The sequence below is a fragment of the Mixophyes fleayi genome (assembly GCF_038048845.1).
Source record: "Mixophyes fleayi isolate aMixFle1 chromosome 3 unlocalized genomic scaffold, aMixFle1.hap1 SUPER_3_unloc_2, whole genome shotgun sequence".
Classification (NCBI taxonomy): domain Eukaryota; kingdom Metazoa; phylum Chordata; class Amphibia; order Anura; family Limnodynastidae; genus Mixophyes; species Mixophyes fleayi.
In genome coordinates, this window is record NW_027445886.1 from 82,837 (window position 1) to 227,015 (window position 144,179).

Consider the following 144,179-nt stretch of genomic DNA (forward strand, 5'->3'; position numbering starts at 1 on the left):
CTTTAGGACTATGCCATTAGGCTATAATTTTAAATGAGTGATGGGCAACCTGATACACTTTGTGAGCCACATGGTACTGCCCTCTAACCTTCATAGGGCTGCACATTAACCATAATCTCACTAAAAAGTTAAAACAATACATTATTTCAAGGAAAGAGATGCCAATCTATAACAACATATCAGCAGGCCTTTTAAACAAGTATTACAAGCTATATCAAACAAAACTGGCAATAAATCAAGAATGAGCTGGGGGCTACAGGTGAAGGCTCAGAGGGCTGCATGCTTTCCTAGGGCCTCATATTGCCCATCACTGTTTTATATATATCTAAAATATTATAGTGATGATAATTTCTAATTAAAAAATTATTTCCATATATTTTGTTTTCAAGTTGCTTGATCATCAATAAAATTTGTTTAAAATAAATGTTAAGCTCACCTTAGTCTGTGTTAGGCAGCTTCTAACTGACTTCTGAGTGACCAGCACTAACTGTTACACCCAAGCTGAGTGACATCACAAAAGTTATATTTGCAGGTCAGTCACATGATCAGCCTAGTCAGAGTTGATAAACCTCAACTGTCCTACATTTTGTAACCAGGGGATATATTTATATATATATATATATATATATATTTTTATATATATATATATATATATATATATATATATATATATATATATATATAAAGGCAAAAAAAGGACAGGGGAGCCACATAGTGTATTACCGCAATACAATATTAAAAAATACAAGCAGTATGAGCAGTGTGATGAAGTGGAGTCACACTGGAAACAAGATATATTATGAACAGAGATAAAGAGCAGAACCAGTGTAATGATTGGAATAGACACTCATGTGCAACACTGTCTAAGATCCCAGATATAAACACCACTGAGAGTGATAGTTCTGCGTACCAGATATAATATCATAAAGTATATTCCCAATATATATTGGGTTAATTTTTCATGCTCCTTGGTGTTTGAATAGTGTAGGGTATGCAACTATGTTACATCTGTAGTTACTACCACCGTGGTCTTACTATTTTATGTACTTACTGATTTACAATATGCACTTGCGATCATATGATCGCATTATTTGATGTGTTGTTAACACTGCATATAGTCTATATCGGATGCACGGTTTATTTTTACTTTTTGGCGATTGGAGAAGTTCCACCTGCTGTTGAGAATAATGGATGATACTATGCCACATAGATTTGGTGTGCGTTTAATACTATAACGAATACATGGTAATCCGAGATGCCCGATTGGAATGGGTGTCAACGGGCTTCACATAGGATGCTACGCATGCGCAGACATCTGTACGTCTGTTACGTTTTCTAGCACACGTGGGTTGACGCTTAGCGTCTTACAACGCTGCATACCAACCTAGCTTGGGATACTATAAATATGTGCCCCATACATGTTAAAGAATATTGATATTTTCTACCTCCTGATGAAGTCCAGCTGTATATGGATGAAACGCGTTGAGGACTGAACTTTATTTCTTCCTTGGATATCGTGGTACGACTTGAACAGGACTGTTGTGGAGATTCATTGAGAACTGTGTATTTTATACACCCCAAATCTGACCACTTCCTAGATGAGTAGCCAAAGATACCTTTATATGCACTTTACATGTGGTTTTATGTAGGGATGAGCGCGCTCGGATTTCTGAAATCCGAGCCCACCCGAATGTTGCGGATCCGAGTCGGATCCGAGACAGATCCGGGTATTGGCGCCAAATTCAAAAGTGAAACTGAGGCTCTGACTCATAATCCCGTTGTCGGATCTCGCGATACTCGGATCCTATAAATTCCCCGCTAGTCGCCGCCATCTTCACTCGGGCATTGATCAGGGTAGAGGGAGGGTGTGTTAGGTGGTCCTCTGTGCTGTTTAGTTCTGTGCTGTTTAGTTCTGTGCTGTTTAGTGCTGTTTAGTGCTGTGCTGTGCTGTGCTGTGCTGTGCTGTGCTGTGCTGTGTTGTGTTCTGCAGTATCAGTCCAGTGGTGCTGTGTGCTGTGCTCTGTCCTTCTGAGGTCAGTGGTGCTGCTGGGTCCTGTGCTGTGTCCTGTTCAGTCCAGTGGTGCTGTGTCCTGTGCTCTGTGCTTCTAAGGGTATAGTTATTTCCCCAATATTCCCCTGTGTTTAAAAAAATAAAAAAAATTTTTTTTTATAAAATACCAAAAACGACTTTAATATTTTTTAATTACCACAAAATTTTCACAACCAATCCTGCAGTATAAGCCCATTGGTACTGCAATATTACCAAGTTCACACATTCAGCAGTAAAAGTCCAGTGGTACTGCAATATTACAAAGTTTACACATTCTGCAGTATCAGTCCAGTGGTGCTGTGTCCTGTGCTCTGTCCTGCTGAGTTCCGTAGTGCTGCTGGGTCCTGTGCCGTGTCCTGTTCAGTCCAGTGGTGCTGTGTCCTGTGCTCTGTGCTTCTAAGGGCATAGTTATTTCCCCATTATTCCCAAGTTTGTAAAAAATAAAAAAAAAGGAAAAAAAAATAAAAAATTAAAAAAAAATAAAAAAATATAATAATTATAACCAAATTTGCAAAACCAATCCAGCATTATAAGTCCATTGGTACTGCAATATTACCAAGTTCACACATTCAGCAGTAAAAGTCCAGTGGTACTGCAATATTACAAAGTTTACACATTCTGCAGTATCAGTCCAGTGGTGCTGTGTCCTGTGCTCTGTCCTGCTGAGTTCCGTAGTGCTGCTGGGTCCTGTGCCGTGTCCTGTTCAGTCCAGTGGTGCTGTGTCCTGTGCTCTGTGCTTCTAAGGGCATAGTTATTTCCCCATTATTCCCAAGTTTGTAAAAAATAAAAAAAAAGTAAAAAAAAATAAAAAATTAAAAAAAAAAAAAAAATATAATAATTATAACCAAATTTGCAAAACCAATCCAGCATTATAAGTCCATTGGTACTGCAATATTACCAAGTTCACACATTCTGCAGTATATTGTGCTACATATAATGGAGAGCAAAAATTTGGAGGATAAAGTAGGGAAAGATCAAGACCCACTTCCTCCTAATGCTGAAGCTGCTGCCACTAGTCATGACATAGACGATGAAATGCCATCAACGTCGTCTGGCAAGCACGATGCCCAATCTCCTAGTACAGGGCATGTAAAATCCAAAAAGCCCAAGTTCTCAAAAAACAGCAAAAAAAGAAACTTAAAATCATCTGAGGAGAAACGTAAAGTTGGCAATATGCCAATTACGACAAGTAGTGGCAAGGAACGGCTTAGGCCCTGTCCCGTGTTCATGACTAGTGGTCCAACTTCACCCAAGGATCAAAGCCCTCCTCCCCCCCCCTACAAAAAATTTAAGAGAGTTATGCTGTCAGCAACAACAACAAAACAGCAAAGAACTCTGCCTTCTAAACAGATGACATCACAAATCCCCAAGGCGAGTCCAAGGGTGTTGTTGGTTGTGAACCCTGACCTTCCCATCACTGTACGGGAAGAGGTGACTCCATCCAGCATTTGCAGCACGCCCTCTGCATATGCTGGAAGGATCACCCACAGTCCAGTTACAGATTTGGCTAATGAAGGTGTGAATGTTGTGCACTGGGAGGAGGATATTGATGTAGCTGGCGCTGAGGAGGATGTTGATGATTATGATGCAGACAGATACCAAATTGCATTTCTCAATTTCTATTTATATTCTAGATTATATAACGGCTGAAAAGTTTTCTGTTTTACTCCTAGTGGAGAGGGGATCTGATGCAGACAGATACCAAACTGCCTTTGTCCATTTCTTTGTATATTTGAATTGCTAGTTCTACAGTCTATGCAGGCTGCTTTATTTATATTCAACTACAAGTGTAGGGCGGGGGGGGGGGCATAGATAGCCACCAAAGTAACGTGGTCCATTTAATTTCACTTTCTAGCTCCACAGTCTGTGCAGCCTGCTTTTTTTTATCTTCAAAGTATTTATATTTACAAGCCTTGCAATCTAAATTAACTAGAGGTAGTGACGTGGTAGAACTCCAAAAGGCAGTTTGGAAGCCCCTGTACAAACTGGCTCTATTTTTTAACTGAGTTGTCCCCCCTCCAGTGTGTACTCGGAAAGAGTTTTTAGTGCAGCGGGGAACCTGGTCAGTGAGCGGCGAAGGAGGTTGCTTCCTCACAACGTTGAAAAAATGATGTTTATAAAAATGAATAATCAATTCCTCAATGAAGTACAGCACTGCCCTCCAGACAGTACAGAGGGACTGTGGTTGTGGAGTCCAGCGGGGACGAATTGATAATGTGTGAGGAGGAGGAAGTACACACTGTAGGGGGAGAGGAATCAGAGGTTGAGGATAAGGACGACATCTTTCCTCAGTAGAGCCTGTTTAGTTTGTACAGGGAGAGATGAATTGTTTTATTGGTGTGGGGGCCCAAACAAACCAATCATTTCAGCCACAGTTGTTTGGTAGGCCCTGTCGCTGAAATGATTGGTTTGTTAAAGTGTGCATGTCCTATTTCAACAACATAAGGGTGGGTGGGAGGGCCCAAGGACAATTCCATCTTGCACCTTTTTTTTTGGCATTATGTGACCATTCAACAGTCGTTTGCCATGTTCAAAAAGTAAAAGAAAATGCCAACAAATTCAATAAATTAAATCAAAAGTTAAATGCCCTGTCATTATTTAAAACAAGAGGTTTTGACGTGCTAGAATTAGTGTAGTGTTAAGATATTATAAACACTACACTTGGAAATTGGAGGAGGTAATGTGGCCCCGGTATCAAATTGGGTACCGGGGCCACCCCACTATGCAGTCCAGATACTTGTTTGGTGGAATTCCGACACGTGGAGGGTTTTTAAATTATATTGTGGCCTCGGTACCAAATTGTGTACCGGGGCCACCACACTACGCAGTCAAGATACTTGTTTGGTGGAATTCAGACCAGTTGAGGGTTTTATTATTATATTGTGTGGACCACTCTATCTATACCACACTACAACTCTATACCACTCTATTTCCTACTTTAATTCTATTTAATTCTATTTCCTACTTTAATTCTATTACTAATTAATTACCATAAAGAGGAACAAAAAAAACCAATTTTACCAAAAGTATAATATGACTTAGACTTACAAACACTACACTTGAAAGATCGTGCCTTTAAATGAAAAAGTCAGTCTTCATTGCACGACTATGTGCAAGTGCAACAGGGACATTTTTTTGGGTTTACAAAGTCAAACAATAACACTACGACCCTGTCTGTCTGGGGTCTGTCAATGACGAATTGTCTGGAGCATGTTTTGAGGAGGTATTGTGGCCCCGGTATCAAATTGGGTACCGGGGCCACCCCACTATGCAGTCCAGATACTTGTTTGGTGGAATTCCGACACGTGGAGGGTTTTTAAATTATATTGTGGCCTCGGTACCAAATTGTGTACCGGGGCCACCACACTACGCAGTCAAGATACTTGTTTGGTGGAATTCAGACCAGTTGAGGGTTTTATTATTATATTGTGTGGACCACTCTATCTATACCACACTACAACTCTATACCACTCTATTTCCTACTTTAATTCTATTTAATTCTATTTCCTACTTTAATTCTATTACTAATTAATTACCATAAAGAGGAACAAAAAAAACCAATTTTACCAAAAGTATAATATGACTTAGACTTACAAACACTACACTTGAAAGATCGTGCCTTTAAATGAAAAAGTAAGTCTTCATTGCACGACTATGTGCAACAGGGACAGTTTTTTTCTTTACAAAGTCAACTAATAACACTTGGACCCTGTCTGTCTTTAACATACTTAATGGGATCTCAATGACGAATTGTCTGTAGCATGTTTGGAGGAGGTATTGTGGCCCCGGTATCAAGTTGGGTACCGGGGCCACCCCACTACGCAGTCCAGATACTTGTTTGGTGGAATTCTGACACGTGGAGGGTGTATTTATTTTATTGTGGCCCCGGTATCAAGTTGGGTACCGGGGCCACCCCACTACGCAGTCCAGATACTTGTTTGGTGGAATTCTGACACGTGGAGGGTGTATTTATTTTATTGTGGCCCCGGTATCAAGTTGGGTACCGGGGCCACCCCACTACGCAGTCCAGATACTTGTTTGGTGGAATTCTGACACGTGGAGGGTGTATTTATTTTATTGTGGCCCCGGTATCAAGTTGGGTACCGGGGCCACCCCACTACGCAGTCCAGATACTTGTTTGGTGGAATTCTGACACGTGGAGGGTGTATTTATTTTATTGTGGCCCCGGTATCAAGTTGGGTACCGGGGCCACCCCACTACGCAGTCCAGATACTTGTTTGGTGGAATTCCGACACGTGGAGGGTTTTTAAATTATATTGTGGCCTCGGTACCAAATTGTGTACCGGGGCCACCACACTACGCAGTCAAGATACTTGTTTGGTGGAATTCAGACCAGTTGAGGGTTTTATTATTATATTGTGTGGACCACTCTATCTATACCACACTACAACTCTATACCACTCTATTTCCTACTTTAATTCTATTTAATTCTATTTCCTACTTTAATTCTATTACTAATTAATTACCATAAAGAGGAACAAAAAAAACCAATTTTACCAAAAGTATAATATGACTTAGACTTACAAACACTACACTTGAAAGATCGTGCCTTTAAATGAAAAAGTAAGTCTTCATTGCACGACTATGTGCAACAGGGACAGTTTTTTTCTTTACAAAGTCAACTAATAACACTTGGACCCTGTCTGTCTTTAACATACTTAATGGGATCTCAATGACGAATTGTCTGTAGCATGTTTGGAGGAGGTATTGTGGCCCCGGTATCAAGTTGGGTACCGGGGCCACCCCACTACGCAGTCCAGATACTTGTTTGGTGGAATTCTGACACGTGGAGGGTGTATTTATTTTATTGTGGCCCCGGTATCAAGTTGGGTACCGGGGCCACCCCACTACGCAGTCCAGATACTTGTTTGGTGGAATTCTGACACGTGGAGGGTGTATTTATTTTATTGTGGCCCCGGTACCAAATTGTGTACCGGGGCCACCACACTACGCAGTCAAGATAGATAGATGCGTATCATAGATAAAGTACATTCAGTGGTGTGGGGCAAATTGAAAAATATTCAAAATGCACTGACATTATCAAAAACAAGAGGTTGTCACACGCTAAAACTCCAACATGTATATGATGGAGAGGATGGAGGAGCAGCCGTATGTGTAGTGTAATGCAGACCTGTTGAAGGTTTTTTATATATTTTATTGTGGTGCCCAGTGCCCACTCCTCTACGCAGTCCAGGTACATTTATTGGTGCGATTCATAAAAGTTCAGGGTTTTTAATATATTGTGGTGACCCACTCCTCTACGCAGTCCAGGTACAATTATTGGTGCGAATCATAAAAGTTCAGGGTTTTTAATATATATTGTGGTGACCCACTCCTCTACGCAGTCCAGAAAGATACCTTGTTGCAACGTTTTGGACTAATAACTATATTGTGAGGTGTTCAGAATACACTGTAAATTAGTGGAAATGCTTGTTATTGAATGTTATTGAGGTTAATAATAGCCTAGGAGTGAAAATAAGCCCAAAAACTTGATTTTTAAACTTTTTATGTTTTTTTCAAAAAAAATCCGAATCCAATACCTTAAATCCGAACCGAGACCTTTTGTCAAGTGTTTTGCGAGCCAAATCCGAACCTCAAAAATAACGAAAATCCGGATCCAAAACACAAAACACGAGACCTCAAAAGTCGCCGGTGCACATCCCTAGTTTTATGTAAGTTTGATACTTACCGTTTTTTTTAATAAATCTGTGATATCCAGTATTACACTATCACAATTTTTATTTATATGTGGATCTGAGGTTCCAGCTGTCTATTATGGATCCCCCATCTATGAAGAGTGTTTTTGATTAAGATATTACTGTTGAAGATACCATCATCTGTGTGAATATACTTTATGATATTATATCTGTAATGCAGAACTATCACTCTCAGTGGTGTTTATATCTGGGATCTTAGACAGTGTTGCACATGAGTGTCTATTCCAATCATTACACTGGTTCTGCTTTTTATCTCTGTTCATAATATATCTTGTTTCCAGTGTGACTCCACTTCATCACAGTGCTCATACTCCTTGTATTTTTTAATATTGTATTGCGGTAATACACTATGTGGCGCCCCTGTCCTTTTTTTGCCTTATAGATATTTCGGATTCACCATCTGTTTTTAAGGATTGGCTGCCGTCTGCAAACTGGACTTATTGTGTATACTAAAACTTTTTCACTTTGTTTACTATATACAGAAGTGGGTTGTGCGCCCCATTTTTGGTATCTGTTGTGTGTATATAATATATATATATATATATATGTATATATATATATGTACTTGTGTATGTATATATGTCTATATATATATGTGTATGTATGGATGTATGTATATATATATATATATATATATATATATATATATATATATATATATATATATATATATATGTATATATGTGTACACACACACACACACATATATATATATATATATATATATATATATATATATGTGCATATATATATACACATATATATGTATATATGTGTGTATATATATATATATATATATATATATATATATATATATATATATATATATAATATAATGTCCCGAACGCTTCAATATATCACAACAGCCAGAATCGCATCAATAAGTAGAACCACCCTCCTAAACAATAGGAAAAATACAAAGATGGATCAATAAGTGCTATATATATGTTACATAGATAATGACAACCCTAATGAATACCAACAGTCCAAATAAAAAATTCTCTATGTTTTTCTTCTCCTTTTCTCTTCACCGTCTCGCACTCATCAACATGAGGACCGGCAAAGGAAAGAAATGTATAAAAGTGAAGTAAGTCACAACAGAAATATTCTATAATATCCAGTGGAGTGCTTCACCAGGTGGGGAAATACAATCACCCAATAAGGCAAATCCCAGTGAAGTAACGCTAGGTGCGAGTTCAATCACCTTCGGTTCTTTTAACTCCCAATGGTGTTATGCTTACATCAATCTTGAAAAATCATATCTTTCTTGAGTAGATTCCCACGGAAATTCACACTGTGCGTTCTCTATATCCTTCTTTCGGGACAGGTCGCATTCAAAAACAAAGATTCAATCTAGGTGCATTACCTTAAAAATCATTTATTAAAATAATAAAACAAATATTAAACGAACTTTGCAATTTCCACTACCAGATGGTATAGTAGATACAACATGTAGCAAAGGAGGAAATAACTCCAACGTATGTAGATCTCACAATACTCCAACAGCAAGGGTACAGTCTATATGTATATATATATATATATATATATATATATATATATATATATATATATATAGCAAGATACGTAATAAACACTGGCGCTCACAACAGTATTGTATGAAGTGAATATATAGAAAGTTCACAAAAACACCTCTTCCACATATGGAGGCAGCCTTCCTTGTAATTGGTAGGCAAGTCCAGAATCATATAAAGTCAAATAAGGATACGGCGCACAATGGTGTGTTACTAGGGAAATTAACCCAAGTTCAGTGGGGAAGTAGTAATAAAATCAACAATTCAATGTTCCACGCTTGCTGGACGGTCCTCTAGGACCAAGGGTATGTGTCCAGAGTTGCATATATAAAACGACAGAATATTAAAAGCATAGGATTAGTAGGAGCAGTGTGTTAGTTATAGCCCATCACCATAGTGTTACACACCCAAAGGAATTATATCGCTTATCTGTATGATTAATCCAAAGACTGGAACACAGCTTAATAACCACTTCTCTTTCAATAATATGTGGTCAGCACTCTCAGCAACTGCAAGTCTGGTCTCCAGTCATATAACATCAGCATACTGTAAACACCATATCTTTCTTCCACTCAGTGGGTAAGAAAAAGAAGATAATACACTATATGGTGTAGTATTTCAAAAGTAACAGTATTTAATCAGAATTAACATATAAAATGCACACTCACAAAGAGTAATGAAAATACAAGCTTCTCTGAAATTCAGGTATCAGATATACCATGTCATCAGGTACAACAGGAACCTCCCACAGTCTTCCGCACAGGATTAACTGATGGCATGGTGATCCAATATACACAGGAACGATTAGAAAAGAGCCTCTACGCGTTTCGTCCTCAGCAGGACTTCCTCAGGAGGTGATAAGTGTGGCCTAAACTGGGAATGTTTTTATAGCGATGCTGTTAGTAGTGAGATATGAGGGATATAGTACTAGGATGTGAGGGATGCAGTAACTCACAATAATTATAGTAATGATAAAGCTCAAGATATAGCGGTGGCCATCTTGGTAAAGGAATTTTAATGGATCAGCCTGATTGTCTGCCATTTTGGTGCAGTAATAAAGTATGACGGTGGCCATCTTGGTAAAAGAGAAATAAATAAATGGCTCCAGAAATCGGCCATCTTAGTAAAGGTGCTAAAGTGCTATAAGTGCTAGTGCTTAGGAAATAGTGATAAATAACCGGGATCTATAGATCCAATATAAGTGAACATACTCTCTAGTATGAAACATATAAATATACAGTACATATATAAATAATAAGTAGTAAGTAATATTGTAAACATATCCTTAACAATTACAATTATACAGTATAGTTTAAAATACATAACAGGGAGGGCTCTGATATGTATTGCAATTATAAGATATACCATTACAAAATATTAGCTTAAAACAATACGTAGCGGGGGGGGGGGGGATAACTCAGGTGAATCATTCTATAGTATTAATAGAATAAAAATCATAAAAATCATAAAAGACATATAAAAGTCATAGAAAAGGTGCAATCTCATAGCCTTCATTAAAACCAGTGGGGGCCAAGGTTCCTAATTGAAAGATCCAGAACATCTCACGTCTGGATAACTTTGGATATCGCCCCCTCTTGGACCTAATCGAACATTTTCAATTCCTTTGAATGTAAGGGAACTAGGATCTGAATTATGTGTGCTGATAAAGTGTTTAGATACTGAATGTGATTCTATTCGATTTTTTATATTGCGGACATGTTCTTGTATCCGCAATTTCAATGGTCTCTTAGTTTTGCCCACATACTTCAATCCACATGAGCACTCTAAAAGGTAAATCACGGATGATGTTTGGCAATTCATGAATTGTTTAATATCATATTTCATACTATTGTCATGATTGTAAAGTATTTTCTTGTCTAGATGTGCATATTTGCACACATGACAGTGATTGCATTTGTTAGATCCCTTGATTTCCAGGAATGTTTTTCTAGTGTTCAAAGCACCTTCTGGTATCATGCTGGGAGCTAAGGCGTCTTTAAGGTTTCTGCTCTTGCGAAAGACAATATCAGGTCTGGTGGGTAGGATATTAGCTAGAATGGGGTCCATTCTCCGTACTTCCCAGTGTTTAGTTATCGTTGATCTAATCCTACGTTCACCTGCACTATAGTTGGTGATGAACAGAACATATCCAGTTTTTGGTTCTTTGTTTCTATACTGCATTAATTCATTCCTGTTGGTCTCCTCTGTTTTTTTCAGAGCCTCTAGTAATAATTGTTCAGGATATCCTCTATCTTGGAAGCGTTGTGCATATACGGAAAGTTGGGTTTTACATTGAGACTCATTGCTGCAATTTCGCTTGATTCTCGAGAATTGTGATAAGGGGATAATTGTTTTCCATCTATTGACATGGCTACTTTTAAAATGTAGATAGCTGTTAGTATCAACAGTCTTGATGAAGTTTTGGGTTTCAACTTTGTTGTCTGAGCCCATCAAGACTAGATCCAAAAACTCAATGTTGTATTTGTTGTGATTTGCAGTGAATCTAAGATTGTAGTCAATATTTCCAATATATGTTAAAAATGAATCAATAGAATCATCATCTCCCTCCCAGACCAATAGAACGTCATCTATATATCTCTTATAAAATTTAATATGCTTCGAAAAAGGGTTAGGATTGTAAATATATATTTTCTCCCAACTTCCCATAAAAAGATTTGCGAAACTCGGCGCAAAAATTGTCCCCATTGCGGTTCCGCAAGTCTGGACATAAAAGGTGTCTAAAAATTTAAAATAGTTATGGGTGAGGATAAAATTAATTAACTCACATATAAAATCTTTGTGATCTTGGGATAAATCGGGGTCAGGGTTTAAAAACTCCCTGCATGCGTCAATGCCTTTACTGTGCTCAATTGCTGTATAGAGAGATTGCACATCTATGGTGAGCCATGTATATTCTGGACACCATTTGAAATTTTCAAAGAGATTAAGTACGCTGGTTGTGTCTTTCAGATAGGACTCTAGTTTTGTTACATATTTACTCAGAAAAACGTTCACATACTCTGAGGAGTGAGATGTTAAAGAATCTATACCAGCGACTATAGGTCTCCCTGGAGGTTTGTCAAGTGATTTATGTATCTTTGGAAGATAGTAGAATATAGGAATAATGGGGTTAAGAACTAGGAGATACTGGTACTCCTCTTTAGTTAAAACATATTTCCGTAGACCTTTTAAAATGGTGTCCCTCAGAGTGGATATAAAGTCAGCCGTTGGGTCCTTCTGTAATTTTGTGTATGATGTTTCATCATTTAGAAGTCTCTCAGCTTCCTCAATATAGGCTTGTCTATCAAACAGCACAATCCCCCCCTTTATCTGCTTGTTTAATGATTATTTCTTTATTATTGGTTAGGGTTTCCATGGCTGCCGATTCTTGTTTAGATAGATTATGGTTCCTTGGATTCTTATAATCTATGTGGCATAAATCTTTAACTACTAGTTCCTGGAAAAGATCTATGTGGCTGCTTCTAGACTCTAATGGATAAAATTTTGAGGTAGGCTTCAGGCCCGATTTAGAAGCATTCTCATAGTTGGATATTATTGCCGTCTCTTTTCTAACAAAGTGTCTTTTTAATGTTAGTTTTCTTGTGAATTTATTAATATCTATAAACATTTGGAATTTGTTAGGTTTCGTAGTGGGGGCAAAGGAAAGGCCTTTACTAAGTAGTGAGAATTCTGATGTGCTCACTTGATGTTTAGACAAGTTAAAGATCCCATTTATTTTTAACGTTCCATTGTCGATGTGGTGTATTTTCTCCTTATCTTTCTGAATGCCCCCTCGTTTTCCCCTTCTTCCGTGTGCCTGCGTTTCAGTGGCGAGGCTATTCTTATATTCTCTCTTACGTGTTTCCTGTTTCCCCCCCTCTCGTGTAGCATTCAGACTGGGGACAAAAAATCATCACTGTCGCTTGCATCCACCCTGTCTAATGTGGCAAATCTGTTTCTGAGAGGCAAGTGCTCAACGGGGCGGTTCTGCTGGGGACTAGATCTGGATCTTTTCTGTCCATGTTGGACTGTGTGCCAATTAGTATCTGTTTTAGGGGCACTGTCAGGATAGGGGGTATTTTTGTGGTTGTGTTGTGGAACATGTCTTTTCCACTGTTTAATATTTTTATTTTCATAGTCGTGCTTGTCCCTCATAAATTTATTCTCTTTAGTTCTAATTACTTCCGTCTCAACTCTTTCTAGCTCTTTATTAAGTACCTGTTCGTTAATACGATAATCTTCTTTTTCTTTATGTGGTTCTAACAGGGAGTCTTTGATATTAATTTCTTCCTCTACCTGATGGAACAACTTCCTTTTCTCATGGATAATGAGTTTCATTAATTTAACTGAACAATCATGTAAAGCCTGATCCCATTCTTTCATGAATTCAGTGTTGTCAGTACCAAACGTAGGGGATTTGTTAATACGTAAACCCCTAGGGATGCGGTTACTGCAATGTAATGTTCTAGACCCTTCACATACCACCAAATACGTGTCTCTCTCACCAAAAGTTTTTCCACATCCCAAAATAGACTATCCAAATCGGATGTCAAGTCTAGTGGGTTGACATTATCGTTAAATATTTTTTGGCATCGATTAGTTCTTTGTGAGATTCTGTCCGTGTTTCTCCACATAATTACGTGAAGATTTACAATCTGTTAGTGCAGCCTTGTTAAAACAAAAACCAAAGTATAGTATAGCAAAATACGTAATAAACACTGGCGCTCACAACGGTATTGTATGAAGTAAATATATAGAAAGTCCACAAAAACACCTCTTCCACATATGGAGGCAGCCTTCCTTGTAATTGGTAGGTAAGTCCAGAATCATATAGAGTCAAATAAGGATACGGCGCACAATGGTGTGTTACTAGGGAAATTAACCCAAGTTCAGTGGGGAAGTAGTAATAAAATCAACAATTCAATGTTCCACGCTTGCTGGACGGTCCTCTAGGACCAAGGGTATGTGTCCAGAGTTGCATATATAAAATGACAGAATATTAAAAGCATAGGATTAGTAGGAGCAGTGTGTTAGTGATAGCCCATCACCATAGTGTTACACACCCAAAGGAATTATATCGCTTATCTGTATGATTAATCCAAAGACTGGAACACAGCTTAAAAACCACTTCTCTTTCAATAATATGTGGTCAGCACTCTCAGCAACTGCAAGTCTGGTCTCCAGTCATATAACATCAGCATACTGTAAACACCATATCTTTCTTCCACTCAGTGGGTAAGAAAAAGAAGATAATACACTATATGGTGTAGTATTTCAAAAGTAACAGTATTTAATCAGAATTAACATATAAAATGCACACTCACAAAGAGTAATGAAAATACAAGCTTCTCTGAAATTCAGGTATCAGATATACCATGTCCTCAGGTACAACAGGAACCTCCCACAGTCTTCCGCACAGGATTAACTGATGGTATGGTGATCCAATATACACAGGAACGATTAGAAAAGAGCCTCTACGCGTTTCATCCTCAGCAGGACTTCCTCAGGAGGTGATAAGTGTGGTCTAAACCGGGGATGTATTTATAGCGATGCCCATCACCATTTTGCACATGCGCATTGCGCTGGACGGACTGCGCATGCGCGACCCGTCGGTCTTACTGCGCATGCGCGACTACGGTACTGGCATGATTTTCTGATCACAGGCAGTCCTCTGTTCAATTGTTAGTAGTGAGATATGAGGGATATAGTACTGGGATGTGAGGGATGCAGTAACTCACAATAATTATAGTAATTATAAAGCTCAAGATATAGCGGTGGCCATCTTGGTAAAGAAATTTTAATGGATCAGCCTGATTGTCTGCAATTTTGGTGCAGTAATAAAGTATGGCGGTGGCCATCTTGGTAAAGGAGAAATAAATAAATGACTCCAGAAATCGGCCATCTTAGTAAAGGTGCTAAAGTGCTATAAGTGCTAGTGCTTAGGAAATAGTGATAAATAACCGGGATCTATAGATCCAATATAAGTGAACATACTCTCTAGTATGAAACATATAAATATACAGTACATATATAAATAATAATGTCTATATATATGTATATATATATATGTCAATGTGTGTATATATATATATATATATATATATATATATATATTTCACTGGGCACTAACACTATTTTACGCATTATTGTAACTTGTAAATTTTCCAAGTAATAGCTTCTGTTAAGCCAAATTTGGTTTTCAAGAAGTTTATACTACCTGTATGGGTATATATATATTAATATCAATGAACAAACATTGTGAACCAATTACTGGTGATTGTTCTACTTGACTAAAAAATTTCTGAATTTTTATTACAGGTAGAGAATGACAAGTGAATATTACTGTACATACTGTTAATAAAATATATATTTTCTTGATTATTTAAAAAAAAAAAGGAAGACATGTTTCTATATAAAACTAGCAATAATCCCAAATGGTGGTAGCTAAGTCACAACTGTAATTCAAAGAAAAGATATGAGGATCGAAAACCACTTGTTCAAAGTGCTAAACTTTCCGAGCAAAGTATATCAATATTTACACGATGCATATTCAAGAGTGAGCACAAACAATCTACTGCTTTCATTGTAAAACTATAAAATTCCATTAATTTACATTTTTCATAACACCACTTCTAATATCCACTTCAGCCACTGATTATATGCACCATGTTTCAGTGTTTATGTTTGTGAAGGCATAGCAAGAGTTAGAATATTCTGCACTTACACCCCACGCATTAACTGCACTTATACCACATGCACTAACTGGTGTATGGGGTGTACAAGAGGGAAAAGAACAGGGGGACAGTCTTTGAGGAAGAAACAGGAGGGGCGTCTGTTACAGAGGAAATACCATATCCTACTTACAGAAGATGAAGGGATAGGAGTACAAGAACATTGATGTCCACAGGATTACTGATAGATAGGGGAAGGGAATCAATTGGGCACTGACGATACAGGATGCAGTGAAAGGGCCAGGTAGTGATGATGGAAGGTCCAGTGGGTCAATTTGAGGTAGCAACATGTAACAGGATTCTTAATTGCAAATGCATTGAATAGGCCTGGCCAACCTGTGGCACTTTAGGTGCTTTGAAACTACAAGTCCCTGCATGCCCTCACATTCGGCTTCTAGTTTCACATCTTCTACAGAGCAACAGGTTGACCAGACCTGAGAAATAAATCATTAAAGTGGAAGGACAGGGGGACAGGTAGTGGCCAAGAAAAGAGAATAGAGGCTAGAACTCTGTCACGGTTCAATGCAGGAATTCAGCTAAGGAGCCACGAATATGATGAAAAACACTCAATGTTTATTTGCTGAGAGTACAAAAAAGAAGTAGTAATAATGAACTTGCAGTAAATACCAGGTACACGGCTGATGCAGGAGGTATAATGAGCTTGCAATAAAGACCAGGTACACAGCTGATGCAGGTAAGCAGGAGGTATAATGAGCTTGCAGTAAATACCAGGTACACGGCTGATGCAGGTAAGCTGCAGGTATGGAGAGATCCCAAGCAGCAAGAAAACCAGAAGCACAGCAGAAGGAAGCAACAACAATGTAACAACAATAACCAGCAATGTGTGCTGGGAGTGACAGGTATAAAAAGGGACACACACAGGTGCAAAGCAATAATTAATGTGCAGGTTAACCCCTAATACACACAAGGAAGACACAATAACAGTACCTCTGTTGAATAGATATACTGCAACAATATATATATATAACACAATAATAAAGTCCAAAAGACAGGAGCTGCCAGGCAAAGCAGCATACCATGCAAAGCTTGCAGACAGATCCTGACAAACTCAATTTTAATTAAGGGACTATTCTTAGATATCCTAGTAAATGAAGCCTGTATAGAAGAGACCCTACATGAACTTATATCTAAGCACCAAGGTATCCCACAAACACGAGACCAATTGTGACAAAAAGAGAAATATCTGCCGTCAAATAATTTATATAACCAAGATCTTAAGAACTTCAGAGTAAAAGTAAAAAAAAAACCAACTAAAAATGTTTTCTTATCTGGCATTACTCCTAAATCTGAACTACAAGCTCCAACTCTGGATTGCATAAACTTGTAAGTTACACAGTAATAGGGACTGTAACAAAATGAGCGTGATAACATCCTGTTTCTCGTTTCTCACATAATGTGGATTATAGCATGTAGTTTTTATAGCCCTTGTATTTATTCCCAAGCTCAACAGTGTCTAATTACATGTGGATAAGGGGACATTGTAGCTCATTGTAAATATGTATATTGTGTATTGTATATTGATGATGTGGCAGTATGGTTGCTATTCATTGTCTTTAAAGTGAAGCTGATTGGGTTATGGGTAAAGATCAGGTGGTGTCCAGTGTGCAGGTGAGGGGGCTGGAGCTGCATTCATTCTCCCCCCCTCTCCTTCCTCTACAGGAAGCACGGAACAGCTTGGGACCCTGTGACATCACAAAGTAGTGTAAGGGGTTAATTTTAAGAGGGGCTGACTGCTACCCTATCTTCGGAGGTGGGGGAAAGCCAATTAGTATCCATTGTTCTCCATGGGATTAGGCCAGACGTTTTGTTTGCATCCCAACAGGGGGCTTCTGTGGAAGCGCAACTCATCTCTACTCTCCCTCCAACCCCCTGATTCAAGACCTAGCAATGTTTAAAGAGAAAGAGACCCAGGGGTTTGCCAAGAGAGGGCAAAGCACTGTGGTAATTTTACCCTAGATATAAGGAGCCACTCCAGGGGGGAGGTGGTGTTCATTCTGAGATTTCATTCATGAAAGGTGCAAGGTCTGGTTTTTGAGTTGTCATTCTCTACCAGAGTCTACATATGCAGCTGAGAGAGATCCATGGATCGTCAAGTCTGGACAGCCAGGTGACTGTAACTCCTTAAGCTAGTGGGGTAAGGGACAGATGATGTGGTTAACCTGTCTGGCATTTATTTACTGTGTGTACATAATAATCTAGTGATTGTTTTTATTACAATAAATGTATTGCTTTATTTTCTAACTGCATTTGCCTGAGTGACTATACGAATCCTAGAAGGTACTGGGTAGACTTCCCTGGCATAGGAAGGCACCCGTGGGTGGCCAGCCAGCATGAAGTGGGTAGCCTTGAGCGAGAAAACCCGGTATCTTCAAATGGACCATTACTGTCATGTTGGCTCTCCAGGTGTTGTGAAACTACAAGTCCTATCATGCCCTGCCAGCTATCAGCTGGTTCTCTACTGGCAAGGCATGCTGGAGATTGTAGGTTCACAACATCTGGGAAGCCACAGGTTGGTCATTTCTGCTCTAGGTCTACTAATATAGAGTAATAGGATTTTATAGTAACTCATAGCTAAAGAGACACTCCAGTCCAGAAAGATGTTTACATTCATCTCTATTACTATTATTATTACTATTATTAATAATTAAAATACAATTTTTATTATTACAGCCTTATTAATGATATTTTTTTTTTAGAAAAATAAGTATTTTAATCGGTTTTACACACACACACATATATATATATATATATATATATATATATATATATCTAAAAAAAATTAGAGACGCTCAAGCTCGAACTTAGCAGACCCGAGTACTGCACGCCCTCGGAATTGAAAAGAAGGCAGAAAGTCATTGTTACATCGTCGGGTCTCGGGAGTTTTCAATTCTATAAGTACCACCCTCCACGGCGATCCAGCTCCATTTCACAGAGGGACACAGAAGGGGTAGCACAGTTCGTGGCAGTCTCAAGTTTAGTTGGGCAGCATCATAGGTAGAAAAGAAAGAGGGGGTTAGCAGTGTTCTTCAAAGTCTCCAGTGACATTCAGGAGAGCTCCATCGCTCCATTGCTAATTGTCATTGCTGAAATAGAAATAATAGAGCTGGCAGTGTTGTTCTTAATCTGCAGTCGCATTGTACTGTGTTATCAAAATGAATTCACAGCACTTGAAGACCAGGAGCACCAAGTAGCTGCTGATTTTTTTATTTAGAAAAACTTGCAACAAAATACATATCTCAACAATCTTACAATAATGAAACCCCTCCCATATCCCAATAAAAAAGTCCATGCTCATAATAAATAAAGTCCATAAAAATAGAAAAGTCCATAGGCCTTCATGGCTAATGTAAACCGGTTACATGCACCATAATAAATCTCAACTTTAATGTTAAAACAAACTAACTGTACCAAAACTAAAAACAAGCATAGTGGAACTAAATAGGATAACTAGACATATGCAAGCACTTACTAAAAAAAAGGAACCAATCAAAATCTACTGGGAGGTGAAGAAATTGAAAGCCAACAGATGGAGAGGCCCCAGATATCCACCACCCACTAAGGGGGTTTCAAGCCACGCCAAAGCCTGGCCCAGCTCGCAGCATCCATCCGTTGCCTCTCCATATACCTTATCTTCCAAACCTCGTGAAGACTATCTCCCACCACCTCTTTGCAAGTGAGGACTTTCTTGCGGATTGTCACTAAACACCGTGCATTCCACGTGTAATACCTAACCACTAATGTAACTAAAAACAGAGTGACCAAATCAAAAGCCCTAAACCTCTGAGTGGGTAACTAAGCCCTGAAAGACTAGGCGTGACCAAGACACATGAGACCCCATCATAAACCTCTATGTTAAAAGGACACCTCAACAAGAAATGATCCATTGTCTCCTCCTCCCCTGGACACTCCTCCCGTGGGCAGCCATGATCATCGGCATTCCTTACCTTGAGGTTTCCTCTAACATAGATTTTCCCATGGAAGGAGAGCCAGGCGATGTCCCTGAGCTTCAGTGGTATCCTCCGATCAGTGATCAGATCTTTGCCAGACACTGCCTGGGCAGTCCCTCAGTGACAGAGGCTCCCAGAAGTGAGACCGCAAGACTCTCCTCTCCAACTCCCTTCTAGAGGAGCTGTTGACCTCTCCCACCTCCAGTTGCCATTTCCTTGTCACCTTCAAACTCAGTTTCACGTAGGCCGGGAGGTAACCATGTGGAACTCGAAAGCTCTTTTTCGCTCCTCCCTCTACACAGGAATTGAGGAATGGATGCACCCAGACATGAAAGCCCTCTACCCATCGAGGGGGGAGTCTCCAAGATGAGACTGTGCAGATGTAATTTAAGAAAGGTGAGCATAAAGAAGAGCACTGGGTTTACCATACCAAGGCCCCCCTCGATCTGTACGCTTAACAAGGTTCAGCCTGTTCCCCCAAAGCATCTGGAAGAACACTGCATTCACCCTGGCCAATAAAGATTCTGGAAAAAGGCATACATAGCTGACATACAAAAAGACTGGAATCAGGTAAGTCTTGATCAAGTCCACCCTTTCCCTAAGAGACCAATGCCATCCTTTCCAACATACCACTTTAGCGGAAGCTGCTCCCAGCCTAATATCCCAATTTTGCTTGGCATAATCACCAGGGCTAAATCGGATACCATGAATTTTAATCTCCTTGCTCGCCTGGGGAAGGCTGTCCGGAAGGTCAAAATTCCGACCCTCCTCCCCCATCCAGAAAGCTTCACACTTATCCTGATTGATTCTGGACCCTGAGCCTCAGATTATGTACAGATATCAATCGTCACGTCTTTCGCTTCATTCACATCAGAAATCACGATCGTGACATTATCTGCGTAAGCCACCACTTTCAACGGCTTCCCCGGGCTCAGTTGCACCCCTCTCATTGTGTCGCCTTCCACCTTCCTGATGAAGGGATCGATTGCAAACACGTACAAGAGGAGGCTCAGGGGACATCCCTGTCTGACTCCCGAAGTCACCGAGAAACTAGGACCTACCCAACCATTCACAAGCAAGAAGCTTTCGGCTTGCCCTGTAGATCACTCGAATACAATTGACCACCCGCTCTGGGAGCCCATACCTGCCAAGTAGACACCAGAGGTACTCATGATTGACCCAATCAAAAGCCTTTGACTGGTCCAGTGTCAACAAATACTTTCACCACTTCTCAGCACGACACCGCTCAATGGCCTCCCGGACACCAAGGAAAGCACTAAAGGTGCTCCGACCCTTCACGGTGCAATGCTGAGAAGGGGAAAGTACCAGGTCTGTAATCTGAATCAACCTGTTAAACAGCTCTTTTGCCAGAATCTTGCAATCTACATTAAGAAGGGCGATGGGGCGCCAGTTCTCAATCTTGGATTGGTCCGATCCCTTGGACAATACTATAAGGGCAGATGTCTTCATGGAAGGAGGGAGCAAACCCTTGCCCAGGCACTCATTAAACACTTCCATAAGGCGAGGGGCCAAGATGTCGACAAAGGTCTTATAAAACTGGGATTTCAGGCCATCCGGTCCTGGGGACTTCTTCATAGACAGACTATCTATGGCAGCCTTGACCTCGTCTACCGTTATATCACCATCCAGGGTGTCAAGCGCAGCATGCATGTTATTCACACCAGGAGTTTCCTTCAGAAATTGCTCCATCTTCCCTCTGTCAAGTGATTTCTCAGAGAGGAGGCCGGAGTAGAAAGAGCCAATGATGCCAAGAATGCCCTCCCGAGACTTTTGAAAGACACCCCGCTCATCACACAGCCCTCTCACCTCCTTAGCATTGATCGAGTTCCTACAGCTCTGGTAGGGGTCTGGCGAGTGGTATTGACCATAACCCCTCTCCAGAACTAAGGAAGCATACCAATCATACTGACACTCCTTCAACCGAGCCTTCACCCGGGAGATCTCCCCACCATCTCCCTCTAGAGAGATCAGGAAAGCAAGTTTCCGCCTCAAAGCTGAGTAGGTATTAATATTTACCAAGTTTCTGTGACTTACGAGGCGGCGGAAGAAGCTCCGAGTTCGCTTCTTGCAAACCTCCCACCACTCTGACCTACTCCAACCTGCCTCCAAAAGTGATTCCTGTGTTTCAAAGAAGTCCCTAGAAGGCTGTCTAATCTTATCCTCCTTCAGGAGCTCAGGGCTCAGGCGCCACAGGCCCCTGCCTTTCTGAGGGGTTTCTGAGGGGTTCAAGCTGACACACAGAGAAACGTGATCGGAGAACTCCACAGGCCTCAGCACAGGTGCCGAAATCGCAGAGCCCTCCTTAACAAAAAACCTGTCTATCCTAGACCTATCCCTACCTCTAAAATAGGTGAAACCCGTGAGGTCTGGGGAATGGCGAACATGCACATCCACCAGACCTGCCTGTCTAACCATGCTAACTAGGAAAAGGGAATCTTAGCCCAGCGTAGATTTGGATCCTACCCTGTCTTTGGGCCTAATTATGGTGTTGAAATCACCTCCAAAAACTACCTGCCGGGCTGTAAAAAGGTAAAGCTTTATCTCTCTGAAAAGGCACTTCCTGTCCCACTTAGATTGCGGACTGGCATAGATGTTAATTAACCTGAGGTCACACCCCTTCAGAGTGACATCCAGAATTATACATCTACCTACTTCAAGTTCTATAACCCGCTGAATGGTTACCATGCCAGTAAAAAGAACCACCACCCCACCGTATGGCTAATAGGAGGGACCCCGCCTCCACTCATGCTTGGCTTTGTGGAGGTCCGACAGTCGACCTACCCTAGTCTCTTGCAAAAATAAAAAAATCGACCTCAAGCGTGTCGAAAAAATTATATGGCCATGTAGCGAGCTCGTTCGGACATTATAAATGCCACATTAATGGTGGCAAATCTAATAGGTTGGGGAGCCATCATTCCAGGTTATAGAAGTAGGCCCATTTCGTTCCACTTTACTTATTTTGGCTATGTCCCACAGAGAAGACCAGCTCTTTCCTTGACTCCTTTGAAGGAGGCTTTGAAACCTGAGTCCTCCCTCCAACACTCTTTTTGGAGATATCAACCATACCTGGCCCACCGCCACACTGTTCCTTATCAGGGGGGATGGATTTAGTAATGACTACCTCTTTAGCAGAGGCCTTAAGGGGCTTAGCAACAGCAATTGTACCCAAGGAAATGCCTGAATGAGTATTAACCTCTGGAGTCTCTACATGGGTGGGTACTTCCCCTGGCATTATAGTGTTAAGGGTCAAGGGAACTGGAGCAACTCCAAGAACAGGATCCATCCTAGATGTCGAAGAGACCATTGAGTAATCTGGCTGCCTCTTCCCCCTACCCTTCCCCTTGCCTCCTCCTACCACTAACCCAACACCTACACCAAAAGGGAGTTCCTCCACCTGTAACTGAGGGGGGTTCCTAGGTAACTTCTTCACCTTCTTCCTCTGATGCTTAGGTCCAAATTTCAAATCACCTTCTATGTCCCTAGCCACCTCTCGCTCTTCTTCACTGGAAATAACCAGAAACCGATTTACAACCACAATGTCCACTTATTTGCTGGACACCTGCTTTCTTCTTTTATTTTTGCCCACTAGGGTCCATTCCTCATTCTCCATCTCCATTTTGGACTCTGAGACATGTGCCTTATTCTGAGATCTGCCTCGCACAGCCTCCTCCCTCACACACTCCAGAGTACCCTCCATGCTTTGTTGCAAGATTATTCCCTCTTCAACCACAGGGCCCATTACTGAGGGGGTCATAGTGGGAACCACAATTGAAGAAACTTTATTATGCTCTGCCAGTGGATATCTACTATATGGGTAGCCATCCTCACCACAAAGGTTGCACTTAATTACAGTACAATGCCTTGCTGTGTGCTCTAGCCCCTGACATAGAGAACACTTTAATTCCGTACAATTATTGCTAATGTGACGAAAAGACTCACACCGGTGGCATGAATGAGGCTGCCCAGGGTATAAACACTGGATCCTATCCCGACCTATGTAGGCTGCAGATGGAAGATGCAGAGTACGCCCCTCACTCTGCAGCAGCCGTACAGTCGTGGACCAGGCCCCACCCCAGACATTGTGTTCTGGATCCGGCACCTTACTTAAGGGTGAAAGTAGGTCTGCGTAACGTTTAACCCAAAAGGACAGATCTGCCATTGACGAAGACTTGTTACGGACTAATATTGTAATCCTAACCTTCTCTTGTCTAGTAGCAGCGTAAGCTCTATATTTTAGCCAGAGACTCTGCCCTTTAACAGAACCCCATATATTCCAGAATGCCTGAAGGTGGAAAAGCTAATGTCATTCTCAGGTGAGCCTACAGGGTGTATGCAAGCAAACAGATCACTAGCTACAAAGCCCAGTGTAAAAAATTAATTAAGAAAATCAGGCCTAGAGGGAGGGGGGGGGTCTCTTTACTTATCCATTTTAATTAGACAACATTTCGCCATTTTGGTGGCACTCCTCCTAACACAGGCTGTGGAGTCATCACCCGCTTCCCTGTTAATACCCCAGCATATGACACAAGGGCTGGAATACCCACGGCACCTGAAGTCACAGGTTGAGGCGCTAAAGAAGTAACTGGAGGATCAGGGATCTCCCGACCCCCACCCTTAGGCATAGCAGCAGCCACAGACATAGCAGGAGCCAAAACAGATTCAGCCACACTAATTGCAATATATTTTACACACTGAGCCCCATTGGGTAATTTTCCAATACTAGCAGGCCCAAAGACTGATTGCACAGACACAGTACCAGCACTAGGTGAACTAGCAAATGCAAGTTTCTCACCCCTTATCTCAGTGTCCAAAGCACTTGGTGCCTCAGTCTCTGAACTCAGTTTATTTACACCTGTGGTAACGCTTGCTGCTGCAGACATTAGTTCTCCAAGAGACTCACTCATTGCAAGATCAATCTGAGCCTCCTCCTGCTGCACAACACAGTTAGCTGCTGACACAGCTGCAACAGAGTCCATTACAGACTGCGGCATACTTCCGGTCACAGCACTCGAACCAAAGCCGCCATCTTGGGTTTTGAATTTTACCACTGGACCACCAGGGAGAGGAGTGACCCCTGACTGAGGTACAACAGGGCCAACTACAGACCCTTCAGTACTCTCAGCTGCTACTGACAAACCACCATCTTGGACTTCAGGTGACTCTTTTACTTTAGACACTGTAAGGTCCACTACAGACCCTACTGCACTCACGACCACACTCTGTGATGTCACATTTTCTTACAATGCCATTATGGATGAATAAAGGGCATTTTCACCTTCCATATTTTCCATCTCTGCCACAGGGATATTAGCAGGCAGAGGGGCTGAGGCAGATTGTGAGGTTGTATTTACAGAGACAGGATCCACCCATTTTACAGCTTCACATGCAGGACCCACAGTCAGATGTATCATACCTTGGGACCGATCAGTAATAAAAGCATCGGCAGATGTTAATAGCTGACTACTCTCCCTCGGATTGCTAGCATGTTGCTGGTAATATGCTAATCTCTTATGGAACTCCTCCAGGTGAGATTCTTTATACTTTAGGTTATCCGCCAATTCATCAATAGCCCTCTGCATATCCACTTTGTCACAGGTAAACAACTTGCTTTTCTTTAGCTTCTTTTTAGCAATTCTCTGTTGCAATCTAGCAACTAAGGTCTCTGCCCTTTGTACTTCTTCCTGCAGATCCTCTGTTTCCAATCTGTCTCCCCAGGATAGATACTCTCTGGAGTCAGGCACTGACCGGCCATCCCCCAAGGCTTCAACCTCCTGACCACCCTGACTGGATGAAACAGGCGCTTCCACCCCAGTATCCAGCCCACCCCCTGAACAACTTTCTCCCTCTAATGTGGTAAGTTGAAAACAGGGGGTTACCTTTGCTGCAGGTTTCTTTTCTTTCACAGGCTGCACCGAACCAGGAGCTTTAACTTCAGCTATATCATGATCACGGTCTGTTTTGTCACCTGGAGATGTTGAAGCCGGGGCCTTTCCTGCATTTTCACCAGCAGTAGCACCACTTATACTGGGAAGCTGATTATCATGGATCCTGGATGAATCTGGGCCTAGGCCCGGTAGGCAGAGGACTCTCTTGGAATGCTGCCCCAGGAGGCTCCATAAAGGCTGGGTTAGGCAAAAAACTCTACCCTGCAGGCTTCTGGAAGTCAGAGCTGAAACAAACACCTCATCTCTTCACAGCTGCTGGCACCAGTCATGATGATAGTAATTCCTCTACATCATCTGCTAAAGCCTATGTTAAAGTGCATAGTGTTTTTAAATCAGGAAAACAAAAATGTTAAAAAAAACACCTTTACCTTGGTGAAGAAAAAAGACCTGTATTTCTGGCAAAGTTATCTGCAGAAAAAAATAAAACTGGCAACATGCCATTCTACACACGCAGTGGCAAGGAAAGAATGAGGCCTTCGCCTTTCTCTATGAGTGCTAGTTCTGTAACTGTCACTGAGGCATCTTCTTGTAAGGTCAGTCATGACCAAGGAAGACCAAGTAATTCGGACTCCAAAAGTAGTGCCCAAATACTCTTACGTGTATAAGCCATGCTAGAAAAAAACAGTAAGACATTAGAGGAAAATGTATGTTCAGATTCAGAAATGACACAAATCCCCGAGGAGAATCTATCCACGAGTGCACAAATTGAGGATGCTACTTTGGAATTGCAACAGGATGAGGGGGATATGGTGTAGCTGACGAGGGCACTAATAAGGATGTTGATGAGGATGATGTTGTTTGTGTAAGTCCTGCACCAGTGGAAGCAGTTCTTGCACGTGATATGAAGAATGCCATTGTCTGGGCACAAGTCCAAAAAATCCACCTCTTATGTGTGGAAGTATTTTTACCCAAATCCTGACAACCGTTGTCTAGCCATTTGTAGCATTTATAAAGCCACTGTCAGTAGAGGTAGGGACCTTAACAATCTAGGAACCTCATCCATGTTACATCATTTGAAGCGAGTTCATGGCAAGCTGTTGGGAAAATCAGAAACTTATGCTAAAGAAATAAAAACAAGCAGTTCATCATCAGCTAGTTCCCTTCTCTCAGCTAGATCCCGACACCTGCAATCTACACCCACAACACCGTCCTCATCAATATCTTCAGTAGCAATCGGAGTTAGTCCTGCATCCAAGTTGCTAAGGCTAGATGACGCCTTCACTATCCTGGATTCCTCAGAAGAATTCTTAAGCGTTAGTCCCACTGCTGCTGCTGCTGGGGTGAATCTTCATCCCAGAAGAAGACCAAGAAGAAGACTACTGGTAGTTTACAACAATTGACTGTTAAACAATCCTTTGCAAGAGGAAGCAAGTATGAAAGCTGTCACCCAGTCGCAAGGCGGATCACGGACGCCATGGCGACTATGCTAGTATTAGATCTGCGTCCAATATCCACTATTGATGCAGCTGGTTTTAGACAACTACTTGAGGTCTTGTGTCCCGTTACCAAATTCCATCACGACAAAATTTTACTAGAAAAGCTATATCTCACCTCTACCAGAAAGATACTGCTAGTTTGAGTCAAGTGATTATCTTAATTAGACTTTTGGAAAAGCAGCTTGAGAAACTGAAGGAGGAGATTAAACAAAGCAATTACACTAAGTATGTGGGACTTGTAGATTATTATTGTTAATATTATAATTTATTTATAAGGCGCCACAAGGTTTCCGTAGCGCCGAACACAGTACAAACAATGGACAGTACAGGGAATAACAGTACAGAACAATAAACAACTAGTACCAAAACTTCAGAGGCTCCAGGCAAAGCAGATGTAATAGAGAAGGAGCAGAAGAGAAGGTAGAGAGACAGGAGGGAGAAGGGCCCTGCTCATAAGAGCTTACATCCTGAAGGGAGGGGAACCAGACAGCCGGCACAAAGGGAGTCAGAAGGGGGGGGGAGCAAGCATGCACCCCAACAGAGGAGGAGCAAGGGGATGGGAGCGAGCATGGAGAGAGGGTTAGGTGGAAGGCTGGTAGGCTTTAAGGAAGAGATGGGTTTTGAGTGCCCGTTTGAAGGAGCACAAGTTAGGGGACAAACGGATGGAGTGTGGGAGGTCATTCCAGTGGAGGGGAGCAGCTCGGGAGAAGTCTTGAATTCTAGAGTGGGATGAGGTGATCAGAGTGGACGAGAGGCGACGGTCATTGGCCGAACGCAGGGACCGGGCGGGAGTGTGGATGGAGAGAAGGTTGGAGATATAGGGGGCAGTAGAGTGGGAGAGGGCCTTGTAGGTGAGGGTAAGAAGTTTGAAAAGGATACGGTAGGGGAAGGGGAGCCAGTGAAGGGCAAGGCAGAGAGGTGAGGCAGAAGAGGAGCGGCGAGAATGGAAGATGAGCCTCGCAGCTGCATTGAGTATAGAACGGAGGGGGGCGAGGCGAGAGCGGGGGAGGCCAGTGAGGAGAAGGTTGCAGTAGTCCAGCCTGGAGATGATAAGAGCATGGATAATGGTTTTGGTTGCTTCATGAGAAAGGAAGGGCCGGATGCGGGCGATATTGCGAAGTTGGAAGTGACAGGATTGGGCAAGGGATTGAATGTGGGGGGCAAAAGAGAGCGAGGAGTCGAGGGTGACACCCAGGCAGCGGAGTTGGGGAACAGAGGAGATGGTGGAGTTATTAACAGTTATGGAGAGATCCAGATGGGATGAGGATTTAGATGGAGGGAAAACAATGAGTTCGGTTTTAGTGATGTTAATTTTAAGAAAGCGTGAGGACATCCAAGAAGAGATGGCAGAGAGGCAGTCAGATACACGAGAGAGGAGGGGGGGGAAAGATCAGGAGAAGAAATGTAAAGTTGAATATCATCGGCATATAGGTGATACTGAAGGCCGAATGAGGTGATGAGAGCACCGAGGGAGGAAGTGTAAAGTGAGAAGAGTAGAGGGCCAAGAACAGAGCCCTGAGGGATTCCAATTGGGAGGGCAGAGGGGGGGGGGGGGGGGGGAGGATGAGCCAGAAATGGATACAGAAAAAGAGCGGTTGGCGAGGTATGAGGTGAACCATGTAAGGACAGAACCAGAGAGGCCGAGAGAGTGAAGGGTCTGCAAGAGGAGGGGGTGGTCTACAGTGTCAAAGGCTGCAGATAGGTCTAGGAGGATGAGCAGGGAGAAGTGACCCCTGGATTTAGCAGAGAGGAGATCATTAGTTACAGTGGTCAGGGCGGTTTCAGTAGAGTGGAGGGGGCGGAAACCAGATTGGAGGGGGTCAAGGAGGGAATAGTCAGAGAGGTGACGGGAGAGGCGACTGCAAACAATTTGCTCGAGAAGTTTGGAGGCGTAGGGGAGAAGAGAAATGGGGCGGTAGTTGGCGAGTGAGGTGGGGTCAAGATTAGGTTTTTTTAAAATAGGAGAGATAAGGGCATGTTTGAAGGAGGAGGGGACAGTGCCAGTGGAGAGAGACAGGTTGAAGAGGTGAGCTAAGTAGTCGCAGGTACTTTAATTTCTTCTTCAGGATCCAAGAGTTATCAAATCCTTAAAATTGGATCACTACATTTTGGCGACCGTGCTAGATCCTCGGTTTAAGAGCTTTATCTTCTCTTTGTTTCCAACTGACCCAGATCTGAACAGATGCAAGGAGCTACTAGTGAGCAAGATGACAGTTCAAGTGTTACGTGACAGGACGGTGTCTCCTCCTTCAGTTTCTCACTCAACTGCTGCTAGGAAAAAACTTAGCTTTCCGAAGGGAACTAGGGATGATGCATATTACTCAGCACAACATTTTGACATCTGTTCTGGTCTAAAGGAATTGACCAAAAAATGTGACACTTCTGCCGTAACTCCACCTGATCCTACTATTAACATTCAAGGGATGGTGGAGAATTATTTTCATGACAGCATAGGAATAGTAACATCAGACTGTCCTTTTACATACTGGGAGGAAAAAAAGGGAATTTGGAGACCCATGTACCAACTCACTTTGCACTACCTAAGCTGCCCACCCTCAAGTGTGTACTCGGAAAGAGTTTTCAGCACAGCCGGGAATCTTGTCAGCGATCGGTGTAGGAGGCTAGTTCTCAAAATGTGGAAAAGATGATGTTCATAAAAATGAACTTCAATTTCCACGAGGAAGGCATTTCCCACCAATTACATCTGCTGTATAACTCCAGTCCAGTGGTACTCTCCTGTGCCACAGATAATTTGTAAAGGCTTTGCCGAGTGTATGTGGTTTAGGGGTATGCTCTCTTGTGCTGCATATAATGGAGTACAAAAATTTGGAGGATAAAGTAGGGAAAGATCAACACCCACTTCCTCCTCCTAATGCTGAAGCTGCTGCCACTAGTCATGGCATAGACGATGAAATGCCATCAACGTCGTCTGGCAAGGGCGATGGCCAATCTCCTAGAGGGCATGTAAAATCCAAAAACCCAAAGTTCACTAAAATTAGCAAAAAAAGAAAATTGAAAACATCTGAGGAGAAACGTAAACTTGCCAATATGCCATTTACGACACGGAGTGGCAAGGAACGGCTTAGGCCCTGGCCCGTATTCAGGACTAGTGGTTCAGCTTCACCCAAGGATCTAAGCCCTTCTCCTCCCCCCCTACAAAAAATTTAAGAAGGTTATGCTGTCAGCAACAACACAGCAAACAACTCTGCCTTCTAAAGAGATGGCATCACAAATCCCCAAGGCAAGTCCAAGGGTGTTGGTGGTTGCGAAGCCTGACCTTCCCATCACTGTACGGGAAGAGGTGACTCCATCCACCATTTGCAGCACACCCTCTGCATATGTTGGAAGGATGACCCACAGTGTAGATCCAAATTTGGATAATCAAGGTGTCAAGGTGGCTATTGATGTAGCTGGCGTTGTGGAGGAACTTGACGAGGAGGATGCTGATGTGGTGATCATAAATGAGCCACGAGGGGGGGAAACAGTTGTTGTCCATGGGATGAAAAAGCCCATCGTCATGCCTGGTCAGAAGACCAAAAAATGCACCTCTTCTGTCTGGAGTTATTTTTATCCGTATCCGGACAACAAATGTATGGCCATATGTAGCTTATGTAAAGCTCAAATAAGCAGGGGTAAGGATCTTGGCCACCTAGGCACATCCTCACTTATACATCACCTGAAGAACCTTCATAATTCAGTGTTTAGTTCAGGACCTGTGGCTAGGACCGTCAGCAGTCCAGGGACACCTAAATCCCTTGGTCCTGTTGGATACATATCACCAACACCCTCCTCGTCAACTTCCTCCATGATCTCCATCAGATTTAGTCCTGCAGGCCATGTCACCAGCCAGACAGAGTCCTCTTCAATACGGGATTCATCCGAGGAATCCTGCAGCGATACGCCTACTACTGCCACTGCTGCTGTTGCTGCTGGTAGTCAGTCATATATAAAAAACATGGTGATTGGGATACTTTTCCTCCACCTTCTAGGGTTCTAGGGGAGGAAAGAATGATGGTATATATATATATATATATATATATATATATATATATATTAGGTAAGAAATGTGATTAGGAGGAAAAATGTGCTAATAAATTCTCTCATCAACCCCTAGGTGGGGCTCTGTCTAGAAGTATGAATATATGTGGGGACAGTCTTATCAGCACTTATCACTTCAAAATGTTTATCATTGCTTGTTCAGAAATAACATTTCAGACTATTTTCATCTCATACATATGCTCATTTATTTAATTTGACAACATTAACACACTGTACTTCTCAGTTAAGTGGTCACAGACTGAACATCTGTAAAATAGTTCAGTAATTCAGTGTCATCTGTGTCATGCAATATATCAATTAATGTATCCTATATTATATGCATCTTATATTGAAGTCATCTTCTCCACTCAAACTACTCTAACCAGTGCTTTGTTATATTCCAGTCAGTGTCAGTCAAATGTATTTTAGCACTAGATTGACGTTTATATCATCATCATCATTTATTTATATAGCGGCAGCAGATTCCTTAGCGCTTTACAATTGGGAACAAACAGTAATAAAACAATACTGGATAATACATACATACGCAGAGGTAAGAAGGCCTTATTTTTGCAGTGTCTTATGTGAGATATGTACGTATTCTGGAAAAGTTTTTTAGATGTATGCAGCATGAGGTAAATATAGAGTTGATGTGGGGAACAAAGGATAGTTGCTAGGCAGCGAGCTTGCGGGGTGGGATTTATGGTCATGTTGTCAACAGAAATAGAAATGTCAGGCAGTAAGGTTCTGTTGTTATGTGGGAATATTAATAATTCTGTTTTTGAAAGATTGAGTTTGAGTTGGCGAGAGGACATCCAAGATGAAATAGCAGAAAGACAGTCAGTAACGCGAGACAACACAGATGGTGAGAGATTAGGAGAGGATAGATAAATTTGTATATCAGCTGCATGATATGATACTGAAATCCAAAAGAGCTTATTAGTTTTCCTAGAGTAGAGGTATAGCTAGATAATAGCAGAGGACCTAGGACTGAGCCTTGTGGTACTCCAACTGATAAAGAAAGCAGAGTGGAGGTTGTTTCAGAGAAATTAACACTGAAAGAGCGATTAGATAGGTAGGATGAGAACCAGGATCGGACAGTGTCTTAAAGACCTAGTGTCTGTATGAGGAAAGAGTGGTCAACAATTGTCAAATGCAGCAGAGAGATACAGGAGAATTAGAAGAGAGTAATCACCTATATTTTTAGCTGTGATCAGATCATTGACAACCTTGGTCAGCGCAGTCTCTGTGGAGTGTTGAGAGCAAAAGCCCGATTGAAGAGGATCCAGTAGGTTGTTTGCTGAAAGGAAGCGTGTGAGGCGAGTGTAGGCAATTCTCTCTAGAGGTTTGGAGGGGCATGGGAGCTGAGAGATGGGCCAGTAATTTAAGAGAGAGTTTGGGTCAGAATTTTGTTTTTTTTAGAATAGGAGTAATCACTGCGTGCTTGAAAGATACCAGTAGAGAGACATTGATTACAGATTTTAGGTGGAATGAGCACATGAGACAGAAACCTACCAATTTGTGAGGGTAGGGGATCAAGAGGACAGGAGGTAGAGTAGGAGGATAAGAAGAGAGTAGAAACTTCCTCTTCATTTGTGGGATCAAATGAAGAGAGGGTGTCAGAGGATGCTGGGAAGGAATTGAGCTGAATGCTAGTCAAGGGAGATGAAACCAGTTCAAGTCTGATTTTATCAATTTTGTCCTAGAAATAGGAAGCAAGATCCTGAGCACTGATGGTAGTCAGAGTTTTTGTAGATTTCGTATTATTTTAGTGTGCCACAGTTGACAACAGTTAAGAAGTGAGGGAGCCATGCAGAGAAGTGTTCAATAAATTGTTGTTGGGGTCCAGGAGGGCGAGAGATGACAGCAACATGGATAAAAAGATTCTAACAGTATGCACTTCAAAGATGTAAATGTGAGTGATGGGACATGTGGTATTATATAACTTTTTTTATATAAGCCATCAATATGACAATTAGCCAAAAACAGCATGCATTATTTATTGTACAGTGCCAATGACCAGTCAGAGCTACCTACAATAGAATTGCAGTAATGTATAGTGTTGCTAATTGCAATCTTATTATGTGATTTCAGCCAGGATAACATTGGCTTAATTTTCATATTATATTAGGAGCTTACTAACACATCTTTGGATATATGCCACGACCTTCACATCTCTAGGCAGTGAGACTACCTTGATTTTCAACAGTGCTTCATACTCAACGGGTCATACACTATATGGAAAAAGTATTCGGACACTTGTCCATTACACCAACAGGGACTGTAATGACATTGTATTCAAAGTCATATACTTTAATATGGAAATGATCTCCCTTTTGAAGCGATAACAGCTTACACTCTTTGTGGAAGGCTTTCCACAAGAGTGTTTCTGTGGGAATTTGTGCCCATTCATTCTAGAGAGCATTTATGAGGTCAGGCACTAATGTTGGACGAGAAGGTCTGACTCGCAATCCTCATTCCAGTTCATCCCAAAGGTGTTCGATAGGGTTGAGGTCAGAGCTCTGTGCAGGTCAGGCAAGTTCTTATCAACTCATCAAAGCATGTCTTTGTAGTCCATGCTTTGTGCACTGGGGCACAGTCATTTTGGATTAGAAAAGGGCCTTCCCCAAACTTTTGCCACAAAGTTGGAAGCACAGTATTGTCCAAAATGACTTGGTATGCTGAAGCATTAAGATTGCCCTTCACTGGAGATAAAGGGCTTAGCCCAAACCCTGAAAAACTGACCATCCCATTAGCCCTCCTCTACCAAGCTTCACAGTATAATGCAGTCAGGCAGGTAACATTCTCCCGGCATTCGCCAAACCCAGTTCGCCCATCTGACTGCCAAACAAAGAAACCTTATTCCTCGCTCCTCAGAACATGTTTCCACTGCTCCACAGTCCAGTGTCAGTATGCTTTACACCTCTCCATCCAAAGCTTGGGATTGGTCTTGATGATGTGAGGCTTACATGCAACTGCTTGGCCATGGAAACCCATTTCATTAAGCTCCTGCCGCATAGTTTTTGATGCTTACATTAATGCCAACGGAAGTTCAGAACCCCTCAGCTATGGAATCAGCAGAGCATTGGTGACTTTTACACACCATGCGCCTTAGCTGTCGTTGACCTCGCTATGTGATTCTACGTGGCCTTTCGCTTCGTGGCTGAGTTGCTGTTGTTCCTCAACGCTTCCACTTTCTATTAATATCACTTACAGTTGACTGTGGAATTTCCAGCAGGGATAAAATTTCATGAACCGTCTTATTGCAAAGGGGCATCCTATCACAGTACCACACTTGAAGTCTCTGAGCTCTTCAGTAAGACCCATATTGTTTCACAGATGCTTGAAATAGAGACTGCATGGCTAGGTGCATGATTTTATACACCACTGGCAACGGATCTTATTGAAACACCTCATTTCAATAATTAAAAGGTGTGGCCAAATACTTTTGTCCATATAGTGTATATGCACCTGAATGTTTCCTTCCTACAGAGGAAAATGTGTGTCTGCACTAGTGAATTAATAATATAAAAATTGTCAAAAATACGCATTCCCAGGTATATAAAACATATAGTATAGTTTATTAATTATGAAGAATATACAATGAAAAACATATAAAAATTCATGAGAAGTATAATAACATTTTAGAAAAACATGAACCCAACAGTTAGTATAACTTAGTTGTAATACAATGATGGCAAATTAGAAGTTGACATCTAGTATCCAATTATTCAGATAGTGCACATAGATAGTAAAGGTCCTGTTGTAGCACTTGCAAATGGACAGCAGAGCCAGGCAATATACTTCTGAATGTAAAGTAAATATATTAACGGATATAAAAGTCAATGTGTAAACGTGTAGCCAGATACTCACAATTGCTGATATCAGGTGAGAAACGGGAACATCCGTAATGAAGCACTGCATTGTATAGAAAATCAATAAATGAATAAGCTGAAGCGATGAGGACTCTACCAATATATTGGTTATAGACCTCTCGTGGATTAGAGCCTGCAGGAATTGTATAACAGCCGTGATATGTGGCAGCGTTAAGTTACAAGATAGCACTTAAAGGCACAGCCAGGAAAGTTAGTGCAGATGAACCTTTGCCATTATCCGACTCTGAATGGAGCCCTCTAGTTGAACTTGTATGCCCCGCTAGCAGGACGGATGAAGGGGAGATGATTGACTGAATCCTCGGCTGATGTATATTCTCCCACCTGTATGAGTCCTGTATGAATGGTGCAGAGGTAATTCCGCTGTAAATGCAAATGGATGGATGCTGTGCAAGCTCAATTATGATGAAGAGCCTCAGTGAGAACCTTGACGCGTTTCTGTGCTAACAAGCACTTTCATCAGAAGGAAAAGAAGTAACTGGTCTAATGAACCAGAAGGTTATTTATTCAGAACTTCAACCAATCAAAGACTAATTAGACAATTAATAAAAGTGTGTGTTTTAAAGAAAAACACTTCACATCAAGCTAAACAAACAGGGAATGCGATTAAAATCATTGTAATAATAAATAATAATAATATGAGAAAAAAGTCGATGGATCTCTCATATAAATTAATAAACAAACAAACAAAACAGAAACAAATAAAAATAAAAATTAACAACAAAGTAAATCATTCAAAAATGAAGAGTCACAGAATAAAATTAATACATAAATTTAAAGTAATTGATAAATAACAAATATTGTGTCCTTAATAAATGTAGGATACAATATAAACAAAAAAAACACAAAGCAAACTATATATGTTATATAATAATAAAGTTGCATGGAAAACATGTCCACTATAGCTATTCGATTAGCTTCATATAATAATCTAATGATAAGGTAGCTGAATAAATAGACCATCCGCCCAGCATGTCAATTGTCCAGAGTTCAAACCCCAAGAGAAACCAATAACCAAAAACAGATCTTAAATGTAATCATTCATTTTTTAAATATCAAATAATTATTATAATATAAACACCAATTAAACAAAAAGGAATTAGTAAATAACTTTTAAGAGATAAAATAAAGTAACTACATAAATAATCTCATCTGTAAATGAGTAACTTGTACACTCTGTATTTAATAAAAATTTAGATCTGTATACTCGTTTAAACCATCCGTATTCAAACAATGGATCCAATAAGTTTCACAAAGGCATAGGCGTTGAAGTCTATCACCTCCTCTAGCTGTGGAGGGGACTGACTCCAAGCCAATTATTCTCAAACTTGAAGGGTTATTTTTGTGACAAATGTCAAAATGACGAGAAACACTATGATCTTGTTTTTTAGCCTTTATATTGTGTCTATATTCCATATAACAAATTTTTAGTTTTCTAGTTGTTCTACCAACATATTGATACCCGCATGAGCAATAGAGCATATAGACAATATATACTGTATTACAATTAATATATGATTTTATATGAAACTTTTCTTTTTTAGAGAAGGACTCAAAGCTATTTTTTTCAATCTATAAAATTGCAAGTCGTACATTTTCTAGCCCCACACTTAAAGCATTCCACAGTTCTTTTAGAGTTAAGAGCAGATAACCAAGGCTTTTGTTCCCAATGTAGGTTTCGGCAAATGATCTAAATGTAGAATATTTAAATTATGATTAATAATATCTCTCATTTTGTTTGAACACTTATTATATCTAGGAATTAGTAATGGTTAAAGTTCAAATGGAGAGGACGAGGATGTTTTTAATTAATAAGGCTTAATAGTAGTTAATATGTCTTCTCTATTTAGAGCTAGGGAAGACTGTAGTGAACGATCTAATAGAGAAATTGGATAATCTTTTTCTCTTCTTTTACCAATTCTTGAGCTTGTTCTCTAAATTTGGTATCATTAAAGCAATTCCTCCGTAATCTACACAACTGTCTGGATGGAATATTATTGAGCCAAGTCTTTTGATGATTACTACAATAGTGGATATAATTATTGGAATCAACCTCCTTCTTAAAGGTGGAAGATTTAATCTGATTGTCCACCACCCTAACGGAGATATCCAAAAAATCTATAGAAAATGTATTACAGTGACCAACAAATGTTAAATTATAAGAATTCGAGTTTAAATATGAAATAAAATCTATGTCACGGGCACTAGGAGTCTTTACCCAGGATATCACCAGATGACGGACTTACCAGACCAATATAGTTGGTAATATGGTCCTCTGGTAGCAGGGTGACAACGGAACAGGAGAAACAGCAGATGGTGAGAGAATGCTCGAGGAAAGTCTATGACTAGCAGCACTGGTAATGAGTAGATGACTGTACACGAGGAACTAGATGGACAAGGAAACGTGAGGAGAGTCAGTGGTCTGCGGATAGCAAGTTGTACCAATGCTATAGTGAGGAGGAATGTCCAGGAGTAGCGAGGAGGTATTGAGAGTCAGCGGTCTGCGTATAGCAAGTTGTACTGCTGTCTAGGTGAAGGAATGGAATCCAGGTGAAGGTAGGTAACAGGGAAGTCAGTGGTCTGCGTATAGCAAGTTGTACCACTGCTTATGTGAGAGGATACTTGAAACTGGTGTCACAGGGAACAGGAGTCAGGGGTCTGCGTCAGCAAGTTGTACCACTGCAATATATATGTGAGGAGGGGCACGAGGAGATGAATGCAATTCAGAATATACACGGGCACACAGAACTTGATCCCACAATGATATCCACAATACAATGATAACTGAGCAGCACTGCTTAAATATACAACGTCACAATAACTATCCAGGCAATAGGAAACAAAGTCAATGGTAGCAATAATCTCAGTGGATAGGAGACTCCGGAGGAGAACACAACTCAGTCCAGCTAGATATGCAACACACAAGCAAAGTCAATGAGAAGTATGCATACCGCGGTTCAGGAGAGCAGGCTGTCAGAGAGAGGTGCAGGGATACCTGAACAGCTGAAGGCCGGCAGGAGGAGAGACCACTAGAAGGTGGAAGCGGTAATCAGGTTGGTGCAGCGCATGGCATGTAAACCAGCATGAATGAGGCAATACTCAGGAAGTAGTAGTATGTGGAACTGGAAACATGAAGAAAACGGGAGAGTTGAGGCGGTCTGATATCCAGTAGTAGAGATGGAAGCAGCGGAGCGCTGACCCCATGAACTCAGGAGAGTTTGAAGTGAGCAGGAACTCCGTAGAAGCAACGGAGGCAGCGGATAGGAATCAGCTGGTGCAGACACGATAAACACAGGAGAGTTGAAGTGAGCAGGAACTCTGTAGCAGCAACGGAGGCAGCGGATAGGAATCAGCTGGTGCAGACACGATGAACACAGGAGAGTTGAAGTGAGCAGGAACTCTGTAGCAGCAACGGAGGTAGCGGATAGGAATCAGCTGGTGCAGACACGATGAACACAGGAGAGTTGAAGTGAGCAGGAACTCTGTAGCAGCAACGGAGGCAGCGGATAGGAATCAGCTGGTGCAGCCACGATGAACACAGGAGAGTTGAAGTGGTCTGGAAACCACAATAGAATAAACAGGAATCAGCAGGAGCTGAATACACGAGGAGACACAGGAACACCTTCAGAGTCTCATGGGGAATGAGATTTCAAGATCAGGCACCCAGGTAATGATCACAGGTGGTTTAAAAAGGGAGGGTTGCCTAATCATCCAATCAATGAAAAGCAACAGGTACTGAAGGCTTGAAAGGGCTGCACATGCGCAGACCCTCAGGATGGCGGACGGGCACGGTTCCTAAATACACGAGAAGTAGCACTCACAGTCCGGTGAGTGACAGTACCCCCCCTTTTAAAGGTGGGCACAGAACACCTGGAACCGGGTTTGTCCGGAAACTTGGAATAAAACTTCTTAAGAAGAGCTGGAGCGTTGAGATCTTCTGCTTTGATCCATGAACGCTCCTCAGGACCAAAGCATCTCCAATGAACGAGGAAACGAAGAACTCCTCGCGAAATTTTTGCATCTAATATGTGAGTAATCTCAAAGTCCTCCTCTTGATGAATTTGAACTGGCCGAGGTGCTGAAGGAGGGACCGAGAAACGGTTGATGATGAGAGGTTTGAGCAAAGACACATGGAAGGCGTTGGAAATACGAAGATTCTTAGGAAGTAGAAGTTTGAAACAAACTGGATTTATCACTTGAATGATCCTATACGGACCAATAAAACGAGGAGCGAATTTCATAGATGGGACCTTCAAACGAATATTTTTGGTTGATAACCAAACACGATCTCCGATTTTCAGTGGTGGAATAGCCCGTCTCTTTTTATCTGCAAAAGACTTATATCTGGCAGATGTCTTCTTTAAACAGGTTTTGACCTGACACCAAATATTTTTGAAAGTTTGACAAACAGTCTCTACAGCAGGAACTTGGGTGGGAGGGAGTGCAGGAAATTCCGGAAAAGACGGATGGTGACCGTAAACCACAAAGAATGGAGTTTTAGAAGATGACTCATGATACATGTTGTTATGAGCGAATTCAGCCCATGGAAGCAATTCTACCCAGTTGTTTTGGTTGACTGAAGAGAACATCCTTATAAAAGTCTCAAGGTCTTGATTGACTCTTTCGGTTTGTCCGTTTGATTGAGGATGGTAGGAGGATTAGAGTGATAATCGGATGCCCAAGGTCTTACAGAGAGCCTGCCAGAATCTGGAAACGAATTGTACTCCTCTATCTGAAACAATCTCAGACGGACATCCATGAATACGGAAGATCTCTTTGATGAAATACTCAGCCAGAGTAGAAGAAGAAGGCAAACCAGTCAAAGGAACGAAATGCGCCATCTTCGAAAATCTGTCCACCACTACCCAAATAGTATTGCAGTTTTTACTAGGAGGAAGATCAGTAACAAAGTCCATACTAATATGGGTCCACGGTTTGGACGGAATGGGTAGTGGTTGAAGCAAACCCGCTGGAGTTCTGCGGGGAGTCTTGAACTGGGAACACAATTCACATGCAGCTACAAAATCTTTGACATCTCTTCTCATAGAAGGCCACCAGTAACTTCGAGAAAGAATTTCAAAGGTCTTGCTTTCACCAGCGTGTCCAGAAAAACGAGAAGAGTGAAACCACTAAAGGATTTTCTTCCTAAGAGCAGGAGGCACGAGGGTTCTCCCAAATGGTAGCACCTTAGTGGAAGAAGCAGCCAGAGAAACACATTTGGGGTCTAATATAGAGTGGTTGGAACCATCTTCAACGTCCGAGGACGTCACAAAAGCTCGAGATAGAGCGTCTGCTTTTTTATTCTTTGCAGCTGGTTTGAAAATTATGATAAATTCAAAACGAGAAAAGAAAAGAGACCATCTTGCTTGACGAGGATTCAAACATTGAGCAGACTGTAAATATGACAAATTCTTATGATCAGTAAAAATTGTCACAGGATGACGAGCTCCCTCAAACAAGTATCTCCATTCCTCTAATGCTACTTTAATAGCCAGCAACTCCTTGTCCCCTATGGTGTAATTCTTCTCCGCAGGCAGAAGACCCCGAGAGTAAAAGGCACAAGGATGGAATTTTTGTTGCTCCGATCTTTGGGAGAGAATGGCTCCTAAACCAACATTAGAGGCATCTACCTCTAGGAAGAAGGGAAGCGTCACATCAGGCTGTCGAAGAATAGGAGCAGAGGAGAAGGACTCTTTAAGAAACTGGAAGGCTTGAAGAGCCTCAGAGGACCATTGCTTAGTATTGGCCCCTTTACGAGTTAGGGCCACAATAGGAGATGCAATCGAGGAGAAATCTTGAATGAAGCGTCTATAGTAATTGGCAAAACCTAAAAAACGCTGAATTGCACGAAGAGTAGTTGGCTGAGGCCAATGTAACACAGCATTCACCTTTTCTGGATCCATCTGAAGACCAACTCCGGAGACGATATATCCCAGAAATGGAATCTGGGGCAACTCAAATGAACACTTTTCTAACTTGCAGAATAATGAATTTTTCCGGAGTCTGGAAAGGACCTCTGCCACATGTTGATGATGAGAAGGCAGGTCCTGCGAAAAGATCAATATGTCGTCCAGATAGACAACGACACAAGCATATAACAAGTCCCAGAAGATCTCATTGATGAAACCCTGGAAAACAGCGGGGGCATTAGATAACCCGAAGGGCATTACTAAGTATTCATAATGCCCGTCTCTGGTGTTGAAAGCTGTCTTCCATTCGTCACCGGACCTGATTCTAATTAAATTGTAGGCACCACGAAGATCCAACTTGGTAAAGATCCGAGCTCCCTTAATACGATCAAATAACTCAGTAATAAGTGGAATGGGATACCGATTTTTGATAGTTATGGCATTAAGTCCACGGAAATCTATGCAGGGACGTAATGATCCATCCTTCTTTTTTACAAAGAAAAACCCGGCTCCAGCGGGAGAGGTAGAAGGTCGAATAAATCCTCGCTGGAGATTCTCTTGGATATATTCAGATGTAGCTTGAGTTTCAGGTAACGAAAGTGGATACACACGACCCCTGGGAGGAGTCTTGCCAGGTTGAAGATCAATCGGACAGTCCCATGAACGATGAGGAGGAAGACGTTCAGACTGAGTTTTATCAAATACGTCGGCAAACGAAGCATACTGAGGAGGAAGTCCCGGTGAGGAAGGTGAAATGGAGGATTGCTGTATTTTCAGAGGAACGACTTGAGAGATTCAACGATGATGGCATTCAGTTCCCCAAGACGTAACTTGAGGAGTGTGCCAGTCAATCTGAGGAGAGTGACGTTGAAGCCATGGAAGGCCTAAAACAATCGGACTGGTAGTAACAGGAAGAATTAAAAATGAAATTTCTTCTTGGTGTAATACACCAATTTGAAGGGTTACTGGAGACGTACTCTGGGTGATGAGACCATTAATAATGCGTGATCCATCGATAGCAGTCACAGTAATAGGTGTCTTCAAAGTAATCACTGGTAGGGACCATTGATTCACGAGGGATTTAGAAATAAAGTTTCCCGCAGCTCCAGAGTCAATAAGTGCTTGGGACTTAAAGGATTTGGTAGCAAAGGAAACTGTGACATCAAAAGCACAAACTTTTAATTTCGTAGAACATGGAGAGGACTCCAGGGACCCTAACTTCACCTCTCCAGAACTGGTTAGGGCCTGGCATTTCCCGATTTTTTTTAGGGCATGAATTGAGCATATGCGTGGAATCAGCACAATAGATACAAAGTCTATTTTTTACTCTTCGGTCCCTCTCCTCTGAAGTTAATTTGGAGTGACCTATCTCCATGGGTATCACCGGAGATGAAGCTGGGCGAAGTTGAGGACTTGAGCGAAGAGGTGCTTTAACTGAAGTTGTTTTTTCAGACTCTCTTTCACGAAATCTCATGTCTACACGATGGCAAAGAGAAATCAAATCTTCTAACGAAGTAGGTAATTCTTGAGTAGTCAGTGCATCTTTAATTTTATCAGAAAGCCCCTGCCAGAAGGCGGCAATAAGCGCTTCAGTGTTACACTGAAGTTCAAAGGCTAATATCCGAAATTGAATGACGTACTGGCCTACTGTACGAGAACCCTGACGTAGACGGAGGATGCTGGATGCAGCGGAAATAACACGACCAGGTTCATCAAATACACTTCGGAACGTAGAAATAAATTTGGCACTATCCTGTAATAATGGATCATTTCTTTCCCACAGAGGGGAAGCCCATGCGAGAGCTTGTCCGGAAAACAAGGAAATGAGATAGGCCACTCTGGAACGATGAGTAGAGAAATTTTGAGGTTGGAGCTCAAAATGAACTGAGCATTGATTTAGAAAACCCCTGCATGTTTTGGGGTCTCCATCATATTTTGATGGAGTAGGCAGGTGAAGCGTGGAAGCCATAGACACCTGGGATGGCACTGGGGAAACGGAGGAAAGCCCAGGAGCATCAACAGTAGCTGTGGTATTTTGCACAGACGTTCCTTGGGAGGCTAACGCCTGGTAACATTGCAGCAAAAGCTGTTGGCGAGCATCCTGTTGCTCCATACGGGTATCCAGATGCTGCAGCATCTCTTTAGCTGTAGGTTCCGCATCTGGGTCTGTCATGGCCTGATCTTACTGTCACGGGCACTAGGAGTCTTTACCCAGGATATCACCAGATGACGGACTTACCAGAGTAATATAGTTGGTAATATGGTACTCTGGTAGCAGGGTGACAACGGAACAGGAGAAACAGCAGATGGTGAGAGAATGCTCGAGGAAAGTCTATGACTAGCAGCACTGGTAATGAGTAGATGACTGTACACGAGGAACTAGATGGACAAGGAAACGTGAGGAGAGTCAGTGGTCTGCGGATAGCAAGTTGTACCACTGCTATAGTGAGGAGGAATGTCCAGGAGTAGCGAGGAGGTAGTGAGAGTCAGCGGTCTGCGTATAGCAAGTTGTACCGCTGTCTAGGTGAAGGAATGGAATCCAGGTGAAGGTAGGTAACAGGGAAGTCAGTGGTCTGCGTATAGCAAGTTGTACCACTGCTTATGTGAGAGGATACTTGAAACTGGTGTCACAGGGAACAGGAGTCAGGGGTCTGCGTCAGCAAGTTGTACCACTGCAATATATATGTGAGGAGGGGCACGAGGAGATGAATGCAATGCAGAATATATACGGGCACACAGAACTTGATCCCACGATGATATCCACAATACAATGATAACTGAGCAGCACTGCTTAAATATACAACGTCACAATAACTATCCAGGCAATAGGAAACAAAGTCAATGGTAGCAATAATCTCAGTGGATAGGAGACTCCGGAGGAGAACACAACTCAATCCAGCTAGATATGCAACACACAAGCAAAGTCAATGAGAAGTATGCATACCGCGGTTCAGGAGAGCAGGCTGTCAGAGAGAGGTGCAGGGATACCTGAACGGCTGAAGGCCGGCAGGAGGAGAGACCACTAGAAGGTGGAAGCGGCAATCAGGTTGGTGCAGCGCACGGCAGGTAAACCAGCATGAATGAGGCAATACTCAGGAAGCAGTAGTATGTGGAACTGGAAAACACGGGAAAGTTGAGGCGGTCTGATATCCAGTAGTAGAGATGGAAGCAGCCGAGCGCTGACCCGATGAACTCAGGAGAGTTTGAAGTGAGCAGGAACTCTGTAGAAGCAACGGAGGCAGCGGATAAGAATCAGCTGGTGCAGACACGATGAACACAGGAAAGTTGAAGTGAGCATTAACTCTGTAGCAGCAACGGAGGCAGCGGATAGGAATCAGCTGGTGCAGACATGATGAACACAGGAGAGTTGAAGTGAGCAGGAACTCTGTAGCAGCAACGGAGGCAACGGATAGGAATCAGCTGGTGCAGCCACGATGAACACAGGAGAGTTGAAGTGGTCTGGAAACCACAATAGAATAAACAGGAATCAGCAGGAGCTGAATACACGAGGAGACACAGGAACACCTTCAGAGGCTCATGGGGAATAAGACTCCAAGTGGCCGTCCACCATCCTGAGGGTCTGCGCATGTGCAGCTCTTTTAAACCTTCAGTACCTGTTCCTTTTAGTTAATTGGCTGATGAGGATACACTTCCTATTTAAAACACCTGTGGTCAATACCTCGTTGCCTGATCTTGGAGTCTCATTCCCCATGAGCCTCTGAAGGTGTTCCTGTGTTTCCTCGTGTATTCAGCTCCTGCTGATTCCTGTTGTTCGTTTGTGGTTTCCAGACCACTTCAACTCTCCTGTGTTTCATCGTGACTGCACCAGCTGATTCCTATCTGCTGCCTCCGTGCTTCTACAGTTTCCAAACCACTTCACTCTCCTGTGTTTCATCGTGACTGCACCAGCTGATTCCTATCCGCTGCCTCCGTGCTTCTACAGTATCCTGCTCACCTCAACTCTCCCTTGTTTCATCGTGACTACACCAGCTGATTCCTATCCGCTGCCTCCGTGCTTCTACAGTATCCTGCTCACCTCAACTCTCCCGTGTTTCATCGTGACTGCACCAGCTGATTCCTATCCGCTGCCTCCGTGTATCTGCAGTGTCCTGCTCATCGCAACTCTCCAGTACTCATCGTGTCTGCAGCCAGCCGATCCACTGTCTCCGTGCTCCTACAATGTTCCTGCTTGTGTCAACTCGCCTGTCTGCATCGGATCAACGCTCCGCTGCTTTCATCTCAGCTAGACCGCCTCAACTCTCCCGTGTTCTCCAGGTGTCCAGTTCTATATACTACTGCTTCCTGAGTATTGTTTACATCCTTGCTGGTCTACCTACCGTGCGCTGCACCTACTTGGTTACCGTTTCCACCCTCCTGGGACTTCGCATCCTGCCAGCCTCCAGCCGTTCAGGTATCCCTGCACCTCTCTCTGACAGCCTGCTCTCCTGAACCACGGTATGCATACTTCTCATTGACTGTGCTGGTGTATTGCATATCTAGCTGGACTGAGTTGTACTCCTCCGGAGTTTCCTATCCACTGAGACTATTGCTATCATTTGACTGTGTTACCTTGTAGCCTGGATAGTTCTTGTGACTTGGTATATTTGTGCAGTGCTGCTCAGTTATTATTATTTTGTGCATATCATCGTGGGATCAAGTTCAGTGTGCCCGTGTATACTCTGCATTGCATTTATCTCCCCGTGCTCCTCCTCACTTATATAATTCAGTGGTACAATTTGCTAGTGGCAGACCACTGTTCCCTGTTTCCTGAGTCACCAGTTTCCAGTATCCTTTCACATAGCAGTGGTACAACTTGCTAACGCAGACCACTGACTCCCCGGATACCTTTACCTGGATTCCATTCCTTCACCCAGACAGCGGTACAACTTGCTATACGCAGACCGCTGACTCTCATCACCTCCTCGTTACTCCTGGACATTCCTCCTCACTATAGCAGTGGTACAACTTGCTATACGCAGACCACTGACTACCCTCTAGTTTCCTTGTCCATCCAGTTCCTCGAGTACAGTTATCTACCTATTACCAGTGCTGCTAGTCATAGACTTTCCTCGAGCATTCTCTTACCATCTGCTGCCTCCTGTTCCGTGATCACCCCGCTACCAGAGTACCATATTACCAACTATACTGCTCTGGTAAGTCCATCATCTGGTGATACCTGGGTAAAGACTCCTAGTACCCGTGACAGTAAGATCAGGCCATGACAAACCCAGGATCGGAACCAACAGCTATAGAGATGCTGCGGTATCTGATTACCCGTATGGAGCAACAGGATGCCCGCCAACAACAGTTGCTGCAATGTTATCAGACTTTAGTCGCCCAAGTAACTTCTATGCAAAATGTAGCAGTCACTGTTGATCCTCCCGTGTCGTCATCTTCTTCCCCTGTGCCATCCCAGGTGTCTACTGCTTCCGCGCTACACCTGCCTACTCCGTCAAAATATGATGGAGACCCCAAAACCTGTAGGGGCTTTCTTACACAATGCTCAGTTCATTTTGAGCTCCAACCTCAAAATTTCTCTACTCATCGTTCCAGAGTGGCCTATCTCATTTCCTTGTTTTCCGGACAAGCTCTCGCATGGGCATCCCCTCTGTGGGAGAGAAATGACCCATTATTACAGGATAGTGCCAAATTTATTTCCACGTTCCGAAGTGTATTCGATGAACCAGGTCGTGTTATTTCCGCTGCTTCCAGCATTTTCCGTCTTCGCCAAGGATCTCGCACTGTAGCTCAGTACGTCATTCAATTTCGGATACTAGCCTCTGAACTTCAGTGGAACGCTGAGGCACTGATCGCCGCCTTCTGGCAGGGGCTTTCCGATAAAATTAAAAACGCACTGACCTCACAAGAACTACCCTCCTCTTTGGATGATTTGATTTCCCTTTGCCTTCGTGTAGACATGAGGTTTCGTGAGAATGATTCCGAAAAAGTAACTTCCTTCAAAGCGCCTCTTCGCTCGGTACCTCAATTTCGCCCAGCTTCATCTCCGGTGATACCCATGGAGATAGGTCGCTCCAAATTAACTTCAGAGGAGAGGGACCGAAGAGTAAAAAATAGACTTTGTATCTATTGTGCTGATTCCACGCATATGCTCAATTCATGTCCCAGGAAATGCCGGGCTCTAACCAATACTGGGGAGATAAGGTTAGGGTTTCTGGAGTCCTCTCCTTGTTCTACGAAATTAAAAGTCTGCGCTTTTGATGTTACAGTTTCCTTTGCTACCAAATCCTTTAAGTCCCAAGCACTTATTGATTCTGGAGCTGCGGGAAATTTTATTTCTAAATCCCTCGTGAATCAATGGTCCCTACTAGTGATTACCTTAAAGACACCTATTACTGTGACTGCTATCGATGGATCACGCATTGTCAATGGTCTCATCACCCAGAGTATGTCTCCAGTAATCCTTCAAATTGGTATATTACACCAAGAAGAAATTTCATTTCTAATTCTTCCTGTTACTACAAGTCCGATTGTATTAGGCCTTCCATGGCTTCAACGTCACTCTCCCCGGATTGACTGGCACACTTCTCAAGTTACGTCTTGGGGAACTGAATGTCATCATCATTGTCTCTCTCAAGTTGTTCCATTCAAAATACAGCAGTCGTCTATTTCACCGGGTCCACCAGGTCTCCCTCCACAGGATCCTTCATCTACGGATCTGTGCGATAAGGTTCAGTCTGAACGCCTTCCTCCTCATCGGGCGTTCGTGACGTCCTCGGACGTTGAAGATGGATTTCAGGAGTCATCTTCAAAAAGTCAAGTGCTTGTGGTTTACGGTCACCATCCGTCTTTTCCGGAATTTTCTGCCCTCCCTCCCACCCAAGTTCCTGCTGTAGAGACTGTTTGCCAAACCTTCAAAAATATTTGGTCTCAGATCAGAACCTGTTTAAAGAAGACATCTGCCAAATATAAGTCTTTTGCAGATAAAAAGAGGCGGGCTATTCCACCACTGAAAATTGGAGATCGTGTCTGGTTATCTACCAAAAATATTCGTTTGAAGGTCCCATCTATGAAATTCGCTCCTCGTTTTATTGGTCCGTATGGGATCATTCAAGTGATAAATCCAGTTTGTTTCAAACTTCTACTTCCTAAGAATCTTCGTATTTCCAACGCCTTCCATGTGTCCTTGCTCAAACCTCTCATCATCAACCGTTTCTCGGTCCCTCCTAGAGCACCGCGGCCAGTTCAAATTCATCAAGAGGAGGACTTTGAGATTACTCACATATTGGATGCAAAAATTTTGCGAGGAGATCTTCGTTTCCTCGTTCATTGGAAGGGCTTTGGTCCTGAGGAGCGCTTATGGATCAAAGCTGAAGATCTCAACGCTCCAGCTCTTCTTAAGAAGTTTTATTCCAAGTATCCGGACAAACCCGGTTCCAGGTGTTCTGTGCCCACCTTTAAAGGGGGGGTACTGTCACTCACTGGACTGTGAGTGCTACTTCCCGTGTGTTTAGGAACCGTGGCCGTCCACCATCCTGAGGGTCTGCGCATGTGCAGCTCTTTTAAACCTTCAGTACCTGTTCCTTTTAGTTAATTGGCTGATCAGGCAACACTTCCTATTTAAAGCACCTGTGGTCAATACCTCGTTGCCTGATCTTGGAGTCTGATTCCCCATGAGCCTCTGAAGGTGTTCCTGTGTTTCCTCATGTATTCAGCTCCTGCTGATTCCTGTTGTTCGTTTGTGGTTTCCAGACCACTTCAACTCTCCTGTGTTTCATCGTGACTGCACCAGCTGATTCCTATCCGCTGCCTCCGTGCTTCTACAGTTTCCAAACCACTTCACTCTCCTGTGTTCCATCGTGACTGCACCAGCTGATTCCTATCCGCTGCCTCCGTGCTTCTACAGTATCCTGCTCACCTCAACTCTCCCGTGTTTCATCGTGACTACACCAGCTGATTCCTCTCCGCTGCCTCCGTGCTTCTACATTATCCTGCTCACCTCAACTCTCCCGAGTTTCATCGTGACTGCACCAGCTGATTCCTATCCGCTGCCTCCGTGTATCTGCAGTGTCCTGCTCATCGCAACTCTCCAGTACTCATCGTGTCTGCAGCCAGCCGATCCGCTGTCTCCGTGCTTCTACAGTGTTCCTGCTTGTGTCAACTCGCCTGTCTGCATCGGATCAACGCTCCGCTGCTTTCATCTCAGCTAGACCGCCTCAACTCTCCCGTGTTCTCCAGGTGTCCAGTTCTATATACTACTGCTTCCTGAGTATTGTTTACATCCTTGCTGGTCTACCTACCGTGCGCTGCACCTACTTGGTTACCGCTTCCACCCTCCTGGGACTTCGCATCCTGCCGGTCTCCAGCCGTTCAGGTATCCCTGCACCTCTCTCTGACAGCCTGCTCTCCTGAACCACGGTATGCATACTTCTCATTGACTGTGCTGGTGTATTGCATATCTAGCTGGACTGAGTTGTTCTCCTCCGGAGTTTCCTATCCACTGAGACTATTGCTATCATTTGACTGTGTTACCTTGTAGCCTGGATAGTTCTTGTGACTTGGTATATTTGTGCAGTGCTGCTCAGTTATTATTATTTTGTGCATATCATCGTGGGATCAAGTTCAGTGTGCCCGTGTATACTCTGCATTGTATTTATCTCCCCGTGCTCCTCCTCACTTATATAATTCAGTGGTACAACTTGCTAGTGGCAGACCACTGTTCCCTGTTTCCTGAGTCACCAGTTTCCAGTATCCTTTCACATAGCAGTGGTACAACTTGCTAACGCAGAACACTGACTCCCCGGATACCTTTACCTGGATTCCATTCCTTCACCCAGACAGCGGTACAACTTGCTATACGCAGACCGCTGACTCTCATCACCTCCTCGTTACTCCTGGACATTCCTCCTCACTATAGCAGTGGTACAACTTGCTATACGCAGACCACTGACTACCCTCTAGTTTCCTTGTCCATCCAGTTTCTCGTGTACAGTTATCTACCTATTACCAGTACTGCTAGTCATAGACTTTCCTCGAGCATTCTCTTACCATCTGCTGCCTCCTGTTCCGTGATCACCCCGCTACCAGAGTACCATATTACCAACTATACTGCTCTGGTAAGTCCATCATCTGGTGATACCTGGGTAAAGACTCCTAGTACCCGTGACAGTAAGATCAGGCCATGACAAACCCAGGATCGGAACCAACAGCTATAGAGATGCTGCGGTATCTGGTTACCCGTATGGAGCAACAGGATGCCCGCCAACAACAGTTGCTGCAATGTTATCAGACTTTAGTCGCCCAAGTGACTTCTATGCAAAATGTAGCAGTCACTGTTGATCCTCCCGTATCGTCATCTTCTTCCCCTGTGCCATCCCAGGTGTCTACTGCTTCCGCGCTACACCTGCCTACTCCGTCAAAATATGATGGAGACCCCAAAACCTGTAGGGGCTTTCTTACACAATGCTCAGTTCATTTTGAGCTCCAACCTCAAAATTTCTCTACTCATCGTTCCAGAGTGGCCTATCTCATTTCCTTGTTTTCCGGACAAGCTCTCGCATGGGCATCCCCTCTGTGGGAGAGAAATGACCCATTATTACAGGATAGTGCCAAATTTATTTCCACGTTCCGAAGTGTATTCGATGAACCAGGTCGTGTTATTTCCGCTGCATCCAGCATTCTCCGTCTTCGCCAAGGATCTCGCACTGTAGCTCAGTACGTCATTCAATTTCGGATACTAGCCTCTGAACTTCAGTGGAACGCTGAGGCACTGATCGCCGCCTTCTGGCAGGGGCTTTCCGATAAAATTAAAAACGCACTGACCTCACAAGAAGTACCCTCCTCTTTGGATGATTTGATTTCCCTTTGCCTTCGTGTAGACATGAGGTTTCGTGAGAATGATTCCGAAAAAGTAACTTCCTTCAAAGCGCCTCTTCGCTCGGTACCTCAATTTCGCCCAGCTTCATCTCCGGTGATACCCATGGAGATAGGTCGCTCCAAATTAACTTCAGAGGAGAGGGACCGAAGAGTAAAAAATAGACTTTGTATCTATTGTGCTGATTCCACGCATATGCTCAATTCATGTCCCAGGAAATGCCGGGCTCTAACCAATACTGGGGAGATAAGGTTAGGGTTTCTGGAGTCCTCTCCTTGTTCTACGAAATTAAAAGTCTGCGCTTTTGATGTTACAGTTTCCTTTGCTACCAAATCCTTTAAGTCCCAAGCACTTATTGATTCTGGAGCTGCGGGAAATTTTATTTCTAAATCCCTCGTGAATCAATGGTCCCTACTAGTGATTACCTTAAAGACACCTATTACTGTGACTGCTATCGATGGATCACGCATTGTCAATGGTCTCATCACCCAGAGTACGTCTCCAGTAATCCTTCAAATTGGTATATTACACTAAGAAGAAATTCCATTTCTAATTCTTCCTGTTACTACAAGTCCGATTGTATTAGGCCTTCCATGGCTTCAACGTCACTCTCCCCGGATTGACTGGCACACTTCTCAAGTTACGTCTTGGGGAACTGAATGTCATCATCGTTGTCTCTCTCAAGTTGTTCCATTCAAAATACAGCAGTCGTCTATTTCACCGGGTCCACCAGGTCTCCCTCCACAGGATCCTTCATCTACGGATCTGTGCGATAAGGTTCAGTCTGAACGCCTTCCTCCTCATCGGGCGTTCGTGACGTCCTCGGACGTTGAAGATGGATTTCAGGAGTCATCTTCAAAAAGTCAAGTGCTTGTGGTTTACGGTCACCATCCGTCTTTTCCGGAATTTTCTGCCCTCCCTCCCACCCAAGTTCCTGCTGTAGAGACTGTTTGCCAAACCTTCAAAAATATTTGGTCTCAGATCAGAACCTGTTTAAAGAAGACATCTGCCAAATATAAGTCTTTTGCAGATAAAAAGAGGCGGGCTATTCCACCACTGAAAATTGGAGATCGTGTCTGGTTATCTACCAAAAATATTCGTTTGAAGGTCCCATCTATGAAATTCGCTCCTCGTTTTATTGGTCCGTATAGGATCATTCAAGTGATAAATCCAGTTTGTTTCAAACTTCTACTTCCTAAGAATCTTCGTATTTCCAACGCCTTCCATGTGTCCTTGCTCAAACCTCTCATCATCAACCGTTTCTCGGTCCCTCCTAGAGCACCGCGGCCAGTTCAAATTCATCAAGAGGAGGACTTTGAGATTACTCACATATTGGATGCAAAAATTTTGCGAGGAGATCTTCGTTTCCTCGTTCATTGGAAGGGCTTTGGTCCTGAGGAGCGCTTATGGATCAAAGCTGAAGATCTCAACGCTCCAGCTCTTCTTAAGAAGTTTTATTCCAAGTATCCGGACAAACCCGGTTCCAGGTGTTCTGTGCCCACCTTTAAAGGGGGGGTACTGTCACTCACTGGACTGTGAGTGCTACTTCCCGTGTGTTTAGGAACCGTGGCCGTCCACCATCCTGAGGGTCTGCGCATGTGCAGCTCTTTTAAACCTTCAGTACCTGTTCCTTTTAGTTAATTGGCTGATCAGGCAACACTTCCTATTTAAAGCACCTGTGGTCAATACCTCGTTGCCTGATCTTGGAGTCTGATTCCCCATGAGCCTCTGAAGGTGTTCCTGTGTTTCCTCATGTATTCAGCTCCTGCTGATTCCTGTTGTTCGTTTGTGGTTTCCAGACCACTTCAACTCTCCTGTGTTTCATCGTGACTGCACCAGCTGATTCCTATCCGCTGCCTCCGTGCTTCTACAGTTTCCAAACCACTTCACTCTCCTGTGTTCCATCGTGACTGCACCAGCTGATTCCTATCCGCTGCCTCCGTGCTTCTACAGTATCCTGCTCACCTCAACTCTCCCGTGTTTCATCGTGACTACACCAGCTGATTCCTCTCCGCTGCCTCCGTGCTTCTACATTATCCTGCTCACCTCAACTCTCCCGAGTTTCATCGTGACTGCACCAGCTGATTCCTATCCGCTGCCTCCGTGTATCTGCAGTGTCCTGCTCATCGCAACTCTCCAGTACTCATCGTGTCTGCAGCCAGCCGATCCGCTGTCTCCGTGCTTCTACAGTGTTCCTGCTTGTGTCAACTCGCCTGTCTGCATCGGATCAACGCTCTGCTGCTTTCATCTCAGCTAGACCGCCTCAACTCTCCCGTGTTCTCCAGGTGTCCAGTTCTATATACTACTGCTTCCTGAGTATTGTTTACATCCTTGCTGGTCTACCTACCGTGCGCTGCACCTACTTGGTTACCGCTTCCACCCTCCTGGGACTTCGCATCCTGCCGGTCTCCAGCCGTTCAGGTATCCCTGCACCTCTCTCTGACAGCCTGCTCTCCTGAACCACGGTATGCATACTTCTCATTGACTGTGCTGGTGTATTGCATATCTAGCTGGACTGAGTTGTTCTCCTCCGGAGTTTCCTATCCACTGAGACTATTGCTATCATTTGACTGTGTTACCTTGTAGCCTGGATAGTTCTTGTGACTTGGTATATTTGTGCAGTGCTGCTCAGTTATTATTATTTTGTGCATATCATCGTGGGATCAAGTTCAGTGTGCCCGTGTATACTCTGCATTGTATTTATCTCCCCGTGCTCCTCCTCACTTATATAATTCAGTGGTACAACTTGCTAGTGGCAGACCACTGTTCCCTGTTTCCTGAGTCACCAGTTTCCAGTATCCTTTCACATAGCAGTGGTACAACTTGCTAACGCAGAACACTGACTCCCCGGATACCTTTACCTGGATTCCATTCCTTCACCCAGACAGCGGTACAACTTGCTATACGCAGACCGCTGACTCTCATCACCTCCTCGTTACTCCTGGACATTCCTCCTCACTATAGCAGTGGTACAACTTGCTATACGCAGACCACTGACTACCCTCTAGTTTCCTTGTCCATCCAGTTTCTCGTGTACAGTTATCTACCTATTACCAGTACTGCTAGTCATAGACTTTCCTCGAGCATTCTCTTACCATCTGCTGCCTCCTGTTCCGTGATCACCCCGCTACCAGAGTACCATATTACCAACTATACTGCTCTGGTAAGTCCATCATCTGGTGATACCTGGGTAAAGACTCCTAGTACCCGTGACAGTAAGATCAGGCCATGACAAACCCAGGATCGGAACCAACAGCTATAGAGATGCTGCGGTATCTGGTTACCCGTATGGAGCAACAGGATGCCCGCCAACAACAGTTGCTGCAATGTTATCAGACTTTAGTCGCCCAAGTGACTTCTATGCAAAATGTAGCAGTCACTGTTGATCCTCCCGTATCGTCATCTTCTTCCCCTGTGCCATCCCAGGTGTCTACTGCTTCCGCGCTACACCTGCCTACTCCGTCAAAATATGATGGAGACCCCAAAACCTGTAGGGGCTTTCTTACACAATGCTCAGTTCATTTTGAGCTCCAACCTCAAAATTTCTCTACTCATCGTTCCAGAGTGGCCTATCTCATTTCCTTGTTTTCCGGACAAGCTCTCGCATGGGCATCCCCTCTGTGGGAGAGAAATGACCCATTATTACAGGATAGTGCCAAATTTATTTCCACGTTCCGAAGTGTATTCGATGAACCAGGTCGTGTTATTTCCGCTGCATCCAGCATTCTCCGTCTTCGCCAAGGATCTCGCACTGTAGCTCAGTACGTCATTCAATTTCGGATACTAGCCTCTGAACTTCAGTGGAACGCTGAGGCACTGATCGCCGCCTTCTGGCAGGGGCTTTCCGATAAAATTAAAAACGCACTGACCTCACAAGAAGTACCCTCCTCTTTGGATGATTTGATTTCCCTTTGCCTTCGTGTAGACATGAGGTTTCGTGAGAATGATTCCGAAAAAGTAACTTCCTTCAAAGCGCCTCTTCGCTCGGTACCTCAATTTCGCCCAGCTTCATCTCCGGTGATACCCATGGAGATAGGTCGCTCCAAATTAACTTCAGAGGAGAGGGACCGAAGAGTAAAAAATAGACTTTGTATCTATTGTGCTGATTCCACGCATATGCTCAATTCATGTCCCAGGAAATGCCGGGCTCTAACCAATACTGGGGAGATAAGGTTAGGGTTTCTGGAGTCCTCTCCTTGTTCTACGAAATTAAAAGTCTGCGCTTTTGATGTTACAGTTTCCTTTGCTACCAAATCCTTTAAGTCCCAAGCACTTATTGATTCTGGAGCTGCGGGAAATTTTATTTCTAAATCCCTCGTGAATCAATGGTCCCTACTAGTGATTACCTTAAAGACACCTATTACTGTGACTGCTATCGATGGATCACGCATTGTCAATGGTCTCATCACCCAGAGTACGTCTCCAGTAATCCTTCAAATTGGTATATTACACTAAGAAGAAATTCCATTTCTAATTCTTCCTGTTACTACAAGTCCGATTGTATTAGGCCTTCCATGGCTTCAACGTCACTCTCCCCGGATTGACTGGCACACTTCTCAAGTTACGTCTTGGGGAACTGAATGTCATCATCGTTGTCTCTCTCAAGTTGTTCCATTCAAAATACAGCAGTCGTCTATTTCACCGGGTCCACCAGGTCTCCCTCCACAGGATCCTTCATCTACGGATCTGTGCGATAAGGTTCAGTCTGAACGCCTTCCTCCTCATCGGGCGTTCGTGACGTCCTCGGACGTTGAAGATGGATTTCAGGAGTCATCTTCAAAAAGTCAAGTACTTGTGGTTTACGGTCACCATCCGTCTTTTCCGGAATTTTCTGCCCTCCCTCCCACCCAAGTTCCTGCTGTAGAGACTGTTTGCCAAACCTTCAAAAATATTTGGTCTCAGATCAGAACCTGTTTAAAGAAGACATCTGCCAAATATAAGTCTTTTGCAGATAAAAAGAGGCGGGCTATTCCACCACTGAAAATTGGAGATCGTGTCTGGTTATCTACCAAAAATATTCGTTTGAAGGTCCCATCTATGAAATTCGCTCCTCGTTTTATTGGTCCGTATAGGATCATTCAAGTGATAAATCCAGTTTGTTTCAAACTTCTACTTCCTAAGAATCTTCGTATTTCCAACGCCTTCCATGTGTCCTTGCTCAAACCTCTCATCATCAACCGTTTCTCGGTCCCTCCTAGAGCACCGCGGCCAGTTCAAATTCATCAAGAGGAGGAATTTGAGATTACTCACATATTGGATGCAAAAATTTTGCGAGGAGTTCTTTGTTTCCTCGTTCATTGGAAAAGCTGTGGTCCTGAGGAGCGCTTATGGATCAAAGCTGAAGATCTCAACGCTCCAGCTCTTCTTAAGAAGTTTTATTCCAAGTATCCGGACAAACCCGGTTCCAGGTGTTCTGTGCCCACCTTTAAAGGGGGGGGTACTGTCACTCACCGGACTGTGAGTGCTACTTCCCATGTGTTTAGGAACCGTGGCCGTCCACCATCCTGAGGGTCTGCACATGTGCAGCTCTTTTAAACCTTCAGTACCTGTTCCTTTTAGTTAATTGGCTGATCAGGCAACACTTCCTATTTAAAGCACCTGTGGTCAATACCTCGTTGCCTGATCTTGGAGTCTCATTCCCCATGAGCCTCTGAAGGTGTTCCTGTGTTTCCTCGTGTATTCAGCTCCTGCTGTTTCCTATCCGCTGCCTCCATGCTTCTACAGTTTCCAAACCACTTCACTCTCCTGTGTTTCATCGTGACTGCACCAGCTGATTCCTATCCGCTGCCTCCGTGCTTCTACAGTATCCTGCTCACCTCAACTCTCCCGTGTTTCATCGTGACTACACCAGCTGATTCCTCTCCGCTGCCTCCGTGCTTCTACAGTATCCTTCTCACCTCAACTCTCCCGTGTTTCATCGTGACTACACCAGCTGATTCCTATCCGCTGCCTCCGTGCTTCTACAGTATCCTTCTCACCTCAACTCTCCCGTGTTTCATCGTGACTGCACCAGCTGATTCCTATCCGCTGCCTCCGTGTATCTGCAGTGTCCTGCTCATCGCAACTCTCCAGTACTCATCGTGTCTGCAGCCAGCCGATCCGCTGTCTCCGTGCTTCTACAGTGTTCCTGCTTGTGTCAACTCGCCTGTCTGCATCGGATCAATGCTTCGCTGCTTTCATCTCAGCTAGACCGCCTCAACTCTCCCGTGCTCTCCAGTTGTCCAGTTCTATATACTACTGCTTCCTGAGTATTGTTTACATCCTTGCTGGTCTACCTACCGTGCGCTGCACCTACTTGGTTACCGCTTCCACCCTCCTGAGACTTCGCATCCTGCCGGCCTCCAGCCGTTCAGGTATCCCTGCACCTCTCTCTGACAGTCTGCTCTCCTGAACCACGGTATGCATACTTCTCATTGACTGTGCTGGTGTATTGCATATCTAGCTGGACTGAGTTGTTCTCCTCCGGAGTTTCCTATCTACTGAAACTATTGCTATAATTTGACTGTGTTACCTTGTAGCCTGGATAGTTCTTTTGACTTGGTATATTTGTGCAGTGCTGCTCAGTTATTAATTTTTTGTGCATATCATCGTGGGATCAAGTTCAGTGTGCCCGTGTATACTCTGCATTGCATTTATCTCCCCGTGCTCCTCCTCACTTATATAATTCAGTGGTACAACTTGCTAGTGGCAGACCACTGTTCCCTGTTTCCTGAGTCACCAGTTTCCAGTATCCTTTCACATAGCAGTGGTACAACTTGCTAACGCAGACCACTGACTCCCCGGATACCTTTACCTGGATTCCATTCCTTCACCCAGACAGCGGTACAACTTGCTATACGCAGACCGCTGACTCTCATCACCTCCTCATTACTCCTGGACATTCCTCCTCACTATAGCAGTGATACAACTTGCTATACGCAGACCACTGACTACCCTCTAGTTTCCTTGTCCATCCAGTTCCTCGAGTACAGTTATCTACCTATTACCAGTGCTGCTAGTCATAGACTTTCCTCGAGCATTCTCTTACCATCTGCTGCCTCCTGTTCCGTGATCACCCCGCTACCAGAGTACCATATTACCAACTATACTGCTCTGGTAAGTCCATCATCTGGTGATACCTGGGTAAAGACTCCTAGTACCCGTGACAGTAAGATCAGGCCATGACAAACCCAGGATCGGAACCAACAGCTATAGAGATGCTGCGGTATCTGGTTACCCGTATGGAGCAACAGGATGCCCGCCAACAACAGTTGCTGCAATGTTATCAGACTTTAGTCGCCCAAGTAACTTCTATGCAAAATGTAGCAGTCACTGTTGATCCTCCCGTGTCGTCATCTTCTTCCCCTGTGCCATCCCAGGTGTCTACTGCTTCCGCGCTACACCTGCCTACTCCGTCAAAATATGATGGAGACCCCAAAACCTGTAGGGGCTTTCTTACACAATGCTCAGTTCATTTTGAGCTCCAACCTCAAAATTTCTCTACTCATCGTTCCAGAGTGGCCTATCTCATTTCCTTGTTTTCCGGACAAGCTCTCGCATGGGCATCCCCTCTGTGGGAGAGAAATGACCCATTATTACAGGATAGTGCCAAATTTATTTCCACGTTCCGAAGTGTATTCGATGAACCAGGTCGTGTTATTTCCGCTGCATCCAGCATTCTCCGTCTTCGCCAAGGATCTCGCACTGTAGCTCAGTACGTCATTCAATTTCGGATACTAGCCTCTGAACTTCAGTGGAACGCTGAGGCACTGATCGCCGCCTTCTGGCAGGGGCTTTCCGATAAAATTAAAAACGCACTGACCTCACAAGAAGTACCCTCCTCTTTGGATGATTTGATTTCCCTTTGCCTTCGTGTAGACATGAGGTTTCGTGAGAATGATTCCGAAAAAGTAACTTCCTTCAAAGCGCCTCTTCGCTCGGTACCTCAATTTCGCCCAGCTTCATCTCCGGTGATACCCATGGAGATAGGTCGCTCCAAATTAACTTCAGAGGAGAGGGACCGAAGAGTAAAAAATAGACTTTGTATCTATTGTGCTGATTCCACGCATATGCTCAATTCATGTCCCAGGAAATGCCGGGCTCTAACCAATACTGGGGAGATAAGGTTAGGGTTTCTGGAGTCCTCTCCTTGTTCTACGAAATTAAAAGTCTGCGCTTTTGATGTTACAGTTTCCTTTGCTACCAAATCCTTTAAGTCCCAAGCACTTATTGATTCTGGAGCTGCGGGAAATTTTATTTCTAAATCCCTCGTGAATCAATGGTCCCTACTAGTGATTACCTTAAAGACACCTATTACTGTGACTGCTACCGATGGATCACGCATTGTCAATGGTCTCATCACCCAGAGTATGTCTCCAGTAATCCTTCAAATTGGTATATTACACCAAGAAGAAATTTCATTTCTAATTCTTCCTGTTACTACAAGTCCGATTGTATTAGGCCTTCCATGGCTTCAACGTCACTCTCCCCGGATTGACTGGCACACTTCTCAAGTTACGTCTTGGGGAACTGAATGTCATCATCGTTGTCTCTCTCAAGTTGTTCCATTCAAATTACAGCAGTCGTCTATTTCACCGGGTCCACCAGGTCTCCCTCCACACGATCCTTCATCTACGGATCTGTGCGATAAGGTTCAGTCTGAACGCCTTCCTCCTCATCGGGCGTTCGTGACGTCCTCGGACGTTGAAGATGGATTTCAGGAGTCATCTTCAAAAAGTCAAGTGCTTGTGGTTTACGGTCACCATCCGTCTTTTCCGGAATTTTCTGCCCTCCCTCCCACCCAAGTTCCTGCTGTAGAGACTGTTTGCCAAACCTTCAAAAATATTTGGTCTCAGATCAGAACCTGTTTAAAGAAGACATCTGCCAAATATAAGTCTTTTGCAGATAAAAAGAGGCGGGCTATTCCACCACTGAAAATTGGAGATCGTGTCTGGTTATCTACCAAAAATATTCGTTTGAAGGTCCCATCTATGAAATTCACTCCTCGTTTTATTGGTCTGTATAGGATCATTCAAGTGATAAATCCAGTTTGTTTCAAACTTCTACTTCCTAAGAATCTTCGTATTTCCAACGCCTTCCATGTGTCCTTGCTCAAACCTCTCATCATCAACCGTTTCTCGGTCCCTCCTAGAGCACCGCGGCCAGTTCAAATTCATCAAGAGGAGGACTTTGAGATTACTCACATATTGGATGCAAAAATTTTGCGAGGAGTTCTTCGTTTCCTCGTTCATTGGAAGGGCTTTGGTCCTGAGGAGCGCTTATGGATCAAAGCTGAAGATCTCAACGCTCCAGCTCTTCTTAAGAAGTTTTATTCCAAGTATCCGGACAAACCCGGTTCCAGGTGTTCTGTGCCCACTTTTAAAGGGGGGGTACTGTCACTCACTGGACTGTGAGTGCTACTTCCCGTGTGTTTAGGAACCGTGGCCGTCCACCATCCTGAGGGTCTGCGCATGTGCAGCTCTTTTAAACCTTCAGTACCTGTTCCTTTTAGTTAATTGGCTGATCAGGCAACACTTCTTATTTAAAGCACCTGTGGTCAATACCTCGTTGCCTGATCTTGGAGTCTGATTCCCCATGAGCCTCTGAAGGTGTTCCTGTGTTTCCTCATGTATTCAGCTCCTGCTGATTCCTGTTGTTCGTTTGTGGTTTCCAGACCAGTTGAACTCTCCTGTGTTTCATCGTGACTGCACCAGCTGATTCCTATCCGCTGCCTCCGTGCTTCTACAGTTTCCAAACCACTTCACTCTCCTGTGTTCCATCGTGACTGCACCAGCTGATTCCTATCCGCTGCCTCCGTGCTTCTACAGTATCCTGCTCACCTCAACTCTCCCGAGTTTCATCGTGACTGCACCAGCTGATTCCTCTCCGCTGCCTCCGTGCTTCTACAGTATCCTGCTCACCTCAACTCTCCCGAGTTTCATCGTGACTGCACCAGCTGATTCCTATCCGCTGCCTCCGTGTATCTGCAGTGTCCTGCTCATCGCAACTCTCCAGTACTCATCGTGTCTGCAGCCAGCCGATCCGCTGTCTCCGTGCTTCTACAGTGTTCCTGCTTGTGTCAACTCGCCTGTCTGCATCGGATCAACGCTCCGCTGCTTTCATCTCAGCTAGACCGCCTCAATTCTCCCGTGTTCTCCAGGTGTCCAGTTCTATATACTACTGCTTCCTGAGTATTGTTTACATCCTTGCTGGTCTACCTACCGTGCGCTGCACCTACTTGGTTACCGCTTCCACCCTCCTGGGACTTCGCATCCTGCCGGTCTCCAGCCGTTCAGGTATCCCTGCACCTCTCTCTGACAGCCTGCTCTCCTGAACCACGGTATGCATACTTCTCATTGACTGTGCTGGTGTATTGCATATCTAGCTGGACTGAGTTGTTCTCCTCCGGAGTTTCCTATCCACTGAGACTATTGCTATCATTTGACTGTGTTACCTTGTAGCCTGGATAGTTCTTGTGACTTGGTATATTTGTGCAGTGCTGCTCAGTTATTATTATTTTGTGCATATCATCGTGGGATCAAGTTCAGTGTGCCCGTGTATACTCTGCATTGTATTTATCTCCCCGTGCTCCTCCTCACTTATATAATTCAGTGGTACAACTTGCTAGTGGCAGACCACTGTTCCCTGTTTCCTGAGTCACCAGTTTCCAGTATCCTTTCACATAGCAGTGGTACAACTTGCTAACGCAGACCACTGACTCCCCGGATACCTTTACCTGGATTCCATTCCTTCACCCAGACAGCGGTACAACTTGCTATACGCAGACCGCTGACTCTCATCACCTCCTCGTTACTCCTGGACATTCCTCCTCACTATAGCAGTGGTACAACTTGCTATACGCAGACCACTGACTACCCTCTAGTTTCCTTGTCCATCCAGTTCCTCGTGTACAGTTATCTACCTATTACCAGTGCTGCTAGTCATAGACTTTCCTCGAGCATTCTCTTACCATCTGCTGCCTCCTGTTCCGTGATCACCCCGCTACCAGAGTACCATATTACCAACTATACTGCTCTGGTAAGTCCATCATCTGGTGATACCTGGGTAAAGACTCCTAGTACCCGTGACAGTAAGATCAGGCCATGACAAACCCCAGATCGGAACCAACAGCTATAGAGATGCTGCGGTATCTGGTTACCCGTATGGAGCAACAGGATGCCCGCCAACAACAGTTGCTGCAATGTTATCAGACTTTAGTCGCCCAAGTGACTTCTATGCAAAATGTAGCAGTCACTGTTGATCCTCCCGTATCGTCATCTTCTTCCCCTGTGCCATCCCAGGTGTCTACTGCTTCCGCGCTACACCTGCCTACTCCGTCAAAATATGATGGAGACCCCAAAACCTGTAGGGGCTTTCTTACACAATGCTCAGTTCATTTTGAGCTCCAACCTCAAAATTTCTCTACTCATCGTTCCAGAGTGGCCTATCTCATTTCCTTGTTTTCCGGACAAGCTCTCGCATGGGCATCCCCTCTGTGGGAGAGAAATGACCCATTATTACAGGATAGTGCCAAATTTATTTCCACGTTCCGAAGTGTATTCGATGAACCAGGTCGTGTTATTTCCGCTGCATCCAGCATTCTCCGTCTTCGCCAAGGATCTCGCACTGTAGCTCAGTACGTCATTCAATTTCGGATACTAGCCTCTGAACTTCAGTGGAACGCTGAGGCACTGATCGCCGCCTTCTGGCAGGGGCTTTCCGATAAAATTAAAAACGCACTGACCTCACAAGAAGTACCCTCCTCTTTGGATGATTTGATTTCCCTTTGCCTTCGTGTAGACATGAGGTTTCGTGAGAATGATTCCGAAAAAGTAACTTCCTTCAAAGCGCCTCTTCGCTCGGTACCTCAATTTCGCCCAGCTTCATCTCCGGTGATACCCATGGAGATAGGTCGCTCCAAATTAACTTCAGAGGAGAGGGACCGAAGAGTAAAAAATAGACTTTGTATCTATTGTGCTGATTCCACGCATATGCTCAATTCATGTCCCAGGAAATGCCGGGCTCTAACCAATACTGGGGAGATAAGGTTAGGGTTTCTGGAGTCCTCTCCTTGTTCTACGAAATTAAAAGTCTGCGCTTTTGATGTTACAGTTTCCTTTGCTACCAAATCCTTTAAGTCCCAAGCACTTATTGATTCTGGAGCTGCGGGAAATTTTATTTCTAAATCCCTCGTGAATCAATGGTCCCTACTAGTGATTACCTTAAAGACACCTATTACTGTGACTGCTATCGATGGATCACGCATTGTCAATGGTCTCATCACCCAGAGTATGTCTCCAGTAATCCTTCAAATTGGTATATTACACTAAGAAGAAATTCCATTTCTAATTCTTCCTGTTACTACAAGTCCGATTGTATTAGGCCTTCCATGGCTTCAACGTCACTCTCCCCGGATTGACTGGCACACTTCTCAAGTTACGTCTTGGGGAACTGAATGTCATCATCGTTGTCTCTCTCAAGTTGTTCCATTCAAAATACAGCAGTCGTCTATTTCACCGGGTCCACCAGGTCTCCCTCCACAGGATCCTTCATCTACGGATCTGTGCGATAAGGTTCAGTCTGAACGCCTTCCTCCTCATCGGGCGTTCGTGACGTCCTCGGACGTTGAAGATGGATTTCAGGAGTCATGTTCAAAAAGTCAAGTGCTTGTGGTTTACGGTCACCATCCGTCTTTTCCGGAATTTTCTGCCCTCCCACCCAAGTTCCTGCTGTAGAGACTGTTTGCCAAACCTTCAAAAATATTTGGTCTCAGATCAGAACCTGTTTAAAGAAGACATCTGCCAAATATAAGTCTTTTGCAGATAAAAAGAGGCGGGCTATTCCACCACTGAAAATTGGAGATCGTGTCTGGTTATCTACCAAAAATATTCGTTTGAAGGTCCCATCTATGAAATTCGCTCCTCGTTTGATTGGTCCGTATAGGATCATTCAAGTGATAAATCCAGTTTGTTTCAAACTTCTACTTCCTAAGAATCTTCGTATTTCCAACGCCTTCCATGTGTCCTTGCTCAAACCTCTCATCATCAACCGTTTCTCGGTCCCTCCTAGAGCACCGCGGCCAGTTCAAATTCATCAAGAGGAGGACTTTGAGATTACTCACATATTGGATGCAAAAATTTCGCGAGGAGTTCTTTGTTTCCTCGTTCATTGGAAGGGCTGTGGTCCTGAGGAGTGCTTATGGATCAAAGCTGAAGATCTCAACGCTCCAGCTCTTCTTAAGAAGTTTTATTCCAAGTATCCGGACAAACCCGGTTCCAGGTGTTCTGTGCCCATCTTTAAAGGGGGGGGTACTGTCACTCACCGGACTGTGAGTGCTACTTCCCGTGTGTTTAGGAACCGTGGCCGTCCACCATCCTGAGGGTCTGCACATGTGCAGCTCTTTTAAACCTTCAGTACCTGTTCCTTTTAGTTAATTGGCTGATCAGGCAACACTTCCTATTTAAAGCACCTGTGGTCAATACCTCGTTGCCTGATCTTGGAGTCTCATTCCCCATGAGCCTCTGAAGGTGTTCCTGTGTTTCCTCGTGTATTCAGCTCCTGCTGATTCCTGTTTTTCCTTTGTGGTTTCCAGACCACTTCAACTCTCCTGTGTTTCATCGTGACTGCACCAGCTGTTTCCTATCCGCTGCCTCCATGCTTCTACAGTTTCCAAACCACTTCACTCTCCTGTGTTTCATCGTGACTGCACCAGCTGATTCCTATCCGCTGCCTCCGTGCTTCTACAGTATCCTGCTCACCTCAACTCTCCCGTGTTTCATCGTGACTACACCAGCTGATTCCTCTCCGCTGCCTCCGTGCTTCTACAGTATCCTTCTCACCTCAACTCTCCCGTGTTTCATCGTGACTACACCAGCTGATTCCTATCCGCTGCCTCCGTGCTTCTACAGTATCCTTCTCACCTCAACTCTCCCGTGTTTCATCGTGACTGCACCAGCTGATTCCTATCCGCTGCCTCCGTGTATCTGCAGTGTCCTGCTCATCGCAACTCTCCAGTACTCATCGTGTCTGCAGCCAGCCGATCCGCTGTCTCCGTGCTTCTACAGTGTTCCTGCTTGTGTCAACTCGCCTGTCTGCATCGGATCAATGCTTCGCTGCTTTCATCTCAGCTAGACCGCCTCAACTCTCCCGTGTTCTCCAGTTGTCCAGTTCTATATACTACTGCTTCCTGAGTATTGTTTACATCCTTGCTGGTCTACCTACCGTGCGCTGCACTTACTTGGTTACCGCTTCCACCCTCCTGGGACTTCGCATCCTGCCGGCCTCCAGCCGTTCAGGTATCCCTGCACCTCTCTCTGACAGCCTGCTCTCCTGAACCACGGTATGCATACTTCTCATTGACTGTGCTGGTGTATTGCATATCTAGCTGGACTGAGTTGTTCTCCTCCGGAGTTTCCTATCCACTGAGACTATTGCTATAATTTGACTGTGTTACCTTGTAGCCTGGATAGTTCTTGTGACTTGGTATATTTGTGCAGTGCTGCTCAGTTATTATTATTTTGTGCATATCATCGTGGGATCAAGTTCAGTGTGCCCGTGTATACTCTGCATTGTATTTATCTCCCCGTGCTCCTCCTCACTTATATAATTCAGTGGTACAACTTGCTAGTGGCAGACCACTGTTCCCTGTTTCCTGAGTCACCAGTTTCCAGTATCCTTTCACATAGCAGTGGTACAATTCGCTAACGCAGACCACTGACTCCCCTTATACCATCACCTGGATTCCATTCCTTCACCCAGACAGCGGTACAACTTGCTATACGCAGACCGCTGACTCTCATCACCTCCTCGTTACTCCTGGACATTCCTCCTCACTATAGCAGTGGTACAACTTGCTATACGCAGACCACTGACTACCCTCACGTTTCCTTGTCCATCCAGTTCCTCGTGTACAGTTATCTACCTATTACCAGTGCTGCTAGTCATAGACTTTCCTCGAGCATTCTCTTACCATCTGCTGCCTCCTGTTCCGTGATCACCCCGCTACCAGAGTACCATATTACCAACTATACTGCTCTGGTAAGTCCATCATCTGGTGATACCTGGGTAAAGACTCCTAGTGCCCGTGACACAGTTTAGCTTTTTAATCATGAAGAATATAAAATGAAAAACATAGAAACATTCATGAGAAGTATAATAACATTTAAAAAAACATGAACCCAACAGTTAGCATAACTTAGTTGGAATACAATGATGCCAAATTAGAAGTTGACATCTAGGATTCAATTATTCAGATAGTGCACATAGATAGTAAGGGTCCTGTTGTAGCGCTTGCAAATGGACAGCAGAGCCAGGCAATATACATCTGAATGTAAAGTAAATATATTAACGGATATAAAAGTCAATGTGCAAGCGTGTAGCCAGCTACTCACAATTTCTGATATCAGGTGAGAAACTGGAAAATCTGTAATGAAGCACTGCATTGTATAGGAAATCAATGAATGAATAAGCTGAAGCGATGAGGACTTTACCAATATGTTGGCTATATTGGATATAGCCCTCTCGTGGATTAGAGCCTGCAGGAATCGTATAACAGCCATGATGTGTGGCAACATGAAGTTACAGGATAGCGCTCAAATGCACAGCCAGAAAAGTTAGTGCAGATGAACCTTTGCCATTATTCGACTCTGAATGGAGCCCTCTAGTTGAACTTGCAGGGACGCATGCCCCGCTAGCAGGACAGATGAAGGGGAGATGATTGACCGAATCCTCGGCTGATGTATATTCTCCCACCTGTATGAGTCCTGTATGAATGGTGCATAGGTAATTATGTTGTAAATGCAAATGGATGGATGATGTGTAAGCTCATCCAATCATGATGAAGAGCCTCAGTCTCCTACAGAGACCTGCACATTACTATCACATGGAAAGTGTGAAAATTGAATTTAAGCCTAACATTAAGACCTGTGCACATACTAGCTTTAGCCTTATGTGTAATGTGTTTTATTTGCATTTCTTTACTATTTATTCTTGTTTAAGTCTATTTTTATTGCACTGTTAGAAGTTGTTAAGATACCAGGTTTGTTGGCCCAATTCTACCCACGTCACGCTGCCTGGCCACCCAGGGGTGCCTTACTATGCCAGGGAAGCCTACTCAGTACCTTCTAGGGTTCTTATAGTCACTTATGCAAATGCAGTTAGAAAAGTACAACAGTACATTTATTGTAACAAAAACAACACTAGAATACTATACACAAATAGTGAATAAATACCAGGCAGGTTTACCACATTACAGAAGTGGAAGTTTCTCAATCAATTTATAGGTTCATAGCAGGTACTTGAAAGGGTAGGATTATCCAGCAAGGAACAAATACAGAGAAAAATCCCACAGCACACTGCTATAAACAGCAAAAGAGTTGCTATTTCTATTTGTACATAAAAATGCAGAAATCTCAGTTGCACACATTTGCAAATGTATGGAAATCCATCCGCCACTTCACAGCGCTTCTTCTAATAAACAATGAGAGTCCCTATATTTGGGCCATACATATATGTGTTTTTAAATTTGGAGTTAACTTACCAAGAGGTACCCCAAACTCCTCCAAATGGCAATATGGCATCAGCACTTCCCATCAGCTACTGACACCCTAGCATGCCTCTCAAACAAATAATACAGAAGTGGAAGTTTACCACATTATCTGTCCCTTACGCCACTAGCTTAAGGAGTTACAGTCGCCTGAATTGCAAACCCCAAAATCAATGGATCCCTCAGAACTGCATACGTAGTCCACTGGTAGAGAATGGCAACTGAATACCAGACCTTGTACCTTCCAGGAATCAATCTATAGAATGATCACACTCCCCCCTGGAGTGGCTCCTTATATCCAGGGTTAAATTTCCACAGTGCTTTGCCCTTCCTGGGCAAACCCATACCTCTCTCCCTCTTAAACATTGCTGGGTACTGGATCAGAGGGTTGGAGGGGGAGTTGAGATGAGCTGTGCTTCCACAGAAGCTCCTCTGCTGGGTTGCAGACAAAGTGTCTGGACTGGTCCTGTGGAGGACAATGGATACCTATTGGCCTTCCCGCAGTCAGCCCCTCACTTGTGTCCTGGATCTTGATCTGTACCCATAACCCACCTAGCTCCACTTTAAGGACAATGAATAACAGCTTCACTACAATATCAACAATATACAATAAACAATATACATCAGAGCCGGATTTAGACCTCATAGGGCCCTAGGCAAGATACTGGTTTGCCCCCCCCCCCCTCACTGAAACAATCCATAGGAATGCATTTTTTTTTTTTTTTAAAGCATAGATTATATTAACTGTTAATACCTACTAGAGAAGATAGTGCAGACAATGATATACCAATAACTATTAACTTTTAATTGAATCCTTACATAAAACAGAGCACAAATAATGTTATACATAGCTTTAATTAATTACATTTAAATAATAGGAGTTTTTTCAATAATCTGTTAAAATGATTACTTTTCATTACTCACGTTTGCTGATGAAAAGAAAGGTTATTTCAGTCCCAGACAGTTGATATTATTGGTCCAACTCTGCGCACTGTACCTTGATCCTCCGTATGATGTCACTTCAGTCCCTGCACACCCAGTCCAAGCACACTGGGCCTGTGTAAGCTCTCACAGCTCCCTCCTACTAAAAATGTATTTGGCCAAATAAGTTGAAGTACAGAAGAGAAAAAATGTCCCCTACTTCATCACTTTGATCACTTTTGCTCCTCCTTCACACTGTTTCCCCTTTAGTACACTGTACTCCCTTCATCATCACACTGTGCCCTCCATCATGCTTTTGCCCTTTAATCATCACACTGTGCACCCTTCACCATCACACTGTGCCCTCCATATTTTTGCTCCCCTTATTTCTACATTTGTGTCATCATGCCCGTCTGATACTTATTATTGCTATCATGCCCCCTCATGCCCCTCTAAAACTTATTATTGCCATCATGCTCCTCTGATACTTATTATTGCCAATATGTGTCACGAGCCGCGGCGGTACTCACAGCCGCCACGGCTCGCTTCCTGTAGGTCCCAACGTCCCGGCCGTCACCATGACGACCGGGACGTCATTTCCTTCCAACTCCCGACCGTTGCCAAGGCAACGGTCGGACGCTTCCTCAGCGCCGTGTCCTGGCAGCCAGGCGCGCATGCGCTCTAGGGACAATCAGGCAGATTTAGCCTGTGGCTGAATTAGCAGGCATTAGCCTGCAGGTGTGGATTTCAGTGCTAAGCCCTGATTGGTCTTGCTAGGTGCTGGCAATTAGCCTACAAGTGTGGCCTTGTCTAGGGGCAGGTTCTGATTGGTTATGGGTTGTATTTAAGGCAATGAGGTCTGCTGCCTCATTGCCGGTTATAGCTTCTGTGCTCCAGTCTGCTGACCTGCTTGCTCCAGTTCCTGTTCCTGTATCTACGTTTTGACTTCCCGTGTATGACCCTTGGCTTCGTATTTGACTTCGCTTGTGTTTCCTGTGACCCTGATCCTTGGCTCGTTTACCCGTTCTGCTACTTTGCCTGTGACCTCTGACCTCAGCTTGCTCATCGTTTCTGTTACCTGCTGCCTACCTTTTGACCTCTGCGTGGACCTGACTCTTCTTGCCTGGGTTCTCCCCAGCCGGTACACACTTCACGACCCTCTGTCAGTCTGCAGCCCAGTCTGTCCCCACCATCAGGGGCTCCAGTGAACACCTGACTGGCAGAGTAGACTCCGGGTTGTGTTGTGCCGGCTGGAGGGGTTCCTAACATTATAACCGGCCCACTCACGGAGACAAGATTAGGATGGATACAAGTGGATCCACACCGTCTCCAGCACAAACTCTAGCAGGCCACGTTGAGTCCTTGTATCAGATGATGCAGGGATTGGCTGAGCGTATGTCTGTTCAAGAAGAAGCCACAAAAGCTTCACAACTGACTCCAGGTCCCATCTGTGAACCCAAAATGAACTTACCAGATCGGTTCTCCGGAAATAGAACCCTGTTTCGGAACTTCAGGGAGAGCTGCAAGCTCTATTTTCGGATGAGACCTCGCTCCTCCGGTTCAGAGCAGCAAAGAGTTGGGATTATTATTTCCCTTCTACAGGGTGACCCCCAGTCCTGGGCGTTTTCTTTGCCGCAGACCAGTCCGGCCATGCAGTCCGTAGACTCCTTCTTCGAGGCACTGGGTCTACTGTATGATGACCCGGATCGAGTGGCCTCCGCGGAAGCTCATCTACGGTCCTTGAAACAAGGCCGACGGTCGGCAGAAGAATACTGCGCTGAATTCCGTAGATGGTCACCTGATAGTGGATGGAACGACCCTGCCTTACGGAGTCAGTTCCGTCTCGGCCTATCTGAACAGATTAAAGATTCTTTGGTGCAATACCCGTCTCCTAGTTCTCTGGAGGATCTGATGCACCTCTCCATTAAAATTGACAGGAGATATAAGGAGCGGAAAACTGAAAAGGAAGCATCATCACCTCCATTCGCCTTCGTTCCTGTTTCCCAGGATGGTGAGGAGCCTATGCAATTAGGAGCATATTGTCTCTCTTCGGGAGAGAGAGACAGGAGACGTTCGCAAGGTCTATGTCTATACTGTGGCATAAAAGGCCACTTCTCCCGTTCTTGCCCAAATAAGTCGGGAAAAGACCATGCCTAGGGAATGAGGGGAAAGTTCACCTAGGTCTGCAAATTATCTCCCCGAAAAATGCTGTATTAATCCCGGCACAGCTCACCTTCCGGGCTCGCTCTGTGGACCTGTCGGCCTTCATTGATAGCGGAGCTGCAGGCAACTTCCTTGATATTGGGTTTGCCCGCTCTGCCGGAATTCCGATGGTAAAATTCAACTCTGCCATTACTGTCTGTGGCTTAGACGGAGGTCCGTTGCCTGGTGGCAAGATTTCCTGGGAGACCCCGCCACTACAGTTGAAGATCGGAGCTCTCCATTCTGAGTCAATCACCTTCTTCCTGATCGATTGTTCGTCGGTTCCTATGATCTTGGGCCACCCATGGCTTTCCTGTCATAACCCTGTCATAGACTGGGTAAAAGGAGAGATTGTCAAGTGGAGTACTTATTGTACACAGTCTTGTTTGTCACTGTCTCTGCGTATGATTCAGCCTATTCCGGAGCGGCTTCCCTCACAGTATCATGAATTCTGGGACGTGTTCTCCAAGAAGGCTGCTGATACCTTACCGCCACATCGTGACTTTGACTGTGCCATCGAACTTATTCCTGGTTCCAAGTTACCTAAGGGGCGTTTGTATTCTCTTTCTGCTCCAGAAACAAAATCCATGCAGGAGTATATCGATGAAAACCTGGAGAGAGGCTTCATCAGGCCATCTAAGTCTCCCGTAGGAGCGGGATGCTTCTTTGTATCAAAAAAAGACGGAGGGTTAAGACCTTGTATTGACTACCGGGGATTGAATCATATCACAGTCAAGAACACCTATCCCCTTCCGCTCATCTCGGTTTTGTTTGATCAGCTAAGAGGGGCCACTGTCTTCACTAAAATCGACCTTCGCGGAGCATATAATCTCATCCGTATCAAAGAAGGAGATGAGTGGAAGACGGCATTCAATTCGCACTCTGGCCACTACGAGTATCTGGTCATGCCGTTTGGCCTTAGTAATGCACCTGCAGTGTTCCAGGACTTGATCAATGAAGTTCTTCGGGAATTCCTTGGTTGTTTCGTGGTCGTCTATTTAGATGATATCCTCATCTATTCCAGATCTTTGCCCGCCCATCAGACTCACGTCAAACAAGTTCTACAGAAATTACGAGAGAACCACCTGTACGCTAAGCTGGAAAAGTGTGAGTTCGAGGTACAGAGAGTATCCTTTTTAGGCTATGTAATCTCTTCTGAGGGATTCTCCATGGATCCAGCTAAGGTCCAGGCTATTCTGGATTGGGTGCAACCCAACAATCTTAAGGCGGTGCAGAGGTTCCTGGGCTTCTCCAATTATTATAGGAGATTCATTCACAACTTTGCCGACATTGTGGCTCCCATTGTCGCTCTGACCCGTAAAGGAATGGATCCAACTAATTGGTCGTCCCAAGCAGTAGCCTCATTCGAAAGCCTGAAAAAGGCCTTTGTCTCCGCTCAGGTCCTCAGACATCCGGATCCAGCTAGGACATTTATTCTTGAGGTCGATGCCTCTGACATCGGTGCCGGTGCCATCCTATCGCAGAAGGATCCTCATACTAATCGTCTGCACCCATGTGCTTATTTCTCCCGTCAGTTCTCTTCAGCAGAGGCCAACTATGATGTCGGTAATAGAGAACTATTGGCAATCAAATGGGCCTTCGAGGAGTGGCGGCATTGGTTGGAGGGTGCTTCACATCAGATCTCTGTCATTACCGATCACAAGAATTTACAATATATACAGTCAGCCAAACGTTTAAATCCCAGACAGGCCCGGTGGGCGTTATTCTTTACCCGGTTTAACTTCCTGATCACCTACCGACCAGGCTCCAAAAATGTCCGGGCAGATGCCCTTTCCAGAAGTTTCTCGGCACACCACATTCCAGTCACTATCCCAGAGCCGATTATTCCCCCTTCTGTAATCCATGCCGGGTTGACCCAAGATCTGAGTATCACACTTCAGAGATTCCAGAAATTAGCCCCTGATACTACTCCGGAGCGACGTCTCTTTGTTCCAGTCCATCTAAGGAAGGCGGTTATTGCAGAGGCGCATAACAGTAGGGTTGCAGGGCATCCTGGAATTTTCAAGACGTTAGAAATCCTTTCCCGTACAGTCTGGTGGCCATCTATGTCTGCTGACGTCAGGAGTCATATCCTCTCATGTGAGGTTTGTGCCAGAAACAAAGTTCCTAGGATCCGCCCAATAGGCCAGTTAGTTCCTTTGGCACCACCTGCAAAACCATGGACCCACTTGTCCATGGACTTTATAGTGGATCTACCACCTTCTGCAGGACACAATACTATTTGGGTCGTGGTAGACCGGTTCAGTAAGATGTCCCATTTCGTTCCCTTATCCAGACTGCCTACAGCTCGGGATTTGGCCGTCTTATTCATTCAACATATTTTCCGGCTCCATGGACTCCCTACTGACATAGTTTCCGATCGGGGTTCCCAGTTCATAGCGCAATTCTGGAGATCTTTCTGTACCCTCCTCGGAATCAAGGTTAGTTTATCATCCGCATATCACCCTCAGTCCAATGGGCACACCGAAAGAGTTAACCAGTCCTTGGAAAAATTTTTGCGATGCTACACGTCAGAGTTCCATGATAATTGGTCTTCCTTGTTACCCTGGGCAGAATTCGCCTGTAACAATTCCTGTCATTCATCTACTAAAACTTCTCCGTTTTTCTGCAATTATGGTTTTCACCCCAGATCTAACTCCCTGTATTCACTTAACCCAGTTGGTGTCCAGGAGATCCGTTCCACTGCAAGAGATCTCAGAGTTATCTGGAGGAAAGTACAGGCATCTCTGAAACAGGCTTCAGTTGTCGCAAAAAAAATTTCGGATCGCCACCGTACCATCTGCTCCTTCAAGGTGGGCCAGAGAGTGTGGCTGTCTACAAAAAACATTAAACTCAGACAGCCTTGCAAAAAGTTAGGTCCCAAGTTCATCGGCCCGTTCCTTATCATCAAGCAGGTTAATTCTGTTGCATTTAGGTTAAGAATTCCGGGCTCATTGAGAATTCCCAACACATTTCACTGTTCTCTGTTGAAACCGATATTATATCCTACTCAAATCCAGTCTTCAAATTTGCCTGAGAGAAAATCAAACAGATCACCAAGATACGTTGTTCAGAAGATCTTGGATTCCAAAAAAGTGCAAGGTCAGGTGCACTTCCTAGTGCAGTGGAGGAATCGTGGGTTAGAAGAACGGTCTTGGATCCCACGGAGACAACTCGATGCTCCTAAACAGTTGAAGGAGTTCTTTAAAAAATTTCCAAGGAAACCGGGATGTCGGGGTTCCTTAACCCCTCCTCAAGGGGGGGGTACTGTCACGAGCCGCGGCGGTACTCACAGCCGCCACGGCTCGCTTCCTGTAGGTCCCAACGTCCCGGCCGTCACCATGACGACCGGGACGTCATTTCCTTCCAACTCCCGACCGTTGCCAAGGCAACGGTCGGACGCTTCCTCAGCGCCGTGTCCTGGCAGCCAGGCGCGCATGCGCTCTAGGGACAATCAGGCAGATTTAGCCTGTGGCTGAATTAGCAGGCATTAGCCTGCAGGTGTGGATTTCAGTGCTAAGCCCTGATTGGTCTTGCTAGGTGCTGGCAATTAGCCTACAAGTGTGGCCTTGTCTAGGGGCAGGTTCTGATTGGTTATGGGTTGTATTTAAGGCAATGAGGTCTGCTGCCTCATTGCCGGTTATAGCTTCTGTGCTCCAGTCTGCTGACCTGCTTGCTCCAGTTCCTGTTCCTGTATCTACGTTTTGACTTCCCGTGTATGACCCTTGGCTTCGTATTTGACTTCGCTTGTGTTTCCTGTGACCCTGATCCTTGGCTCGTTTACCCGTTCTGCTACTTTGCCTGTGACCTCTGACCTCAGCTTGCTCATCGTTTCTGTTACCTGCTGCCTACCTTTTGACCTCTGCGTGGACCTGACTCTTCTTGCCTGGGTTCTCCCCAGCCGGTACACACTTCACGACCCTCTGTCAGTCTGCAGCCCAGTCTGTCCCCACCATCAGGGGCTCCAGTGAACACCTGACTGGCAGAGTAGACTCCGGGTTGTGTTGTGCCGGCTGGAGGGGTTCCTAACAATATGCCCCCTCATGCCCCTCTGATACTTATTATTGCCATCATGCCCCTCTGATACTTATTATTGCCATCATGCCCATCTGATACTTATTATTGCCATCATGCCCCCTCATGCCCCTCTGATACTTATTATTGCCATCATGCCCCCTCATGCCCCTCTGATACTTATTATTGCCATCATGCCCCCATATACATATTATTGCCATCATGCCCCCATATACATATTATTGCCATCATGCCCCCCATATACATATTATTGCCATCATGCCCCCATATACATATTATTGCCATCATGCCCCCCATATACTCCCTTAATACCTCTGACATGACCCCTCCTTTAGTTAACTTACCTTCTATTCTGCTTGTTTACTTCTCCGTTCGATGGCGCGCTGCCGCTGCTCCTCCTCTCTGCTCAGTCAGTGCTCCTCGCCACTTCTTACTGAAAATCACATCGTTAGTGACGTCATCACGCCCGACGTCATTTTCAGTAAGAGAGGAGAGGAGACTCCCGACGAGCGGCCAGCTGACTTCTTTTTTTTTTTTTCCCTACTTCTTTCTTTTCGGCATTATGCCGGTGGACAGAGGGGGATGGCAGGCGGAGGGGAGCGCCCCTCTGTCTTGCCTGCCCCGCTCACCGTCGGCTCTGACAGGGCCCTCTAGGCACCGCTGGGCCCTAGGCAGTCGCCTAGGGTGCCTAGCGGGAAATCCGGCCCTGATATACATATTTACAATGAGCTACAATGTCTCCCTTATCTACATGGAATTAGACACTGCATTTTTACTCTGGTGAGCTGGGGAACATAAACAAGGCTATAAAAAGTACATGTTATAGCTAAACATTTTGTGAGAAACAAGGGACAGGCTGATTGAGGGGATATCAAACTTGTTTCGTCACAAAAGTATTGGTAACACTGTTTATAGTCTCAAATAATTCAGCTCAATCACATAGATATTATAATGCATAGGCATTTTATATGCATTTTCAAACCACTAATGTAAAATATTGTATTCTATTCTATGTAATTCCAGCGGGATACTTTGCACAATTACTTTTTGTAATAAAATTAAATGTATTTTCTATTAAATATAGTTCATTTTCATCATCGATTACCAATGTAGATTTGAAGTCCAGTCCTCTGATATTAGTACATATTTTCATTTTATTATAGAAACGTTTTTTGAAGCCACCGAGTTATAGCTCTATAGTCTGCGGGATATGAGAGCCACCTTAAAAGCATTTTTTTGGGCAGAGGGAAATATTGAAAATACTAACTTGTCCCAAGCTGGCTGCAAAAAATGTTCCAGTACTGTGTGTGGGTTTGAAATAAGATATCATCACTAGCTATTTATGTAGTGCCATAATTCCGCAGCGAACTTACTCACATCAGTCCCTGCCCCATTGGCGCTTACAGTCTAAATTCCCTAACATACACAGAGACTAAGGTCAAATTAATAGTGGCCAATTAACCTAGTAGTATGTTTTTGGAGTGTGGGTGGAAACCAGAGTACCCAGAGGAAACCCATGGAGAATATACAAACTCCACACAGATAAGGCCATATTCTGGAATCAAACTCATGACCCCAGTGCTGTGACCACTAATCCACTGTGCTGCCCATAAAATATGATTGGAACTGACTGAAAATTTGATCAGCTGATGTCTGTGAGCTGCCTGCTGTGGGATTTCTTGATGGAAATTTGTAATATTAATGGCTATTTATTAAAATGAGTAGCTTTAAGCTGTCAGCTATTCCAAAAGCCAAATTTATGGCAACCCAAATGTATTCAGACAACAAACAGTGGAATCCCACACTACCCTGTTCTGACTCAATAGCTGGGTCCTGCCTGCAAGGGCTGTGTCCCTTAACTCCCTAAGGGGGATTGTTACTAAATGAACATCACTATCAAGGCAAAGTTCCCCCAACATCACCGAAATGTGTCATTATGGCTGTTGATTAGCATGCTTTTTTGCCAAAGCTGCTCTGTCTTTCTGTCTATCTTACTCTGTCTGTCTAGCCTGTTTGAGCCTTCCACTGGATTGATCTGGATGAAAACTTCACAGAGTGGTAACATTGGATCCCAGAAGACATACTAGGGATTTGAGGTCCGTATCGAACCTCTGGAACCGTTGGTGTATGCTGAGTAGAACTTTGACCCGGGGAGCCTGTTCTGAACCTTCCGCTGGATGGATTTGGATGAAAAATTCACATAGGGGTGGTAATTAGACTGCGATGTCTAATGGAGTGGCTGGGGTCACTTCCCATTGGTGTACATTAGGCAGAACTTTCTCCCGGGGAGCCAAGTCTGGGCCTTCCACTGCATGGATTTGGATGACATCTTACTGCTAATTATATTTAAAATGTTGACAGTTACATCCAACTCAGTGATAACTTTATAGCTTGGAAATTTAAACCTGGGCAATGCCGCAATGCCGGGTACTGCAGCTATAATATATATATATATATATATATATATATATATATATATAATTTGATAGAAGCGCTGGGAAAAAATGTGAATGGCAGGCACATAAGTCCTAGATTCGTGTCATTTGTATTTTAAAAGGAAAAGCTTCTCAAAATGTGTTTCTCAGCTTCAGGAAATTCAGGTGAGGGTCCCTGGTGTTTTGTATGGAAAGAGTAGGGTGGGCTCCATACAAAAGGCCCACTTCTGGTCTGCAGGCTCATAGCAGAAAAATTAGGAGTTGCACTAGAGTCTGGAAAAGGTTTCAGCTCTGCCTCAATCACTCTCTCATTCTTTGGGGAGGAGATCAGGGGGTAAATGTATTAACATGCGGGTTCTTCAACACCCGCGAGTTCAGCGTCTTCGGCGATTAAATTTAAAGCGGCGCTACATTTACCCCCAGATGTCTCCTGAAAGAAACTGCAAGTTGAGGTGTGAGTTCCTTTTGTTTGGTTTAAGTGAGGGACACTAGGCCCATCACTCTAGAGAAGGTATTCTACTGTATTAGTTAGCAGCCAGGCGGCTAGGATTTTGTTTATGGTTTTTTCTGTTTTGCAAGCTGGTGAATACAATAAAATGCATAGCAGGGAAGTTCTCCCCAAACAACACACCTGTGACATTACCTTTTACCAAACCAAATAAAGACACGGACACCTAATTAAAGTTGGAATGAATGACGGTATTTATTTATATTTAAACTAATAGGACTGTAAGGCGGACGAGAGCAGGGCAGTCAGGAACGCAAAACCAATAAGGTGGAAAGGTCAGACCATAGTACCACCAACCCAGGATCATACCTTATCTATTGGCCGGTGCTAAGATCAAGTCCAACGGCAAGACTACGCCCCCTATAAACTCCGCCAGTATAAACCATACAAAACTGGCCCTATGGTCCTCCTAACAAACGGACCAACCATGGTATGACACCATAACCACAGAGGAGTAGTGACCTATGACAAGATCACCCGAGCACCATATGCACAGTTACAGACTGCACTGCTCTCCTACTCTAAACAACTACGATACAATATATCTCAGAAATTTCAGGGAGGGCGGGAGGAATCCGGAAGCAGGAAGGACTGTAACCTCTGAGCACTGACTTATAACTGTGTATAAGTCCAATCCCCTTCCTTCTCCCATTGGCTGAAATTCCAGGAATCCACAGATAATAGGTTCTTTGGCAAGTCACTCACCCGCATCATTTTAACTGCGTTTAGTCTAAGGGACACACTTCTCTAAAATGCATAGCAGGGAAGTTCTCCCCAAATAACACACCTGTGACATTACCTTTTACCAAACCAAATAAAGACACGGACACCAAATTAAAGTTGGAATGAATGACGGTATTTATTTATATTTAAACTAATAGGACTGTAAGGCGGACGAGAGCAGGGCAGTCAGGAACGCAAAACCAATAAGGTGGAAAGGTCAGACCATAGTACCACCAACCCAGGATCATACCTTATCTATTGGCCGGTGCTAAGATCAAGTCCAACGGCAAGACTACGCCCCCTATAAACTCCGCCAGTATAAACCATACAAAACTGGCCCAATGGTCCTCCTAACAAACGGACCAACCATGGTATGACACCATAACCACAGAGGGGTAGTGACCTATGACAAGATCACCCGAGCACCATATGCACAGTTACAGACTGCACTGCTCTCCTACCACGCCGCATGAACTTATACATGCAGCCCGCCAACTACAGACCTAACAACTCCTCTTAAACGCCAACACAACTGGTAAATAAAATAACGGACCCCTTCGTCCGACAGAAGAACACCGTCTAACCTGTATAAGAAAGCGAACTCTGCTTTCAACAAAGGGTGCTTGATAACAGAACCACCCAAATCACTGAAGATTTTGCTAGCCACTTGATTTATCTTGCGGACAGCCGCTGCAATATTAACGCAGACATAGAAGATCTCCAACGACGTCTAGGGACAATACCTGACCAGCATATTTAAGATTAGGCCATCTACTAGAAATCACAGACATGTCCTCCCGAATTTTAATGATGAGCTCCAGAGTTTTAATTTGACCCACATCATTACCACCAGCGTGAACGACCAACACATCAGGAGCACATACGATACAATTTCTTCTGACAGGAAAGGGAGAAAATCTGCCCATTTTAAACCTTGCTTCCCTATCCATCTAATGCTGGGGATAAAACATTAATTCCAACCTTAAACCTAACAGAACGAAAGGAAAAGCAGCAACCCAGGTGAAGGTGAAAACCTGTGAGGAAAAAGCCCTTTAACGCCCCCGCAAATAGCGGCGAGCAGCCTAGCGCCCTGGGTTAACATGCTTAGAGGAGAAAAGAGGTAGAGAAGAGCTGCGTAAAGGGAAAAACAACATGTTAAACATCAGGACGAATATAGGATTTATAACAGTCAGACTTCCATCTTCCTAGCCTTTGTATAGAAGCTACAAAAGCCCCACTTGCTGCAGCCGCCGTGGCCGTACCAATCCGAAACGAATGTGTTCCGAAATCTGATGTTGATAAAGCAAGGGCATATAAAGTGCTGCCCATAACTGAATGAAATTGGAATTTAGTAAGGGGGGAGCAATCCTCATGAACTAGCCAAATCTCTGCTCCATGTGGCCTAAGGCTGGCGAAATAATGACAGAGTTTAACCGGACATATAACTTGATCCTGATGTTTACTAAGGGTAAACCAATGTCCTACACCTACCTGATCCGTTTTAGAGCGCCTAATTTTACTTGAATGTTGTCGTCCGACAACACCGCATGTTTAACTAGTAAAACAGCTTCCATCCTGTTTTTGGATTGTGCAACTATCTCCTGACTCGCATAGCGCCATGAAAAGCCAAAGAGAATGCTGCTGCAAACAGTGAAGCTTCGAAATGGTCCAATGTCACTTCGGGCAAAATCAAAATCATACGGGACAATTATACGGGATCTATGGGCTTTCTCCTATCTTTGGGGGCGGGGTGAAGTCTAGACCAGCCTTTCAAAGCTTTATTAATGAGAAATGATTTAGTGGGATCAGGTACACTCTGCAGCTTTGCCATGAACGATATACCTGTTAGCATAGCTGACATAGATGTTCTACTAAGTCCCTCCTGGTAACACCCCCACATGAAGTCTACCATACCGTTAGAATCCCCCGGGGCACGATCGGGACCGGACAACAGAAATCTCTCCCATCGTTTCCAGGCTGCCCGATAAGCCTTCCACGTAGATGGTGCTAGAGAGGCCTCTGCCAAGAATATTAAACCGGACAGACCATCTGATAAACATAAGATGGACAAGATGTACCCACGAGGTCAGCATGGGGAGCCAAGGATCTAAAGCGCTCCCATTCAAAACGGGACAGGGAGTCAGCAATACAGTTGTCTATACCAGGAACATGTTTGGCGCGAAAATTTATGTCGAAGTCCAAGCAACGAAGCACCAGAACGCGCAGCAAATTTACTGCCGGCTTGGAGGAAGAGCTCTGACGGTTAATTGCCTGCACCACGCCCAAATTGTCACACCAAAGGGAAACATTCCGCCCTGCCAGCTGAGAGTCCCACAACTCCAGCGCTACAATTATGGGAAACAGCTCCAGTACCAATAAATTCTTTGTAAGCCCCTCGTCTATCCACGATTGCGGCCATGCAGCAGCGCACCACCGACCCTGGAAGAAAGCACCAAAACCTTTAGCGCCTGCGGCATCGGTGAATAGATCTAACTCTAACGTGGAAATGGGAGGTGAAGACCAGATCCTGGAACCGTTGAATCTCTGAAGGAATGTTACCCATATTGCTAAATCCTCCCTTATCTCGTCACTCAGTGTTATTAATGCGTGTGGTCTGGTTCTACCTGCTGTGGCCAACTGTAATTTCCTGCAGAAGATTCTACCCATTGGTATAACCCTACATGCAAAATTGAAGGATCCTAGCAACGCTTGAACCTGTCTAAGTGTACGACAAGGAGAGGCCAGAGTGCTGGATATCAAACTCTCCATTTTAGCTATTTTATCAGCTGGCAAACGACAGCAGCCTGCCGCGGAGTCTATTCCTATCCCTAGGAACGACAAGCAAGATGATGGGCCTTCTGTCTTATCCTTGGCTATCGGTACTCCCATAACCAAGAAAAGAGCCTGAGCTGAATACAGTGTATCCGAGCACATTGAAGAGCTAGCCAGTCCTACGAACAGAAAATCATCCAGATAATGCGCGATTCCCTCGTGTCCTGTACCCGCCTGAATCGCCCAATGCAGAAAAGAACTAAAGGCTTCAAAATAGGCCCAAGATAGGGAGCACCCCATGGGAAGGCATCTGTCAATATAATACTGGCCCTTGATCTTAAAACTCATATAACGGAAGGATTCCGGGTGAAGGGGGAGTAACCTGAAAGCTGACTCAATATCTAATTTGGCCATAAGAGCTCCCGTTCCAAACCTACGAACGAGCATTAAAGCCTCTTCGAATGACTGGTATACAACAGAACTTATGTCCTGGTCTATGGCATCATTGACCGAATTGCCAGCGGGATGTGACATGTGTTGTATTAGCCGAAATTTACCTGACATTTTTTTAGGGACTATACCTACTGGGGATATAACTAAATCTGACAGGGGGGGGAATCAAATGGGCCAACCATGCGGCCCAAACTTATCTCACCGCAAATTTTCTCGTCAAGGATATCCGGAAATACATAAGCTGATTTCAGGTTCCTGGAGGCCCTGGCGCTAACCGATGTGCTAATAGGGAGCCTAAACCCGTGACGAAAACCCCCGCCGAGAAAAGAAGCCTGGGACGCTTACGGATAAAGACTAAGCCACTTTTCTAAAACCTTGATACAAATGGAAGACTGTGCTTTAATGAGCGCTGCCGTCGATGCCGCGGTTTCTGGAGAGGCCGGGGGCACTCCTCGGACACTCTCTGGCAGAATGTGCACCGCGGCAATAGGAGCAGAAGTGTTTATATCTACAAGATTCTCCTCTGCCGCACGCCCCGTTATTGAAAGCGAAGCACCTGTTTTTGGCAACCTGGGGAGCTCCACCTCTCCCCCCTTGCGGAAACCGATTCCATTGTGCCCCTGAACTGAAGGCTAAGCTAGCCCGGTTCAGTTGCATCCAAAATTCCACATCTTTGACACCTAAAGGCATATCCAATCGCCCGTCCACTCTTTCCCTAAACAATGTGTCGTATTTGCGCCACGTTCCTGGACGATCGTTAATAAACATCTCATTTATCATATGTACGTATTTCCAGATATCTTCGGAGGCCTGCGGTCTCGTCTCAATGTAGCATGCCGCGAAGGAACAATAACCCGACAGCCAGTTAGAGAAGGTTTTATAGGCATCTTCCCCTATACCCCCTCTCCCGCAGGCCGCTTCTAACTCCTTCTTACTCGCTTTTGTGATCTGAAACATGTCTACAAACCAGCCTTTCCTTATCCTGTCTCTAATGCAAGGGCGAATGCCTGCTAAGAGGGCGGTGTTCTCACATTGCACCATCGGGGCTTTGACTGCTGACGGTTTGACCGCTGCTCCTCGACTATCTCCTTTTGATCTAGATCTACCAAAATGAGTGTTCAGAATCTTAATCAACTTCCGAGGACCCTCCCCTCGATGAAGAGGGGGAGTCCTCGTCAGTGGAAGACATAGGAGGGCTATGTGTAATTTCGTGTGCTAAACCAAGGGCTACTGACTCACCGCCTGTGCCCGACACGACTGGCTGGCCGGCTCCTGCCGCTCCGGAAGGTCCTGGTGCCGATGACACATCCATCGCGCCCGACTGCTGAGCCTCAGGTCCCGTCAAATCTCCCGCAGCCCCCGCTGCCGATAGCCTCCGACTCTCCGCTGCGACACCTGCTAGTTCTTCCGAGCTCGGTCTGACACCGCCTACTTGCCCTGGCTGCGCCGTCACGCCACCAACCAGCCCTTGAGACTCTGAAACAAGAGGTACATGAACAACTGGCAAAGATTGTTGAATCCCTGCTTGAGGATCTACCAACGCCCCAAGTGCGTTGTTACCTGAACGCCCCAGACTAGCCCCCGAGAACACTGAAGGAGGAGGTATGTATGCTGCAGAGCCATAATTCACCAGAGGGAGCCCCCCAAACCGCCGATTTGCCCCATGGGAATCGGGTAACGGGGAGTGTAACTGCCGGAAGGTGTAGGGTAAGGGGGGGAGGGACGCCCGCAGCCGCGGACCCCGACAGACAACCAACAGCCGGGGAGGTAAGGTAAATCACACGGGACCAGAGGAAGCAATGATGAAGTCCCAGGCCTAGGAGAGACCTGGAAAGCAGTGACAGGAGAGTTGAACCCTAGACCTGGAAACGCTAACTCCCCCCTTCCCCCAGCAGGGGGAACCGAAACTACTCCCTGTCCTAGACTTTCCAAGACAGAGCCCGAGACCCCACTACCCGGGACAAAGAAACCAGAAGGAGGGGGCGGGACCGCTGGAACTGAGCCCCCCAAAACGGCCCCCCACCCGCGAGACCAAGGCCCGCAGGCTGAAGAGGCAAAAACCCTGGGAAAGGAGTATCCCAGATAACGGGGCCCAAACCCCTATGGGGAGACATACCCTGACCCATGAAGTTAGAGGGAGGAACCAGAGAAGAGGGGACACCTGGCGCCTCCCACCCTCTAAATAAACTGGAACCTGCTGGGAGGGAAGAATGAGGAAGGGAACCTGGTGTAGGAAGAGGGGGGGGAACCCCTAGCCCCCCCTTCGGGATGTGGACAATGGCCACCTCAGAAACTCCCACTGTGACACCCCCCGCCGCCGCAGGCGGGCTGGGCAAGATGGCCGCCGCTGATCCTCGTGACCTACCGCCCTTTCAGTGACCCCTTGTTGGGGGAGATAAACTATGGGTCCCCCGAGCGGGCACGCCGCTGGGACCGGGAACTGGCTCCCCAGCCGCACGATGAAGAGGAGAGGCAGGAAGGGACATGGCGCTAAGCCCCGCCTCCCGATACCTAGCCGGTGCGCTACGCACCCGGCTAGGTCTGGACATGCTAACTGAAGGGGAGAGCACTAGAAATAGCCACGGAGCCCCGCAGCTCGACAAAAGCAGGCAGAACGGATGGGGACAGAGGAAGAGAAGGTGAGAGGGGGGGGGAGGGGCGAGGGAGAGGGACGGAAATGCGGAGGAGATGGAAGGGAGAGAGAGAGAGAGAGGACCAGATGAGGAAAAACAAAAAGGGGGGACAGATAAAAAAAAGGCAGAGAAAAGCAGGGAAGAGACACAGAGATAAGAAAAAAGAACAAAAAACAGACAATATGTAATAAAATACAAAAGGCACCAGCTATACACAGCAAGGCACCAGCTATACTCAGCCTACTCCACAGCACAGAATCCGGAAGCAGGAAGGACTGTAACCTCTGAGCACTGACTTATAACTGTGTATAAGTCCTGTCCCCTTCCTGCTCCCATTGGCTGAAATTCCAGGAATCCACAGATAATAGGTTCTTTGGCAAGTCACTCACCCGCATGATTTTAACTGCGTTTAGTCTAAGGGACACACTTCTCCTATCTGAGGCTATTTAACTTTAAACACTGGATACGTGTGATTTTCTGGCTGAAGTGCAACCGTCCACCCCAGGATGGCATCCTCAATGCGATCTCTGTCCCAATATATAATGATCAAACAGTAATAAGGGGGGGGGGATTTGTCTCATGAAATGCATTTATTAGTATGCTGTCAATGTCTACTGGACATAAAATACATTTTTTCAGTTACTCCTCAGTGTATACACATGTTATAGCATATGCATGTTAGAGTGTCATCACTACTGCTCAGGACTTAGATTAGTCCTTTAGCTGGAGCAAGAGATGCTTCAGAAAAAACAGTAACTTTCAGACGCTCAGAGCTTGATTTGGACGTGACTGCGTGTGCTTGAGTTTGGCATGCCCCTATTATACACTGTACATTGACTACAGAAAAATGCCCCTTATCCGTCCCTCTAACTCCCTGAAATCGTAGGCTGAAGTAAATATCCTTTGCATTCAAAGATGAAGTAGACAGGACTGCTTTTATTACGTATATTCCAAGTTCTAGACATGCGCAGAGTGATTTTGTGTACAATATGCTTAAAATCGGCAGATACTTGCCTTGATTAATCAGGCCCTACATGTCTTGCAATGGAAGTATTTCTGTGCAACATTTTGCTGGAAAAGGGGGGGTTATTTGTAGAGATGAGCGCGCTCGGATATCTGAAATCCGAGCCCACCCGAACATTGCCGATCCGAGCCGGTTCCGAGACAGATCCGGGTATTCCCGCCAATTGCAAAACTTAAACCGATGCTCTGAGTCATAATCCCGCTGTCGGATCTCACGATACTCCGCTAGTCGCCGCCATCTTCACTCGGGCATTGATCAGGGTAGAGGGAGGTTGTGTTAGGTGGTCCTCTGTCCTGCTATATCTCATGCTGTGCTGTGCTGTGCTGTTCAGTTCTGTGCTGTGCTGTGCTGTTCAGTTCTGTGCTGTGCTGTGCTGTGCTGTGTTCTGCTCAGTCCAGGGGTGCTGTGTCCTGTGCTCTGTCCTTCGTTCAGTGGTGCTGCTGGGTCCTGTGCTGTGTCCTGTTCAGTCCAGTGGTGCTGTGTCCTGTGCTCTGTCCTTCTGAGTTCAGTGGTGCTGCTGGGTCCTGTGCTGTGTCCTGTTCAGTCCAGTGGTGCTGTGTCCTGTGATCTGTCCTTCTAAGGGCATTGTTATTTCCCCATTATTCCCAAATTATAAAAAAATTTAAAAAAAGTTATAAAAAAAATTACAAAAAAAGTAATTATAAAAAAAAAAAAAAAAATATCCCAAAACAATCCTGCAGTATAAGTCCATTGGTACTGCTATATTACAAAGTTCACTGATTCTGCAGTATAAGTCCAGTGGTACTGCTATATTACAAAGTTCACTGATTCAGCAGTATAAGTTCAGTGGTACTGATATATTACAAAGTTCACTGATTCAGCAGTATAAGTCCAGTGGTACTGATACATTACAAAGTTCACTGATTCAGCAGTATAAGTCCAGTGGTACTGTTATATTACAAAGTTCACTGATTCAGCAGTATAATTCCAGTGGTACTGATATATTACAAAGTTCACTGATTCAGCAGTATAAGTCCAGTGGTACGGCTATATTACAAAGTTCACTGATTCAGCAGTATAAGTCCAGTGGTACTGATATATTACAAAGTTCACTGATTCAGCAGTATAAGTCCAGTGGTACTGCTATATTACAAAGTTCACTGATTCAGCAGTATAAGTCCAGTGGTACTGCTATATTACAAAGTTCACTGATTCAGCAGTATAAGTCCAGTGGTACTGCTATATTACAAAGTTCACTGATTCAACAGTATAAGTCCAGTGGTACTGCTATTGCAAAGTTCACTGATTCAGCAGTATAAGTCCAGTGGTAATCTCCTGTGCCGCATATAATTTTTAAAGGCTTTGCCGAGTGTGTGTGGAGGATAAAGTAGGGAAAGATCAAGACCCACTTCCTCCTAATGCTGAAGCTGCTGCCACTAGTCATGACATAGTCTGGCAAGCCTGATGCCCAATCTCCTAGTACAGGGCATGTAAAATCCAAAAAGCCCAAGTTCTCAAAAAGTAGCAAAAAGAGAAACTTAAAATCATCTGAAGAGAAACGTAAAGTTAGCAATATGCCATTTACGACACGTAGTGGCAAGGAACGGCTTAGGCCCTGGCCCGTGTTCATGACTAGTGGTCCAGCTTCACCCAAGGACCTAAGCCCTCCTCCTCCCCCCCCTACAAAATATTTAAGAAAGTTATGCTGTCAGCAACAACAACAAAACAGCAAAGAACTCTGCCTTCTAAACAGATGACATCACAAATCCCCAAGGCGAGTCCAAGGGTGTTGGTGGTTGTGAAGCCTGACATTCCCATCACTGTACGGGAAGAGGTGACTCCATCCAGCATTTGCAGCACACCCTCTGCATATGTTGGAAGGATCACCCACAGTGTAGATCCAGATTTGGATAATCAAGGTGTCAATGTTGTACACCGGGAGGAGGCTATTGATGTAGCTGGCGCTGTGGAGGAACTTGATGATGAGGATGGTGATGTGGTTATTGTAAATGAGGCACCAGGGGGGGAAACAGCTGATGTCCATGGGATGAGAAAGCCCATCGTCATGCCTGGTCAGAAGACCAAAAAATGCACCTCTTCTGTCTGGAGTTATTTTTATCCAAATCCGGACAACCAATGTATGGCCATATGTAGCTTATGTAAAGCTCAAATAAGCAGGGGTAAGGATCTTGCCCACCTAGGGACATCCTTCCTTATACGTCACCTGAATAACCTTCATAGTACAGTGGTTAGTTCAGGAACTGGGCCTAGGACCGTCATCAGTACAGGGACACCTAAATACCTTGGTCCTGTTGGATACACACCACCAACACCCTCCTCGTCAACTTCCTTCACGATCTCCATCAGATTTAGAACTGCAGGCAATGTCACCAGCCAGACTGAGTCCTCTTCTATACGGGATTCATCCGAGGAATCCTGCCGCGGTACGCTTACTACTGCCACTGCTGCTGTTGCTGCTGGTAGTCGGTCATCTTCCCAGAGGGGAAGTCATAAGACCGCTATGTCTTTCAAAAAACAATTGACCGTCCAACAGTCATTTGCCATGACCACAAAATACGATAGTAGTCACCCTATTGCAAAGCGTATAACTGCGGCTGTAACTGCTATGTTGGTGTTAGACGTGCGCCCGGTGTCCGCCATCAGTGGAGTGGGATTTAGAGGGTTGATGGAGGTATTGTGTCCCCGGTACCAAATCCCATCGAGATTCCACTTCACTAGGCAGGCGATACCAAAGATGTACAGAGAAGTACGAGCAAGTGTCCTCAGTGCTCTTAAAAATGCGGTTGTACCCACTGTCCACTTAACCACGGACATGTGGTCAAGTGGTTCTGGGCAAACGAAGGACTATATGACTGTGACAGCCCACTGGGTAGATGCATCCCCTTCCGCAGCAACAGCAGCAGCTGCATCAGTAGCAGTATCTACACAACGTCTGCTCGTGCCAAGGCAGGCAACATTGTGTATTACAGGCTTTAATAAGAGGCACAACACTGACAACCTATTAGAGAAAATGAGGGAAATTATTTCGCAGTGGCTTACCCCACTTAGACTGTCCTGGGGATTTGTGGTGTCAGACAACGCCAGTAACATTGTGCGGGCATTGCATATGGGCAATTTCCAGCACGTCCCATGTTTTGCCCACACCGTTAATTTGGTGGTGCAGCATTACCTCAAGAGTGACAGGGGTGTGCAGGAGATGCTTGCGGTGGCCTGCAAAATTGCTGGACACTTTCGGCATTCTGCCAGTGCCTACCGCAGGCTCGAGGCACATCAAAAAAGCATGAACCTGCCCTGCCCAGAGGTTGTTATGCGCTGGAACTCCACCCTCTATATGCTGCAGAGGATGGAGGAGCAGCAAAAGGCCATTCAGGCCTACACCGCCACCTACGACATAGGCAAAGGAGTCAAGCGCAGTGGAGACTGATTTCCGTGTTGTGCAAGGTTCTGCAGCCATTTGAACTTGCCACACGAGAAGTCAGTTCCGACACTGCCAGCTTGAGTCAGGTGATTCCCCTGATCAGGCCGTTGCAGAAGCAGCTGGAGAAAGTGAGGGAGGAGCTGGTAAACCATTGCAATTCCACCAAGCATGTAGCTCTTGTGGATGAAGCCCTTCGTACGCTTTGCCAGGATCCGCGGGTGGTCACTATTTTAAAGGCAGAGGAATACATTCTGGCCACCGTTCTCGATCCTCGGTTTAAAGCGTATATTTTGTCTCTGTTTCCGGCGGACACAAGTCTGCAGCGGTGCAAAGACCTGCTGGTCAGGAGATTGTCCTCTGAAGAGGACCGTGACATGCCAACAGCTCCACCCTCATTTTCTTCCACATCCGTGGCTGCGAGGAAAAAGCTCAGTTTTCCTAAAAGAGCCGCTGGCGGGGATGCTGATAACATCTGGGCCGGACTGAAGGACCTGCCAACCATTGCAGACATGTCTACTGTTGCTGCATTGGATGCTGTCACAGTAGAAAAAATGGTGGAGGATTATTTTGCTGACACCATCCAAATAGACATGTCAGACAGTCCATATTGTTACTGGCAGGAAAAAAAGGCAGTTTGGAAGCCCCTGTACAAACTGGCTCTATTTTACATGAGTTGTCCCCCCTCCAGTGTGTACTCGGAAAGAGTTTTTAGTGCAGCGGGGAACCTGGTCAATGAGCGGCGAAGGAGGTTGCTTCCTCAGAACATTGAAAAAATGATGTTCATAAAAATGAATTATCAATTCCTCAATCAAGTACAACACTGCCCTCCAGATAGTACAGAGGGACCTGTGGTTGTGGAGTCCAGCGGGGACGAATTGATAATGTGTGAGGAGGAGGAAGTACACACTGTAGGGGGAGAGGAATCATAGGTTGAGGATGAGGACGACATCTTGCCTCAGTAGAGCCTGTTTATTTTGTACAGGGAGAGATGAATAGCTTTTTTGGTGTGGGGGCCCAAACAAACCAATCATTTCAGGCACAGTTTGGTAGGCCCTGTCGCTGAAATGATTGGTTTGTTAAAGTGTGCATGTCCTATTTCAACAGCATAAGGGTGGGTGGGAGGGCCCAAAGACAATTCCATCTTGCAACTCTTTTATTGCCATTATGTGACCATTCAACAGTCGTTTGCCATGAGCACAAAGTAAAACAAAATTAAAACAAATTCAACAAATTAAACCAAAAGTAAAATGCCCTGTCATAATAAAAAACAAGAGGTATTGATGTGATTGAACTACTGTGGTGTTTATAAGTTAGAAACACTACACTTGAAAGCTTGAGCCTTTAATAGAAAAAGTCACTCTTCATTGCACGAATATTTGCAACAGCGACAATTTTTTGGTTAACAAAGTCAACAAATAACACTTCGACCCTGTCTGTCTTTCACATACTTGATGGGATCTCAATGATGAATGCTCTGTACCATGGTCGTCTAAAACAAGAGGTATTGACGTGCTTGAACTACTCTAATGTTTATAAGTTAGAAACACTACACTTGAAAGCTTGAGCCTTTAATAGAAAAAGTCACTCTTCATTGCACGAATATTTGCAACAGCGACAATTTTTTGGTTAACAAAGTCAACAAATAACACTTCGACCCTGTCTGTCTTTCACATACTTGATGGGATCTCAATGATGAATGCTCTGTACCACTGTCGTCTAAAACAAGAGTTATTGACATGCTATAACTACTGTAGTTTTTATAAATTATAAACACTACACTTGAAAGTTGGAGGAGGTATTGTGGCCCTGGTACCAAATTGGGTACCGGGGCCACTTCACTATGCAGTCCAGATAGAGGCGTATCAGATATTAAACAACGTTGACTGTTGCTGCCAAATCATAAATTAATGAAAATGACCTGTCATCGTCAAAAACAAGAGGTATTGACATGCTCGAACTACACCCTGTATATGCTGCAGAGGATGTAGGAGCAGGCAGCTGTGCAGTGGAATTCAGACCATTTGAAGGCGGAGGTATTGTGGCCCCGGTACCAAATTGTGTACCGGGACCACTGCACTATGCAGTCCAGAAAGCTACCTCAGTGAAACGTTTTGGACTAAAAACAATATTGTGAGGTGTGAGGTGTTCAGAATAGACTGGGAATTAGTGGAAATGATTGTTATTGAATGTTATTGAGGTTAATAATAGCATAGGAGTGAAAATAAACCAAAAAAACTTGCTTTTAACACTTTTTATGTTTTTTTTTAAAAAAAATCCGAATCCAAAACCTTAAATCCGAAACAAAACCTTTCGTCAAGTGTTTTGCGAAACAAATCCGAACCCAAAACCTCAAGCAAATCCGAATCCAAAACACAAAACACGAGACACCAAAAGTGGCCAGTGCACATCCCTAGTTATTTGTGCAATGTATGACTGGCAAAACAAAACATGACTTGTGCAAACATTAGAGGATGAATCCTTTTATTTGTAGCCTAGAAATTTAGCTATAAAAGTATTTCCTTTTTCCCTTAGCTCACACGCCAAGTGAAAAAGAACCCATTTTTACGCCTTAGTTGCGCATGCTATCTTCTTATTCTATTTCTGGATATGCTCGTAACATTATCATATGCATTTACATTTTACCGCTTATGACACACCTACTTCAGTCTTTTAAACCTAATTGACTATATCACTCAGATTTCTATATATAAAATATCTCCTGTATCAAGACATTATAAATTCATAACCACAATGCAGATATATATGTATGAAATAGAATATTTACTCGTACAATAATGCAATAATATAATTTCAATAACATAATCTGTAATGCTCAATTGTAAAGCGCTACGGAATTTGCTGGCGCCATATAAATAAATGTTGATGATGATGATGATAATGCTCGTTTTTTTCTCTACCAATAAATATTGTCCAATGCAATTATTGTGGTTCCAACGCACAAAGATTTAATAGCAAAATATAGCAGGATTATAGCAAACCATGATGATGCATAAAAGGTATAGCATAATACAGGAAAGTATAAACTGAATACATTACATTACGCAAGCGCGTCCTGGGCCCAGGTCCATGTTTAGTCTTGGTCTATTTTCCTAACGTCTGCAGTCAGGAAGAGAGAGGTTTTACACTGGTGCAGGGACTTGCTTATATGCAGTTTGAATTAACATAAACTAGTAATGATGTCACGAATATACACAGATAACACTAAGAGAGGTCTTCATTGGTTCAGAGTTAGCAATGTTCCAGTAGACTGCTGGTCATAAGTCAGTTCATTTGATCTCTTCTCCAAAGATGTGGACAACTTACTCTAAAGGGTAAATGTATCAAGCTGACAGTTTTGCGGCGGGTTTGAAAAACCAATCAGATTCTAGCTATCATTTATTTAGTACATTCTACGAAATGATAGCTAGAGTCTGATTGGTTTCTATAGGCAACATCTCCACTTTTCAATTCCGTCGGAACACTCTCAGCTTGATACATTTACCCCCAACTGTTGCCTATGTGTCTTGCTGCCAAAAAAAATCAGTTTAAACTGACCCATAAACAAAGAACTTTTGAGTATTAATCTCATACCATTTATAACTTGTAATTGCAATATGTGATTATTTCTCTATAGACACCGGACTTCAGCTAGTAAAATATAGATTAATATGAAACCAAACTCCACACATTTCTGTGGACCTGAACCATAATTAGCTTACTGTAGTATTATCTATGTATAAATAATCTCTAATACATTTTACTAATAAATAAATGTGGATTGGAACTTTATAAATGTGTACTATTTACAAGTTAAGTGTGAATGTAAATGTGTGTGTTATTAATCCGTGCGATTGCATCATTACACGTGGCGTACTAATCGCAATCGCACGGTAAAACAATAATAATCAATTTAGCCTACTTCATCCAATTATTTGACTTCCACAAATCTTCCACAGGGTTCATATAATAGATGACATTCTGTGTGCAGGTACAATATCAGATTAATTTCTTGCTAGTTATGTATGTGTGTACGTGTATGTGCTTGTGGGTATGTATCTCAGACCATTCCCATGTTAGCTGAATTATCTCTATCTTAATCCTAATTTGATTATAAATTAATCCTAATTTTAATTTAAAATATATATATATATATATATATATATATATATATATATATATATATATTCTGGTACATACTCATAATGAAACATCGTACAGTGCAAATCGCCATCCAAAATGGCCGACCTCACATACTTTGTTACAAGCACATGTTAGCGACATGTGACTCAATGGTGGCTATTTTCCTAACAAAGCAACCTGAACAATCATGGCACTTATTAGTAATAAATCTCCAGTAAAATAATATAACACATTAACTGCATGTCAGAATCACTAGGTGGAATTGATGATACCTGCCAGCAGTTAGCGCTACTGAGTACTGAGGCGCGGAGTCTAACACGCCCCTAGTTTTCACCAAGAACCCCCGCAAGTAGGTATGAACTTTGCTGCAAGGGACGTGCAGGTCGCGGCCCTCACTATCAGTCAGCTGGCGAGGTAACAATTGAGGCAGCGGTGACAGCCCACCAGGATGCAGGATGGAAGAGTAATCAACAAGCCGGGTCAAAACCAGAGGAACGGATATAGCCAAATCAGAAGCAGGAGAATGGTCAGGAAGCCGGATCAATACCAAATATCACTCTAAGCCAGAATCAGGAACCAAAGGAGAAGTCAGGAACAAGCCAGGGTCAGAATCCAAATAACAGCAACACAGGAACAAATGCTGGAGCAAGGCTGAAGACCAAATACTTTGGCAGTAGACATGTATCAGAGGCTGTTTTATATATCCCAAGGTGCCTCCTGATTAGGTTAGGGAGATTTTGGCAGTATGACATGCTGGCTGTAGACAAGTGAGCAGAGATAGCGTCCCGCTGCTAGGCAACAGGACGTGGTTGCTGAGAAGGTGCAGGCGTCCGTCTCTTGCATCAAGTGTCAGTGCGGAGACGGTGCCTGACACTGCAAGTCCACCACCAATATCTCTCTATTCAGCAGTCATCACATATCGTTCACTAATCTCTCTTTAGTCTCACAGGTTAACACAAAACCATATACAGTCTCTTTACTAACATAGGCTGGAGGGGGCAAGAGCCAGCATGGCAGATTACACAATTATAGGCACAGTCAAATACAATGTATTTGACTGTATAGACTTAAACTACCTTATCCTTAAACTAGCTTTTTGTATTTAACATATATCTTCATAAATAACAAAATCTAACAATATCTATGAAATATTTAATCACTTACGTTCACTTACATTCACTATAGTATATATATATATATATATATATATATATATATATATATATATATGTGTGTATATATATATATATATATATATATACATATATAAATATATATATATATATATATATATATATATGCGTGTGTATATATTTATATATATTTCCTCCTGAAGAAGTCTATCAAGACGAAACGCGTTGAGGCCCCATTACCTATGTATATGCCTATGTAGGTCACACTACCATCCTGGACATTTATTGTATATACCCTGATACTTCTGTGTGGAGATCGTTGGTAATACCTGTAAAGCTCTCCAGGGATCCATACTGGTACAAGCTGACCTACTGCCTAATACAGATAAGCTTATAATTATTTTGCAAAATGTAAGTGTGCATTTTATATGATTTCTGAATAAATTCTTTGTACATAAATTACTACACTATATGGCTCCTCTATCTCTACTATTTCGGTTGATTGGAGTTTGATAGCGGTAATTGCATAGGGACGGCTGCCAGAGGCTAAGAACCACTGTATACTGCATTTGCTGTCTTGCCTGTTCCTGACACACCAGACGGAGCCGAGATTTCCTTTCGGAGACCCTGATACAGATAAGCTGGTTTTATATTACTTTCTGGTATGCTCCCACCTATTTGATTTGTTATCTGGTGAACTGTACTACTACACACATCTCCCACTCATCCCTGTCCTTCTGTTGACATATGATTGGAGAATTGTAAGCTGTGTTACTTTTGTCTAGCAAGCTCCACATGGGTAGCAATTGCATCTCATTATTGCGGCATCAGAATTGACTCTCTGCACATCAGTGTTTGATACGTTTGGTCACTCTGTCTAGCATTTGGATTTGAGAACTGGTTTAATTGCATTACTGTTGGACACCAACCCAGAGACTTGCATCACATCATTATGCCAATTTATTCTGCACCCACCTTGTTCAGTATAATCTGTTAACATCACCATTGCGCCCTCCCTCTGTTGTACCTATTATATCCATTTTCGGCCTTACCAGCCAGAGTTTTGAAGGAAGGCTGCCTCCTCACGTGGAAGAGGTGTACTTGTGGGTTTGAATCTACCACTTCATATATACAATACTGCATTGAGCGCCAGTGTTTACATCTTGTTATCTACATACATATATATATATATATATATATATATATATATATATATATATTAATATTATATATATATATATATATATATATATTGTGAAAAGTGTGCAAACAGATGGCTCCTCACACAGGCTTCTGCTGAACCACTTTGACATTTATTTACTTGTCAGGAGGAATAAACAGTCTTCGCAGTGTGTGCAGCAGTCAAATGAAACATTCACAGAAATAACACAGTCCCATAGCCCTAAACCCTGGCTATCACAGTTGGGTCCCTAACTGGTTACTGGCCACTTGTTATCTTCAGTCTCCCACCCACAACACAAGTTAGCTAATTATGTCTCCTCCCCAGCACTGATCTAGCTGATTCCTTGATTGCTTAGACCCAGGTGCTCCACCTGGTCTCCTGTGCTGTGTGTGTGTGTGTGTGTGTGTGTGTGTGCGTGTGTGTGTGTGCAGATTTAACCCTCTCTGCACCTTTAGACTGTGGTTTCCAAGGGAAACTATCACTCTTTCCTCCACTAGAAGGTGTCAAAGTATCCCAATTGCCACATACACCTCCCTTAGCTTCGTCCAGCTACACGAAACGGACTCCGCAGGGAGTGCAAAACTGCCCTCTTTGTCATACACCCGTCTCTTTGGCTTCATCAACCCCAGTGAAGCAGATACTGCAGTGAGGGCATGTTTAAGGGAGTAAGCATCTGCATTTTTATGCATAGCTCCTGGAATGAAAGGGCTGCAGTGCCAAGAACAACCGGGTTACTCTGGCATTGACCTCCTTATTTATCTGCATCCATTTTAATGGAGCATGGTCTTTCACCAACGTGAACACCGAACCCAAAAGGTAGTATCAGAGGGCTTCCACAGCCCATTTCATGGTGAGGCACTCCTGTTCAACAGTCGCATATTTCTTTTCTCTTGGTAAGAGTTTGTGACTTAAATACAGGATGGGTTTTTCCTGTCCTTCTACTTTTTGTGAAAACACCGCGCCCACTCCCGAGGCATCGGTTTACAGATAAATTTTCTTAGTGAAATTGGGTGCTTTTAATACTGGTGCTGTACATAAAGCCATCCTTAGGTCTTTCCAAGCACTTTTGCAGCCTCAGACCAGCTTAACTTGTCGGGACAGGCTTTCTTGAGAAGCTCTGTCAGTGGTGTAGCCCGAGTAGCAAAACTGTCTGTAAATCAATGGTAGTATCCTACCAATCCCAGAAAAGTCCTCAACTGGGTTTTCCTCTTTGGCTTGGGTCAATTCTTTACGGAGTCTACCTTGTCGATCTGGAATTTGACCTTCCCACATCCTACTATATATCCCAGATATTTTGCCTCTGGCATAGCTAATGCACATTTCTCCGAATTGGCCATAAGGCCATGTGGCCTCAAAGACTCCAACACTGCTTCCACTTTGGGAAGATGTGACTCCCAATCGCGAGTACTAGGTCATCCAATTATGCAGTGGCATATGCTCTACGGGGTTTCAAGAGTTTATTCATAGCCCTCTGGAATGTGGCAGGTGCCCCATACAGCCCAAGAGGCAACACATTGTACTGAAATAACTCTTCAGGTGTAGAAAAAGCAGTTTTTGGCTTGGCATAAGCTGTTAGAGGTATTTGCCAATAACCCTTAGGGCTACATTTACTAAACTGCGGGTTTGAAAAAGTGGAAATATTGCCTATAGCAACCAATCAGATTCTAGCTGTCATTTTGTAGAAAGTAGTAAATAAAAGAAAGCTAGAATCCGATTGGTGGCTATAGGCAACATCCCCACTTTTTCAAACCCCCAATTCATTTATTTGTGGCATGAGATATCATGAGGTGTCAAATTAGGAGTCCTTATTTAACTGTCTAAAGTCGTTGCAAAAACGTATTATCTCATTGGGCTTTGGGACCAACATTATCGGACCGCTCCACTCGCTGGTGGATTCTTCCACAATGCCCAGTTGAAGCATGTTTTTCATATCCTTCTTCACCGCAGCTTGTCTGGCCTCAGGTATACAGTAGGGCAGTTGTTTAACTACCACCCCTGAGGGTGTGACTATATCATGCTCTATCAGAGTGTTACGCCCAGGGACAGGAGAAAAGACATCACTGTTTCGAGCCACCATTTTTACCACCTGTTGCTTTCGAGGTGGCATCAGGGAGATCTCAATGGTTACCTCATAGGCCTCTGTTTTAACAGCTAGCAATGAAGGTCCAGGATTAGCCTCATGCCAAGGTTTTAATAAATTGACATGGTAAATCTGTTCCTCTTGTCTTCTACCCAACTGGCAAAACCTATAGTTTAATGGGCCAACTGCCTCTATGACTTCATAAGGACCTTGCCAGTGTGCAAAGATCTTGCTTTCCTGGGTTGGAACAAGAGCCAAAACCTTGTCACCAGGGCTGAAGGAACGAACTACTGCCCAAGGAACAAAATCTGCTATCTTTGATGGTCTTGGGCATCCTTTAAGTCAGGGGTGTCCAACTTTTTAGCTTCCCTGGGCCACATTGGAAAACGACAAGTTGTTTTGGGCCACACATAAAATACACTAGCACTAATGATAGCTGATCATCCAAATAAATTATAGAAAACATTGCTAATGCTCCTTGTTGTTGCTCAGTGCTTCAATGACATGCTAATGGCTGCTGTCAAACATCAAGTGATATTGTTACAACATTTTATGAAGGGCTTCAATACAGCAGTCATTAAGACAGGAAGGTCCGTGATGCTCCAGGACCAGGTGAGTTTATGCACTGGTCAGCGTCCCTTGAAATAATAATAAAAAAAAAACCCTTAACTTACCTTTTAATCGGCTTGTTCTCTGATCCTCTTCTCTTGTTTTTTCCGTTTCACTGCTGCTGATAGTTCGCGCAGGTGACTCCTATGTGCTGTGCTCCGCAATGGATGTCGGACGTGATGACGTCACACCCGACATTCACTGCGAGTGCCGCACGGAGGAGGAGACCAGGGAGGGGCCGCGTGAACACAGGGTAAGTATTTTCTTATCTTTTTTTTTTTTTTTGCATGATTTTTTTTTTCATTAACAGCGCTGCCCCCTTGCCACAACCAAAACTCCTGCTGGGCCACATTTACAACCCTGCTTTAAGTGTTTCACTAGAGGTCCTGTTTGTCTCAACCTTTTCTACAGTTGGGCAACAAACTGAACCACATTTGAATCTTTGGGGTTTTGTTGTTCCCAGTCTTCCTTGAGTAGTTCCAAAATGCCTCTAGGTTGTTGTCCATACAACAGTTCAAATGGACTAAATCCTGTTGAGGCTTGTTGTACTTCCTGTACAGCGAACATTAGAAACGGAAGTAGTGTATCCAAATATTTTTTCTCTTTTCCCACCGCCCTACTAATCATTTATTTTAGAGTATGGTTAAAGCGCTCCACTAGCCCATCTGTTGTGGATTAATTTCAACTCCTTCATCATTTTCGACATAAAAGGGGAGCCCTGGTCTGTTACAATTTCTTTTGAAATCTCCATCCTCATATAAAGTAGAAGTAACTCCTTTGCTATAGTACTTGACTTGATGTCGCATAGGGGAATGGCTTCTAGAAAGCGTGTGGCATAGTACACACAAACAAAACATACTGGTGTCCACGAGCCAATTTCTCTAGTGGACCTTCCAGGTCCATTCCTATTCATTTAAAGGGTACTTGAATGACTGGAATAGGAATTAATGGGTCCCTATAATCAGGTTTTGTGGAGGTTCTTTGACATATTGGGCAGGTTAAACAATACCTTTTTACTGCCATATGTGTTCCTTTCTGAAGTCTTATCCTCTCCCAAATGACCCCCACAAATATATGTGTGTGTGGGTCCAACACTAAAGGTATGTGTACCTGCAGTATTAAAAATTGTTCAACATTTTTCTCCTGAACAACCCCCGCTCTATACAACAAATTCCCTTTCACAAAAAAATAAGGTACACCATCTGCTGGCCTGGCCTCTTTTATCATCCCATTAATTTTCACAACAGTTTTAAATGCATTTTCTAGAGAGGCATCATTAAGCTGATCTCTAGCAAAGTCTTTTAATGAAAACAACCTTGGAATTGGGGACCAGTTCTCGGCTTCCTCTGGTGGCTCCACATTTTCCACAACATAGTCACCGGAAAGTGATTGTTCAATGGCCTCTTTTGTCTCCTTGTGTGAGACTTGGGAAGAGTTGTGGTTGTGGACCTGTATTCAGCATCCATAGGCGACAGTTCTGTTGTCTCTTTTCCCGGGCCCAGTGAAAGATTGACAGGTTCCTTTAAGATTGGACTTTCCGCCAACATGTCCAACCGGACCCAGTCATTAAGAACCTCCTGGAATATGGGAATGTCTTGCCCAAGAATAAGGGGGTATGGTAGTTTAGGGGCTACAGCAGCCATTACCTCAATTGTTTGGCCTTTTATGGTAATAGGAAGGAGAGTCTGCTCATATTACTCAATAGCTCCATGGATGCATTACACCTTCACCTTAGGTAAACTTGTCGTTACATCTTTCGGAATTACAGACCTGGAGAGGTAAGTTCCCAGTGAGAGGTGTGAGAGAACCGAGCACCAGGTAGTGAAGATAGGTAGCCTGGAGAGATATAGAGAGATGATCTGCAACAGTTACTACTAAGGAGTGGATACAGTGAGCCATAATCTGCGGCAGTACAGTGCAAACATATAAAAAAAACATATATAGCTCTCTCTTCACTGGTGGTACTCACTATCACAATGAAAGCAACCCCGACAGTAGTATGCCCGACTGGAACACTCTGAAGCTGACATGCCCATATGAACTCTAATTGCAACTGTTAAAAAAATGACGTTTCCTAACAGTGACTATGCAAGATTCTGGTACTAGTAAATGAGGTCACTGTAAAACGCGACACTACTATTAATGCTATTGCTTATCTTTCCTTTCAAATGTTCACTCTTTTTTGTCTGATGAATAAATCTGTATGGGCAGACTCATTTAGCTTCCTGGTGTGTCTGATATAAAACAAATTCAATACCACCCATTTGGATCTTGAAAGTAATGTGAATTCACAGTGATATTGTTTCGCCAATAGGGTTGCCTGGCAAATGAGCTCTTAATCATTAGTTTTTGCTGACAAATGATTAAAGTTAGTGATGCAACTTGTAGTCAGAGTGCATCTAATCATATAGGGGCTCATGTAGAGTTGGACGCATTTGCGCCTTGTGTGTAAGCACGGAGAGACTAATGGATGAAAAATTGCAATTACATATTAGTAAATGTTTAGTCAGACCCACCTCAACATGTGACATGTGACTAGCTATACATCAGTAACATATGCTACAAGTGTATGTCAGGAGAAACAAGTGTGTATACTTATGTCCCACTATAGGATAGAGAAAGAGTAGAGATGTGGCTTTACAGTGTTGGTAGTAAATGCAAAAGTCACATTACCTTGTTTGTACATAATATAATAATGTAATGAAGTGTTATATATACAAAAGAGAATAGTGTCTTGATAGTTATAATTAATAAATGGGAAAATTGCATTTACCATATAAAATATAATTTATAACAAACAACTCTTGATTTCCACTTTAGAAATCAAATGGGGATCTTCTTTCCTGTCGCAGTCCAAATGGAAATATGAATTAAGCAATGAGAATAGATGACCACAAATTCATATAATATAGCAGCCACACTAATGAATGCAGTACTATCAGTGAAAGTGGTCAGTCTGCAATCAGACAGTCAGTAATGGCTAGCTTGTCCTGTTGATCATCATAACCTGCAAAGCATATGCTCCTGACAGGTGAATATACATTTGCCTCCAGGTCTACTTTCCTTCTCCCGATCTGTATATCTCCAGTCACAAAAAGTATGCATTTTTAGTGTGTATGCTCCGTATGGAAATGCATATTTTTACAACAAAAACAGATGTATGTTTAAATCTATATGAGCCCCATTATGTGCTTAAATGATGTTGACATCCCTATTCAGAAGGCTTGTATGTATAAATAGGATTATTGCCTTTTATTCCCAAAATATCTTTGTACTTCATACAGATGGCCTCCCCAAAATCATACTGGTGTGATAAAGAATTTACATGGTAAGTTCCACTGGACTGGGACTGATGTAAATGGCTAAAATGCCAAAACATCCTCTGCAAGGAGTTGCATATTTTGTTGGCACTATATAAATAAAAGTTACTACTACTACTGATAATAATACTAATAATGTAGAGAAAAAGATTTTCCATGTAATCATAAATGTTCATGCAAGAAAATGTAATTGTTGTCACCTTACAACATACTGAACAAAGAAGGACAAAATCTAATTGATTTCTTTTATATTAATGGTTACAGGCACAAATAATCACTAGGGCTAAAGGCATGCAATTTTCCATACACCAGTTAATTCCCAATGTCTATTAAAGCACCTAAATTTTCAATTCCCTTGATAGAGCACGTAGGAGAAACTTTCTCCATCTGTTGTTTCTGCTGATGAGATGCCAAATGTCTTTACAGATACTAACATGGAAATAGAAATGCAATTATAAGTCCTGTACTCTTAATGCAGCTTCTAAGAAAAATGGAAGTGGTATTAACTACAGTTTATAAACCTGGATGATTAAAGATGGTGTTGCTGTATAATGTATATACTTTGATATTGTTTTATATTTATGTGATAGTGTATGTGTACTTTTCACAAGTCAGTTGTTACTAAATTGGATTTTCTTATTATTTGTGCAGTATAGCTACATAGATGTTTCATTGTTGTGCCTGCACTGCTTTGAACACTGTGCAGTAAAAATCATATTTAATAGTTCTAAAGACGAAAAAAAAGTGTTAGGCCTCTTACAGGCAGGTGTTGAAAAGCAACACCTGTTAAAAGCATGGACAAAACCTTAATCGTTCTCAAATCCTCTTTGCAGCATGATGTACTATTAAGAGCATACAACTCCATTATATTGCTCCAAGCATTAATACTTATAAAACAAATGCTTGCCAGAGAGAGTGTGTACAGATTCTCTTGTTTACTTTAAAAGGTTTTAAGAAAGTGCATTGAACGCTGGATATTACTGTGTGCAAGGCCTTAAAGTTAAACCGAGTTGTAGTACTAGTTCATTACCAATTATAGAAAGCAGATAGCATGCTGGTTGCAACAAATCACTGTCAAATGTTAAATTATTGCAAACCACATTTATGTATTTTAAATGAGAGATAAGAGCTTTGGAGTAGTAGAAATCCGACAGAACTGAATTTTGGGGTACTGAGTCAAACCGAGCCATGACTCCGTCAAAGGTTTCACCCGTCAATGTCTGATCTGTGTGTTTTGGTTTGAGATATTGTATACATTGCCTTCCCTTCTTTTCTCAGCTGTCATTTTAGAACTAGTAGCAAGGGGGGATTTCAATCGCTGGATCTGTGTGAAGATAAAATGTAAATTTTACTGTGATTTAATACAGAAATCTTTACAGTTTCTTTACTGATCTGCTGGATTTGTGTGTTAAAGTGAGGGGGAGAGAATTAAGAGTAGACAATCAGTGACTACATGTAGTAATACTAGTATATTAATAATATTAGTAATAATAGTAAGTAATAATAGTTATAATAATTAGGAGTGGACAGAAAACCAAAGAATTTTAAAATACAAGACTTTGTTGAATATGAAGGATGTTGTGTCAATGACAACACAGGGTGCTGTTTGAATCTGAGCAGCACCCCCCAAAAAAACAAATGGGTAAATACAGGGCCATCTTAACAACATTATGGGCCCCTGGGCAAAGCATTATGCTCATTTGTCCCTCTCCATCGTGCTTCTGTTCCTCCCGCCCGTGTATTAGATACTGTGCCCTTTATTATTCTCCTATTTGTCCCCCTTTACTTACCTTTTTATCGCCTCCTTCTCTTATGTTTTCTTTTTTTGTTTTCTTTCTTCCTTGCTTGCTTCTCCGTTGCGTTGTGGCTCCTCCATATTGCGCTCCTCACTGAAAATGTAGGGTGTCAAAGACTACATAGTCTATGTCTACAACAGTCTATAAAGCATCCAGCCTTTAAGTCCACCAATCTAAGCAGGTGGTTATTACAGGTGAGTTTAGTAAAAGCAGTGTCTAAAATTAATGGTGATAAATAAAAAAGGGGCCCAAATCCTGTATGTCTGTGAGGGTGGATAACATGATTAATGTGGGTAATGCAATGCATACATGCTATAGCATGTACAGTCATGGCCAAAAGTTTTGAGAATTACACAAATATTATTTTTCACAAAGTCTGCTGCCTCAGTTTTTATGATGGCAATTTGCATATACTCCAGAATGTCATTAAGGGTGATCAGATGAATTGCAATTAATTTCAAAGTCCCTTTTTTGCCATGACAATGTACTTTATCCCAAAAACAACATACCCACTGCATTTCAGCCCTGCCATAAAAGGACCAGCTGACATCAGGTCAGTGATTCCTTCGTTAACACAGATGAGAGTGTTGACGACGACAAGGCTGGAGGTTACTCTATCATGCTGATTGAGTTAGAATAACAGACTGGAAGCTTTAAAACGTTCTTGAAATATTTGTTCTTCCTCTGTTAACCATGGTTACCTGCAAGGAAACACAGGCAGTCATCATTGCTTTGCACGAAAAGGACTTCACAGGCAAGGAGATTGCTGCTAGTAAGATTGCAGCTAAATCAACCATTTACTGGATCATCAAGAACTCCAAGGAGAGAGGTCAAATAAGGGCGCCCAAGAACGTCCAGCAAGCACCAGGATGTTTCCTAAAGTTGATTTAGCATTTGGAGGATGGCCTGGTATCAAGGAGGCCAGCAAAGAAGCCACTTCTCTTAAGGAAAAACATCAGGGACAGACTAGTATTCTGCAAAAAGTACAGGGATTGTACTGCTGAGGACTGGGGTAAAGTCATTTTCTCTGATGAATCCCCTTTCATCTTGTTTGGGCATCTGTATAAACGCTTGTCCGGAGAAGGAAAGGTGAGGACTACTATCAGTTCTGTGTCATGCCAACAATAAAGCATCCTCAGACCATTCATGTGTGGAGTTGCTTTTCAGCCAAGGAAGCGGGCTCACTCACAATTTTGCCTAAGAACACAGCCATGAATAAAGTATGGTACCAAAACATCCTCCAATAGCAACTTCTCCCAACCATCCAAGAACAGTTTGGTGACAAACAGTGCCTTTTCCAGCATGATGGAGCACCTTGCCATAAGGCAAAAGCGATAACTAAGTGGCTCGGATCAAAACATTGAAATTTTGGGTCCATGGCCAGGAAACTCCCCAGACCTTATACCCATTGAGAACTTGTTGTCAATCCATAAGATACAGGTGGACTAACAAAGACCCACAAATTCTAACAAACTCCAAGTATTGATTAGGCAAGAATGGGTGGCCATCAGTCAGTATGTGGCCCAGAAGTTGATTGACAGCATGCCAGGGCGAATTGCAGAAGTCTTCAAAAAGAAAGGTCAACACGGCAACTATTGACTCTTTGCATAGACTTAATGTAATTGTCAATAAAAGCCTTTGACACTTATGAAATGCTTGTCATATTATTTCAGTAAACCATAGCAACATCTGACAAAAAGGTCTAAAAACACTGAAGCAGCAAACTTTGTGATAATCAATACTTGTGTCATTGTGAAATACCCAAATACACACACACACACACACACACAATGGAACCTAAGCACTCTTAACTCAATCCACTTCTCATTTTCACTAAAACAACTATTTTCTCCAGTGACTGCATTGTCCTGTCCTAATCAAGCTGCCTCTTTCTACAATAAAACATTCACTTCAGCCATAGATAATGCAGCTGCAGCTACTATATATAGTCTCTGACGGTCCAAACCCTAGTCATGGCACAACAAACAGGCCGCTACCTGCAAAAGGGCTCCCTGCAGAGCGCCAGTAGAGGAAATCTCACTCCTATTCCAATTTCCTCCACTATAAATTCATCATTTCATCTTACAGCACTGCCCTTTCAATTGCCATGAAAACATTGTTCAAATCTCTAATATCCACCCAGCTTTCTAACCCATATAGTCTCTTTGCCACATTCAGCTCATTTCGCTGTCCACCTACACCTCCACCTCCTTCCATCCTCACTGCCCATTATTTTGCCACCTATTTCAAAGACAAAATTGACACCATTCCACAAGATATTTCCTCATGCCAAATTCCACTCACTTCACTTACCCTACCCACCTTTACCTATACACCCCAATCCACCCTTAATTTATTATCTCCAGTAACTGAAGAGGAAGTCTCTGCACTCATCCTATAATCTCACCCTACAACCTGTTCATTCGGCCCTATTCCCTCCCAACTACTTCGCTCCCTCTCCTCCACTGCATGCCCACCTCTAACTCACCCCTTCAAACTGTCTCTTTCCACTGGCACATTTCCATCCTCCTTTAAACATGTGCTCATCTCACCTATCCAAAAAAAATCCATTCAGCATCTCTCTCCAACTACCACCTTATTTCTCTCCACCCCTTTGCCACCAAACTACTAGAGTGATTAATGTACAAACTTCTATCTCACTTTCTCTCCTCTCATTCCATTCTCAACTCGCTGCAATCAAGCTTCCGTCTCCAACATTCCACTGAAACTGTTCTCCCAAAAGTGACCAATGCTCTACTTACTGCAAAATCTAATGGTAATTTCTCCATACTCATTCTCCTGGACCTCTCTGCTGCTTTTGATACTGTTGATCACCCTCTTCTCCTACAGACCCTTCATTCCATTGGCCTTCGTGATACACTTCTTTCCTGGTTCACTTCCTACCTATAGAATCACTCCTTTAGTGTTTCTACCTCTGGCACATCCTTCCCTCCACTCCCACTATCAGTTGGGGTCCCACAAAGCTCTATTCTTGGCCCTTTACTTTTTTCATTGTACACCTATTTTCTTGGAGCACTAATTCGCTCATTCGGCCTCCAATACCACCTCTACGCTGATGACACCCAAATCTATATAATTTCCCTTGTCCTCTCTTCTTTTGTACTATCTCGTGTAAGCAACTGTCTTCCTGCTATCTCCACATGGATGTCCCAACACTACCTAAAGCTCAACATGTCCAAAACAGAGCTTATTATTTTCCTCCTGTCAGAATCATCACCTGACCTCAAATCTCCCTCACTGTTAATAACATCACAATTTCCTCAGTCTCCCCTTTTTTCCTTACATCCAGACTCTCTCCCAGCCCTGTTGACTCCACCTTAAAAACAGAATACGCCCTTTTATTACTCAACATGCTACCAAAAATCTTATCCATTCTCTCATCATCTTTCCTCTTGACTATTAACCTTCTGCTATCTGGCAGTCCTGACACCCATATATTGACACTTCAATCCATCCTAAATGCTGCAAGACTGATCTTCCTCTCTCACTGCTCCACATCTGCTACACCACTTTGCAAATCCCTACACTGGCTTTCTGTGTCCTCCAGAATCAAATTCAAATTACTCACCCTTACCTACAAAGCCCTCAACAACACTACCCCTGCATACATCTCAAATCTCATATCAAAATACTCTCCCCCCTGCCCACTCTGATCTACCTCTGACCTGTGCCTTGTCTCGTCTCTGGTAACCACCTCTCACTTCAGCCTACAAGACTTCTCCCGTGTTGCTCCCCACTTATGACATTCCCTACCACACTCAATCAGACTTTCCTACAGCCTTCAAATCTTTAGATGCTCTTTGAAAACCCATTTCTTTTTTAGAAATGACCTTATCCCCGATAACACTATTCACACTAATGCATCCTCACAACTATCCCAATCTCCCCTCTGAAACACATTCGCGCCTCTTGTTTCAGCTGTGCCCTCTTCCACTTAGAATGTAAGCTCTCTAAATGAGCAGGGTCCTTTATATCATTTGTTTTCATGTCTGCATTTATTTTGTCTACCTTGTAAGTCCCTGTTTTATGAATGTACTGTTTTCCCTACTGTATGGTGCTGCGGAGCACTCAAGCGCCTTCACAAATCTGTGATAATAATAATAATAATTCTTAAAACTTTTGGACATGACTGTATGCTGTCATTATGGTCCATGAGGAAGAAAGGAGGTAGATAGAGGATGATGAGCACCAGCACCAGGTTCCATGGAGGCTCTGTAGACCACGGTCTTTCAGGGTCCATTTGAAACTGGACTCCCTTTTCAATCAGGAAGTAGTGCAGATGAGTCGTACCATACTCCTTAATCTTTATGAGTAGGTGAGAGTAGAATTACACCTAGTTACTGTCACGAGCCGTGGCGGTACTCACAACCGCCACGGCTCGCTTCTGGCTCCCCCTGGCGTTCCAGCCGTCACCTTGACAACCGGGACCTCATTTCCGCCTGGGTCCAAGGCAACGGTCGGACGCTAGACTCCCCCAGCGCCGCGTCCTGGCAAGTGAGAGTAGCCAGGCGCGTGCGCGCAGCACTCCACCTGTGGGTTAATTTATCTGGCAGGGGCTGGGTGTTATTCTGAGTTTACTCTGATTGGCTCCCTATAGTATTTAAGGCAGTGAGGTCTGAAGCCTCACTGCCGGTTATATCTTCTGTTACCAGTCTGCTGACCTGCTCTGCTCCTTGCTCCTGTCCTATGGTTATTGTGTTTGATTGCCTGTGTATGACCCCTTGCCTGGATTTGGACCCTGCCTGTGTTTCTTGTGACCCCGACCTCGGGCGTGTTTACCGACCTTCCTGTTTGCTCGTGACCCTTGACCTCGGCTTGTGTATTGGATTTCCTGTCTGCTTCTGGCCCTCCACCCTTGCCTGGACTTCACTCCGCTTTCCTGGGTTCTCCCTAGTCGGTACGCACTTCACGACCCTTTGCTAGTCTGCGGCCAAGTCTGTTCCCACCACTAGGGGCTCCAGTGAACACCTGACTGGCAGAGCAGAATCTGGGTTGTGCTGTACCGGCTAGAGGGGTTCCTAACATTATAACCGGCCAAAAACAGACGTTCCAGAGGCGAAGTTGGGATGGAAGAAAGCGGAACAAAATTGTCTCCTTTCCAAGCCCTAGCGGGTCATGTTGAGACCCTGTAATAAATGGTCTGGGGATTGTCCCAGCGGTTGTCCTCTCATGAGGAGGACTCCCAGACTACACTGCCCATTCCCACTTCTGTTGATGAACCCAAGTTAAATTTGCCAGACCAGTTCTCCGGAAGTAGAACCCTGTTCCGGAATTTTAAAGAAAGCTGCAAACTCTATTTTCGTCTGAAACCTCTGTCTTCTGGGTCAGAACAGCAGAGAGTTGGAATTGTCACCTCCCTCCTGCAGGGTGACCCCCAGTCCTGGGCTTTCACCCTACCACAGTCGGGTCCTATTATGCAATCGTTGGAAGCTTTCTTCAACGCATTAGGTCTCCTCTACGATGATCCAGATTGAGTTGCCTCTGCTGAGGCTCATCTACGAGCCTTAAAGCAAGGCCGGCGTCTGGCAGAAGAATACTGCGCTGAATTCCGCAGATGGTCACCTGACAGTGAATAGAATGACCCAGCATTACGCTGCCAGTTTCGCCTAGGACTGTCAGAGGAGATAAAGGATTCACTTGTGCAGTATCCTTCCCCCTCCTCGTTTGAGAGTCTTATGCAGCTCGCTATTAAAATTGACAGGAGAATCAAGGAGAGGAGGACAGAGAAAGAGTCATCTTCTTTTTCGTCTGCATTTATTCCAGCTTCCACTTATGTTGAGAAGTCTACGCAGTTAGGGGCGTTTCGCCTCCCTCCTGAGGAAAGAGACAAGAGATGGTCACAAGGCCTATGTCTTTATTGTGGTAATAAAGGCCATTTCTCCTGCTCTTGTCCATACAAACCTGAAAAAGGAGCATGCCTGGGAAAGGTCCACTTAGGCTTCCAAATTGTTTCCCAAAAGAATGCTGTCCTGATTCCCACACAAGTCACTTTCGGTGCCAGTTCTGTGGCCCCGTCGGCCTTCATTGCTAGTGGAGCTGCAGGCAACTTCCTTGACATCATCATCATCATCATCATTTATTTATATAGCGCCACTAATTCCACAGAGCTGTACAGAGAACTCACTCACATCAGTCCCTGCCCCATTGGGCTTACAGTCTAAATTCCCTAACACACACACACACAGACTAGGGTCAATTTGTTAGCAGCCAATTAACCTACCAGTATGTTTTTGGCATGTGGGAGGAAACCGGAGCACCCGGAGGAAACCCACGCAAACACGGGGAGAACATACAAACTCCTCACAGATAAGGCCATGGCATGGTCGGGAATTGAACTCATGACCCCAGTTGTGTGAGGCAGAGGCGCTAACCACTACGCCATCGTGCTGACATCGGGTTTGCCCGTTCTGCTGGGATTCCTATGGTGAAGCTTCATTCTGCAATTACAGTTTGTGGCCTAGATGGGAGTTCTTTGCCTGGAGGTAAAATTGTTTGGGAGACTCCATCACTACAACTGAACATAGGAGCTCTCCATTCCGAGGCCATAACCCTCTTCCTTATCGACTGTCCATCAGTCCCGCTGATCCTGGGCCATCCGTGGCTTTCCCGTCATAACCCTGTCGTGGATTAAGCAAAAGGAGAAATTGTCCAGTGGAGCTCTTATTGTACACAGTCTTGCTTGACTCTGCCTCTGCGTGTGATCCAGTCTATTCCGAGAGCAACTTCCCTCACAATATCATGAGTACTGGGATGTGTTCTTCAAAAAGGCTGCTGACACTTTACCACCTCATCGAGACTTTGACTGTGCTATCAAGCTTATTCCTGGTTCCAAATTGCCCAAGGGACGCTTGTACTCTCTCTCTGTTCCAGAGACCAAATCCATGCAGGAATATATTGACGAGAATTTGGAGAATTTGGAAAACAGGTCCTACAGAAATTGCGAGAACACCACCTTTACGCCAAGTTAGAAAAGTGAGAGTTTGAGGTGCAGAAGGTATCCTTCCTAGGTTACGTAATTTCTTCAGAAGGGTTCTCCATGGATCCAACCAAGGTCCAAGCTATCCTGGATTGGGTGCAACCAAATAATCTCAAAGCGGTGCAGAGGTTCCTGGGCTTCGCCAATTATTATAGAAGATTCATACGTGGCTTTGCTGATATTGTGGCTCCTATTGTCGCCCTGACGCGCAAAGGAATGGATTCCACTAATTGGTCGCCTCAAGCAATAGCTGCATTTGAAAGCTTGAAAAAGGCCTTTGTATCCGCTCAGGTCCTTAGACACCCGGATCCTAAAAAACATTTGTTCTTGAGGTCGACAACTCTGATGTCGGTGCTGGTGCTATATTGTCTCAGAAGAACTCTCATACTCACCGTCTGCACCCATGTGCCTACTTCTCGCATAAGTTCTCTTCAGCCGAAGCTAACTATGATGTGGGCAATAGGGAACTACTGGCAATTAAATGGGCCTTTGTGGAGTGGCGACATTGGCTGGAGGGTGCAATACATCAAATCTCTGTTATCACGGACCATAACAATTTACAATACATACAATCGGCCAAACGTCTGAATCCCAGACAGGCCCGCTGGTCGTTGTTTTTCACTCGCTTCAATTTTGTGATTACCTACCGACCAGGTTCTAAAAATGTCCGGGCAGATGCCCTATCTAGAAGCTTCTTGGCACATCATGTTCCAGTTACTATTCCAGAGCCCATCATTCCTTCTTCCGTAATCTTACTGGACTAACCCAAGACTTGAGCACCACACTTCAAAGGTTTCAAAGACTAGCTCCTGATAATATACCAGAAGGATGTTTATTTGTTCCTGTTCATTTAAGGAAGGCAGTTCTTGCAGAAGCACATAATAGTTAGACTGCTGGACATCCTGGTATTCAGAAAACATTGGAAATCCTCTCCCGTACTGTCTGGTGGCCGTCATTGTCCGCTGACGTCAAGAGCTATGTCCTCTCTTGTGAGACCTGTGCCAGGAATAAAGTCCCCAGGAATCGTCCTGCAGGCCAATTGGTTCCATTGCCCATCCCTGCAAAACCCTGGACTCACTTGTCCATGGACTTTATAGTCGATCTGCCACTCTCTGCAGGACACAACACCATACGGGTTGTGGTAGACCGATTCAGCAAGATGTCACACTTCATACCATTATCCAGGCTCCCTAGTGCTCGAAATTTTGCTTTCCTGTTCATCCAGCATATATTCCGTCTCCATGGATTTCCTATTGACATTGTTTCTGATCGTGGTTCCCAGTTCATAGCACAATTCTGGAATTCTTTCTGTACCCTTCTTGGCATCAAAATTAGTCTTTCATCTGCATACCACCCACAGTCTAATGGGCAAACTGAAAGGTTTAACCAGTCATTAGAGCAGTTCCTACATGGTTACACTTCAGAATTTCACAACAACTGGTCCTCCTTGTTACCCTGGGCAGAGTTTGCCTACAATAATTCATGTCATTCATCTACGCAAACCTCTCCATTCTACTGCAATTTTGGTTTTCATCCCAGATCCAATTGTATTCTCTCAAGCCTGCTGGTATTCCGGAAATTCGTTCCACAGCCAAGGATCTCAAGCTCATCTGGAGAAAAGTGCAGTTATCATTGAGATGAGCCTCATTTTTTGGAAAAAAAATCACGGACCGTCACAGTACCACTTGCTCCCTCAAAGTGGGCCACAAAGTGTGGCTGTCCACATGCAATATTAGGCTAAGACAGCCTTGCAGGAACTGAGGCCTAAATTCATCGGTCCCTTCCTCATTGTTAAACAGATTAATGCTGTAGCTTTTAGATTGAAAATTCCTAGTTCATTAAGAATCTCCAACACATTCCATTGCTCCCTGCTTAAACCTGTGCTATACCCAAATCAATCCCAGTCTTCGAGTTCGCTGGCACAGAGCACGAACAAATACATCATTCATAAGATCCTTGGTTCTAAGAGAGTGCAGGGGCAGGTGCACTTCCTCGTTCAATGGAGGAATCGTGGTTTAGAAGAGCGGTCCTGGATTCCGCGAAGACGGCTTCATGCTTCCAAACATTTGAAGGAATTCTTCAAAAAATTTCCTAGGAAACCTGGGTGTTCCTTAACCCCTCCTCAAGGGGGGGGCACTGTCACGAGCCGCGGCGGTACTCACAGCCACCGCGGCTCGCTTCTGGCTCCCCCTGGCGTTCCAGCCGTCATCTTGATGACCGGGATGTCATTTCCGCCTGGGTCCCGACCGTTGCCAAGACAACGGTCAGACACTGGACTCCCCCAGCGCCGCGTCCTGGCAAGTGAGAGTAGCCAGGCGCGTGCGCGCAGCACTCCACCTGTGGATTAATTTATCTGGCAGGGGCTGGGTGTTATTCTGAGTTTACTCTGATTGGCTCCCTATAGTATTTAAGGCGAGATCTGAAGCCTCACTGCCGGTTATAGCTTCTGTTACCAGTCTGCTGACCTGTCCTGTTCCTTGCTCCTGTCCTTTGGATATTGTGTTGGATTGCCCGTGTATGACCTCTTGCCTGGATTTGGACCCTGACTGTGTTTCTTGTGAACCCGACCTTTGGCGTGTTTACCGACCTTCCTGTTTGCTCGTGACCCTTGACCTCGGCTTGTGTATTAGATTCCCTGTCTGCCTCCGGCCCTTGACCCCTGCCTGAACTTCACTCCGCTTTCCTGGGTTCTCCCTTGTCGGTACGCACTTCACGACCCTCTGCTATTCTGCGGCCAAGTCTGTCCCCACCACTAGGGGCTCCAGTGAACACCTGACTGGCAGAACAGACTCCGGGTCGTGCTGTACCGGCTAGAGGGGTTCCTAACAGTTACATCATGGTCCCACACAAAGTCTGGCATGCAAAAATTATTGTATGCTGTTCACTTTATGACCACAGGCTCCTTTCAGTCTGTGAGCTCATAGTGGTGGGCATCACAGAGGTGACATTTTTACTGCATTTAACTCAAGTGATATATGCTTGGTTTACCAGCAGTTTTGTCCTTTTCAATCTGATGAGCATCGCCGGTGATTTGACATAGGAGCCTCAATAATGGCTCTGCTGGATAATGCATTCAAGGTTTTGAGGCACCAAACCCCCAGGAATTTATGATGATGTGCGGCAGATTATAACTGCTGCACAAAATGTTATTTGATACATTTACCCCAAAATATTTCTTGATTTTAAAGTCCAAAGCTTTGAAATTCTTTAATGGCCAAAAGACAGGGTGCTTTGTTTGAATGTGAGCAGCACTCCTCCCCAAAATAAACAAAGTATTTCCTTATTTGAAAAAGTGTTTGAATGTGAAGGGAATTGTGTGAGAGGCAGTATCATAGCTGCCTGTTTTGTGGTTACCATAGCAAGTGAGTCAATGTCAGAGGAAAAATCATAGGAAAGGGAAGCAGGGGGCAAATGCAGGATATATTGAGTATGCAAGGGGAGTGATTATAATTTTAGACACTTAAAAAAAATGTTTCAAACAAAATAAAAGAAAAAAAACATTATTTTGTCTTTTAAGTTATAAATTTTATGTAATTTGGATGTATTCAAGTGATCAATATATATATATATATACTTATAGTTTTAATACTTAATACAAGTTAATATTCTGCAGGGAAGAATAGTCTGTTGAAATAAGGCCTTACAAAGAAAGAGATAAGGCACATTCTTTGTGTTTGTGTTTGTCTGTACCAAGGTACCAGAAGAATAGATTAAACTAGATGTATAGTGGGCCCCTCTAAAGACAAATTCTGCATAGCGGTAGTGCTAAAACACACCGTGTTACTCAAAATTTGTCCAGTAACAATAAAGATATATAAGATTGATCAAATGCATTGTTTCTTGTCTCCACCTTTGCTTGTATGAAATAAAGAAATGAACACTTGGATCTTTTGGGTTATGTCTTTGACTTCACAATGATTATTAAAAAGTAAACTATAACATATACAATTACTTGTACCCAGGGCCAATGTTGTTACTGTATCTACACACCTGGATCCATGTGTGCTGAACAGTGGTTCATCAGGGGCATAGCAAGGTGGTGAGGCCTCTGCTCTGTGTGCCTTAGGCTCACCAGGATCACCCTGGGGCTGCTGGACCATCATATTAAGGCACCAACCTTCCCATGTCTTTTATACTGCTGTTCCAGCAGGACCTTCACCTTTTGGAGTGTTTGCTGCAGAGGAATTTCTTCTCTCTGCAGAGAGGGATTGTTCTATGAGCTCCAGGAGTTGCTGAGTTGGTGATGGTGCAAGCGTAGAGGAAATTGGTCTCTCTGGTGACACATACTTAGGGCTTAGAAGTGTGTGGTTCTTCCTCCACTGTGGGAGGTTGATCCGCATCTATGTTATTATTATTGTGTATCATCCATATGTTGCAATAAGATGTTTAAATAGAAAACAAAAACAGTTAGATACAAAAAGCTTTTAAAAGCACAGTTTTGCTAGTTGCTTTGATTTATCTTGTTGTCTCAACTCCTGACAACATTTCTTACAACAGATTAAATTAAACTTGTTTCATGTGTAGCCAATTCCTTTGTTAGTAAAAAGGAACAAGTTGTATAAACTAATTTAATTGATAACCATACATTTAATTATTGAAAACACAATTAAAAATGTTGTAAATATGATAAAATTAACTTTTTTTATTTATTTACTTGTTTTTTTGGAAAAAAATAAAAACATGTAATAGAGATTTCTAAACCAAAATTCCAATTATCAATTAGTTAACATTTATTTACATATATTTACACATAAAATGGTTACATAATGCATCAAATATCAATGTCACCCATTCAGAAAATTTCTATATTTTTTTAAATAAACATTTAAAAAGAAAGCCCAGGGGGATGAGGTGAGGTGAAAGTGAACAATAGGACAGCAGAATACACAGGAATACTATTGTTAGAGTTTATATATTTTCTTTAAAGGATAATTAGCCAGTGTGTGGTCTTTAAACTGGAATGTTTTCAGTATCCACTACACTTACTCCCTTGACCTTTTGTGGACTATAATAGCTAGCAGGATTTGCTCTAGAGGTGTCAGGTCCAAGGAGGTGCTGGTCCAAAAATTGGTCCCATTGACATGATGGTTGTGGTCCCCAATCCGGTCTTTCAGATTCTCTTGAAGTCCTGCCACTTCTTTTGATCTCAGTGATATTCTGGCAGATAGGCATGGCTGCCAAGAGGAATTCAGGGCCCCGGTACAACAACTTCATGGGGCCCCCTTATAGTTGAGCATGTTAACAAATTTTGCACCATTGATTAGTGGCGGCACAAGGAACTGGATGTGTTCATACGATGGAGGCATGGCTATGCATTCTTGGGGCGTGGCTAGCAGGTGAAAAGTGCTTGGCCACCCTCCTACAGAAAAAAAACCTGCAATGTTGTGCACTCCTGACTTTCAGGACATCTAGCACCATAGTGTAGTATATAAAGAATGCAGTGTGTATATCTTGGCCTGCCCCTTACATTGGGCAGAACAGTCACCAAAGATTGGGATTGTCCCACTAGAATCAGAACATTCCACAGACTGTCCTGCTCTCTCCTACTTGTTCTTGTCACTTTCACCACCTGTGACTACTGGCTTCTTTAGTTGTGGCTTGTCTGGATCCTGGAATGTTGAGGGCCCTATTTGGAAAAAAATGGGTATAATTATAAAAATTCCAACTAGCCCAGGTATTAAATCAGTAGCACCCACAAGCAATAATTAGGCCTTCCTCCAGCCCCAACATTAAAATAATAGCATTCCCATTTAATAAATAAACCTATTTCTCTCCCTGCAAACAGCCCCAGCAGTAAATTAATAGTATGTACATTTTATAATTATATCTATTTCCCACACTCATCACTGCCATTAAATAAATCATAGTCACATTTAATAAAGAGACCTCATTCTCCCCAAACTCACCCCACAAATAATAGCCCCCAAACCACCCCATCTTAAATTAAGTCCCCACTATTAAATTACCCCACCATCGCCCCACAAAAAAAATAGCACCCATTAATTAGCCACCACCTACCTCACACACACTACATTGCCACAAGACCCCTGTGCCATCACACACACACACACACACATTACTGTGCCCCTTCACCGTCTCCACGCTGTGCCCCCTCATGATCACACTGTACCCTCCATGCTGCAATTGCCCCCTTCACCTGTCCCCACGTACACCCTCTGCCATGCTGTTCCCCCCTACATTACTGTGCCATGCTGCTTCCCCCCCTTTCCTTCATCACAGTGTCATGCTGCCCCCACTTCTTCATCACACTGTGCCGTTCTCTCCTCCATTCTTTATCACACTGTGCCTTTCTTTCCCCCCCTTTCTCATCACACTGTGCCTTACCCCCCTTTTTATCACACTGTGCCTTCTCCCCCCCTTTTTCATCACACTGTGCCTTCTCCCCTTCTCCCTCCCTTTTTCATCACCCTGTGCCTTCTTCGATACATTAGTAACCAGACTCTCTAAGCTGAAGTTGGGCTGTGTCTTTTTCTGTGGCCTGACTTCTGTTTCTCATTATTTTGGGAAATGTCATGTTCACCAAGAACCATCGCAAGGCGGGATGGGCTTTGCTGCCAGTAACATGCAGGTTGCGGCCCTCAGGATTGCCTCAGGATATGTTACTAGGTCCGAGTCACAGGAGGAGGTCTTGAGAGAACTGAGGAACCTGCTGTTGGATAGAATGCAGAAAGGAGTCCGCAGGGGGACAGCAGGACCGAAGTGATGCAGAGAGTACTCAGACATGCCGTGAACTGGTACACGGCAATCTGACAGAGAGTGGTCAGACACGCCAGGATCTGGTACACGGATATCAGGCAGAAGTACACTAGGATGTTCCACAGACTTGGTCAGACAGGCGATACTGGTACACAGGGAGATCCAAGGTTAAAGGTAACAACAGAAAACAACAGGGAGTCAGAGGCACATCAAACTAGTTGCACTGACATCAGGCAAGGAGGACCAACGCTGGAACGAATAACAGGTGAGTTACTGTACCCCCGCCCATAAGGGTGGACTCCGGACAACCGAAAAGGGTTTGTTTGGAAACTTCTTATGAAACTGTTTGAGTAATCAGGGAGCGTGAATGTCAGAAGCATTAACCCATGAGTGCTCCTCTGAGCCATAATCCTTCCAATCAACCAGAAATTGGACCAAACCTCTGGAACTACCAGAATCCAGTAAATGTTTATCCTCGTATTCAGTTTGACTCTGGAGGTTCTTTTGCAGAGAATGACAAGAATGAGGTTTCTTTTGGTAGAAAATTGGTTCTGAACTAGTGGCTTCAAAAGAGAAAGATGAAAAACATTGGGGATTTGAAGGGAGGATGGAAGTTTAAGCCTGTAGCCTACTGGATTGATAAACTCAGCAATGGGAAAAGGACCAATGTATCTAGTTGCTAAGTTTATACTGGGGACTTTTAGATGGATATTTTTGGTTGACAACCAAACCTCATCTCCAGGAACTAGCTTAGGAACTGCATGCCACTTCTTATCGTAGACTTCCTTGGAGCGGATGGAGAAGTTCTTCAGACTGGTCTTGGTCTGATCTCAGATGAGTGTGAAGTTACGTGTCAGGGTGTCAACTGCCGGAATCGAGGAAATAGGAGCTTTGCAAAATGTAGGAGGTCTTGGGTGACAACCATACATAACAAAAAAAGAAGATTTCACAATTGCCTCATGGAAATGATTATTGTGGAAGAATTCTGCCCAGGGAAGAAGTTCAACCCAATCTGTCTGATAGGCCGATACAAACATGCAAAGAAACTTTTCGATTTCCTGATTGCTTCGTTCAGTAAGTCCATTGGACTGTGAATGATAAGCTGAAGAAAAGTCCAATTTAATGCCTAATTTAGTGCAGAAAGCCCTCCAGAATTTAGAAATAAATTGTGAACCACGATCAGAAATGATGTGAAGTGGACACCCATGTAACCGTAATACGCCTTTAATAAAAAGATCTGCTAAAAGCGAGGAAGATGAAAGTCCCTTGAGGGGAACAAAGTGAGCTGCTCTGGAGAATCGATCCACGATAACCCTGTATACGAATTGGAAGGAGACAAATCGGTGATGAAGTCAATGGAAAACTGAGACCAAGGAACATCAGGAATAGGTAACGGAACCAGTGGACCAAAAGGTCTGACCCGAGGTACCTTGTGTTGAGCGCATACCGAACAAGCTGCCACATAGTTCTTCACCTGCTTTAACATCAAAGGTCACCAATAATTACAGGTGAGAAGTTCTCCAGTCTTCTTGATTCCGGCATGACCTGCAAAACAAGAGACATCAGACCAGCATAATAACTTAGGGCGAATATGAAGCAAAATGAAAGTTCTACCAGGAGAACAGCTAAGGCTTTCCAGAGGAGTAAAAGCTAGGATGCAGTTGGGGTCCAAAATAGATTTAGGCTCTTCAGAATAATTCTGATTGTCTGAATTAAAGGATCTGGAAAGTGCATCTGCCTTTTTATTCTTTGATCCGGGGTGAACGGTCAGCTTAATATTGAATCTCGAAAGAAATAACGCCCATTTTGCTTGACAGGGATTTAGGCATGTAGCAGAACAGAGATGAATAAGGTTCTTGTGGTCCATATAAATGGTCACAGTGAATATAGCTTCTTCCAAAAGATGTCACCATTCAGAAAGGGCAAGTTTGATGGCTAGTAATTCTTGATCCCAGATCCCATAATTCTTTTCTGTTGGAAGAAATTTGTGGGAGAAAAAAAAACAAAGGTGCGATTTTCCGGTAGGACCTTGTTGAGATAAGACCTCACCTGTGCCATGGAAAGAAGCATCTACTTCCAAGAAAAAGGAACCTGGACATACAGCTGTCGCAGTATGGGTGGCAAGGTAAATTACATCTTTAGTTGGTTGAAAAGAATAATAGCCTCAGGGGGCCAGAGTTTAGGATTTGCAGTCTTCTTGGTAAGGTCAGTAATGAGGGCAATGACAGTAGAGTGTCCCTTGATAAATTGCCTGTAGTAATTAGAGAATCCAAGAAACCGCTGAATAGCTTTTAAACCTGTGGGAAATGGCCATTTCAAAAGGGCTTTCAATTTAGCGGGATCCATCTGCATGTTACGCCCCGAAAAAATATATCCCAAAAATTATAATTGTTCTTGTTCAAATAGGCATTTTTCTAGCTTAAAAAAAGATGATGATTCCTAAGACAAGAAAGAACAATCTGTACATGTCTCCTATGGGAGGAAAGATGCCTAGTGAAGATGAGTATATCATCCAGATATATAACAACAAACTGGAAAAGAAGATACTGGAATATTTTATTCATGAAGTTCTGGAATGCTGCTGGAGCGTTACATAACCCAAAGGGCATCACTAAATATTTGAAATGACCATCATGAGTATTAAAAGCCGTCTTCCATTCATCCCCCTCTTTAATGCAGGTTAAGTTGTATGCCCCTCTTAAGTCTAATTTGGAAAAGAAGATGGTATTTCCTCTAATTTGATTGAAAACCTCTGAGATCAGCGGTAATGGAACTCCACCATCTTTTTTCTTTACAAAAAAAACCCCAGCACCAGCAGGGGGGGTGGACTTTCTGATGAAGCCTCTCTTTATATTTTCTTTAATATATTCTGATATGGCCTGTGTCTCTTGAATAGAAAGGGGATAGATGCGACCTTGAGGAATAGGTTTCCCAGGGAGAAGCTCAATACCGCAATCCCAGACCCGATGAGGTGGAAGTTTGGTAGCCTTTTTTTCACAAATGATGTCCGAGAACTCCTGGTACTGGAGTGGTAACGCAGAAATAGAGAAGAACCGGAGAGATATTACTTTGTTTAGACAAAGGGTGTGACACTGTGGTCCCCAAGAAAGGATTGGAGTGGATTGCCAATCCAGGGTAGGAGAGTGGAGGTGAAGCCATAGAAGGCCTACGACCAAAAAATTTATTGTCCTGGGAATTACTAGTAATGAAATATTCTCCTTGTGTAAGGCTGCAATCTGAAGAGTAAGTGGAACTGTCTGGGATAAAATCAAACCCCAAGATATCTTTCTGCCATCTATGGCCATGAGCCGTATTGGACATTCATGGTGAATCGTGAGAATGCCATAATCTGAAATTACGGAAGCAGAAATAATGTTCCCTGCTGCTCCAGAGTCTAAAAGGGCTGATAGAGAGATAGAATGTCTCGCAGAGAAGAGAAGAACTGGAAAAAGGAGATTCTCCTTTTGAAAAGAATTTAGGAGAGAGAGACCAGGTGAACCTAACGAGACCTCTACCTGACTCGCTAAGCTTTTTCGTAGGACAAGTACTTCAGGGAGAGAAGATTTAAAAACAAATTAGGCAAGTGTCAGTGCAGGTTTAAACAGGAGGAGGCTGGAAACTCCCGTCCCAGAGACCTGATCATGTGATCGCATAAAACTTCATGGCTTATCTGCATGTAGTCCAGAAGTCCTCGTATGTTTGCTGTTTACATCCATTTGATCCTCCTTTGCATTATAGTAAACTAACTAATTACTCACAGCAATGTCTCTCAAGAGGCATCCAACCTGCTCCCCAGGAATGAGACAGTAAACAGCAAACATATGTTTCTGCCATTAGTTTCTGCATTTTCAATTTCTCTCAATTTCTTTCAAGTCTCTCTACCCACCTGGTACTCTGGGGGTGATAGGGGGTATGTAATGCCGCAGTGATGCCCACTTCCTCCAGCACTTGTTGAAGTTCCTTGCCTGTAATATGGGTACCCCATATCTGCATACCACCTCTGACATTAGTTGTTTTGCAATTGCTCTTGTAGTTGCTGTTCTATAAGGCTGAGCCTCAGGCCAGTGACTGAGCAGGTCTGTGCACACAAGAACATACTCATACCCTGCAACTTTGGGCAATTATTTAAAATAAATTTGTAGCCTCTGGAAAGGGTGCAGAGTCTGTGGGGTACTCTTTGGTGGGACTTAAATGTATTGATCAAAATATGAACTAATACCTCATGTTTTCATTTTGCTAAATATACCCAGATATGCAGTGTTAAGGATAAGTGATGACAGCTGTCTTTCTTGTCCTGTAAGCGCCACTCTTTTCCTTTTTTCTCTGCCCCTAGCCTTTTCCGGGCTTGTTTTCATCATTTGGAGCTTGTTCTTGAACCTTGATAAGTATCTCTAAGTCTAGGATTGGGAATAGGGTCACAACATTTATATTCACAGGGTTCAGTGGCATTATACCGGCTTGCTTTGCAACGGCATCTGCTACCTTTGGCTTCTGAGGTTTGCTGGTTCTGTGAAAACAGTGCATCCAAGATTTGCATTTCAACAGGTTGAACAGCTAGCAGAAATTTGCAGCTAGTATAAAGAATCTTGGAGCATACCAATAGGCCATAAACAATTGATCCGTAGCAGTCTTTGATAAGTGTGTTTAACCACGACTAAGCTGTGCCAAAACAGAGTACAAACTTTTTTTTTTGGTGCATCAAGCTTACAATCATTACCACATGTCACAAACGCCCAACCTGTTCCAGATTCAGCAATCTGAACAGCTGGCCATGACTGGCATCACCTTAGTCACTTAACTAATGAATACACTTTTTATGCCACCCCGGAGGATTTATTGTGGTGTCTTTACGTTCACCAAAACAACTTATTAATGTTTCACACTTAAATCACATACACATACAGGGCCTGAGTCATTAAGGGAAGTAAAGCAAAAATAAGGAGTAAATGTTATACGGTACAAACCATGTTTCAATGCAAGGGGTGCAAATTAGTTTATTATCTGCACATAAGTTAAATACTGGCTGTTTTTTCATCTAGCACACAAATATTTGAAGTTTTATTTTTAACCGGAAATTTAAAATTTATTTAGGACATGCCCTAACTATTAATCTGTTCCCACATTTTAAATTTACCTCACCTTCCAATGCAACATGGTTTTGCCCCGGTGCAAAGTTACTCCATTTTTATGCTTTACTCTCCTTAATGACTCAGGCCCACAATATTTCCAAGGCTCAGTTACAAAAAAGTTTATAACAACACATACATTAAGTTGCACAAGTAACTTTCAGAAAATAAAATTGGAAATAAAACCAAAGTCACTACTTACTAGGTGTGTGATGGAAGACAATTGAGAAACATGGGACATTTCAGTCCTGATAGACCCCCTCATGAAAATGCACACATTATTGTCTAAGGCAGAAGGTTTTGAACTTTTTTCCACATAGCTCTCACCACCCACCTTTGGAATTTAGCTGTCAATAAGGACAGATTGATATCCCAAATGTCACAGGGCTTTCGAAGTGAGCTAAGGATGTCCTGAGATCAGAAATGTTCACAGGACCTTGAGTTTTCACCTCTACTCGTTCTGCTTGGCTAGGTGGTTCACAACTTTGGGGCTTCAAACTCTTCAGAGATGCCTATCTCTCCCTGGTCTGGCTAAATTCAACAGATTATTGACACTTGTATAGGTTCAAACTCATGTCATCTAGCAAAGCACACATTGAGATTGCATTACAAGGTTCCATACAATTTGCATTGTCATACATGAATTTAACAAAAAATAGCAATCAGTCATTAGATATACTACATAATTGTCACACCGCGCCACAAAACTGTGTGGTCAGGTTTACATCCTCCCTGCTTGCCAGCTGGAGACCTTCTGTGAAGAACAATCTTTTTGCATAGATATTAACATTTGTTCATTAGGGATTACAGTAACTGTCATTTTTGTCCTTCAATTATTTTTCTGCTGCTGACTTTACTACTTTGTCAGCTCTGGTATTGAACAATTTGCCAAAGAGTTTGTGTCCACCCCCTATCACTGGGTTTCCCTCACTCTCCTGTAAACCATTATCAGGTAACCAGTGATCATTTTGTGCAGTGAGTGGCTGCTCATTAAACACTTGTATACGTGTTTCTCTGTGTAGCTTAACTGTTACGCTATGGATTCCATGCCATAAAAAGTGATTTCCTTAAAGGGGCAGTCTTTAATCTCAAAATGTCAGAATGACGTGACCTGGGTGCGCGCTCAATGTCACTCCTTTCTCATCATCACCTAGCACAGCCCCTTGAATGAATCTGATGTCTCTTCCTGGATTTCAATCATTCCATCACACACAGCCCTCTCAAAAGACATTTTAAAGGCAACACTGTCTCTCTCACAAATCAGAATACTCTCTTTAGACACCTCGCATTGTGTTCTCAAATCACTCAGTATTTTCTCAACAGAATCTCCCAATTACAAAATATTCACGCATATTTTCAGATTCTGTGTTTTTCCTATTAAAAGTACAAATGTATTAACTTGAACAAGTCTCACTCACAGATGGGAATTTATCTTATAACATTTCTACGAACCAACCTGATTTCTGTGAGACATTCATCAGCATAATTTTCACACAGATTAAAACCACTTGCAATATCTGCATGTAAAAGCTCACTTCCACTTTTCTCTACTTCACAGAGATAATTATTTTTCTCAACTTCAAAAACAGAAAAGGCTTTTTGGACCCCAGCCAGCTGGAGGTCAGTGTGTTATATTGACAATATCTGAACATTATTTACAGTCTTGTCCATCCGTTGAGTCGTACAGTGACAGACCACAGCGTTTAAAACTTTTTGCATCTTTTTAAAAGCTTACAGTTAACCAATACTGGCATTAAATTTACAAATTTACAACTTTTACGACCTTAAAGCAATAAAACAAGCAAAACAGTACTCACTCCCTTATAGAGGGAGAACAATTAAATGATATCTTCCAGCCTACAGTTGTGGAACTACAAGTCCCAGCATTAAACTAAATACTAATTAGCTTCAATGTGTTGTTATCACTCCAGAGACATTTTAATTATTCTTGAATTATTGAAGCACACTCAATGAACCTCTTTATCAATTTTACATACATTGTCAGATAACCAAAACCAGAACCCCCCTCCTTTCTTCACACACTGAAATCTTTTACATAGAATAAGGGTGAGGATTCCATTCTTTCAGCTCCAGAGCATCACACCTACACTGTATAATGTTTCTCCTATATACATACATTTACAGTACACATATTATATGACTTTAAATTTCAACATCAAATGTAGGGAAGGTAAGTTTGTTAGAAGTCTGCCCTATGTAAACGCTCTAGATACTTAACAAAAATTAAACTATATTTCCAATACATGTGAACAGCATCTAACCCTTCAGTAAAACTTGTTTTTAACTAATTTCAATGACAGATTCACAACACAAATAATGCTACACACAATATTTAGACTTTTTGTCTGGGCCTTTAATTTTGCAGCATTCCACATTTTGCAAATTTCTTTACTCTCCAATCAGTCCTGTCTCACATTTACATCTCCATATATATTTTGACTTTTCAGATCTCCTAACTTCACTTCCCTGTGCCACCTCAAACAATCTCTTGGGGTTTGATCTCAATTCTCCTTTTGTTCTTCTCACATACCACTTGCACATTCTCGTTCCTCCATCCACATATGTCAATTCCTTCCCTTACATCTGCCATCTCTGCACATTCATGTTCATAAATCAATCTCTCTGTGGTTTACAGTCATGTTTCACATTTTTAGCTTAAGTTATTCCTATCAGAGGAGGGCTTGCAGACTTTAGCCCGGGGGGCAAGCATATAGCACTGGCCCATAGGTAGCGGGATGTATATGTATCAGTATCATATGTATCAGTTATCATTTCCTTAAAGGGTGGTCCTCAGTACAATATATATTTAGCAATATAAAAAGAGACTATTTTAGAGTTGCTTAAGCCAGCGATATTTAATTATTATAAGTGATAAATCTTAAATAATGAAAACACGAAATGAAACAAAAAACAAACCTCAGTTTATATTGCATTTTATTTTATATGTTGCTTCTCCCTACAGCACTTTTGGTTTTTTTACATACCTCGCTGATTATAATGGGGTATAAATCATATTATAGCAATAGATTATATAATGTTCTATTACAGTACTGAACACTGGCTAATTTATCAAAATGCAAAAAGCCCTTTTGCTTTAAAAACCTGATGTTTTTGCCAACAAAAGGGATTGTTTTTGCATTGGACTATATACAAATAGGGTTATTATTTGTTTTAGGGTTAACCTAAAACAAATAATGAGGGGTGCAACTGGTAGCAAGAGCAGAGCACTAGGTGTCAATCTGACACCCTGGCCGAGAGCTGGATTAAGGCTCTGGGGGCCTGGAGTACTTTAGACAGGGGGGACCCCTATGATGTAACATAGTTATCATTTTAGACAAATAAACAGGCAATACTGTGTGCACTACCGTTAGGTGCACGCAGCTCTGCCTTCACGAATAGCACAGCGTGAAGCTGTCCTTCAAGTCAGATCATATCCTGACTAAGTGAGACAGTCACCCAAATTCGGGACTGCTCCAACAGATTCAGGACAGTTGGCAGACTGTCCTCCTCTCTTCTACCTGTTTTTGTCACTTTCACCACTTGTGGTTGCTGGTGTCTTTAGATCAGTTGCTGCTTGTTTGGATCTTGGAATGTTGGGAGCCCTATTTGGAAAAAAAAAAATGGGTACATGAAACCTAGAAAACTCCAACTAGCCTCGTTGTTAAATCAATTTTTCCAACATTTCATAAAGCCTTCCTCCAGCCAAAAATTAAAATAATAGTATTCACATTTGATAAATAAATCTACTTCCCTCTAACTAGTCCTGACATTAAATTAATAACATACACATTTAATAAATAAACCTATTTCCCCCAACATTAAATGCTATTCATTCCCATTTAATAAACAAACCTATTTCCCTCCCTCCAAACAGCCCCAACAATAAATCAAATAGCATTTACGTTTAATACCTACAACCATTTCTCACAACCATCCCAGGCATTAACTAATTCATAATCACATTTAATAAATAAACCACATTTTCGCCAAACAGCCCCACATTTAATTAATAGCTCTCAAACCAGCCCAGCATTAAATTAAAGGTCCAATCACCCCATCTTAACTTCATAGGCCCCACTAATAAATTGCCCCCTCACCCACAAATAAAATGGCACAAATAATTAAACAACCACAATAATGCGATGGTATACCAAGTCTGCCGTAAAAGTACTTGTGCACACAAAGATTTTTAAAAATATTTATTAAAACAATATATGAACCACATAAAATTGGTATTGAATTCTAACCACATATAACATGCAAACTTGCATCAGTGCCACACCGGACAAATCTCAACGTAGGTGCACCTACAAAAATTGTCCAGATGTATATTTTACACATATAGTGCAATCCAGCTACTATCAGCCATGTACTCCCATTAAGATTATATTAATCGCAGGAGGATCTTTCACCAATCAATTCCGTTGCATGAGCCACTTATAGTGTGGAACTGTTTGTTATATATAATTCAGAGGAGAAAAAAACTACAGCGCTGTTAAACGGATCTCATCTCATTCCAGGCAAAGTAAAACACAAGTCTCTTACCAGGTTCCTGGCGATGTATTAAAAAGGACCGATACCTGCATTCAATGATGAATCCCGTAGTTAAATCGTTCTCCTTACTGTTGCTGAGTATATCTGGAAAGCCAAAGCTCCGTGGTATGCTCTCACTGTTCCACGCTTGTAGCGAAGGAGGCGCTTGCTCTCAGCGTACTGCCAACGTCACTGTGGTGCGCACCAGTTGAACCTCCGTTACGATTTGTCTCAAAGGAGTGTAAAATTTCTTCTTAAACCAGAATCCTGGTAAATCAATGGGCACTGAATTTTAAATGGCAACTATGTTGCTACTGTGTCCTAACTGACGCGTTTCATCCCCTTAAAGGTGATTTCCTCAGAGATAGCACAAATAATTACCCCTCAACCTAGACTCCACCATTAAAATTAAGATCCCCCTTCCCTCACATTTTATATTAATATACTGGCCCCGTCTCACACACACACACACAAACACACACACATACACACACACACACACATTTAATTAATATAATGGCCCTCTCTCACACACTATATATCCACACTGGACCCCTCAGATACACTATATATTAACACTGACCCCCTCAGACACACTATATATCCACACTGGCCCCCTCAAACACACTATACATACACACTGGCCCCCTCAGACATACTATATATCCACACTGGCCCCCTCAGACACACTATACATACAAACAGGCCCCATCAGACACACTATACATACACACTGGCCCCATCAGACACGCTATACATATACACTGGCCCCCTCAGACACACTATATATCCACACTGGCCCCTTCAGACACACTATATATCCACACTGGCCCCCTCAGACAAACTATATATCCACACTGGCCCCCTCAGACAGAATATATATCCACACTGGCCCCCTCAGACAGAATATACATACACACTGGCCCCCTCAGACACACTATATATCCACACTGGTCCCCTCAGACACATTATGTATCAACACTGGCCCCCTCAGACACACTATATATCCACACTGGCCCCCTCAGACAAACTATATATCCACACTGGCCCCCTCAGACAGACTATATATACACACTGGCCCCCTCAGACAGACTATACATACACACTGGCCCCCACAGACACACTATACATACACACTGCCCCCCTCAGACACACTATATATCCACACTGGCCCCCTCAGACACATTATGTATCAACACTGGCCCCCTCAGACACACTATATATCCCCACTGGCCCCCTCAGACACACTATATATCCACACTGGCCTAATCAGACACACAATATATACACACTGGCCCCCTCAGACACACACAATATATACTGGTCCGCACAATGTACTGATACACACACAATAACCTGACACACACAAACAATATCATGCCACACACACACAAACAATAGACTGCCACACACAATAAAACAATAGCCTGACTGACACACACACACACACACACACACTATGCACCAACACACCACCTTCCCGCCCCCGCCGGCACTTACCTGGTTCTAGCTGCGCCGAGCGCTGCTCGGATTTTCCTCTTCACACATGGGACGGCACCTGTCTCGTGAGCGCATCCCATGTAACACCGATGGAGGACACAAAGAGTGGAGGGGAGGCCGTCAGAGGATCTGCAGCCAATGGAAGAAGGTTGCTGGTCTCGGAGCAGGGGCCAGCCACCAAGTAATAAAGACTGGCCCAAAATTATTTTTTTGGGACCGGCTCGGGTGCCCCCTGCCCCCCGGCCCAGTCCGCACCTGATTCCTATCAATATCTCTGGAATTAGTTTTCATCATATGTTGTATCTTAGTTGGACAAAGAGTACTGTCTTTGGTCAAACCAAATTTCTTAAATAAATCACCCATTCCTTTCCATGAATATATGTCATTATATTCATAGGTGTTTCTGAAACATTTGATTCTGTACTGTTGTTACTTCCCATGATCAAAATACCTTATGATCTAGTCAAAATACCTTATAACTGAAATATCAATTAATACAATTTAAACCCGTACCTGGGTCTCAAAGAATCAGTTTCTATTCAATGTATGTGTCTTATTGGTTTATAAGTTTTGTTTATCAAACCTTGATACAGAAAGAAACAATACTATGATAGACAACTATGCAATATAGTATACCTTTTTCAATGATCGTGTCTGTTTGGCACTTTATGGTAGTAGTACAGAGACACACGGATTTAGCAAGATGTTAAAGAAAACACAGAGACTGAGCAGAAATCTACTCACCGTGTGGATTTAGTGTCTGTGTCCTCTCCTTTAGCCTGCTGTTGCTCAGTGGGTCATTGGACATCTAACCATCTCAGTGGGACCTCCAGGGAAATGTCGGACCCAAAATAGGTCACCAATGGACGAATGCTTGATTCATACACAAACAGAGAGAATGATATCCCTTTTACGGATGGAGAACGTAAATCACACAATGCAGTCAGTGGTTGTCTGAATATTCTTCTCTGTTTATTACATACCAGGTTACACATTTTTATAGCACTTTGAAAAACTTGTTATTGTGCAAAAACAGTTAATATGTTATATATATATATATATATATATATATATATATATATATATATTTATATATATATATATATATATATATATATATATATATATCTTAGCATATTAATTTGTGAAGCAATCTTGAAGGTACAGTACATTTCATATGAAACACTTGGCCACTGGCAATATGAGAAAACATGGAAATATGAGAAACGAATAGACATCTTCACAACCAAACTCCATATGATACATGTTGTTATGGGCGAATTCAGCCCATGGGAGCAAATCTACCCAGTTGTCTTGGTTGGCTGAGGAGAACATCCTTATGAAAGTCTCGAGATCTTGATTGACTCTCTCAGTATGTCCGTTTGATTGAGGATGGTAGGAAGATGAGAGTGATAATCGAATACCCAAGGTCTTACAAAGGGCTCGCCAGAATCTGGAGACGAATTGCACTTCTCTATCTGAAACAATCTCAGAAGGACATCCATGAATTCGGAAAATCTCTTTGATGAAATGATCAGCCAGAGTAGATGAAGAAGGTAAACCGGTCAATGGAACGAAATGTGCCATTTTCAAAAATCTATCCACCACTACCCAAATGGTATTACACTTTTTACTAGGAGGAAGATCTGTAACAAAGTCCATACTAATATGGGTCCAAGGCTTGGAGGGAATGGGTAGTGGTTGAAGTAAACCCGCTGGTGTTCTGCGGGGAGTTTTAAACTGGAAACATAACTCACAGGCAGCCACGAAGTCTTTGACATCTCTCCTCATAGAGGGCCACCAGTAGCTTTGAGAAAGGATTTCGAAAGTCTTGCATTCACCAGAATGTCCAGAAAAACGTGAAGAATGAAACCAAGACAAAATTCTCTTCCTAAGAGATGGAGGCACGAGAGTTCTCCCAAATGGTAGCACCTTGGTGGATGAAGCGGCCAGAGAAACACATTTGGGATCTAATATAGAATGGTTAGGACCATCTTCAACGTCTGAGGACGTCACGAATGCCCGGTATAGGGCGTCTGCTTTTTTATTTTTTGCAGCTGGTTTGAAGGTTATAATAAGTTCAAACCAAGAAAAGAAAAGAGACCATCTTGCTTGACGAGGATTCAAACATTGAGCTGACTGTAGATATGACAAATTTTTATGATCTGTAAAAATTGTTACAGGATGACGATCTCCCTCCAGCAAATATCTCCACTCCTCTAATGCTGCTTTTATGGCCAGCAACTCCTTGTCCCTGATGGTATAATTCTTCTCCGCGGGTAGAAGACCCCGGGAATAAAAGGCACAAGGATGGAATTTTTGTTGCTCCGATCTTTGGGATAAAATGGCTCCTAAGCCAACATTAGAGGCGTCTACGTCTAGGAAGAAGGGAAGCGTCACATCAGGCTGTCGAAGAACAGGAGCGGAGGAGAAGGACTCTTTGAGACACTGGAAAGCTTGAAGGGCCTCGGAGGTCCATTGTTTAGTGTTGGCCCCCTTGAGAGTTAGGGCCACTATAGGAGATGCAATAGACGAAAAATCTTAAATGAAGCGTCTGTAATAATTAGCAAAACCTAAAAAACGTTGGATTGCATGAAGAGTAGTTGGCTGGGGCCAATGTAATACAGCATTCACCTTTTCTGGATCCATCTGAAGGCCAACTCCAGAGACAATATATCCCAGAAATGGAATCTGGGGCAACTCGAATGAACATTTTTCTAATTTGCAAAATAAAGAATTTCTTCGGAGTCTGGAAAGGACCTCTGCCACGTGTTGATGATGAGAGGGCAGATCCTGAGAAAAAATTAATATGTCGTCCAGATAGATGACGACACAAACATATAACAGGTCCCGGAAGATCTCATTCACGAAACCCTGGAAGACAGCGGGAGCGTTACACAACCCGAAGGGCATAACTAAGTACTCATAATGCCCATCTCTAGTGTTGAAAGCTGTCTTCCATTCGTCTCCGGACCTGATCCGAATTAAATTATAGGCACCTCGAAGATCCAGCTTGGTAAAGATCCGGGCTCCCTTGATACGATCGAAGAGCTCAGTAATTAACGGAATGGGATACCGATTTTTGATGGTAATGGCATTAAGTCCACGAGAATCTATACAGGGACGTAATGACCCATCCTTCTTTTTCACGAAGAAGAATCCCGCTCCAGCGGGAGAGGAAGAAGGTCGAATAAATCCTCGCTGGAGGTTCTCCTTAATGTACTCAGATGTAGCTTGAGTCTCAGGTAAAGAAAGTGGATACACACGGCCCCTAGGAGGAGTCTTGCCTGGTTGTAGATCAATCGGCAAAGGAAGCATACTGTGGAGGAAGACCCGGTGGACACGATGAAATGGAGGATTGCTGTATCTTGAGTGGAACAACTTGAGAAAGGCAACGATGATGACATTCAGACCCCCAGGACGTGACTTAAGGAGTGTTCCAGTCAATCTGAGGGGAATGAAGTTGAAGCCATGGAAGGCCTAGTACGATAGGACTGGTAGTAACAGGAAGAATTAGAAATGAAATTTTTTCCTGGTATAAGGCTCCAATTTGAAGAGTCAATGGAGACGTACTCTGAGTAATAAGACCATTAACTATACGTGATCCATCGATAGCAGTAACGGTAATGGGTACCTTTAAAGAAATCACTGGTAGGGACCATTGATTCACTAGGGAACTAGAGATAAAATTTCCTGCAGCTCCAGAATCTATAAGTGCTTGAGTGTCAAAGGATTTGGTAGCAAAGGAAACGGTAACATCAAAAGCACAAACTTTCACTTTCGTGGAAAATGGAAAGGACTCCAGGGACCCTAACTTTACCTCTCCAGAACTGATGATCTTACTAGAGTAGTGTGGGTTACACAGTGGTCCTCTGGTAGCAGGGTGACTAGCGGAACATATGACTCAGCAGATGGTGAGAGGATGCAAATAGAAAAGTCAATGACTAGCAGTAATCTGGTTAATGATTAGGTAGATATGAACACGAGGATCTTGATGGACGTGAAGAAGTGCAGGAAGGTAACAGGGAAGTCAGTGGTCTGTGTACAGCAAGTTGTACCACTGCTTATGGTGAAGAGACTTGTCCAGGTGCAGGTAGGTAGGGGGGAAGTCAGTGGTCTGCGTATAGCAAGTTGTACCACTGCTTATGGTGAGAGGACTTGTCCAGGTGCAGGTAGATAGCGGGGAAGTCAGTGGTCTGCGTATAGCAAGTTGTACCACTGCTTATGGTGAGAAGACTTGTCCAGGTGCAGGTAGGTAGCGGGGAAGTCAGTGGTCTGCGTATAGCAAGTTGTACCACTGCTTATGGTGAGAAGACTTGTCCAGGTGCAGGTAGGTAGCGGGGAAGTCAGTGGTCTGCGTATAGCAAGTTGTACCACTGCTTAATAGGTGAGGAGGTGTACAAGTGTTGATGAGTGGAAACATAGACTGTAGACACTGAGAGCACAGGGAACTTGATCCCAAACAATATGCACAAGTCTATGTTGGTGTGGCAGGCGCTGCTTGACAGAGACGAATTCACTACTGGAATCCAGGCTAATAGTAGAAGGTCAATTAGCATATGTATCTCACGACTGAACAAAGAGGTAAACTTCCCAGCAGATATGTGGAGCAATAACACAGTCTCAGGGAGATAGAGGATTCCGTGAGTAAGTGGAGAACAGTCCAAGCGGATATGCAGTAAACGAATACAGTCAATAGAAAGTAAGCATACCGCGGTTCAGTTGAGCAGGCTGTCCACGAGAGGATACAGGAACAGCTGAGCGGCTGCACGCCAGCACGAGTAAAGAAACCACAGGTGAGTGGTAGCAGTAATCAGGGTCCGGGTCAGCACACAGGCAGAGAACTTGACACGGGTAGAACAACGATGAGCAATGCAGGAATCACTGGAGATAGCGAACACGAGTAGAACACTGGAGGTAATAGTGGACTGGAAGCCGCAGATGATTAGAGCAGGAATCAGCAGGGAACTGAAGACATAGTAGAACACGGGAGACTTGTAGCGGTCTGGAAACCGGCAGGAATCAGCAGGGAACTGAAGACATAGTAGAACACAGGAGACTTGAAGCGGTCTGGAAACCGGCAATGAGTTAAGCAGGAATCAGCAGGAAGCTGAAGACACGGAGAAGTACACAGGAACACCTTCAGAGACTCACAGGGAATGAGACTCCAAGATCAGGCAACAAGGTAATGAACACAGGTGCTTTAAATAGGGAGCATTGCCTGATCAACCAATTAACTAAAAGCAAAGGTCAGAAGAGTTCTTAGGAACTGCGCATGCGCAGACCATCAGGATGGCGGGCGGCCATGGTTCAGGATAGGTGCTGGCAGGAATACTGGAGAGCCACGCACCAGTGAAGAGGCACTCACGGTCCGGTGAGTGACATACGCTTGGTTGGCTTTGCGCTGTTCCTCCATCCTCTGAAGCATGTACAGCGTGGAATTCCACCTAGTTACCACCTCTTGCTTAAGTTGGTGGCAGGGCAAGTTAAACTGCTCTTGGAGCTGCTGCAAACTCCTACTTGCTGTGGCCGATTGCCTGAAATGGCCTGAAATTTTACAGGCCACCGAAAGCATCTCCTGCACCTCACTGTTATTTCGTAGGAAGCTCTGCACCACCAAGTTGATTGTGTGAGCAAAACAGGGAATGTGATGGAATTCACCCAGCTGTAATGCTCGCACTATATTGTTGGCATTATCAGAAATGACATATCCTGGGGAGAGTCCAAGTGGTATAAGTCATGTATCAATCACATCTCTCAGTTTGTGTAGCAAATTGTCAGCTGTATGCCTGTTAGTGAAGCCGGTGATACAAAGAGTGGCCTGCCTATGAAAAATGTTACGTAGTGGTGTACATGCTGCTGCTGTTCCTGCTGGTGAAGGTGAATGACCAACCCAGTGGGCTGTCACAGTCATATAGTCTTTGGTTTGACCACTTCCACTTGTCCACATATCTGTGGTTAAGTGGACAGTGGGCAGAATTGCATTTTTCAGCGCAACCTCTACATTTGTACACAGTTTTTGGTATAGTTATGGAATAGCTGTACGGGAAAAATGGTGTCGCGATGGAATTCTGTAACGCGGACATAAAACCTCAATTAACTGTGAAAAACCAGCTGCATTTATTGTGGATATTGGATGCAGATCTAACACTAACATGGCAGCCATGGCGTCTGTGATTTGCTTGGCGACTGGGTGACTGCTGTTATATTTGCTTCCCCTAGCAAATGATTGTTTCACAGTTAATTGTTGAAATGTTGGCCTTCCTCTGGGCTAACGATTCACCCCCAGCAGCAGCAACAGCAGCAGTGGAACTAATGCTTTCTTCAGAGGAATCAATAATAGTGCAGGAGTCATCCAGCCTTAATAATTGGGATGCAGGGCTAACTCCGAGCGCTACTGAGGATATTGATGAGGATGGTGTAATGGGTGTATTTTGTAGCCGTCGGGATGTCAGTGACCGGAAGGTCCTAGCTGATGATGGAGTGCTTGTAATTTTTTTGGAAGAACTTTCAGCTTTTCCCAACACTTTTCCATGAACTCTCGTCAAATGGCGTAACATAGACGAGGTTCCAAGATGGTTAAGGTCTCTCCCTCGACTCATTGTGGCTTGACATACACTACAAATAGCTATACAATTGTTGTCTGGATTGGGGTAGAAATAATTCCACACATAAGAAGTGGATTTTTTTGTTTTATGGCCAGGCATGACAATGGCCTTTTTCTTCTGACGTGCCAGAACTGCTGCCACTGGTGCAGGACTTACACAAACAACCTCATCCTCATCAACATCCTCATTAGCGTCCTCGTCGCCTACACAAATCTCCCCCTCATCCTCCTCTAATTCTAAAGTGGCATCCTCAATTTGTGTATCCCTGGCTACACTCGGGCGGTTCAGGCACACATCAGCAGAACTGCTGAAAGGGCCCTTCTTTATGGGTACACTAACAGAATGCTCACAATTAGACATACCACTGTTGGATGGACTCTCCACAGGGATTGTTGTGATTTCTGATTCAGAGCATACATGATCCTCTACTGCCTTACTGTTTTCTTGCAGTTTGGCTTTGACGCGTAACAATAGTTGTGCACCACTTTTAGACTCCAAATTACTTGGTCTTGCTTGGTCACGAGTGACCGTACAAGAAGAAGGCTCGGTAACAATTTTGGAACTGCCACTAATAGAGGAAGGCGAAGGCCTCATTCTTTCTTTGCCACTGCGTGTGTAGAATGGCATGTTGGCAAAAAAAAAATTATCGGCACCTAACTTTTCCTCAGTTACACTTCTTTTTCGCTTCAACACAGAATTTTTTTTTTTGGTGTGTGTTTTTTTCCCTGATTTAAAAAGACTATGCACTTTGACATCGCCTTTCCCAGAAGACGTACTGGGAACACTACCATCAGGACTGGTGACAGAACCGGGTTGCTGATTCTGCTCATATGTGGACTGCTTTGAATCCATTTTAATGAGGCCAAAGCACTTGTAGTGACAAAATTGTTCAGATTGTTTAGAATTAGATACTGCTGACAAATATGACTTTTGACAGCCAGAAAAATTACTGTAAAACACTAAGGAATATGGGACACCCCAAAAGCACTTGTTGTGCTAAATATTGTTTTAGATACTGCTGACAAATATGATGTTTGACAGCCAGAAAAATTACTGTAAAACACTGGGGAATATGGGACACCCCAAAAGCACTTGGAGTGCTAAATATTGTTTTAGATACTACTGACAAATATGACGTTTGACAGCCAGAAAAATTACTGTAAAACACTGGGGAATATGGGACACCCCAAAATCACTTGTAGTGCTAAATATTGTTTTAGATACTGCTGACAAATATGACTTTTGACAGCCAGAAAAATTACAGAAAAACACTGGGGAATATGGGACACCCCAAAAGCACTAGGAGTGCAAAATATTGTTTTAGATACTGCTGACAAATATGACTTTTGACAGCCAGAAAAATTACAGTAAAACACTGGGGAATATGGGACACCCCAAAAGCACTTGTAGTGCTAAATATTTATTTTTTTTATACTGCTGACAAATATGACTTTTGACAGCCAGAAAAATTACAGTAAAACACTGGGGAATATGAGACACCCCAAAAGCACTTGGAGTGCTAAATATTTTTTTTTATACTGCTGACAAATATGACTTTTTACAGCCAGAAAAATTACAGTAAAACACTGGGGAATATGGGACACCCCAAAAGCACTTGTAGTGCTAAATATTGTTTTAGATACTGCTGACAAATATGACTTTTGACAGCCAGAAAAATTACAGTAAAACACTGGGGAATATGGGACACCCCAAAAGCACTTGTAGTGCTAAATATTTATTTTTTTTATACTGCTGACAAATATGACTTTTGACAGCCAGAAAAATTACAGTAAAACACTGGGGAATATGAGACACCCCAAAAGCACTTGGAGTGCTAAATATTTTTTTTTATACTGCTGACAAATATGACTTTTTACAGCCAGAAAAATTACAGTAAAACACTGGGGAATATGGGACACCCCAAAAGCACTTGTAGTGCTAAATATTGTTTTAGATACTGCTGACAAATATGACTTTTGACAGCCAGAAAAATTACAGTAAAACACTGGGGAATATGGGACACCCCAAAAGCACTAGGAGTGCAAAATATTGTTTTAGATACTGCTGACAAATATGACTTTTGACAGCCAGAAAAATTACAGTAAAACACTGGGGAATATGGGACACCCCAAAAGCACTTGTAGTGCTAAATATTTTTTTTTTATAATGCTGACAAATATGACTTTTGACAGCCAGAAAAATTACAGTAAAACACTGGGGAATATGGGACACCGCAAAAGCACTTGGAGTGCTAAATATTTTTTTTTTTATACTGCTGACAAATATGACTTTTGACAGCCAGAAAAATTACAGTAAAACACTGGGGAATATGGGACACCCCAAAAGCACTTGGAGTGCTAAATATTTTTTTTTTATACTGCTGACAAATATGACTTTTTACAGCCAGAAAAATTACAGTAAAACACTGGGGAATATGGGACACCCCAAAAGCACTTGGAGTGCCAGAAATTAAAAAAAAAACCCTCCTCTATCCTCCTCTTACTGCTATAACAATTGGTATTAATATTAGATTTGTCTAGAATAAAAACAATAATGTGTCCAATTATTGCTCTGTCCCTGCACTGATATAGCCTTTGACCTAACCCTGCTCCCTCCCTCTGTCAAATGGCGATGGATTGCTGTGGAGTCTGGTATTTATGCTTTTCAAATGTCGCGAGAACCGAGCTGAGAAATACGAATATGTCACGATGACGTTTTGCCTCGATTTCGATTCCGAATGAGCGGGAGAGTACCGAGCCTGCTCAGCTCGGTACTCGGATAGGTGAAATGAGGATGGATTTGGATCTCGGGGAACCGAACCCGCCCATCTCTAGTTGTGGTAGACCAGTTCTCAAAGATGGCCCACTTTGTCCCTCAGGGAGGTTTGCCATCAGCTTCCGAACTCGTTCTTAAAAATATATTTTGTCTCCATGGGTGCTCACAGGAGATCATCTCAGATTGTGGAGTCCAGTTTGTCTCCAAATTCTGAAGGGCCTTCTGTAAGAACCTAGGGGTCAATCTGAAATTCTCCTTGAGATATCATCACCAAACTAATGTCAGCCCAAGCAAGAGAGTGAATGGTCAAAACAAGCAAGGACTGGTACATAACAGGCAGAAGCACAATCCAAGAAGAAATAACAAGGGAAGCCAAGGTTAGCAGCAAGATAGCATAACAGGGATTCAGTCTGGGTAGGAATATCTGTTACTCTGACAGTGCCAGATTGTCAGAGGAAGCTTCATATACGGTGCTGATAAACATGCCATCTCCCATCCACGAACCAGGAAGTGTTGCCCTCTACACAGAGGCACAGTAAAACAACAGCAAAGCAGTGTGGAGCAGGAAAGTTTATGAAAATTGGTTGCTTCTGCATTTCTCAGGTTATAAATCCTGTCTGTTGCAAACTGCGCTTACCACCATCCCTCAAATTCCATAATACATTTCATATTTCCCTGAAATCTCTTGTCCTCAATGAGTTCTTCAGAGAACCCTCTGTTAATCCTCCTTGCAAGACAGTTACTGGAGACGAATACGAGGGTGAATGAATTTTGGAGTCTTGAATACTCCATTAGAAGCCTCAATACTTGGTCATTTAGAAGGTTTACAGCCCAGAAAAGAGATCCTGGGATGATGTGAAAGACCACCATGCCACACATCTTCTGGCCAACTTTAAGAGTCGAGTCCAGGAATTCCTTCTGGTGAGGAGAAAGGAGGAAAGTACCATCAGGCGCCGTTTCTCCCCCCTCCTGGCTGCCAGGGATGGACGCCTTCCTCCTTCTGCTAGGCAGTGGGATGCGATTCCTATCGGCGGTGGCAGTCAGTGACATCACTGACCGCTGACTTCCCTGGCTATTCTTCAGATTCCGCTCTGTACCACATTCCCTTCTGACTTTGACTTCTGACTGCCTGACCTCGCTACCTTCACCTATCTGTTTTGCCAATGACTGTCTTTGAGGACCTCAACCTGCTTGCCCCACATGGCGAAGTCCATGCTAACTTGGTGGTTCTTGGTGAACACCAGGGGCTTGTTAGACTCCACACCTCTGGCAAACAGTCACCATCCTCATCCTCCTTCTTGGTAGACTTGACATGTATGAACACAGATCAGGGAGACTAAATAGACTAGGGTTCTGCATCATCAGCAGTGACTTTCACTTTCAACTCGTCAGCCTGGCTCAGACACTGCTAGATAATTGAGCTTATGTGCCCTATCTCTCTCCAGACTGATTATTTGTGCATTGAACTTTGGACTGTATCCATGAGTTCTCAACACTCCACAGCTACTAGCTATTGGGTTCCATCCATGCACTTAAAACTACTATGAGGTAATGGCAGATAACTGCGACAGCACACTACTCAAGCTTATTTCCTAACAGACAAATGCGTTCTTCACTGTTCATACATCAAAGCTAGATAATTATTAGCACCAACATGAACAACAACATCTCCTTCACTCACTGATTAAACAATTTAAACCATTATTTCAACAATTTTTACTTGCTGATGTCCTCCAGAAAAAACTTTGGCAGCTCTCTCCTGGGTGTCAGAATGTCATTTCTGCTCCTGCAGCTACTCATTTATGAATATGAAGGAAGTGTATTATATTTTTCAAGTTATTTCTATTTTCCATTATGGGACATTTATTTGGAGTGTACTTTCAAAAGCCAGGGAACATACAGATAAATTGAAATTTATACTACATGTAATGTGTATTATTGACTATTGCTATGAAAAGATCAAGAAATGCTAAGTGTCACCTATTGTTAATGATACAAAAAATTATGCAGTAAAAATCCATAAATGCTCAAAAGAGATCATTTTTGCACCACTGTAAACAATATTCTCTCAATTTCCACCACACCAGCGAAATTAGAACAATGTAAGCAGATCCTGGTGCAAAAATCAGTATTGTAAACAAGACGGTTGGCATTGTTTATACCACTATCACCGTTACAAGCTTTATCATTATTTTTTGTGAAGTCGGCTGCTTTCGTACAAAAGCATTTATAGCAAGGTGCTAAGATGCATAGACACAGTTTCTCTTTATTTCTGTCACAATATATACAATATATATCTCACCATGGATATCTGAATTACTGGCAGCAGCTGGGGACATCTCAATAACTATAGGTAATTGTTGATAGTGAAATTAATAACAGCAGTAATAGAATAGTATGCTAGAAAATCTAATGTGTCAAAAGAAGTCAAGTTTACTTGCTTATGATACATATTGCAGATGTGACCTTAAGACAACTGAGCTCTGAACAGCAGTCACATGTAGTAACTAATATTTCATAGTGTTTTCAAAATAAATAGGCCATTGGTTAACTTTCAGCTCTTTAAAACAGTTTTCTATTTTGTAACAACTCTCCATTGTTATTAATTATCCAGCCAGTAGAGTACATATTTTGGGAAGGAACCTGCAATGTGAATTGATACCAGCAATTAGTAAGTGCTGGTTGACAGGAAAAGTAGCAAAGATTTGTAAATGAGTCACTAGCTTATTTTGACTTTATACTTATACTCATGTATCAGAATGGCAGTGGTCCCATGCTGTAACAGATTAGCTGGATCTGATACTAATTTTGATTGACACTGGCTTACCAAAGACACGGAGTCTAATGAACTCCCTGGTGTTCACCAAGAACCGCCACAAGGTGGGATGGGCTTAGCTGCCGGGAGCCGCAGGTCGCGGTCCTCTGGTTCGCCTCAGGATGTAGTATAGTGGAGGGAGGAGCAAATAGGGAATGTAGTCAGACAGCTGGGACTGGTACACAGTGGAGCAACGCAGTACAGAATCAGCAGGCAAATTCAGCGTGGTGGATATCCAGGACGGTAGCAGCATCAACAAGCCGGGTCAGGGTTACCAGATAGCAATAGAGAATGGTCAGCATGCCATGTCGGTACACAGGGACAGGAGAATCAGAATAATCACGCAGGCAGCACAGGTACACAGGATTCAGACAGGAGCTGGAGAGCAAAGAGACCTACGAAGAGAACAGTTTGAAGTGAAAAGTGAAGATTAAGTAGCCAGGTAAGTTTGAATTTCCCGCCCAGAGTTTTGCGGTCATGTGACCACCGATACCAAGAAGAGTGGCTTCCGACATAGAGACGGGCGCCGCTGGAACGGAGGAGAGGTAAGTCCGTAACACATGCTTAGAACACCTGCTGTTTTGGAAATACCTTCTTAGCACCTTTCTAATGGCTAACTCTCCAGTAGTTGATAGCAGGGGAGTATTTAAATTCAGTGCTTGCTACATAAAGTGGCTTTATAGAATCAGTAAAAATTAATTTAAGAAGAGACAATAGAGAAAACAACTACAAGAGACACAACTAGAACAAAGGACACATTACAAAGAGGAGGAGGAGATAGGAGGTAGACACATGACCGCCAGACCTGGGCGGGGAATTCAAATCTGGACTTCCTATTTAAACAGCGCTCTGACACTCTAGAAGTGTCAGAGCAACTTACCTGTTCCTGGCTCCTGATTCCTGTGTCCTCCTGGTTTCAGCTCCTTGTGTGTATTGATCGCCTGTGTACCGACCCGGCTTACTAATCCTTCTGGACTGTGAGAGGAAGAGGTAGAGTAGGTGGAACGTGAGGATGGAGTTGTTTAAGATAGTGTGGGATAACAAATGGAGACAACAGGGTTGGAGTGAAAGTGGTGGAAGTAGTAGGCAAACATGAAAAGGTGACTTTTGAGCTAGAGCTTAAAAAATTTGAGGTTGGATATGAGTCTGGTCGGGTGGAGGAACTGTGAGGTGGTGAGAGGAAAGGAGGAGAAGTGAAGGTCATTGACAGAAAGTAGAGTAAAATTAGGGGAGTATTTCTTGGCAAGGTCAGAGATATAGGAGGTGGAGGAGTCAATCAGGAATTTATAGGTGTGGGTAGCCCTAGAGATGCTCGGGCTCGGTTTTCTGAAATCTGAGCACATCCGAACATCGCAGATCCAAGTACTGAGCCATCTCGTCTCGGTACTTTCTCATTACCTTGGAACTGAAAACAAGGCAAAACGTCATTGTTGCCTCTTCGGATCTCGTGAGTTTTGGATTCAAGAAGTACCTCCCTCCACGGATATACAGCACCATTTCACAGGCAGACATAGTAGGGGTAGCAGTGTTCTTGGCAGACTCCAGAGCAGTTGGCCAGCATCATTGTTAAAGCAGAAAGAGGAGGGGTGACATTGTTCTTGGCAGTCTCCAAGGACATTGTACTGTACCATAGCTCACACTGAAACAGGAGGGAAGACAGTGTTCTTCTTATCAGTCTCCAGTGACATTGTACTGTGCCATAGCTCACTCTGAAACAGGAGGGAAAGCAATGTACTTCTTATGACTCTCCAGTGACATTGCTCTATGCCATTGCTCATACAGAAACAGGAGGAGTGGTAGTGTTCTCATAAGTCTCCAGCGATAATGCTCATACAGAAACAGGAGGGGTAGTAGTCTTTTTATAAGTCTCCTGTGACATTGCACTGTGTCATTGCTCATACAGAAATAGGAGGGGTGGTAGAGTTCTTATCAGTCTCCAGCTGTGTGCCATTGCTCATAATTACACTGTATGGGTGGTAGCGTTGTCATAAGTCTCCAGTGACATTGCTCTGTGCCATTGTTCAAACAGAAACAGGAGGGGTGGTAGTGTTCTTGTTATTAGTCTCCAGTGACATAACTGTGTGCCATTGCTCATACAGAAACAGGAGGGGTGGTAGTGTTCTTATAAGTCTCCAGCAACATTACTCATACCGAAACAGGAGGGGTGGTAGTTTTCTTCTTATCAGTTTCCAGTGACATAGCTGTGTGCCATTGCTCATATAGAAACAGGAGGGGTGGTAGTCTTTTTATAAGTCTCCAGTAACATTGCTCTGTGCAATTGCTCATACAGAAACAGAAGGGGTGGCAGTGTTCTCATATGTCTCCAGTGACATAGCTGTGTGTCATTGTTCATACAGAAACAGTAGGGGTGGTAGTGTGCTACTTATCAGTCTCCAGTGACATGGCTGTGTGCCATTGCTCATACAGATACATAATGGTTGGTAGTCTTCTTCTTATCAGTCTCCAGTGACATAGCTGTGCACCATTGATAGTACAGAACGAGGAGGGGTGGTAGTGTTCTTAAAAGTATCCAGCGACATTGCTCTATGCCATTGCCTATACAGAAACAGTAGGGTTGGTAGTCATTTTATAAGTCTCCAGTGACATTTCTCTGTGCCATTGCTCATACAGAAACAGGAGGGGTGGTAGTGTACTCTTTATCAGTCTCCAGTGACATAGCTGTGTGCCATTGCTTGTACAGAAACAGGAGGGGTGGTAGTGTTCTTCTTATCAGTCTCCAGTGACATAACTGTGTGCCATTGCTCATACAGAAACAGGAGGGATGGCAGTGTTCTCATAAGTCTTCAGTGACATTGCTCCGTGCATTGCTCAAACAGAAACAGGATGGGTTGTAGTGTTCTTCTTATCAGTCTTCAGTAACATAACTGTGTGCCATTGCTAAAACAGATACAGGAGGGGTGGTAGTTTTGTTATAAGTCTCCAGTGACATAGCTGTGTGCCATTGCTCATACAGAAACATGAGGGGTGGTAATCATTTTATAAGTCTCCAGTGATATTGCTCTGTGCCATTGCTCATACAGAAACAGGAGGGGTGGTAGTTTTCTTGTTATCAGTTTCCAGTGACAGAGCTGTGTGCCATTGCTCATAGAGAAACATTAGTGGTGGTAGTGTTCTTATAAGTCTCCAGTGACATAGGTGTGTGCCATTGCATATACAAAAACAGAAGGGGTGCTAGTGTTCTCATAAGACTTCAGTGACATTGCTCTGTGCCATTTCTCATACAGAAACACGAGGGGTGGTACTGTTGTTCTTATAAGTCTCTAGTGACATAACTGTGTACCACTGCTCATACAGAAACAGAGGGGTAGTAGTGTTCTTATCAGTCTCCAGTGACATAGCTGTGTGCCATTGCTCATACCGAAAAATGAGGGGTGGTAGTGTTTTTGTAAGTCTCCTGTGACAATGCTCTGTGTCATTGCTTATACAGAAACAGAAGGGATGTTAGCGTTCTTATAAATCTCCAGTGACAATGCTCAGTGGCATCTGTCACATAGAAACAGGGGTAGCAGTGTTCTTGTCACTCTCCAGTCACATTCTACTGTGCCATCAAAATGGATTCACATCAGTCCACAAAAGACCAGGAGCTAATGGAACTGTTTGCTCTATTTTATGATATAGAATAAACCTACATTATGCTTTGCGCATGTAGAGTGCACCATCCACCCCTGCAATGCAGTCTTCTCGGGGAGGCAAAGGAGATACACTTCACAATATCCTCTGCTTGATCTCTAAATACAATGGGCTCCATTGATTCCCACCTTTTTTCCCCAACTAGTGTCATTTTTCCTGATTTATATTTTTAAATCTGAATTAAAATTGAAAGATAAAAGAAATAAAAAAATAATGTTTGGAAAGCCTATGTCAATAATTCAAATCTCCTAATGGTCTATTTATACTAGAGTGTAGATAACGTTATTAACTTTTATATCATTTGATGCCATTTCTTGTTGAAGGCAAGTATGCTTGTTTTACACGGAAACAGCAGAAGTGAAATGCTTGTCTGAACAAGACCAGAGTCTGTAGGTGAAAGCAAGTTAAACTGGTAAACTCATTATTCCAGAAATGGATTGTTTAAGGTGTTTAC